General features: G+C 49.5%; 2 protein-coding genes across 6 annotated transcripts; one reads left to right on the top strand and one right to left on the bottom strand.

The window, feature by feature from the left end:
* Positions 1–47911: 47911 nt before the first annotated feature.
* LOC142818214 (uncharacterized) lies at positions 47912–90967 on the top strand. The gene is made up of 4 exons (XM_075912884.2): positions 47912–48075; positions 54997–55197; positions 62133–62246; positions 70427–90967. The coding sequence occupies exons 2-4, from the start codon at positions 55011–55013 to the stop codon at positions 72169–72171; spliced, it is 2046 nt and encodes a 681-aa protein (XP_075768999.2). The 5' UTR covers positions 47912–48075; positions 54997–55010; the 3' UTR covers positions 72172–90967.
* A 4753-nt stretch (positions 90968–95720) lies between these two features.
* Positions 95721–118344, bottom strand: LOC102445542 (uncharacterized). 5 transcript variants are annotated; one of them, XR_012898303.2, is made up of 5 exons: positions 118214–118343; positions 116470–116670; positions 105911–106024; positions 100802–105628; positions 95722–100564 (listed from the first exon to the last, which is right to left on the bottom strand). XR_012898303.2 is itself a non-coding variant. In XM_075912967.2 (4 exons), the coding sequence occupies exons 2-4, from the start codon at positions 116654–116656 to the stop codon at positions 104214–104216; spliced, it is 1716 nt and encodes a 571-aa protein (XP_075769082.2). In that variant the 5' UTR covers positions 116657–116670; positions 118214–118343; the 3' UTR covers positions 95722–104213. The 5 variants fall into 5 exon arrangements, 4 of the variants coding, with proteins under 4 accessions (XP_089627185.1, XP_075769082.2, XP_075769084.2 ...); XM_075912967.2 differs by having other exon boundaries at positions 95722–105628; XM_075912969.2 differs by having other exon boundaries at positions 95722–105625.
* Between the last annotated feature and the right edge of the window lie 24785 nt (positions 118345–143129).

Genomic DNA, 143129 nt, shown 5'->3' with positions numbered 1-143129 from the left:
AGTCGATGGAAATTCTGCCGACTAGTCAATTAACAGCCCTAGTCAGCACCATGCCCCAGACCTTGCCAAAAACAAAAACAAAAAGCCCCACCCCCCACACACCAAACACCCAAAAAACAAACAAACAAAATACGAAGAGAATTCATTTTAAAAACCTTGGATTTTGGCAACACGGAACAGTAGGATGGTCAAAGTGAAGTGCACCATTGGAATGTATTGTAAAAATAGATATAGCTTACATAGAATCTATGAAACTGAAATATGTGATTAAAACTATTATATGAATAAAATTCTGAAAATTTATATATGCAATGAAAAAAGTAATAGAAAATTAAAGTGAGCACTTCTGTGCAGAATGGGGAATTACTTATAGAAATACAGTTTTTGTAAGAAGATTTCAAGTAAAACATTATTTTCAGAAGTATCTTGGTGCTGTCACATTTAATAATCTGATCTGAAGTGAATATTCAGAAAGTGAAGTACTGGAATGGGTTACCTAGGGAAGTAGTGGAGTCTCCATCCCTAGAGGTGTTTAAGTCTCGGCTTGACAAAGCCCTGGCCGGGTTGATTTAGTTGGAATTGGTCCTGCCTAGAGCAGGGGGCTGGACTTGATGACCTTCTGAGGTCTCTTCCAGTTCTATGATTCTATGATAAAGGAAAATCTACACAAGTGGCTGGTGATGTGAAAAACCTCCAGGGCAGTGGTCACAAACAAGTAGATTGGGATCTATCAGTAGATCTTGGAGCCTCTGACAGGTGATCCTGATTGGTTTAGCCAGGAAGCTATCAAGCAGCTGGCACTTCAGTTGTCCCTTCACCCACTGTCATACTGCTCCTGCCCTCTGCCTTGGAGCCTCCCCTTCACCCTCTACCCAGAGCTTCCTGCTTGCTGTGCAGGGCGTGGAAGACAGAAGAGGGAGGACATTAATGTCAGGGTGTCCCTGCTCCCCCCACTCCCACACAGAGAGAAGGGGATGAAGGGAGTTTAGCAATATGAATCTCTTTCACTCTGCCATTCTCACAAACACCAACTATCCTTCACTCTCCTTTCCCAACCCAATACATACATGAAGGAGGGGTAGTTGTTACTACTTTTACTACTTGCAAAGTGGGTTATTTTGGGGTTTTGACTTGTCTGTGAATTTTATAGTTTTCATTTCTCTCTTATGCTTAAATTTAATTCTTTGAGTAGTGAGTTCTAAAATGCTGACCCTGCCAGGGCTGGAGTAATTATCTCATGGTTGGTTGTGCTCTTGGAAGTAGCTGGCATGTCCCTGCTGTCTCTGAGAAAGGCAGAGGAGAGGGTCTCCACATGCTGTCCTTGACTACAGACATCACTCCTGGGCTATGTCTACACTTGCAGCTTCCTGCGCCAGAGCTGTGCAAATGAGGCTAAGCGTGGAATATCGCTAAGCCTCATTTGCATATCTAATGAGCTGCCATTTTTGCAGAAGAGGCTCTTGCGCAAGAAGGAGCTGTCTACACTGCCCCTTCTTGCGCAAGAAAATCCCTCTTGCGCAATGCTGTCCTTTCTGAAAATAATCAGCGTAACGGCATTGCGCAAGAGGGTTTTTCTTGCGCAAGAAAGGGCAGTGTAGACAGCTCCTTCTTGCGCAAGAGCCTCTTCCGCAAAAATGGCAGCTCATTAGATATGCAAATGAGGCTCTGCGATATTCCACACTTAGCCTCATTTGCATAGCTCTGGCCCAAGATCGCCCCAGTGTAGACATAGCTCTGCAGTTCCCATTGATCAAGAACTGGGAACCATGGCCAGTAGAAGCTGTGAGCTCAGTATTTATAGATGAGGGCCAGCACATGGTGCCATTGAGCCATTGTTGTACAAGCCAGTTATTTTCAGGAGTGGTGCAGGGCTAGGGCAGGAGTAAGTCTGCCTTAACCCCACTGCTCCACCACCCAGAAGCTGTCGCAGTTAAACTATACCCAGCCAGAGCCTGTTTCCTAAACCCCTGTGCCAGTCCTGATCCTCCTCCTGCCCCAGAGGTGAGTCCCCCTGCACCCAAACTCCTTCCCAGAGCTTGCACCTGGAAACCCCTCCTCAACCCCAATCCCCCCCACCTCCCCAGCTAAGCCCAGAGCCCCTCCCACACTCCTAACTCCTTGGGCTGAGACCAGAGACTACACCTTACCCCAGCCTGGTGAAAGTGAGTGTGGTGACGTGAGGCCTAAGAGAAGGGATGGAGCAGGGGTAGGGCTTCAGAAGAGGTGGGAAGGAAGCAGTGCAAGGGTATTTGGGTTTGAGGTAGATCTTACATTGCACTTCAATTGAAAAAGTGGCCTTGTGATTAAAAAGGTTGGAAACCACTGCCCTAAGGGGACCATATTTCTCTATGTTGAATACTGGATTTGTGGTAAAATTGCTCATATTCAAATGAGCTCAAAGGTAATCAATTAGAATTGAGCAAAATAGATTAAGTTCCTGTGTAGGGATGTAAAATTTTGATTATTTGGCTAATCAAATAGTCAATGCATCCACTATTCAATAAGGGCGCTTCTACCCTGGGCTGTTGCTACATTTCAAAGGTGAAAGCACTACAAGGAACATGGGGCCAATGGGAGCAGTCCCCCATTCGCCCCATATTCCCTGTGGTGTTAAAAGTGGCAGTGCCACAAGGAGCCCAGGGTCTGGTCCCAGGCTCCATGCTGTGCTACTGCTTTGAAGTACCTGGTTCTCTCCTCTTTTCTGATAGAGGCAGCAAGGGGTGGGGGAAGCAACTAGTCAACTAGGCTGCATCTAGACTGGCGTGATTTTGTGCAAATACTTTTAATGGAAAAGTTTTTCCGTTAAAAGTATTTGCACAAGAGAGTGTCTACACTGGCACGGATGCTTTTGTACAAAAGCATCCGTGCCAGTGTAGACGCTCTCTTACGCAAGAAAGCTCCGATGGCCATTTTAGCCATCGGGCTTTCTTGCGCATGAAATTAACGTTGCTGTCTACACTGGCTCTTGTGCAAGAGGGCTTATCCCTGAGCGGGAGCATCAGAGTATTTGCGCAAGAAGCACTGACTTTGTACAGTACATGGTCAGTGTTCTTGCGCAAATACTCGCAGCCAGTGTAGACAGGTGGCAAAATCTTGCCAGTCTAGACGCAGCCCTAGCCTGTTGACTATCTGATAAGCATTTGCACTTGCTTATTGGATATTCGACTAGTCATTCACATCCCTATAACTGTGTACCGGGAGCCTTATCTCTAGACTTCATACAGCAGATGGGAACACCCCCTCCAGTTATAGGCCTCTCTTACACAGCTGTGTCTGATGGCCCTGGCCCTTCCTGGCTAGTGCTCCCCTCTCCTGGAACCTGGGATCACATCTCCCTGAGGCAGCACTTGGGCAGGGTCGTGCCCCGCAGGGCATGAAGGGGCAGAGAAGGGAGGGGGCAGCAAGGGTGGAGAGGATGCAAAGGGCCGAGGCAGCATGGGGAAGAAAATTAATGGAGATTGCCTATCTCCTAGAACTGGAAAGGACCTTGAAAAGTCAGCAAGTCCAGTCCCCTGCCTTCACAGCAGGGCCAAGTACCATCCCTAACAAATTTTTGCCCCAAATCCCTGAATGGCCTCTACAAGTATTGAACTCATAACCCTGGTGTAGTAAATTGAGGTCAGTAACGAGTCAGCAGGCCTAAATAGAGGCCTATAACATGCAAACAGCAACAGACCTGCAATCTAGTGTGCAAGACTTTGGTTCAGTAACAGGAGCCAAGAAAGAGGCCCTATTGATAAATTGTGTGATTGTGTAAGTTAGGTCGAGCATGGAAGGACACAGGGAGGTACTGGGTACAGACAGTAAGCCAAAGGGGAGTATTGGAACATCTTAATAAGAAATGTCTTGGTACAAAAACTCCCTAAAAACTAATGCACATATCGACCTAGGTTCAGGACCGGGTCGAGATTGACAGCATGAAGGATAGTAAGTAGGCCCCCCTTCCATAAGGTGAGGGGTGGTAACTAGGCAACAGAGGGTGGTAACCTGGTACGTAAAGAAATGATGTAAGTTGTTTGTACCTGTCTATAAAAGGACACTGCAGAGGGTGCTCTCCGGCCGACCTTGGGGGGGCGCACTAGGCGCCTGAACGGCAGGTGTCATTGCCTAAACTTACAGAGTGCACAGTAGCTTAACTTTGACTAACTGCTGTTAATATCTGTTATATGGCAATAGGCCTGCCTGGTGTTGGTACCTTGTCAACGTGGGCCAGAGTGCCCAGTGGTGTAACATTGTACTGATCTCTGTTACCAACTGGTAGAGCTTCACATTTGACAATAAACCTGCTCGATTGATTTCAAACCTTGCCTGCATCTGTCGTTTCCGGGGCCTCTCAGAGATCTCTTGTGTTGACCCAAGTGCGCAGGGTCTAACACTCTAGATAAAGGGAGTACCGATTGTTACGCACGCAGCCGAAAGTTTAACAATGGAGTAGAGGTCCTGTCAGGAGCGCGCCAGGACAACCCTGACCAGATGACGCTGACACTGACAGTCCAGACCACCGAAGGTACCGAGGTACGACACTTGGGTTTAGCAAGTCAATGCTCAAACCACTGAGCTCTCTCTTCACCCCCCCCCCCCTTAGCTCTCCACCGGCTGCCACCTGGCACCCGCTCCTGCAAACGGGCCGACGCTGGGTCAGTGCGGGGGGGAAACGGGGAGGGGGGGTTGCGCAGCCACGGGGCAGAGGTTGCACTGCGGGACCTGCGGGGGGGAGGGGAGGAGCGGAAAACGGGACAATTGGCCCGTGGGTGTGAACGAGGCGGGGCCCTGCAGCCGGGCTCCAGCCCCGCCCGCACGCTACTCTCTGCCTGGGGCCTAGCAACAGCCGAACAGCAGCACGCGCCGGCCCCTCCGCGTTGTAACACGCCCTGTAAATGTCCCCCGTCTACCTGCAGCCCGAGGCCCACCTCAGGGAGTCCAACCCCGCTACGCTGGGGCGTGGCCAGGCAGCTTCAGGTCTCAGCTGGCCCAAGACCAGAGTCATTGACCCTCTGCACATGCGCGCGGCCTGATCCCCTCCCATTCCAGACCTACCCGTCCGGGTTTTCAGTGCGTCACTCCCTGCCCCTGCTAAGGCCCCGCCCACTGCTCTGCGATTGGCCCCTGGGCGGTGGCCACAACACCTGATTTCGCGCGTATGCAGAGGGACGCAGCGGCCCTATCGCGTGAGAGTGGAGCGCGGTGAACTGGGAGGGGCTGGGACAAGGAGGGAACGGTGGGGCAGGTGACGTGTCGGGGGGGGGGTTGGCCTTGGGCCCAAATCTCTGGCTGTGCGCGGCCCATGTTTGTGTTTTGGTGATAAGGTTCAAACTGCCGCGGGGTGGGAAATGCAGCGGGGGAGGGGCGGCAGAGTAGGCACGTGACTGACACCCGCAACTGGCCGAGGGACTCCCGCTGCGCCTGCGCTGGGCACGTGCCAGACCCCATGGTCCCTTCCGCATCGCAGTGCAGCGCCGCCTCGGTTTGCTCCCCTGGCAGCTGCAGCCCCGCCCGTACCACGGGGCAGCGCTTGTAGCCGGCTCCCGCCCCCTCACCTTAGCACTAGTTCTTCTCCCCCACTTTGCTGCCTCCTATACTAGGAGGTGGGGGGAACCAGTCACTTCCATCCCTAATCTAGGGATCTGAATGACTAGTCCAGGATCTGATCAGCAAACGCTTATTGCATAGTGACACACTAGCCGACTGGTCTTTGCCCCTTCCCCTTGCTGCCTCTGTCAGAAAGAGGCAATGGAGAGAGTGGCTTGGCGAGAGCATTTCCAAGCCGCAGTGCCACATGGAGCTGGGGACCAAATCTCAGGCTTCTTGTGGTGCTGCCACTTTGAAACACTGCTACATGGACTATTTGATTAGCTGGTTAATTTAAATGTAACATCCCTACCCTACTCTACATACAAACCAATGGAAAATACTTCAACTGATGATATATGAGAATGACAAAGATGCAAGATAAGAATAAGGCTGCCTGAAAATCTGCATCTTTTCAGCGGTGATGCTGGCAATCTGGCGATAAAGCTTTAACTTTTGGAATCCCAGTGTCTGCTGACATTCATTGTAGTCTGACTCACTAGTGACCATTATTTCCTGCAACTGTGAAAAGTCAGATTGGTAACAAGTGGACAGAAATGCCCAAACCCACATTTTTGTGCCATTGTGAAAAGTTAACTCAAGAATTACTGAAAAAAATGTTTCAATCCAGCAGTGCTGCTACTTATACCTATTAATTACATTAATCAATGAATCCTGCCAGACCTGGCTGTCTGTGCATAGCCACAGACTCTACCCCTTCAGTGCTTCTCAACAGGGAGACGTGCCCTGGTGAAGGGGTCCCAACAGGCACATGGGCCCAGTGCCCTGCATGCAGGAATGTTCTTGGGGACTGCTCCCAGTTCTGTACACAGCCTGGCTTATGCCCCAGAGGGACATGCTACTGCTGCTGCCGCAGGCATGGACTGCCTGACCCAGCTGACCTAGCTGCTTTGTGCAGCCACTGCCTGGTCATGGCTTGGGGCTGTCCTGAGGCAGCCCGGGACGGGGCTCCTGCTTTGCCCTTTGCTTTGGTATGTGGGTGGGTTTGTTCATTTCCCTCCCTGATGTGCCAGTTGTTCCAAAAAGCTGGGAAAGCCCTTTCCTGCACCTGCACCAGTTAGCTTTTGGGCCCAATGGCTGCTGCTGGTCTCACTTCTGCTCCGCCCCCACATGGCTGCTGGCCCAGGATGGGGCACCCTTGTTTGTGGGGTAGTAGCTGGTGGGTGCATGGCTGCACCTGGCTTATGGCAGGGGGGTGGTTTGGTGAGGTGGGAGAGTAGAAGGGAGTTGGGTTTCTGAGGTGGGAGGGTGGCATCCATTTACTTGCCCTTGCATAGCTCACATGGCACCTGCAGGGCATCAGTGTGTGTGTGTGGTCTATCAGAGGGGCATACACGGGCTATGTCTACACTGGTGGCTTCTTGCACAAGAACATCTTGCGTAAGGGTTCTTGTGCAAGAAGTCTTGCACAAGAAAACGTCCACACTGCAATGTGCGAGCTGTGCTTTTGCGCAAGAGCTCCCATGGCAGTGTGGACGCTCTCTTGTGCAAGAAAGCTCTGATGGCCATTTTAGCCATAGGGCTTTCTTGCACAAGAATGGCCGTACTTGCACAAGAAGCTGCAAGTGTAGACATAGCCAGGCTGTGGAAGAGGGGATGGGGTGGCAAGGCAGGGGGGGGCTGTAGCTTGGCTTGTGGGAGTTGAGGGGGATTGGCACAGCTGAGCTGAAGAGAAGGGGAGGAGACTGGGTGGCAAGGCTGGCTGCAGCACAGCGTAAGGGAGTTTGGGGGATTGGCACAGCTGGGCTGGGGTGGGAGGAGGGATTGTGACCCACCATCCTGTGCTGTTTGTTGGTCAGGCTTTGAGTATCGAGGTGTACCAGCTGGAGGTGGGATCTAGGGAGGCTGCTCTGGCTGTGCAATGGCCATGCCTTGGGTTGGCCTGGCGCTGCCTGCTTTCTCCTTTATTGTTGAATTATAAAAATTCAGCTCAGTGCGTGTTGGTCCCTCTTTCTCTGTTGGTGCTTCCTGATGCTCACACTGGGCTGTGTGTGTGTGTGTGGCTGAGAGGGAGCTGGGTACTGGCTGGGGGCACACAGAGATGTTGTGCAAGAAGACTGCAGAGTGTGCAGGGGGAGGAATTTTAGCACAGGATTAAGAGGGGCCCTGGCATGAGTGGCGCAGAGGCAGGGAGTTCTGGCTGGGGCAGTTGAGTGAGAGTGCCAAATGCAGGTCCTGGCATGGACAGTGGGTGAACAGAGCTTTTGGACTTTTAATTTTGATTTTTTTATCAGTGCTGGTAAATCACACACATGCCCTCTGGACCTGCCCCTACAATGCTGAGCTCAGGATAGTGAAACTACTCCTGTTCCCCTGCCCAGAGGCAGCCATGGCTGCAGAGAGCCCTGTGGAAAGTCTCTGGGAAGAAATGACATGTCCAGTCCGTCTGGAGGATTTCACAACCTCAGTTACTCTGGAGTGCGGGCACAATTTCTGCCAGGCCTGCCTCAGCCAGTGCTGGGAGACACTCAACCCAGACGCCCCCTGTCTGCAGTGCAGAGACACTGTGCAGCAGAGACCCTTCCAGCCCAACAGGCAGCTGGCAAACGTGGTAGAACTAGCCAAGTGGCTGAGTTTCGAGGCAGCAAAGAGAACAGATGGGATGGGGTGTGTAGGGAGCACCAGGAGGCTTTGAAGCCATTCCGTGAAGAGGATCCAACACCCATCTGTGATAGATCCTGGGCTCACATAGTAGTGCCCATACAGAAAGCTGGCCAGGAGTATAAGGTTGCTGTCTAGTGTAATGGGAAATAACTTTGAGTTTTAATTACAGGCTATTTCACTGACTGTTACCTGGCACAGGTGTGACAGTTCTGTAAAGCCTGCATGATACAAGAAGTGCTGTAAAAAATAAATACTCTGGCTGTGTGCCAACTTATGTCAAGTCTTTACAGATACCTGATGTGGGAAAAGTTTCTCTGAGACTCTGAATCCTGAAACCCCAGCCCCCACTGGTGACAGGATGGGCTTTACACAAGGGAAGGTGTTAACAATGAGAGAGGTTTAGATCACGGGAGCTGCAGGCCACTCTGTGTGAGTGAGCTGCCTTGGGACTGCAGAGGAGGAGGTTACAAGCTGTTACTAATTGTTATTACTTTTCATCCAATCTGTCATTTGCTTTATAGACCTGCAATGGCATCTGGGCCCTGCACAACACCCAGCAAGGGACAATCCCTGCCCTGAACAAGTCATAGTCTAGTTAGACAAACAGTGGGAAGGGAAAGTGGGGTAACAAATTTGCTCTTGATCACCAAGCAAGTTAGTGATAGAGTTTAGCACAGAACCCTGGTCTCTCCAGGCTCAGTCCAAGGCCCTAACCACTAGGCTCCACTCCCCTTGCCCCTCAGTATCACTGAACAGTGATGAAGTGTGGCCCTTAAGAAGGAAAAAGTCTTGATAATGTCCCAGGCCCAGCAGGGAGAGGAGGTTTCCTACTGGCATGCTGAATTGGGCTGCTCCATGACAGGTTAAACTCAAATGCTGCAGCTGGCACTAAAGGAGGTCACTGGGCGGGATGCTGTGTGGGGCCCCGAGCGCCTTGAGTCCACCCACCACAGGGCTCCAGGCCAGGTACTACTGGGATTCAAATGGGTTGTAGCAAGAGTTCAAACTGGTTAACTGATGAGCTAATGCATATTGGTTCCAGTCACCAGTTCAACTCCTCACTGCCCCTGGCAGTGCCCGTTTGCCCCTGGCAAACCTCAGTCTGCAGTTGCTGGGAGTCCCCACCCGCTGGCAGTCCTTGTGCCCATCCCTGGCAGACCCCGTGAGAGAGCCCCACCCCCAGGAGAGCCCACGTCTGCTACCATACCTGCCTATCGGCAGGTTAAAAAATACTGCAACTGATTAAATTTTAATTTGTTACATGATTAGTATTTTTAACCCTTTTTACCTCCCTAATCTCCACCTGCAACATTTTTCACAAAGGTGGCACTACTGATCCATACCCCCACCCTCACATGTGTCCTGCTACATCCGCAGACTCCTGTCTTTTTTCCAGGGACAAAGCCACATCCAGGACTGAGTCCCTGCTGGACAGTAACAGAGCTCCATAAAACTGGGACTGTACAGCTTAAAGTCAGACAAACGGGCTTCCAACATTTCATGGGGTTTACCCTGGTGCTTATTTCTGTTTTTTTAAGGAAAAATTTTAGGCTCATTTGAAGACACAGAGAAGAAAGAGAAAAGCTGCTGGGATGGAAAGCAACCAGAGAGGGGAGGAACCAGGAGTAATTGGTATGTGCCTGTGGTTATGAACCAGCAGGAACTGGCAGTGGGAGGGCTGTGTTAGGAGGCAGACTCCTGTGTGGCCTTGGTGAGGTTGTGCTTGTTTGTGTTTCTCCCTGTGGTGGGGTGGACAAGGCCTGACACCTCTGAGAAGAAGAGGGGCAGCCTCCGCTGCAGCCCATCAGGGTATATCTAGACTGCATCCCTCTGTCGGGATATTTAACTATCCTATGCCTAATTTGCATAAAAATGGCTGCTACGTTTTGCCGACTCAGCACTTTGCCACTTTTGCTGACAATCTAGAGTGGGATCTGTCGAGAAAGAAAGCCTTTTTGACAGATCCCTTATGCCTCCTGCAAGGAGGTTTACAGGATCTGTTGAAAAAGGCTTTCTTTCTTGACAGATCTCCCTCTAGACTGCCACTTGTTGCCGATAAAGTGCTGAATCAGCAAAACACAGCGGCCATTTTTATGCAAATTAGGCATGGGATATTAAAATCCCTGCCTCATTTGCAATGTCGACCTGCCAACAGAGGGATGCAGCCTAGACATACCCTTAGGCTAGGTCTAGACTGGCATGATTTTCCGGAAATGCTTTTAACGGAAAAGTTTTCCGTTAAAAGCATTTTTGGAACAGATCGTCTAGATTGGCACAGACACTTTTCCGCAAAAGCACTTTTTGCAGAAAAGCATCTGTGCCAATCTAGATATGCTTTTGCTCAAAATAGCCCCGATCGCCATTTTCGCGATTGGGGCTTTTTTGCTGAAAACAAATCTCAGCTGTCTACCCTGGCCCTTTCGCGCAAAAGGACTTTTGCCCGAATGGGAGTAGCATAGTATTTCCTCAAAAAGCACTGATTTCTTACAGTAGGAAGTCAGTGCTTTTTCAGAAATTCAAGCGGCCAGTGTAGACAGCTGGCAAGCTTTTCTGGAAAAGTGGCTGAGTTTCCGGAAAAACTGGCCAGTCTATACACAACCTTAGGGTGCAGCAGGTTTCTATAAAAGGAGCTGCAGAACCCAGGGCCAGTCAGTTCGTTCTTGGAGCTCAACCCAGGCAGACCTCAGAACTGGGGAACACCAGGACTCTGGATAACTACGACTGAGGGTTGGGTGTTGTACCTGGTCGGAGCCAGGTCCTGCAGCTGAAGGTAGCCAAGAAGCGAAAGGCAACCCTGCAGATCCCCGGGCAAGGGGAACTCAACCATAAGGCCCTAGAGAAGGGCTGGACAGAATAGCATCCCAGGACAGTGGCCCAGGGACGTGACAGCAACTAATGACTTTGAAACTCAGCAGGTAACTGCTACTTATAGGGTCCCTGGGCTGGGACCCAGACGAATGGGTGGGCCTAGGTTCTCCCCTCCCTCTCAACCTCCCTGCAAACCACACCTGGGTGTGGTTAAATAAGAGGCCTGACCTCAGATCATTTACTGGATGCTGCCTCGCACACATACAGGCAAGTAGAGACTGAAAGATTCCCCTCAGCCACCAAGGGGCGCTCACACAAAGGGCAGAATCCTTTACATTCACAGATCATGGATTGCTGACTTAGATCTATGTGTAGACAGACTCTGCGCTTCCATGTCAATGATGAGTTAATGTCAAGCCTCTGTGACTTTCCCAGAAATCCTCCCTAAGAGAGCTGAATGTCCCCATGAAGGGCTGTTTGCTGTGTCTGCTCACTTTGTGCATTAACACCTTTGTTTCTTTTACCTCCTTGGGTAAATCTGTCAGGCTAGTCCAGTGTCCTGCTTCCTGCTGCTCTGAGTCTGAATTCCCAAAGCCCATGAATAACAGAACATGCTGCCCATGCCAGAGGGACACAGGGGCCAAAGGGGAAGCTGGAAGATGCTGCTGTCTAGTACCCACAGAGTAGAGTCAAATGTCACAAATTGTAGAGTTTTCTAAGAAGTTCTTTGTGCTGTGCACTCAGTTCCCCATGAAAGGGCCCCGGGCTCCATCCATGCCCCTGACCTGCCCTTTCCCTGATTTTATACAGAAACAGACACAAGCCGAGAGGCAGAAGATTGTGGCTGAGATTCAGCAGCTGTGGCAGTTCCTGGAGGAACACAAACGACTCCTGCTGGCCCAGTTGGAGAAGCTGGATGAGGAGACTGGGAGGCTCTAGACTGACACAGTCAGGAAATTCTCCATGAAGATTTCCCATCTCAGTGAGCTGATTGGGATGTGTCAGATGCCAGTGAGTGAATGCCTGCAGGTGAGACTGAGGGAGAAACTTCCCAGTTCCCCATACAGGGAAGGGAGGCTCATGAATCACAAGCACATGGGTCCAGCCATGAGATCTTGGTGTAATTCGTTGCGTGCATTACTGCCCTCTGAGTGACTGTTGTGCTTTGCACAGTTACAGGCACAGAAATCTTAGAGATGGCAAAGCCCCATTCCCTCAGGGGATCAGTTCTCTTCCCCATGTTTGCAAAATCCCTTCCTTGGGATCCCACATGTGTTCAATGGGGCTGAGATTCTTTTCTCTTTCTAGGACCATGGTCACCAACCCGTCGATCGGAATCGACTGGTCGATCGCGAGGCCTCAATCAGTTGATCGCGAGGCGTTCAGGCCATTTTCCCACCCATTTTCCCCACCACCCCCGAGAAGCCCCACTACCTACCTCTAGTGTAGTGCTGGCTTCCCGCGGGGTGGACGGAAGTCCTCTTTGAAGCCTGCATCACTTCTGGAAGTGCGCGGGCTGCTCCCCTCCCACAGCTCTGTTGCGTGCTGGGGGAGGGGGCATTGGCTCCGGAGGAGGAGTGTGGAGGCTTCTCTGCGCTGCCAGCACCGGAGGGGTGAGTTGAGCACAGGGGTTTCCCTGTGCCATGGGAGCGGGGGTTGGCCCTGGGGTTTGGCTGGGCCACGCCACGGGAGGGGGGGGGGGTTGGCCCCGGGGAAGGCACCCATAGGGGTTGGCCATGCTGCAGGAGGGGAGGGCGGGGGTTGGCCGGGCCAGGCTGGACCGGGCCGCGCTGTGCTGCGGGAGGGGGATTTGGCCCCGGGGCAGGTGCCCGTGGGGGTTGGCCGCGTTGCAGGAGGAGAGGGGATGGGCCAGGCCATGCCGTGGAAGGGGGGTTTGGCCCCGGGGCAGGTGCCCGTGGGGGTTTGGCCCCGCCACGGGAGGGGGGGTTGTCCCTGGGGCAGGCTCCCACAGGGGTTTGGCCCCGCCACGGGAGGGAGGGTTGGCCCTGGGGCAGACACGCAAGGGGTTTCCCTGCCCTGTGGGGGGGGGGGGGGGAGAGAAGGGGAAGTCGGGCCTGGAGGAGGCATGTGCTGTCTTCCCTCTGGGGGGTGGGAGAATCCTGGGATGAGGCAGATGCAGGGGACTCTGCTGCCACTGGCACCCCGTCCCCACTCCCCAGACCCTACTCCCCTGTCTCCAGCTACAGAACTCTGTCCCCATTCCCGTCCCCATTACCTGAACTCTATCCCCACTGACACTCTGTTCCCTGATGCAGAACCCTGTCCTCTGCCCTCCCAGCACCCTATTCCCTCTCCCGTGCCCCCAGCCGCAGAACTCTGTCCCCACAAAATGTATAATTATAAATGCTTCATTGTAGATTTAAATAGCATGAATAAAAAAACAGACCATTTATATCATAAAATCACGTGTTTATGGTTAATTTTATATATCGCATAATTTAAAAATAAACTGTTTATCAGAGTGTGTAAGTAAGGGTTGGGAATAGCAAGTGATGGACAGGAGGAGAATAGAGAGGGCAGGGCTTCAAGGAAGATCTTCACCTGTTCTGAGATTTAAAAAGTGATCTTCAGTGTAAAAAGGTTGGAGACCACTGTTCTAGGAGGTCAGAAGTACCTTGAGCAGGTAAGTGGCTCTCTCCTCACACTGCATAGCTCAGGGAAAGAGCTTGGAGCTGATGTTAGCACCACATCTTCCCAGGGCTCCATAGCCAAATGTTTGAGATAAAAGGAATAAAAGTAAAAGAGCTAGAATTTTGCAATTAATGTAAGGTGGCTTAAACAGCATACCGCTATACAAACAGGCTGCGTCTAGACTGGCATGATTTTGCGGAAATACTTTTAACAGAAAAGTTTATCCGTTAAAAGTATTTCCGCAAAAGAGCGTCTAGATTGGCAAGGATGCTTTTGCGCAAAAGCATCCGTGCCAATCTAGACGCACTTTTGCAGAAGAAAGCTCCGATGGCCATTTTAGCCATCGGGCTTTCTTGCGCAAAAAATTAAGGTGCCTATTTACACTGGCCCTCTTGCGCAAGTATTCTTGCGCAACAGGGCTTATTCCTGAGCAGGAGTGTGAAAGTATTTGCTCAAGAAGCTCTGATTTTGCGCAAATTCAAGCAGCCAGTGTAGACAGCCAGTCTAGACGTACTCATAAAGGAAACAACATAGACTGTCAAGCACTGGAAAGCTGCTCTGCAGGCAGCTTGAACAAGTAAAGCAGGAAAATGGGAAATTAAGCAAGGAAACTGTTAAAAACCTGGAAAAGGAATGAAGCACCGTCCCCTGTTGTAAACAACAGACTGCAAGCATGTTCAGTGTGCCTGAAAAGTGAGGACAGAAATAGAAAGGTGGTCCTGGCAAATTTAAAAGATTAAATGGGATTCACTGCATTGCAACCACAATCATATGAGGGGCAAGCCCAGAAGAATTAATGTTAGTGTTTCTGTTCTTCCCTCATATAGAATCTTAAGAGTACATGACAAATAAGATTAAAATTGCTAGTGAAACAAACTGGGCACATTGGTGCAAAAATTCAGAAAAAAAAGCCTTATGAAAAGGAGAAAAGGTACACTATATCTTTGGAACAAATATTGCAAAAGTTTAAGCACAGCCCATGGTCTGACAGTATCTTAGCTTACCATGCAAACCTTTTAAACAAATTGGTGAAATATTTATTGGTTTACAAACCCTTAATCTTAGTCAAAAAAATACTGCTGTTGTCTGGCTGTTATGAACAACCCGTACTGAGGAGTTTAAAATTTTTTATTAGCTGACTGCAGAAATAAACACTTGAACTTACCTGATGAAAGGAACCAGAAGATGTGGAGGCTAACTGAAAAGCTCACCCTTCTTATTAATTAGTAGTGGACAAATCTGTGCCCCTGGGAAGGAGCCATTTAGCAGGAAAAGCAGAATCAGGTACAGACAGATAAGGGGGAGGGGGGGAAAGCATGTGCAAGTTGTTACCAGATTTGCCCAATACTCTGGGGTATGCTCTTTTATCAGGGTTACCCTTATGGGACTGGGGGAAGGTTAACAGTTCTATCAGTGTGCTGTTGGTGCTTACTTGGGCTCTCATATGGAGCTGAATTCTCCCTGCTGCCAATTCCCCCTCCCACTGGAGCTCTCCTGCAGGAACTAGGTTCCTCAGGATGGGGTTCTTCCCACCTTAGCAACACACACAGACACTCACACCCACTAATCAGAGCACGTCTGAGAGGACTGGGTACTCAGCACTCACAAGCTGACCCCCTCATATGTCCCTGGACTCACCTGGCTGGGTTTCACAGCAATGCCACACTGCACCCTCATGTGCCTTTGGACTCCGTGGGCTGGATTAAACAGCACTTTAAGCTGCCATCCTCATAAGCCCCCAGGTTCAGCACCCCCTATCCCCACTTTCACACCACAGTCATTCACTGGTAAACCACACGATGAGCAAACCCCACAGGATTTTAGGCACTACAGGGATCTTTTGCTTGGGTACAAGAAGCGTTGTTGCAGAGTGAATGGGGAAGCCAAAACAACACCCCTTAAGGAAGAGTGAGCAAAAGAGAAAGAAAGAGAGAGAAGCAACCAGTTTAACAATGAAAGTGATTTATTTCTGAGTAGTGAATAGATATCAAACAGTTACAATATTAAATCTAAATTGAAGCTGATTACAAATGTTAGGTAACCATATAACAGTTTACACAGGGCAGGGTCAGGAGGCTATGCTTAGAGAGATAGTTGAGAGAGAGAGAGACCTCACCACTCCACGGAGCTTGCACTGATCGGGGTTCCCAGATGATGATGGTAGCCGGGGGTCCAGAGGGCAGGAGAAAAGCAGGACAGAGCCCCCAGTATGATCAGACAGGAGATGAAGAAGTCTCAATGGAACTGATGCAGTTTAAGTCCAGGTATCAGAACAGTTTTCTTGGGGCAAGGATAGGAGTTTTTATAGGGATAGTTCAAAGAGAAAGAGGAGAGACAATAGAGACAGATCACACCTGGTTATGGGTGATGTTCCTTGAACGAGCTCACAATGCAACTTGGCAGTTTCAGTATTTTAGATGTCAATAGGATCGTTACTAGAATTGGTCTGATAATGACTAATTTGGGTGTGAGCAGGCCTAGGTTCATTAGCATCTGGAGCAGGGATTTCCCATCAGGCAGTGCTTCTCTGCTTTCGGTGTCCCATAGTTCAGTGCGGTTCCTGCCTTGGAAGAGCTGCTCTCCATTCTGTATGCTAATGAGATGTCCCTCTGTTCCATCTTTAATGCAAATGAGGCTGGGGTGTTTCCTTAATTATATCACCCTTGTCTGAAGCAGTTTAGGTGTGTCTTCCCCGGCCTTTTCATTGCTTTGTCTTTGATTCTAGCAGAGGCCTGAGGGAGGGGAATGGTTTTCCATGAATGTCACTCCCTGACTCCCCAAGAGCACAAGGCTGACAGGTGACCATGTTCTGGTTCCCCAATAATCACAGAGCTGGTGGGTAACAAAGTGGGTAAGGTGTTTGGGGCCCTGTGTGGGCATAATAAAAGGAATAAGAGAAAGCAGTAATACAGGCATTGGAAAGTTAAATTACTGGGAATGAGGAAAGTTTTCTTTTGAGGACCAAAGCAAGTGATTAAAGGTATGAGAAGGTGAGAAGTTAACTCCTTCTGTAGGACTGTGGAAGGAATTAAGCAATTATTGTAATGTGTGAGAAGGAAACCTGCTTTAAAAAAAACCCTCCGTGTTTCTTTGCGTTAAGCAATGTGTAAAGAAACAATCTAATTTAAAATTAGTTAAATGGGAAAATAAGGAATTACTGAAACAATTACTGAAACTTAATTGGTTAAATGCATAAAAGGAAATAAAATCTATGCTTTGTAAATCTGTTTTGTAGGTTTAAAATAAATTAATTTGGTTTTGTGTTAAATAATGTCCTTTCATTTAAAGCTGCAAACTGACAAGACACTTTTGTCAGACACAAAACTAGAGCTACTTGTCTTCTGGCATTTAACCCTTCAGGTACCTCAATGCTTTATAAGGTTCAAAATCTTGTTACATGCCAAATTGTAACTAATATTTTGGACAGCCAAAACCCCCAAAATGAAGATGGATTCTGGATTTCTTATTTTTGGATAACTAATCAGACCCAATATGTTTTTGCTGTGTGCTTTAAAAGCAGAACTTAAAAGTGAAAAGAATCAAAATTCACTGTGTCCCTTTTCAAGGCTGGATCTCTGGATTGCTGGTAACTTTGGATCTGAAAGCAAGCCAGAAAGTTGTGTGTGAATGCAGGCCTGGCTGTTATAGAAGGAGTATGTTATTCAAAGAATTCATGAGAGTATAACATACACCATCCTCTAAAGTAAATTGTCCAAATAAAAGGCATGGTATATAACCAGATATTCATAAGCACCTAAATGTCAATGTTATTGTTTAATATAGGAATAAATTTAGTGTTAATAAGTAACCCTGCAACATTATATATATATATATATATATATATATATATATATATGATTCTCTTTCAGAAAAAAGGAAAAGTTTTTGGCTGTGTCTATACTGGCAACTTCTTGTGCAAGAACAGCTGTTCTTGCGCAAAAGCTTGCCTGCTGTCTACCCTGCCCATAAATTTTTTTTACGCAAGTAAATTTACAGTATAGCGTTGTAAAACAGGGCTTCTTCCGGAAGTTATTCCTCTCCCCACGAGGAATAAGCCCTCTTGCACAAGAGCTCTTCCACAAGAGGGCAGTGTAGACAGGGAACATGAATTTCTTGCTCAAGAAACCCCTATGGTTAAAATGGCCATCAGAGCTTTCTTGCTCAAGAAAGCGTCCACACTGCCATGGATGCTCTTGCACAAAAGCACATCTCTTTTGTGCAAAAGCACATGCCAGTGTAGACACGCTCTTGTGGAAGACTTTTTGTGTAAGAACTCTTCTGCAAAACAGTTCTTGCACACGAAGCTGCCAGTGTAGACGTAGCCTTAGGGTTTGCTGAAATGGTAATTGGCAAATACTTAGGGCTAAGTAAAGGAGAATTACTATAATGGTAAAGCTCCTAAGTTACCACCCATGAATAATTTGAAGCTTTACCACAGACAAACTATTAAAGACCTACCGGTCTGCTGTATAAAAAGGGAAACTGAGGCATGCTACCCCATTAATTTAATAAATGAGCAGTGAAATGATTTACCTGGAACCCACAGAGAGTGGACATTACTGAGGCTTGGCTGGTTTGCAAAATAAAAGCATAAGTAATTATTGGGTAACAGCAGGCTGATAAGAAAATCAGCAAGAATAGTTGTAACAGAGAGAAGTATTTTAAAATATGATTTGCCACCCCTATGGGAGTAGAAAATGTTTTCTTTTGTCTTTTAGAACATCAGAAAAGCTGGTACCAGCTGGAAAGCAGCTAAAGAGCAGCTGAAGAGCAACTAAAATAACATGGACAAAAATTGTGGTTTATGTTTTTATTCTGTCTTGTGATGTCTGTCTTATTGCTAGCATTGTTAATAATTGTGTTTGGAAAGGGAGAAGACTGCATTAGGCAGAAAAGAATTAATAAGCATTTTAACTATATTTACAGGAACCAATATGCAGAAAGGGCATTGGATGGGAATATCACCCACCCTCTGGATTCCCCTGAATTCTACAGGCATGGTATCTCCTTTTTATTGGGCATGTCAAGCTGCTCCTTTTTGGAATAAAGGGAAATGGATTTTAATTATAAAGACACACCAAAGCCCCCATGTGAAATTTAGAAGACACCATAATAGGGCTATGTCTAGACTGCAAGCCTCTTTCGAAAGAGGCTTTTTCGAAAGTATCTTTCGAAAAAGCGCGTCTAGACTACAAGATACGCGGATCGGAAAATCGATCCGCTTTTTTGAAAAAGAGTGTCCTGACTGCTGGACGCTCTTTCGAAATTAAAAGGCACCCGGAACCACTTCTGCCAGGGCATGGGGGCAGCATTTCCTTCCGGGTGCTGCTGCCTGCCCTTTGCAGAGACGCGTGGTTAAAGGGACGCCCCTGAACACCCGTTGCTCTGCTTCTGCAGCTGCCTTTGCTGTCCCTCTAGGAGGGAAGCAAGGCATTGCAGTGCTGGTTTGGAGTACTCAGCTTCCTGGGACACCCCAGCAGGTTTTTTTTTTGGAGGTTTTTCTGTTTTAGACCCGTTTTTTCGGCATGGAGCCAGAGCTGCCCCTGGGCAGGCGATGGCCCCACGCCATCATACTGCAAGTGTTGCTGCATCTGCATGACACAGTCATGAGGCTACTTCCCCATCTGGACCCAGACCAGAGGTACGAAGGGATCGTCCGTCATGCAGCCCCACTGCCCTTGCCTCCAAACTTCTTTGTGGACAGGTGTGTTTGGAGGCTTGACACCAGCTCTGACTGGTGGGACCGGCTCGTTATGGAGCTCTGGGATGATCAAGAATGGCTACGCAACTTCCGGATGCGAAAGACCACTTTCCAGGAGCTATGTACCTGGCTCGTCCCAGCTCTGCAACGGCAAGAAACCCACCTGCAGCCTGCTATCCCCATGGAAAAGAGGGTCACCATTGCCCTCTGGAAGCTGGCAACTCCCGACAGCTACCGCTCCGTGGGACACCAATTTGGAGTGGGCATGTCTACTGTTGGATACATCCTGATGGAGGTAAGTCATTGTCTGGGGACAGTCACAATTTGGGGTGGGGGAAGGGAGACTGTCAGGAAGGGCAAAGTGGAGTGTGAGTGGGAGGGAACTCCTCCACTCACCCTGAATTGTTGGGTGGGGGGGAGTTCTGAGGAGGGGATTCCCGGGGTGTTTGAGAGGGAAGGTGGGTAGTGGGTTCTCCTCCTAAGAGATAAGGCACCCCTTCTAACATTTTGTTGTCTGTCTCTTTCTGCAGGTGGTGAGGGCCATCAATTCGGAGCTGCTGAACAGGCTCGTCTGTCTAGCAGATCTGGACATGGCTGGCTTTGCTGCCCTTGGCTTCCCGAATTGTGGAGGAGCGCTCGATGGGACACACATTCCAATCCGTGCACCGCCCCATCGAGCAGCCCAATTCATTAACAGGAAGGGCTACTTTTCTATGGTCCTCCAGGCCCTGGTTGACCATCGTGGCCAGTTTTCTGACATTTGTGTTGGGTGGTCAGGGTGGGCACATGATGCCCGCATCTTCAGGAACTCGTACCTCTACCGGAGGCTTCAGGCAGGAACATTTTTCCCGCATCACAACTTTGCGGTTGGGGATGTGCACATGCCGGTGTGCATAGTGGCTGATGCCGCCTACCCCCTGATGCCGTGGCTGATGAAGCCTTACACCGGCCACCTGGATGCGAGCAAGGAGCAGTTTAATGCTCACCTTAACCGGGCTCACAACCAGGTGGAATGTGCATTCGGACATTTAAAAGGGAGATTCCGGTGCTTGCTCACACGCCTAGACATGGGGGAGCGCAACATCCCTGAGGTGGTGGCCGTGTGTTGTGTTCTCCATAACCTGGTGAAGAGGAAAGGGGAGGCCTTCCTACCAGTGTGGGGTACAGGTGCTGATGGTCAGGAGAGGCACTTTGCCCAGCCCTGGAAAGCTGCCATCCGCCAGGCTCACCGGTCTGCTGTTTTCATATGGGAAGCCCTACGGGAGCAATTCTCAATTGGAGGCCACTGACTCTACTGAGGGGCTTCTGCCTGGGGACTGGGCCCTGGCCCAATAGAAGCTTCCCTCTACAACCCATCTCCTGACCCTGTTTGGAGAAATAATAAACACCAGGGTTTGTCTCAAAAGAATAAGTTTGGTTTAATTTTTGTAAATATCACTCACTGGAAAATAGTATAACTGTTGCAAAAATAAAAAAGCTTTTGTTCATTTTTTATGTAGAAAATATACTTTCATGCCAAATTATGTACAATAAACATTTTGTTTAACACATTCCTTGTCATTTAACTGGGGTAATGGGGGTGCTTGAAACCTGGAGGAGGAAGGGGATCAGGTTGCACGGTGCTTGCCTGAGCTCAGTCTCCTGCTTGAGCCTTGTGTTCGGGGTCCACCATGGCCACGGGATTGGGTGGTGCGCCTGTTGGTTGGCTGGATAACAGAGGGTAGGTGCTCTTGGGACTGGGAGGCCTGGGGGAGAGGAGGGCAAGGGGGAGAGAGGGGCTGGGGAACTGGGGGAGCTGGGGAAGAGGGAGGTCCAAGGGGGGAAAGGGATGCTGATGTGGAAGGGGGGGTTGGGTGGGGCGGGGTCATGGGGTGCTGGAAGAGCAGGACCAGGCACAGGAGCAGGCAAGCCGCAGACCTCCCTGAGAGTGGCACACAGGGACGTGCGCTGCTGGACCAGCTCCTCCATCAGCCGGTCATGCCACTGATCCTCTGCCTCCGCCCTCTCTCGCAGGATGGTGTTGAGCTCCTGCACGGCCTCCACATGCTGCCTCAGGATGTCCACATACACATGCCTGTGTCTGCGGCTCCCATGTCCCCGAGATGGAGGTGGGGCTGGGGTGCTGTGGCCCTCTTGCACGGCTGGTCCGGCTGTGGAGGAAAAGAGGAAGACACAATCAGTCATAAAAAACTGGACTACGTAGCACTTAAAATACTAAAAGGATGGTTTATTAGGGGATCAGCTTTCGTGGGCCAGACCCACTTCCTCAGATCAGAGTAACACGGCTACATTTCTATCACTATCAGTCATGTGTGCAACAGCTGTCCAAAAGGGCATGCCCTCTCCTTGAGACAGGGGAATCAGACATTCTGAAGGTAACACCGTGTGTGACCTGGGCATCAGCCTGAGCATTACAGGTTTCCCTTGTGCATCACCCGCTGTGCACCCCCCTCCACCCCTTCCCCGGGTGTTACACAACCTCACTGCACTCACCTGCTGCTTCATCTCCGGTGTCAGATGACACCTGGGAGGCCTCTGGGGTCTGTGTGACTGGCTTCAGGGTGAGGGTCGCCGTCTCCTCACTGTCCTCCTCTGGCACCATGTCCCCGTCTCCAGACTGCTCTGGGTCCTGCTCTGGCGCGTCCACCTCAGGGTCCCCCAAGCCTGACTGCACGAGACGCCGTGGTGTGCGTGCCTCACCACCACCCTGGATCTGGTCCAGCTCAGAATAATAGGGGCAGGAGTGGGGGGCTGCCCCAGAACGGGAGCTATCCTCCCTGGCCTTCACATATCCTTGGCGCAGCTCCTTAACTTTGGAGTGCACCTGGTCCTGGGTGCGGGGGTAGTGTCCTTTCTGGGCCAGGGCCTCTGCCATGCGGCCATAAATGTCCGCATTTCACCACCTGCTTTTTAGGGCTTGTAAGGCCTCCTCCTCTCCCCAGAGCTCGAGAAGGGTCTTGAGCTCTGGCCCAAACTATGACGGTGCCCGGCGTTTGGAGCCCCTGGTTGGATCCCCAGAAGGCTCTCTAGAAGGGCCAGGAGGGTCTTGGGGTTGGGACATGCTGCACTTAACCAGCCGTGTGCTCTGGTTGCTTTGCTGCCACAAGTGGCTGTGAGGGTGCCTGTCCCTTTAACAAATGGCTACAGACAGGAACCAGAGACATGCAAGGCATGCCCCAGATTGTCCACCAGGGCTTCTTCCTGGAGGCCATTATTTTCGAAAAAATGGCCTCCCCGCATCCACACACACTTATTTTTGACGGATCTCCATCGAAAAAGGCGTTCTTCCTCATGCAATGAGGTTTACCGCTGTCGAAAGAAAAGCCGCGTTCTTTCGATTTAATTTCGAAAGAACGCAGCTGTAGTCTAATCGCAGGTGAAGTTTTTTCAAAAAAAGGCTAACCCTAAGTGAATTGACTAGGTCCGAAGCATTCCTCCCACAGGGCTCAGGAAGCCTGGGGATGGGGCTGAGCAGATGGGAGAAGCAGGGGTAGGGGGCGGCTGCTGGGTATCAGTCTCTCTCTCTCTCGTTGCCATTAGTTGGGCTGCACCATGGGCTGGTGGGCAGCTCCCAGAACTGTCTCCTTTGAGCAGGGGCAGCTTGATCGCAGCGCAAGCTAGTCAGGGTGTGATTGCTGAAGCTTCCCACCCCACCCTACAGTTGTCCCCCCCCCCCCCCCCGTCAGATTACAGTGAGCCAGGCACGCTACGGGGGCTGTGCTGCGGTCACATCTTCGCTGTCTGTGTAGACAGCCCCTGAACCACTGGAAACTGAGCTTCTAGTCCAGCCTGGTGTGTGACCTCAGGCATGTCACAGCCCCCACTGTGCCTCAGTTTCCCCAGCTGTAAAATGGGAATAATGCTGGCCTCCTTGGGAAAGCCCTCTGAGTGCTACCAATGGGCTGAGTAAGGGCTGGTGAGGATTAGACTAGCCTTGGTCATGTGGGCTTGGTACCGTTCCAGTGGGCGAATGGCGCCATCAGTTGCTTGACAGCACGTTGTGTCCATACGAAATCAAGTGAGGTGGTCCAGTGACAAGCAGGTGAGTGGCTGAAAGTCAGTGGGCAGGGAACCAGGTGCCAGGTGACGGGTCACTGGCACGGGGCTCCCCACACCTCAGCTCCCAGCAATTGCAGGCAGAGTTCATAAATTACAAAGCTCTTCTCGCTTACCCGCCAGCCAAGCCATCACTTTACTGTGGGTCCTTAACATGTGCTGTCCCTTGCCTTGGCTGGGCACTGCTCCGGGGCGGGCCCAGCTCTCCTAGCTCAGAATCACAGAAGTGCCCAAAAAGTGGGGTTGTGGGGCACAAGCACCCAGACCTGTGATCCCCCACCCTGCTGTTCTTGCTCCAAGGCCCCACCCACACACTGTTTCTTCCCCCAAAAATGCTCCTGAGCTACCTCTTCCTCCCAAGACCCACCCCTCTTTGCACTCTCCCCCTGCCATTGCCTGCCCTTATACACCTCTAGCCCCCCATCCCCTGCTCCTGCCCCCTGGCCCTGGCCTGCCCGACCAGGGGCTGCCACTGGAGATTGGCAGGTTTTCTACCAGCTGATGCCAGAGCCAGGCACGCAAGCCCAGCCAGCACCGCTGCCCCTTCCCCCCCAACCAAATCTCCCTCCAGCAGTGTCAGGGACCGGAGGAACCAGTCCGGTAAGTTTATCTTACTTTTAAAAGAGGTAGCTCCTGCCAGCTGCCTCTGCTCTTAGTGTGTTCCAGGCGGCAGCAGCACATGGCTAAACTGATCTAGCATCAGGTGGGCCTGCACAGCATGCGTTCTGCTCTTACTCCGGCCTGGCACCCCCCTAGCGTGGTGCCCAGGGGCAACTGTCCCTCCCTGCCCCCACTTTGCTACACCTCTGGAAGTTGAAGCACACAATGTACAACACCTTCGATCTCAGATTTCACTGCTCAGTCTGTTTCAACATGGGCTTGGTTTCAAACAATAAAAAGGTTGAAAGGCTGAGAGCTGACTGGCTTCCACTGTATCAGTCTGTGCATGGCGAGAAACTGCTGGATCCCCAAGGGCTCTTCAGTCTAGTGCAGCCCTGGGCTAAATATGGCCAGTAAACTGGATCTGGCCTGCAGGTGCTTGGGGAGCCCCAGGCAGGCTGTCTGCTTCTCTTGCCCCATCTGCATGCTGCTCAGAAAAGCGACTGCTGGGCCATTTCTATTTAAAAACTGGGAGTCTGGAGGGGAAGGGGAAAATCTTCAGGCACTGCTACCACCCCCCAGCACAATCCCATTGGCCAGTTTCTGGCCAGAAGTGAAGCACCACGCCTTTCCCTTCCAATTCATAGTTATTTACACATGCACAGGTCCTGCAGCCTGTGCAAGGGCAGGTCCAGCTCCCTGCCTGCCTGAGAAATGTGCTTGGCTGCTGGCTAGGAGTCACTCAGGTAAGTCTCTTGGCCAGAGCTTGCCTCTGGAACCTCAACCTCTTCCTTCCCCTCCCAACCCTCTGCCCCCCACTCCACATACCCAAACCCTCTGCTCCCATCCTGTATCCATATGTGCAAGAACTCTCAGTGGTCAGAAACCCACAGTCCCTTGTTTGTCCATTCAGGCACTTCTCTAAATTAAAATTACTTTAAATAATCTAATGAGTAGTTGGTGGTTCAGTGCCCCAGGTCACAACTGCCTCCTGCATCCCAATTCCTTACCCTGAGCTCCCTTCTGCACCTAGCCTCCATCCCAGACCCTGAATTTCCTCCATTAATGTCATGGAAGAGTGCAGTCCTCAAGCACTTTACAAAATTTTGAAGTGCCCCCTCCCCCCCATCAAAAATTATTGCCCTTCTCTGGTCGAGGGGATACAGCTCAGAGAGCCAATAACTGAAAGCTGAAGACAGACAATTTCAGGCTAGAAAGGAGGCACAAATGTTTGGTAGGGGAGATGATTATCCACTGAATCAAATGGCCAAAGAAAGTGGTGGATTCTCCATCTATTAATGTCTTCAAATCAACACTGGGCAACTTTCTAGAAAACATGCTTTGGGGAAATAAAGCTTTGTGCCTGGGTAACTGGGTTAAGTATAATGGCTTGTGCCACAGAGGCGGTCAGACTGTATGACAAAGGATATCTTCTGATCCCATGAATTTTAGGATCTCATCCTGCAAACACTCAGCACACATGATTAATAATAATAAGTATCTGAATAGTTGTATTAACTTTGCTTAATCTCTGTTGTGGAGAGAGGTTACAAAGTCTCTTTCAGCTGAGAGAACCAAGATCCGTGCTGCAAATAAATGGATGAAGACTCTTGTGTTAAATACAGCAGCCTAAATTTAGACACCTACATCCATGTTCGGGTAGGTGAACATGCGGCTTGTTATCGGACATGGTGCTCAAAATTGAATCTCATTGTTACAGGTGCAGTAATGTTGAAACTTAAGCCAAGTATTAAGATAAGTGAATGTGGATTTTGTATCTATCTTATGTGTGCTATTTATGGAATATCTAGATTCAAGCATTTGCCCAAAATGGCAGAGTCTAGCACCAGGGACAGATCTGGGGTGAATGGGGGGTACAGAAGGTATTAAAGCCCCTTTTGAAATGTCTCCAATTGCCCTTCTCCCCATGAAAGGCTGCAGAACATCCATGTCTTGCTCCAGCTCCGCTTATGGCCTGCAGAGCCAGGAAAAGGAAATGGCTGTGTATTTCTCATAGGAGGAATGGGCTCTGCTGGACCCAGGTCAGAGAGCCCTCTACTGGGATGTGATGCAGGAGAATTATGAGGCTGTGAGCTGGCTGGCTACGTCTAGACTGGCATGATTTTCAGCAAATGCTTGTAACAAATCTGAGCTGTCTACACTGGCCCTTTTGCGCAAAAGCTTTGCGCAAAAGGACTTTTGCCCGAATGGGAGCAGCATAATATTTCTGCAAGAAGCACTGATTTCAGACAGTAGGAAGTCAGTGTTCTTGTGGAAATTCAAGTGGCCAGTGTAGACAGCTGGCAAGTTTTTCTGCAAAAGCAGCTGATTTTGCGGAAAAACTTGCCAGTCTAGACGCAGCCGCTGGATAAGGATTCCTGTCCCATTGTAGATGTGGTTGTCTCAGAGAAACAAAAACATTGAGCTGGTCCAAATGAACAGTACCTACTGGTGTTTGACTACCCAGACAGATCACTCCATCCTGCCCCTCTACATATCCATTTGTGTGCATAACAGCCCCTCACCGGTCGATCCTGACCGTTAATGGAATGCGGCTCTATTGCACTTCAGCAGTGATAAGTAATCTAACATAAGATCCTGAGTAGAACAGCAGAAGTAAGTACCTAGAAAAATGTTTACTAGCCCTGCAAGCAAAGATCGAGGAGTTAGTAGCCAATGCCCAAAGATATATCAAAGCTAGCCGTCTGAGGTACACACAGATAGGGAAACACCGTGGACCATGCCAAACACCTACCTCTGCAGCACTCAACCAAGCAGTAGAAGTCAAACCTATAATCATGAGCAGCGCCAGTAAAGCAATGAAATATCTTAAAGATAAAGTTGAATAGTGTTTGTCAAATTATGTGAGAAGTTTTGATTATAACATTTATAACAGTGCTAGTGCTGTACTTGTACTTCCAGAGTAAATTAAAACCCCTTAAATTGTATTTAACCTAGTAGGTTAAAGAGAACCCCAAAGTCAAGAGAAAGGAACTATAAGAGTAAACTGAAGCAGTCCATAGTATCTTGCTGAGAATTGACAAACTCAAATCATTAGGTCAGCCTGAGAAGCGTGCGCTACAGCAGTTGCTGTGACCCTGGTTCCCCTGGCAACCACATTCCAAAGGGCCTCACTTTGATAAAGCCGGTACCAAACAACCGCGCAAGATTGTTTTTACAGTTTGCTTTATTCCTAAAAAATAACCTTAGTTCCAAAAGAGCTAGCTAGCTTTTAGCTCAGAGAATAGAGACTCTTATGTCCATCAGCGAAAGACCGCTCTAGAAAAACCTTAACCAAGTTTTGCTAACCACTAACACCGCTGTGAAGTGCCAAGAACTGATTGTTAGCCAATGCTTCTCACTGCAAAAAGATCCCTCCATCTCAAAATGATCTTATCCCGATTGCTGATAAGCCTCTCTCTTCTAGTCCTGCTTTCCTACCTGCTAGACACCAGAAGAACCAAAATATTACAAAGTGATGTGCTAGTAACCTCTCCCCTGCATCATGCTGAACCACGACTGTTTCAAAAAAAAAGAAGAAAAGTCCGCTCCTCTGACACCGCCAAAGCCCAAAGATTTCTGACTACAAAAAGACATTAAGAACTGACCTTAGTAAAAGAAGTGAAGTACTGTATATTGCCAAGGAGAAACTTGTGAGAGTAGTTTAAGTTTCTCCCTCTGATCTAGACTCTGTGCTCATAGACCATTAGCATGTACCTGCCCTCCCTAATTTAGTTACTAATTATGATATGTTGTGTTATGTTACTAAAATTATAGAACAGCCCCATCATAAAATTATATTAAAGATAGTAATGATTATATTGCTTTTGCTTATTAAAAGTTTCATATTTGATTGTTGTTGTAAAAGATGTAGTAATAGAAATAGCTTTTATGTTTGTACTAATTATGTAATGTTTAATGAAAATAAAAGTTTAGAAAAGTAGTTGTGCTGTAAGCACAAAAAAGGAGATTGTGGAGGCAGGAAAAGGGAATAAGAGAATTTGTGTGCAGCCATCTTGGTCTTGTTAACAAGAGAGCAAGTCAGGCTAAGTCTGTGGCCTGACAACGCAAGATCTGTAATTAGACGCTGTCTTTGCCTCTCGCCTCCATATGGAGATAAAGATAGAATGCTGACTCTGGCAAGGACCTTGAGATAAAGAGCATCTAAGTAGAACTAAATAACTGTTAGCCATTAGTGTTTGTAATAAGTAGGGGTATGTCTACACTACAAAGTTAGTTCGAACTAACGTCCGTTAGTTCGAACTAACTTTCCTAGGCGCTACACTAGCGCTCCATTAGTTCGAACTTAATTCGAACTAACGGAGCGCTTAGTTCGAACTAGGTAAACCACATTTTACGAGGATTAAGCCTAGTTCGAACTAGCTAGTTCGAATTAAGGGCTGTGTAGACCCTTAATTCGAACTAGTGGGAGGCTAAGGCTTCCCAGGTTTCCCTGGTGGCCACTCTGGCCAACACCAGGGAAACTCTATTGCCCCCCTCCCGGCCCCGGAGCCCTTGAAGGGCCACGGGCTGACTACACAGTTTGTGCCAGTTGCAAGGCTGCCAGCCTGCACAGCCTGCACCTGCCACACGATGAGCCAGCCACCCGAGGACTCCCAGCCCTCCACTGCTCCCCAGGACCAGCCTGGTGGCTCCAAGGAGCCTGCCCTGGGGCGCAAAAGGCGGGCGCCCGCCTGGTCAAGTGCAGAGATCGTGGACCTCATCGAGGTTTGGGGGGAAGCCTCCAATGTCCACGATCTCCACACTAGCCACCGGAACGCGGCCGTCTATGGCCGCATGGCTGCCAGCCTGGCCGCCAGGGGCCACCAGCGCAGCCGGGAGCAGGTCCGCTGCAAAATTAAGGACTTGCGGCAGTCCTACTCCCGGGCCTGCCTGCCAGGGGCCGACCCGGAGGCCTGCCCCCACTTCCACGCCCTGGACCGCCTCCTGGGGGCTCATGCCGTCCCTGCCCCCCGGGACGTGATTGACCCCGGGGCAGAGGGACCACTCCTGGAGACGGAGGAGGAGGAAGAGGGCTCTGAGAGCCAGGAGCCTGCCGCCAGCCTGCCCGGGACCCGGGACCCCCGAGGCACGCCACAGAACCGCTCGCCTGCGTCGTCTGAGGCCGGGGAGGCGTCCACCTGTGAGTACCCTCGTGTTCCCCTTCTGTGTACGGGGGACTGGGGCGAGAGGGAGCCCCGGGACCGTGTGCCTGGGCCTTGCCCACCAAGGAGCAGCAGCTGGGGATCCTGCAGGGGCTCTGGCCTTGCAGAGGGGAGCTGAGTTTCACACACCTGGGCCCCTGGGGTAATTGACCGCTGGTCTTCTTGCAGCACAGCTGCAGCACCTGGGCCTGCAGGGCACACCACACCGCCTGCAGCAGCCGCCTGCGCCCGGGCAAGCAGGACAGCCAGGAACCAGGAGGACTACCAGAGGCGGCACCTCCAGTTCCTGGATCGACAGCTCCATCTCCAGGACCACTGGGTCCAGGAGGACCTGAGGCTGCGCCGGAGGAGTCTGGAGGCCCTGGAAGAGCAGGGCCATGCCCTGCGAGGCCACCTCCAGAGCCTGCTGGACCACTTCCCATTTCCTCCTTCCCCTGCTCCCGCTCCTGCTTCCTCCACACCCCCTGTCCCTCCTGCACCCCCCTCCACAACCATTTCCCACTGACGCCCCCGGACCCGCAGTGTGGCGAGACGGGAGATGCAGCCGGACTCCCACCCCTGAGCTTTACTTTCCCTTCCTCCCTTTCTTCCCCTTCCCTTCCAGCTCCCTCGTCCCAGGTTTCCCCCTCCCCTCTCCAACCCTCATTCCTCCCTTCCCGCACCCAGTTATGTTAAATAAACAGATGTTTTTGTTTCAAAAACAGGTGTCTTTATTTTACAGTAGATAGGGAGGGGAAAGGGGAAGGGGGGTAGGGTGGAAGAAGGCCCCAGTGGGGCATGCAGGGAGAGGTCAGTCCTCCTCCTCCTCCACCAGGAAGCTCTCCCGCAGGGCTTCCCGGATCCGGACGGCCCCCCGCTGGGCTTCCCGGATGGCGGCGGTGCGGGGCTGACCGTAGTGGCCAGCCATGCGGTCAGCCTCAGCCATCCAGGCTGGCAGGAAAGCCTCCCCCTTTCGCTCACACAAATTGTGGAGCACACAACATGCCGCCACCACGGGAGGGATGTTGTGCTCAGCCAGGTCCAGACGGGTGAGGAGGCATCGAAAGCGGGCTTTCAGTCACCCGAAGGCCCACTCCACCACGATGCGGGCCTTGGTCAGCCTGGCATTGAAGGCCTGGCGGGAGGGATTGAGGTGCCCCATGTAGGGCTTCATGAGCCAGGGCTGCAGTGGGTAGGCGGCATTCCCCACCAGGCACACGGGCATGTCCACGTCCCCGACCCTGATGTGGCGGTCGGGGAAGAAGGTCCCGGCCTACAGCCGCTGGCACACGGAGGAGTTGCAGTACACCCGGGCGTTGTGTGCTTTGCCGGACCAGCCCACATTAATGTCCGTGAACTGGCCCCGGTGGTCACACACGGCCTGCAGGATCACGGAGAAGTACCCCTTTCTGTTGACGTACCGGGATGCCTGGTGTTCCGGGGCACGGATGGGGATGTGCGTCCCATCGATGGCCCCCCCGCAGTTGGGGAAGCCGAGGGCGCCGAATCCCCGGATGACGGCGTCCGGGTCAGCGAGGCGGACCACCCTGCAGAGCAGCACCCGGTTGATGGCCTTGACCACCTGCGGAGAGAGACACAGCAAAGCGCCAATCAGTGGGGCGCCCGGGTGGCTGGGAGCGTGCGTGCCCTGGCAGTGCCCCGCGCCCCACTCCCGGAAGCAATCCCCCTGGCGGCGTGTAGTACGGCCGGGACAGCCTGACCCCTCCGGTGCGGGGCGCTTTCGCCTCCTCCCGCCCCCCCTTTGTCCCTGGGGCAGCCCATCCCCTCCTCGCAGTCCCCCTCCCCCCCGGCTCGGTGGCCGACGAGCGCCGTACCTGCATGAGCACCGCTCTGACGGTGGATCTCCCCATGCTGAACTGGTTCCCGACGGATCGGTAGCTGTCCGGCGTGGAGAGCTTCCAGAGGGCGACGGCCACCCGCTTCTGGAGGGGGATGGCGGGCCTCATGCGAGTGTCCCTTCTGTGCAGGGCAGGTGCGAGCCACTCGCAGAGCTCCAGGAAGGTGTCCCTCCTCATCCTGAAGTTCTGGGTCCACTGTCGGTCCTCCCAGCGCTCCAGGACGATGCACTCCCACCAGTCGGTGCTGGTGTCCAGACGCCAGACGCGGCGGGGCACGCCGGTGCCGGGGCGCCGCCGCGGCTCCTCCACGGCCCCCAGGGCAGCCAGGCGGAGAGGCAGGGGGCTGACGTTCACCAGGTGGTGCCAGACAGCCTCGAGCCATTGCTGGCAGGCTTGCAGCAGCAAGTCCAGATCGTGCACCAGAAGGTGCAGGGCGAGCCATGGCTCCATGTTGCCACCTGTGGCGGCCCCCCCGAAGGGAAGCACCGACACAGACGGGCACAGAGACCAACGCTTTGCTGTCCCTCGGCGAGGTTGGCAAGCAAGCAGGAAAAGCTGAGAACCGGCTGTCCAGGGGGGTCCCTTTAAGCTTGAGCCTCAGATAGCCTCAGACAGCAGCCACACAAAGCAACTACTGAGCTGATGCCCTGCCAGAACCAGTTTCAGCTGCCCTTAAATGCCCCCCTGCGTCCAATCAGTGTGGACGCGCTAGTTCGAATTAGCAAAATGCTAATTTGAACTAGTTTTTAGTTCTAGATGCGCTAGTTCGAATTAGTTTAGTTCGAATTAACTAATTCGAACTGTTAGTTCGAATTAGCGCTGTAGTGTAGACGTACCCAAAGAGACTAATTGTTATTGTTATTATATCTAATACACAGTATATAAACTGCTTCATAATTGCTTATATTCGAAGATCTGCTTCGGAGAAAGAGAAGAGCTTCCCCCCCTGTCCGAACCAGTATTTCCCTTGCTGCAGCTCGTAATAAAACTGCCTCTAGCTACTTGTTGCTTACAAACTCAGAGTGAAGACAATGTTTTCTTCCACAGACATCAGAAGCTGGATGGGTTTTGGAACAGCTGAGCTGGGTTTGGTTGAGGGTCCCTCATTGTCCCCTGCCCCCAATGTCAGGAGTATCAGCTCCAATATTCCTGGCTCCTGTGTGAGAGACTGTCCTCTCCATGCCCCCTCCCAGGGTAAGCAAGTTCAGGGCCACAACAAATGGTGTTCTTCCCACAGCCAAGGTTTCAGTGAGTTTCCTCACCAACTTGTCCTGTTGTGCCTTGGCCAAGGGTGTCAGTGGAAGGGCTCTGGCAGGTACCAGAATTGTGGGGTTGGGTGCAGCTGCTGTTAATGTCTGTAGGGTACCCTTTGTGCCAGTGTGTGGTTTCCACAGTCCTTTCCTGGCTGTGGTTGATCTGTGACATTCTGGTTCCTGTCAGCCAGAGGGGCTGGGTGCTGGGGCTGAGGGAGGGTTGATAAGGCAGTTCATACATTATGGGCATTCTGTGGAGGCAGCTCCATAGTAGATAAACATGGGAAGAGCTCTTCTTGCAACCAGGCACAGGGTCTGGGTTCCATTTGAAAAGTTTGGCTTTGTTCTCTCTGGGGCTCTCTTGCCTCTCTGTGCAATGGAGATAATCACTTCCTCTGTCTTGTCTTTTTAGGGTGAAATGTCTTTGGGCAGGGACTTTTTCTTCCTATATAAATGTCTGGCTTGAAAGGCAGGAGACCTGTGTTCAATTTTTGCCCTGACACAGACTTCCTGTGTGATCTTCATCAAGTCACTGTCTCTGCGGGTATGTCTACACTAGCCCCCCAGTTCGAACTAGGGAGGCTAATGTAGGCATTTGAAGTTGCAAATGAAGCCCGCCATTTTTAAAAGTCCCTTAGTCCGAACTCCGTGCCTGCGACTACACGCGGCATGGAATAGGTAGTTCAAATTGGGATCTCTAATTCGAACTACCGGTACACCTCGTTCCTAATTCAAACTACCTACTCAGTGCCACGTGTAGCCATGGGCACAGAGTTCGGACTAAGGGACATTTAAAAATGGTGGCGCCCGGGAAGATGCAAATGAAGCCCGGGATATTTTAATCCCGGGCTTCATTTACAATTTCGAATGCCTACATTAGCCTCCCTAGTTTGAACTAGGGGTCTAGTGTAGATATACCCTGCAATAGGCATTATAGTATGTCCTACGGGGCTATGGAAGGATATATACATTCAATAGGGAAGATGCTCAGCTCCTTATAAGCACCTGGATAGCACAGTGGGATCCTGATTGACACTGGAGATCCCAAGTGTTGCTGTGACTGATAATTTTTGCTTCCTGTAGGAGCTGCAGTGCTGCCTGAACTGCTCCTAGCACCTCAGAGTGTTACGGTTGCTCAGTGCGGCTCTTTCTGGAACTCTGATGCCAGCTGCACTGGCAGAGTTGCAGTTTGCCCATTGCTCCATATTGACTGGGTACACGTCACCTCAGGATGAGATGAAGTTATAAGAGATTAAACAGAGATAAAGTTTTTTGACACCTTAAGTGACTGCTTCTTGGAGCAACTGGTTCTGGAACCCACAAGAGGAGAGACAATTCTTGATTTAGTCATAAGTAGAACATGGGATTTGGTCCAAAAGTCAAATGCAAGTTGTCTGCTTGACCATAGTGACCGTAATAAAAACTTGACATCCCTGTGGTGGGAGGAACATCTCAGCAGCCGAACAGTATCGCATTTAATTTCAGAAAGGGGACCTAGATAAAATTAAAGAGGTTAGTTATACAGAAATTAAAAGGTAAAATGCCCCAAGTAAAATCCCTGAAAGCTGCATGGAGACTTTTCAAAGACACCATAATAGAGGCTCAATTTAAATGAATACCCCAAATTAAAAATACATGGTAAGGGTACATCTAGAACACAAGTTTTTGTTGGTAAACTTTTTCTAATTTTTTTGTTGGAAGAGGATTTTCTGACATTTGGCCTGTCTAGACTGGGTGAAATGTCAGAAAAAAACCCTCTTTTGGAAGCCCCCTTCTTCCTTGTAGAACGGGGAATACAGGGGCTTCTGAAAGAGTGTGTTTGCTCATCTGCAAAAAAAAGTGGAAGAGCAAACATGTTCTCTGGACGTGGCAGAAGTTTTTTTGGATACCTCTTGAACATCCCCTTTCCTCTCCTTCTCCCCCACAGTCTAGCCATGAAAAAGGGCCACTATGGCTTAATAACCAAGTAAAAGAAGCAGTGAAAGAGAAAAAGGCATCATTTAAAGTGGAAGTTAAACCCTACTGAGGAAAATAGAAAAAAGCATAAACTTTGAGAAATTAAGTGTAATAATCATATATATAGTAGCCCAGCGTCTGAGAGTCTGTAATGCTGAAACGCTTGCTGTTCCCTCTGGGTGGTGCTGTTGCCTGAAATGCTGGCTGTTCCCTCTGGGTGGCCTGTGTTGCATGGGGAGTGTGGAGCCCAAACGGCCACTTGCTCCCCCGTGGTGGCCCGGCTGAGCAGCGCAGAAGTCAACCGAGCACCATGGTGGGAGGAGAAGGGGGGCGGGGCGGTGATGTGCAGCGTGACAGCAGCTCCAGGCCTCGCCCCCTGGCCGTGAACATCACCGCCCCGCCTCTCTTCACCTCCCGACGTGGCGCTCGGCTGACTTCTGCGCCGCTCAGCTGGGCTGCCGCGGGGGAGCAAGTGGCGCAAGCAACCGTTTGGGCTCCATGCTCACCATGCAGCATGAGGAGTGTGGAGCCCAAAAGGCCATTTGGGCTCCGCGGTCCCCCAAGTGAGAGGCAGGAGGGGGAGGAGAAGAGAAAGAGAGAGACAGAGAGAGAGGCAGGAGGGGGAGGAGAGCTGAGAGAGAGAGAGACTGGAGGCTCAGGAGAGACGACTGACACGGAGGAGAGACCTGAAAATCCCGTCTTATGACGGGCTAATTGGCTAGTCATACATATAGTAGCCCAATGTCTGTGACTCTGTAATGCTGAAACTCTGGCTGTTCCCTCTGGGCAGCGCTGTTGCCTCCCGCCGTGGCGCTCAGCTGAGTTCCGTGCCGCTCAGCCAGGCTGCTGCGTGGGAGCAAGCAGCTCAAGCAGCCATTTGGGGTCTGCGCTCCATGGGGGTGCTGCATGGGGAGTGCTGGGCCCAAGCAGCCACTTGCGCCGCTTGCTCCCATGCTGGCTGAGCAGTGCAGAAGTCAGCCGAGTGTCATGGAGGGAGGCAACAGCGCTGCCCAGAGGGAACAGCCAGGGGGCGGGACCTGGACGAGATGAGGCGGAGGTCAGCAAGACAGAGAATGAGAGCGATGCAGCAGGAGGAAGAGAAGAGAAACAGAGTGAGAGGGGGAGAAGAGAAAGAGAGCGAAACGGAGAGAGAGGCAAGAGGCGGACGAAAGCTGAGAGAGAGAGAGAGGGCAAGGCAGTAGGAGGAGAAGAAAGAGAGAGGCTGTTTGTGCTGCTTGCTCCCACACAGCGGCCTGGCTGAGCGGCACAGAAGTCAGCTGAGCGCCACAGCGGGAGGCGAAAGGGGGCAGGGCGGTGACATACATGCCCAGGGGGCAGGGCCTGGACAAGCGTGCATCCCTGATGGAGACAGAGGAGAGCAGAGAGAGTGAGAGGCAGGAGGGGGAGAAGAGAAAGTGAGAGACAGAGAGAGAGGCAGAAGGTGGAGGAGAGCTGAGAGAGAGGGGGAAGCACTAGGGGGAGGAGAGAGAGAGAGACGGAGCGAGAGACCGGAGGCTCAGGAGAGAAGACCGATGTGGAGGAGAGACCTGAAAATCCCGTCTTATGAGGGGCTAATTGGCTAGTCATATATATAGTAGCCTTCACCCTCTCAAATACCCCAGGAGCCAGCCTCTATGAGGCCACATACCCCCCAGCAGGGTTGTGTGAGGGTGGGATGGAAGAACCCCCCAGGGATGGGGCTTACCCCCCCCAAACTCCCAGCCCACCCCCACATGCCTCCCTCCTCCCCCTTTTCCCTAGGGTCCCCCTTTCCAGGACTTCCCCCCGCCTCCAGGGACTGCAGTCCAAGACTGCCTTACCTCCGTGAGGAGGGTCCTGATGGTGGACTTTCCGATGTTGAACTGGTTGTCCACAGACCAGTAGCTGTCTGGGGTGGTTAGCTTCCAGACGGTGATGGCGACCTGCTTCTCCAGGGGGACAGTGGGTCAAATCTGGGTGTCATGTCATCGGAGGGTAGGGTGAGCCAGGCACACAGCTCCATGAAGGTGGCCTTCCACATGCGTAAGTTTTGCAGCCACTACTGGTCATCCCATCACTCCATCACCAGCTGGTCCCACCAGTCAGAATTGATGTCCAGCCTCCAAAAGCATCTCTCTACTGTGGGGTTCGGTTGCAAGGGCCTTGCTCCTGCACGCAGGCAGAGGGTCTTTCTGATGAGCTCAGACTCAAGCTCATACAGGACCACGAAAACAGTCTGCACAAAGTGCTGCAGAAGCTGCAGCATATTAATGTGGGGCCATCACATGCCCAGATGCAGCTCTGGCTCCATGTCAAGGAGTTCTGTGGTGTCCTGAAGCAGGGCACACACTGCTAAAGCTTTGCTGTCCTTCAGAGAGGTAGGAAAGCATGTAGCAAAAACAGAGAAATGGCTGTCCAGGCAGTCCCTTTAAGGATGTGTCTCAGATAGCCTTAGGCAACAGAATCCAGAAGCAACTGCTGACCTAATGCCCTGCCTGAACTGGTTTTGGGTAGCCTTAAATGCAGCTCCCCTTGGTACCTAGGTAAGCACAGCTCCTGCTGCCAGGCCTGTGCCTGGGATAAACTCAGCTCCCACGTGATAGAGGGTGGTGACATCAGGTGAGAATGCCCCTGGGTGCCATCCTGTGGAAGCAGGATGAGTCAGGCCAGTCTCCTGTTGGAGGCTGGTGGCTTGACATCCCTTGCCCTCCAAGACAGGCGAATGGAGGCAGCTCTTCCTGCTGCCTCGCTGTGTGACTTGACCAAGGAAGAAGTGAGGCAGGAATGGGGCAAAGGAGGAAAGTGAATCTGAGGGAGGCAGGGCAGAAGCTCAGTGCCTCAGTGTGGCTAGAGTGGGGTGAGCAGAACCCCACCTTTTGTTCTGCCAAAGCCTGTGGGGTGCAGTTGGCTGTGGGGAGGCAGAGTCCTGTACCTGTCTCAGGGCATCCCAGGGATGGATCCTTGCATTCCATGAGAAGGAGATTCTGGGTGGAAGGAAAACAAGAAAAGCTGGTCCCAGTGGGCATTAGCCAGGGCCCCATTTTGGCCCATCTGAGAGAGTGTTGGTGGGCTTGACAGGCTCCCTGGGTGTTGGTCCCATGGCATAAGGGGCAGCATTCAGGGGTCTGAATCCTTCAATCTGAGTTCAGCTCTCAGTGGGACCTGCTGGGTTGGTTGGCTGTGAAACCCATGTACTTTGGCTTCCTTGCCCTTAGGTTCACAAGGCATAATTTTGTGCCTCCTGCTGGGTGTCTGACACCCCGTGGAGCTCAGTCTTATCTGACAAGCTCAGCAGGTGGCTGTGATGGGCTGGGACCTTGGAACTTACAGCCTTGCTGGAGTTTCAGGAGGGCTGAAGTTGTGTTGCTCACTGATGCCCTCACATTTGGTGCCAGCAGCTTCTTCTTGCCCCCACGGTGCTCAAAGAAAAGAGCATCAGGCCAGGCTGACTAGCCAAGAAATGGCAGGAGCCCTATCGTAGGAGGGGAGGGGCCAGTTTGTGTGCAAACATCTCCCAGCCAGCCAGCCTAAGGTTGGAATGACAGAGCTGCCCGACATCTCTAGCGATCCTGAGGCAGAGGGGATCCCAGCATAGAAACAAGAGCAGCAGCCATGGCAAATGATCCCAGGTTTGCAGGTACCTTCCATGGCTCCCCTCTTAGACTGGCCAGTGGGTCACATTGGTGCTAACAATATGCTCAAGTGGTGCCATGTTCCAGACAGCCCAACAGCAAGTGTTTCTTGTGGCGTCACCTTGCACTTGACCCCCTGCTTTTCCCTTAGCCCCCATGGGCTAAGGGCCAGGATGAAGAGGAGGAGGCAGGAAGTGCCCAAAGCTGGAGCTCAGCTTCCCTTTCCTCCTCTGGGCACCTTGAGCAGGAGTGGCTGGTGCAGAGCAAGAGGAGGGCAGGACCATGCCTACATGTGGCTGCAGACAGCCACAGAGACCCCTGGCTGGGCTTTTCCCCAACCTCTGGCTCCCCAAGCACTGAACAAAGGCCTCCCACAGATCAGCACGTGAGTGGCTGCTGGTGTGCTGCAACCAGTGTGAGAAGATGGCAGGAAATAACTCGCTAGTATAGACCAGGGCTCAAAGGACATATCACTGAGAGTCTGTGCTGTGAGCTGGGGGATCTGATTGGTGCTCCTCAGAGATTCATGAGTTGCTCTGGGAGGCTTGATGCTATGGAGCATGGGGGTAGGGACTCAACCTGTATTTGTGCTGAAACAACAGCACCTAGAGGAGGTTTGGCCAAGGGAGGCATCTCCTGGTCAGCTTTCAAATTCCAGAATAACATGGGAATGGGAATCGGTAACAGGGGAGGGATCTCTTGGAAATTTCCTGTTCTGTTCTCTTCATAGGCATGCACAGCACATTTCATTAGGGTGTGCACCCAAAGAATTTTTTTAAAATGTACTTTGACCCATTAACAATACCCCTGACCCCAAATGGCAACACCCCCTGACTCCCATTGGCCACACATCTGGAGGTAACACTCTGGGGGCAAGATGGGCACATAACCAGAAGTAAAAGGTGTTATGTGACCCCCCCCCAGGACTTTTCCTACCATCCTACCAACAGGGATTAATTTGGCCCCCACCAACCCCCCCCTCATGCAACTATCCTGCAATTGCATTAACTCAATGGGTGTGACATTAACTTGGGGGCAGAGAGGCTGGGGGAAGTGTTCCCTCAGTTTCCTCCCATGAGCAGAATGAATTTTGTGTTGTGCACCAGTACTGAGTTCATGTGGCTTGTTTGGATGTGCTACGGTGGCACCCAAGTTATGAATAAATATCTCATAAACCTTTACCTTTTCCCTCTGCTGCCATGTCTCCTCCTCTTGCTCCATCAGCTCCCCTGGTGCCTGCTGCTCTCCAACCCCTTATCTTCCTCTGCTGTCCTGATTCCTGCCCTTCTCACTGCCGTCAGCTCTGCTGAGACCCTGCCCCCCTCCACCAGCCCTTCTCTCCCCCTTGTGCCCACTCCTCCAGTAGCCTAACTCTGATCATGTGAGCTACCCCTCCTCATCCCCTCTCTTAACACCTCCCTCTACACACCTGCGCTGCCTCTCTCCTCTGGTGCTGGTCCCTCCCCTGCAGGTGTCTGCCCTTCTGCTTCACCCTCAGAATCCCCTGGCAACTGCACCATCCCTTAGCCCTGCATACTCCTGGTGCTTCCCCCTTCCCTCACTGCCCCTGCCCCCTTTTCCCCTGGTGCCCACCCCCTCACCACCCTCTGCCCCCCTTCCCCTCATGACCGTGCCCTCACACATGCCTTGCTCCATCCCTGCCTTCCTCATTCCCACCCCTTCTTTCAAGCCTTCTCCCAGCACCTCTCCCTTCCCCCTCTAACCCCCAATGCCTTTACCCTCTCCTCTCCCAGCATCACCCTGTCCCTGCTCCCACTGACATCTCCCCTCCTGCCCTTTTCCTCATTATCTGCACTTGGCCCCCCTGGCATTTGTCTCTTCTGCACCCCTGTCCCTTGGTGCCTTCCTCTTTCTTCTCCTGACCTGTCCCTTCCTCTCAGCACAAGCCCCTTCCTCTCCCACCCCTTCCTTTTTTCCCCCCTTCCCTTCCCCTCACATCCCCTCCCTTATCTTACCTTCAGCTTCTGCCTTCCTATTTGTGGGGCTGGAGACAGAGCCGGCCCAAGCTACAGGCCGGTGTAGCCAGACAGAAACCCCCCCTTGTAACATCCATTTTTGCTTGCCTGGAGCATCCAGGGCACACAGAGCAGAAGGCCCAGGCTGCGTGACCGTGAATGGCTGTAAACAGAGATACGCCAATTGCTGACCAAGAGGCTGCCAAGGAGTGCCCTTGACTCAAACCCATATTGATACGAACACACATCCATCCGCGGGGGGAGGAATCTCTCGCCCAGTAAAAAAATGTCTAGTGTTCACAATTTAGTTATCTCTCTTGCAAGTGTAAATTAACTTGAAACTTGCTTGTAAGAACTGGCGCCACAAAACGGACCAGTACAATTCGGCATCTTAGATAAGAAAGAGAATACGGGCCCCCAGGGGTATAAAGATAGGTCCAGCAGCGCATTTTCTCTGAGTGTCAATCTACCATCTATCTGCTGGTCGGGTTTGGTGTTTGATCTCCCGAGGTTCCAAGGGGACGCCCACCTCGTATTCGTCTTTCCTAGGAATTGAGAGACCGGCCCTGGCCTGACACGCTGGAGTCGAGAGGCACAGAAAGGGGTAAAAATTGTACCTGGATGTGGTCCTTTGCTTAAGTATATATATACATAGACTTAGAGCTCTTTAAAGATTAAGCTGTCACTTGGTACCATTATTTCTATTCTCTATCTTTATTTTCTTTGTAACCATTTTTGAAATCTGTATTTGTTAGCATTTAAGAAATAGAACAATAGCCATTGTAACCATATGCTTTTATAAGTCTTTTAATAAACCTGTAACTGTTTAAGCTTTAACCTGACTCCTTCAGTTGCTGTAACAGAACCAAGCACAATTTAAAAGAACTTCAGCCGGTCATAAAGGGACAGACATAGAGAGAGCTTGGGCGTTTGGATCTGTGTCACTCCCAGGTGACAAGATCCGTTGGGGCACCTTTCCAGCCTTTCCCAGGCTGCCCACTGCGAAGGAACCCCTGTGTTCTAGCAGTTAAAATCTAAGGTGTAATAAGCTCTTCCTATATAACGGGGCGTCTGTTGGCCTGCTGGCCACCCTCTGCGACGGGACCCCGGTCCTAGCAGTAAAGACACGGACGTTAAACCTTTTCTCGGAAGCATACACACACACACTGCCCTGACCGTTGGCTGACAGAATTGGCGTAGTCAGCAGGATTGTGCTATTGGTTCAAATGCAGCAGCATGAAGCCTGTCATGCTGGACTTGGATTTTAGCTGTATAGAAAAGGAGTTTGCCCGAGAGGGATGGGGCAACCCTAAGTGGGATAAAAAGATGTTAGGGAAAGGTGCTTGCATCTGGCTGTTAAATGGTGTGTGGCAAGCAGCCTGCTCTAGCTACTGGAAGTTAGAAACAGAGCTTATCAGAGTGCAGAGAGAGAGATACGAACTCTGGGAGCAATGCCAGAACCTGGATACCCGGGTGCGAACCCTAAATAAGGACATGGAGCACCTACAGGAACGGCTCCTCCTGAAGCTAGAGAGGGGAAGGAGAAAGTAATTAATGGAGAAAAATGAGCTTTTGGAGCTTTCTGGCTTTAGAACGTTGCTGGCTCAAACCCCCGCTCTCCCGCCTTCCAGTGTAACCAAGATAAAACAGTACCGCATTCCAGCCGAAGCTATGGCTCCGGTCTGTGAACTAATTAAAGATCTGGAAAAACGGGGAATCTTAATTTGTACCTACTTCCCGTATAATTTGCTCAGGAAGCATGCTCGCTGGGAATGAGCCCCCACCCATGAGGAAGCTCTGAGAGACAGCTGATAATGAGATACGCACTTATCAGTCTATGGGTCCGATTCACCTGAATGGGTCCCATTTCATTTGTACCTTACTGTGGGAAACACAGAGATGTCCTATGCCTTATGGCAAGAAGGAGAAACTGTACCCCGCCGCCCCATACAGTTTGGCTCGAAGTTATGGCAGAGGTCACAGTTAAATTACACGCTTTATGAAAAGTCCTTTTGACAGCCTACACAGCACTAAGGGAAACAGAGGAGCTAACCCAAGCTCAAGCCATAACACTTCACAATCCTCTTCCAATCATTAAGCCCATATTGGAGGGAAAGGAGTTGCCACTGGGAATAGCCCAAAAGAAAATGACTGTCCAAAGAATGAGCTCTATATATTGTCACTTTATTTTGTGGGTTTCAAATGAACTAGTTTTATTTTGTTTTGGATTATGTCCTCTTGCTTAAAATTGCAAACAGACAATGCACAAATTGGTTAGTGCTTGTGTTAGGCATTCAACTTTTAATGTTAAATTTGCTCTCTAAGAAAACCAAGTTATTGTTTTAAGAATCCAAACTCTGAAACTTCACTGTGTCTATGTTCAAGGCTGAGTTGATAACACTTTTAGCTTGCTCTCAGATCCAAGGTTGTAAGTGGGTGCAGACTGCCTGTCTGTTCTGACGAGGTTTGAAACCAACTGTCCCTCATAAGTAAGCCTGTAACATTGTACATATGATTCTTTTCCGGAAAATAAAAGCTTTTTGCTTGCAGGAACAGTAACTGGCCAACCAACACCTTGTGCTAAGGAAAAGCATTATAGCCTCACACATTAAGCCTAATCTGTGGTACAAGAGGGAAACTGAGGCATGCCACTGTTGGGGAAGGCTAGCAACTCAAAGGTAATTTGAGGGAGTGGAAGGTCACGAATACCGATAAAGCGCCCTTGTTCTAGGAAAGTTGTAGCTCACTCACCCATAGAAGTGTTAAGGAACTAGCTGTAACGAGTTCCCCTAACAGATCTTAGGCAGTATTTTAAGTTATAATAGGCCACCCCAATGGGGGTAGAGATGTTTTCTTGTCTTTCAGATCATCAGAAAGCGCTGGTGCCAGCTGAAGAAACAACAACAACCACCACCACCCATGGTTCTGTGTCATGACACAATAAGTTTGTGTTCTGTCCAAGTTTGTCTTGTGTGTCTTAATTGTAATACGTATTGCAAATATTGTTGTGTGTAGGATAGTGTTTTAATGAAAAGATAATTTGAGTAAAGCAGAAGCATTAATTAAAACCATCAAAATTAATAATTGGGCCCAATCAATTGGCAACTTTAAAACTTTAGTGAAAGGATGATAGTTTAGTAATTGTTTAGGCTAGGAGAATGTTAACAATGTCTCCACAGGTGAATAAAGAAGAAACTGGAAAGAAGCAAGGAGTGCATCACGTGAACAGAAGGACTGGGAGTGAGGTACCAGCCCTCTCCCCCACCTGATTAGTTTTGCATTAATAGCTCTAGAGCGCCAGAGATAATAAGAAATCTATAAGAAACAACACAGGCAAGTGGGACATCAGCATATTTAAGTAAAGATGCCCACAACAATGAGGAAACTAGTAACCTCACCATTGCAATAACAGCTACTTGCCCTGCTACTCACTGGTGCCTGATGCCTTAAAAGGCCTCAAGAATTATGGAATTGCATGAGTTATCAATTAAACATCTGTGAACCATTCTTGGTCCTATAAGAGAAACAGTGACTCTAGTCAACGTAACCTCCTTCAAGTCACATACATAGGAAAAATACACGCTAATAGCAATGAGAATACACGGCCTTGGGCCGCCCCTCATTCACACAGAATTATTTTGTTTATTGTAACAACATGAACACTATGAGGACAAAGAATACACAGTCCTCTGAGTTAAAGTTTGTATGGAATATTGTGGAAAAGAAGCTAAACACTGACATCAGGGCACTGAAGTTGGACCTACTGACTCCCACTGGGGCTTACCACTTAAAGCCCAGACAAAGGTAACCTATGAGGCATGGCTGCCATTTGTTAAACAATGGCCATTGCTAACTTGTTTTTATTTAGATATTATTAACCAGGACCTTGAAGACAAAATAAAAGCCTCCCAATTGTGCATCATGCCCTGAACAGACCCCTGTCCCAGAACCAGGACAACTGTCACTGGTCCTTACCTTGGTGATGTTCCACACTGGTGTAGACCAGCTGTGTGCTAGACTGGCTAATCAAATTAGCAATTGCCTAATTGGGCAACGACAGGGCTTAGCAGATACCATCGCAGATTAGTTTGGGCCTGGAAACTCTGTCAGCAACACTTACGTTATAGGCCATAAATTGTATAGAATCCAGGCTGGTAAATGCAGTAATATCCAGGGCCTGTAAAGGCCTAGACACCAGCCAAGCCAACCGATTGATCCTGAATAGTTTGAAGGATCTGTCCAGCTCTGTGTCCACTTCACTAAACCTAACCAGATATTTGGACCAGAGACTGATTAGATTGTTAATTAATGGAACTAAATTAAAGAATTAGAAAGCCAGTATTAAAGAATAGGATAGCTTTGACCACCCAGCCCTTATGGTGGTGAGTCCCCATCTCCCCCGTGCCTACCCATGGGAGTGGGGAAGTAAAGAATCCATGAGGACCCAAAGGCCCACAGATGGCAAATGGGAAAACAGATTAGATACTGTGGTGCAAAGATTAAACAATCGGCAGACCCCTACGGGCAGTCCGATCAGTAAGAGATTTCTTCCCTACAGGGAGAACCTCTCCTAGCCACACTGTGCCACTCAAAGATTCTAAATATGCACCTGAAAACACTGTGGTAATCAAACACCCCAGTTTAAGAATGCAAATCCGCGTACTGCACTCCTACAAAGGAAAAGGAGTCTGGACCACTGCAGACGCTGGGCTAACACCAATAACCATTACTGAGGCTTGGATTGTATCCAAGACCGGCGAACTTTTTTGTTTTATTACAGGAAACTGAGGCAACGGCCCTGAACAGTGCTCCAGTGGGATGTATCCCTCCCAGCGCTGGTGTGGATCCGGGAAACCATCATGAACTTTTTGTATATATACTGCTTGTTGTTGCAGCGCTTGCAATCGCTGTTGTTATAGACTGAACTATAGAAAAAGAAACCTAAGCTGAAGCAAGACATAGTACTTCAACTCGCCATGGTCTTCTTCCTCATCCCAACTGCTACTGCTGTACCAGAACACCTTACTTAACTCCTCTACAAGACTGGGAATCGAGTTTGTCCCTCTCAGCCCAAAACAACTGATGGAACAAGAGTGACATCTTCCAATGGAGGCCGGTATGGTTTGATGACAGCGACCACCGCAATCCTCAAAATAACTTTGGGGGGAGGCAAGGGAAGTGGCAATAGACTGTATGAGGTAAGACATGCTGTAACTAAGAATGTAAACATCTCATGGCTAAATTAGTTAGCCTAAGAGCTAGAATTTTCCCTAACTCCTTTCCTACACTTTATTTTAACCACTGTTCTAACCATTATAATTGTTGTAATCATTTTCTGCATAGCTCTATGTATTGTGCAATGCCTAGTTAAAGCAGCTACCTTTTTTGTGCACATTCGATATACAGCACTAGGAAAGGACCCTAGCCAATTCCTAGATCCTGAACCTTCTATTCCGGCCATCGGGCACTTCTAGATTCCCCCAAGGTGGGCAAGAGGTGCTGGTATCACCGCCATCTTGTATCCTGGAATGTGGTGTGTCGTATCAGGGGGTGGAATGTAGCCAGACAGAAACCCCCCCTTGTAACATCCATTTTTGCTTGCCTGGAGCATCCAGGGCACACAGAGCAGAAGGCCCAGGCTGTGTGACCGTGAATGGCTGTAAACAGAGATACGCCAATTGCTGACCAAGAGGCTGCCAAGGAGTGCCCTTGACTCAAACCCATATTGATACGAACACACATCCATCTGCGGGGGGAGGAATCTCTCGCCCAGTAAAAAAATGTCTAGTGTTCACAATTTAGTTATCTCTCTTGCAAGTGTAAATTAACTTGAAACTTGCTTGTAAGAACTGGCGCCACAAAACGGACCAGTACAATTCGGCATCTTAGATAAGAAAGAGAATACGGGCCCCCAGGGGTATAAAGATAGGTCCAGCAGCGCATTTTCTCTGAGTGTCAATCTACCATCTATCTGCTGGTCGGGTTTGGTGTTTGATCTCCCGAGGTTCCAAGGGGACGCCCACCTCGTATTCGTCTTTCCTAGGAATTGAGAGACCGGCCCTGGCCTGACACGCTGGAGTCGAGAGGCACAGAAAGGGGTAAAAATTGTACCTGGATGTGGTCCTTTGCTTAAGTATATATATACATAGACTTAGAGCTCTTTAAAGATTAAGCTGTCACTTGGTACCATTATTTCTATTCTCTATCTTTATTTTCTTTGTAACCATTTTTGAAATCTGTATTTGTTAGCATTTAAGAAATAGAACAATAGCCATTGTAACCATATGCTTTTATAAGTCTTTTAATAAACCTGTAACTGTTTAAGCTTTAACCTGACTCCTTCAGTTGCTGTAACAGAACCAAGCACAATTTAAAAGAACTTCAGCCGGTCATAAAGGGACAGACATAGAGAGAGCTTGGGTGTTTGGATCTGTGTCACTCCCAGGTGACAAGATCCGTTGGGGCACCTTTCCAGCCTTTCCCAGGCTGCCCACTGCGAAGGAACCCCTGTGTTCTAGCAGTTAAAATCTAAGGTGTAATAAGCTCTTCCTATATAACGGGGCGTCTGTTGGCCTGCTGGCCACCCTCTGCGACGGGACCCCGGTCCTAGCAGTAAAGACACGGACGTTAAACCTTTTCTCGGAAGCATACACACACACACTGCCCTGACCGTTGGCTGACAGCCGGCCAGGCCCTAGCCCTGGGCGCCTCAGGGGCACCGCGACATGCTGCCAAGCCGGGCAGGGGTGCTCCCGGGCACCTCAGGGGAGGCACACTGTGCTGACGGGCCAGGTGGGGGCACTCCCGGGTGCCTCAGGGGCACCACGCTGTGCTGCTGGGCCGGGCAGCGGCACTCCTGGGCACCTCAGGGGCACCATGCCATGCTGCTAGGCTGGGCAGGGGCACTCCCAGGCGCTTCAAGGGCACTGTGCCGTGCTACCATGCTGGGTGGGCACGCTCCTGGGTGCCTCAAGGGCTGCCGTGCTGGGCGGGAGCATTCCCGGGCACCTCATGCTGGGCCATGCGGTGCTGCCAGGCCGGGTGGGGCCCAGAGCACAAAAATGGCTTGGGCTAGCCAGCCAAGACATGAAGGTGTGCCTGGGCACACCCTGCACGCATGCCTATGGCTCTCTCCCTCTGGAGCACCTGGCATTAGCCACTGTGGGCAGACAGGCCACTAGGCTGGATGGACCTTTGCTCTGACCTGGTCTGGCCAATCTGATGAGACTTTTAGGTTGACACAGAAACTGACAGGAGGCTTTTAAATACTCAACAGCTGTGTCTAGACTGGCCAGTTTTTCCAGAAAATCAGTCGCTTTTCTGGAAAAACTTGCCAGCAGTCTACACTGGCTGCTTGAATTTCCGCAAAAGCACTGACTTCCTACTGTAAGAAATCAGTGCTTTTTGTGGAAATACTATGTTGCTCCTGTTCGGGGAAAAGTCCCTTTTGTGCAAAACTTTTGTGCAAAAGGGCCAGTGTAGACAGCTGAGATTTGTTTTGCACAAAAAAGCCTCGATCGCAAAAATGGCTATCGGGGCTTTTTTGCCCAAAAGCTTGTCTAGATTGGCCACAGATTCTTTTCCGCAAAAAGTGCTTTTGCGGAAAAGCGTCCGTGCCAATCTAGATGCTCTTTTCCAAAAATGCTTTTAACGGAAAAGTTTTCCATTAAAAGCATTTCTGGAAAATCATGCCAATCTAGACACAGCCAAAATGTGTCATAGGCTGCATATGGCTGCTTTCCAGCATCCAGTCACCTCCCCACAGGGTTTGCAGGGACAATGAATTAGCCCAGCAGTAGCTTTCAGAGCAGAGCCGCCCCTGTCTTGGGAGGAGAAATAACCCTCCTCCTCAATGGTCCCCCAGCTCTGCCTTTGACTACTCAGCAGGTAACTTTTACCCCGCCGCGCACAAGGGTTAGCAGCGTCTCCCCGCGAGCTCCTCTTCTGCCCCCCTCAGACGCTTGCTCTTCCAGGCGAGCCCGTTACCGCCCCTGCAGACTCCGCTCTTCCCCTGCTGCGCGCGGCTCCTTTTAGCAGCCCGGGGAGTGCAGGGAGTCTTGGCAGTGCTCCTGCGCATGCGCCTTAGGCCCTGGGCAGATCCATGCGGCTAGGCAGATCCCCTTGCAGCGTCTGACACCGCCTGAAGCTGGGCAGCCGCCTCCGCTGTGGTCACTGCGCATGCGTCGCGCGCTCTGGAGGCGCCGTTGTGTCCTTATTCGCTGCTGCAGCCGCCGCCGGCGGGACTAGAGGGGCCGGAAGAGCTGGGGTGAGGCGGGGAGTCGCCTGGGGGCACCGGAATAGGGGGAGCGTCGGTGGGGGCGGGGCAGACCGGAATAGGGGGAGTGAGTGTGGGGGGGTCAGATAAGATACCTCGCGGGCGGGCAGTGGGGGCTGCGTCCCGCCCAGATTGCCGGGGAGCGGAGTGCGCACGCGCTGGTGCCCCGCTCTTGTGCGTTCATGGGGGGGCGGGGCTGGACACGCTCGTTTCCCGGGGAACCGAACACGCAGAAACTCGCTGCGGCGAGAATTGTCCGCGGCCCGCTGGAGCGTCCGCCCCGCGCCTCTGCCCGGCCCGGCTCCCGCCCGCTACAGGGACCCGCCGCTGTTTTCCCTCCCGCGGAGCGCGACCCTGCGCACACGGGCCGGGCTCTTCCACCCTCCTCCTTGGGGCAGGATTGTCCCACAATAAAAAGAATTTCCCGTCCAGCCCTGTTTGTCAGACCCATTCACACAACCCCCGCTCGCTCCTCGCCAGCGTCCTTGGCAAATTGTAATGGAGAAATATTCTGTTGGGTGCACAAGTACAGAAAGGGGAACAGAGGCAGGTAGTAGTGATAGAAATGTAGCCGTGTTAGTCTGGGGTAGCTGAAACAAAATACAGGACTATGTAGCACTTTAAAGACTAACAAGATGGTTTATTAGATGATGAGCTTTCGTGGGCCAGACCCACTTCCTCAGATCAAATAGATTTTTTTTAAATTGTATCCTTTGGTATATATGGTTGTGACTATTTTCTTCCACTATTTGATCTGAGGAAGTGGGTCTGGCCCACGGAAGCTCATCATCTAATAAATCATTTTGTTAGTCTTTAAAGTGCTACATAATCCTGTATTTTGTTTCAGAGGCAGGGAGGTGATAAGTGTGATAAGAGCACAGAGAAAGTTAGAATTTGGAATAGGACTTACGAATCCCTGACTCACAGGTTTATACTCACATTACTAGGACAAATTTTAAAAAAAACAAAGGAGCACCTTAGAGACTAACAAAAGTATTAGATCACACCTTATCTAAGTGCTGGATTAACCTCAGTTAGTCAACTATTCTATCGTCTCTAGGCAGCCCCTGTCTGGAGGGGAGGGGTCTGAGCTCCCAGACTCCACACAAGCTGGAACTGAGCCAGGCACCCTGCCTGCCTGGCTCCTAATACACTTTAAATGCAGAGCTGTAGTGGGGATAGGTCCAGGACCCAATGCAAAGCGGGACCAAGCTGGGTTGCTGGCCGACCTGTTAAAAAAATTACTGGCGGGGGAAGGGCGGAGTGCTTGTAGTCACATTAACCTATAAGCTTTTGCTTATCAGTTAATCGACTACACTATTACATCCCCACTTTATATACACTTCTCTACCATCTGCTTATACACCAATGTGTTATAACATGTCCAACTGTATCATTTTGTCTCCTGCATATCTTGGAAAACTATTTAAAACTAGAGGACTTGGAACTATTACCAAACTATTAATCTGAGTGCAAATGGAAGTTAGGTTAAAAATGATGAAAATCAGTTTCTGTGACTACTCCAAAATCTGTTATCTATTATGCTCTGCCTGTTTAATATAGTACTCCTTTCTAGAAGTTAATGCAAAAACAACAGAATGTGAATATGTACATATGTACATAGACAAAAAAAAAACCCAATCCTATGTGTCTTGTGGAAGAGGGGGTGAAATAATGTCAGACTGAAAATAGAGTAGTGTCTTCAGCAAGAATTTAATCTAACCCCTTTGTATCTAGAACTGCAGCCAGGATGGGTTGTGTGGCGGTTGCTGGAACTGGAGCCAGAGCCACAGTGTTGCTTCCCAGTAGGGATAGCTGCACCATAGCCTTGGCTCCCACGCCGGCACATGGGGCATCTGCTTGTCATGTGGCCTTGCCCGGGGAGCAGCTGGGCAACCACTGGAGGTAGGGATGGAGAGGGTCTGTTCAGGGCAAAACTGGCCACATTAGTGCATCACACAGCTGGCAACAGGGCCAGGAGAAGGACCAAGGTACAAAATCAGGGAAGGTAGTGGAGTTTAGAACAGGACCTAGGCCCTGCCAGCCAGTGGCAAGGGGAAACCCCATGATAGGAAAGGAGTACAGGAGATGGAAATAATTGTGGAGGGGGTAGGGAACCCTCTACAGTGCTTGCAAAAATTGTGTGTGGGAGCAAATGTATTGTTTCCCAGTTCCAGGATGGGGCATTTCAGAGCCACTTCCTAGAACTGTGATGAAAATGGCACAGTATCCCCCAAGGACTGGACAAGGAAGCTCTTCTCTGCCTGATAAGATGGATTTGCCTGCTAAATGGGATTCGAAGCAGTGATACAGTCCCTTCCAAATGCTGTAATGGTCAGACCTAGTCTTGGGGTCTAAAAGAGTCCCTAATGGGTTTCTGTGTATGCTAACAGCAGAAGTGGGAAACCTTTTTGGGTTGGGGGCTGCTGACCTACAGAAGAATCAGTTGGGAAATGAGAAGCAAAAGACAAGCAAAACAACTGATGTGGCCCCCAACTGAGAAGTAAAAAGACACCTGTCACATTCTCTTCACACAGCAGAGCCTTGAGGGGTCCAGGCTGGTAGATTTTGTGTGCTCCAGCCTCACAGGGGGCTAAAGCACCATTGTGGGCTTCCTAATATTCGGAGGAGCCCTGAGACTCGGAGGGGGGGGCGGATCCAGGCAAGCTGGGGGCCACCGCATCTGGCCCCCAGGCCTGAGGTTCCCCACCCTTGGCTTAGAGCTTAAAAGGAGTTTGCAAATGTGTTCCACTTCGGGATTGTAGAAGAATGGCTACTTTAAAATCCATTATTGAATATCCAGGAAGGTTAATGATAGAAATGTAGCCGTGTTAGTCTGGTGTAGCTGAAACAAAATACAGGACTATGTAGCACTTTAAAGACTAACAAGATGGTTTAATCTATTTGATCTGAGGAAGTGGGTCTGGCCCACGAAAGCTCATCATCTAATAAACCATCTTGTTAGTCTTTAAAGTGCTACATAGTCCTGTATTTTGTTTCAGGAAGGTTAAAACATTCTCTAATAGATTTGTGTGTGGTAACTCCTTGCATATTCAATCATAGATTTAAAAGTAGCCACCCTTCTACAAATTCAGCTGTCTCACTCTAATCCGGTGATACAATTATTTTGGAGTTTGTTTACAATTTCTATACTGACTCAGATGCGAAGTTAAATATTAATAGTATGAGAGCTCTGATACTGATTGTAAAGCTAATGATACTATTTTGCTATCATGGGCATTTGCCTCTGAATGTCTGCAGCCCCCCATATGTGTAGCTATTATGGAAAGGCAGTTAAAACATTTCAGACTAAAGGAATTAATGTAGGTTTTTACTCCATTTCCCATTAGCACATTATGAAGGGTTTGTCTCTGTGGTATGATGCTAAAGTTGTGTAGTTACAGAGCACAAGTTGCAGCACCTTAAATCTGAGCCATTTCAATGTTTACTCTGTTCAGTTTAAATATATTGTTTTTTTAAATAGGCTGAAAGCTGACTGACTTCCAATATAGAAGTCTGTTCATTGAGAGAAATTGCTGCATCCCAGGAGCTCCTCAGTCTAGTAGATGCAGCTCAGTGAAAACCAATCACTGGAAGCCGAAGCCAGACAAATACAGACTAGAAAGGAAGCACAAATGTATATTAAGGAGGATGATTAATTGTGATCAAATGAATGAAGAACTGGTGGATTCTCCATCTCTTGAGGTTTTTAAAGCAAAGCTTGACGACTTTCTGGAAAATATGCTTTAGGGAATATGTTTGTCCTGGGGTAACAAGATTAAATACAGTGGCTTGTGACCCTGATGAGACCAGAGTACATGAAATAATGATCTCACCTGATGCTGTGAATCTCTGATTCTTAGGAACTCATCCTGTAAACATTCAGCACGTGTTTAATATTAAATATCTGAATGGTCTCCTTGACTTCATTTAATCTCTGTTGGTTTAGTCTTGATGAGAGGGTCTAAGTCTGTGCTGCAAATAAATGGAGGAAGACTAGGGCAGTGGTCCCCAACGTGGTGCCCGCAGGTGCTGTGGTGCCCGCAGGTGCCATGGCGCCTGCCGGGGCATTTATGTGCACCCACCTAGTGACCAGGGCTGGCCCGAGCCATTCTTGCGCCCTGGGCGCCCTGGGCGCCCAGCGCGCGCACTGCCCCGCCCCCAGGTGCCCGGCAGCCCCAAAAGGTTGGGGACCACTGGACGAGGGGCTTTAAATACAGCAGCCTAAACTTAAACATCTGCATCCATATTCAGACAGGTGAACATGAGGCTTGTTTATCAGAAACATTGGGTGCTCAGAACCAAATCCCATTGTTGCAGGCACAGTAATGTTGAAACTCAAGCCAAGTATTGAGAGAAATGAATATGGATTTGAGATCTTACTTGTCTGTGCTGTTAATGGAATATCCAGAGGTTGGCAGCATGTGACATGCATGCCATAAGCGACATGTAAGCCAATTTTTTGTGGCACGCGAAAGCTCAGCCATTCCCAAGCCTGTACTGTGACTTGAGCCTCAGCCGTGCAGCTGCAGACTGGAGCACCAGCTCTGACTCCTTGGTGGAAGGCAGGTGGGCAGGAGAGGCACACATGCGTCCTTGGGGATGCCCCTGCCTGGCCTCGCCAAGCAGCTTCCGGAATCTAAGACAGGTGGGCAATAATTTTTGCCCAGGAGCCACTTCAAAAATTTTTGAAGTAGCCCAGGGCCACCCAGGAAGGGGTGGGGTCTAAATGGGAAGGGCCCCACCCCCAGACCATGAGTGGTCTAGGGGTGGGGGAGCCCCTTTGCCCCCCCTTCCCACTAGCCACCCATGCCCTGGAAGAGGCCTGGGGATGGGAGAATGTGGGAAGCCTCCACCCGCCCTGTGAGGAGCATGTGACACTTTGAAGTGCCACGGGCTCCTCGCAGGGCTGGAGCAAAGCAAAAGAAGCTTCACACAGCTCCCTCACCCCCAGGCCCTTATTGGCCTGGGGGTGGGGGAGCGCGCAAAGCCTTCTCTGCTCTGCTTCCATCCTGCAAGCAGCGCATGGCACTTCAAAGCGCCACATGCTTCTGGCAGGATGGGAGGAGGCTTCGCACACTCTCTCGCCCCAAGACTCTAACTGGCCGTGGGGCAGCAGAGCAGCAGGGCCTCCATGGGCCGGATCCACCCGCTTGCCAGGCCGGATCCAGCCCGTGGAGGCCCTTTTGCCCACCCTGGATCTAAAGGGGTAAACCCCTCTTTCTCCCACTACAGGATCTACCTCCTGCTTCAGGAGGGGGCAGGGCATAAGAACATAAGAACGGCCGTACTGGGTCAGACCAAAGGTCCATCTAGCCCAGTATCCTGTCTACCGACAGTGGCCAGCACCAGGTGCCCCAGAGAGGGTTGACCGAAGACAATGATCAAGCGATTTGTCTCCTGCCATCCCTCTCCAGCCTCTGACAGACAGAGGCCAAGGACACCATTTTATCCCCTGGCTAATAGTCTTTTATGGACCTAACCTCCATGAAATTATCTAGCTTCTCTTTAAACTCTATTATAGTCCTAGCCTTCACAGCCTCCTCTGGCAAGGAGTTCCACAGGTTGACTACATGCTGTGTGAAGAAGAACTTTCTTTTATTAGTTTTAAACCTGCTACCCATTAATTTCATTTGGTGTCCTCTAGTTCTTCTATTTAGGGAACTAATAAATAACTTTTATTTATCAGCCCTCTCCACACCACTCATGATTTTATAGACCTCTATCATATCCCCCTTCAGTCTTCTCTTTTCTAAACTGAAAAGTCCCAGTCGCTTTAACCTCTCCTCATATGGGACCCGTTCCAAACCCCTAATCATTTTAGTTGCCCTTTTCTGAACCCTTTCCAAGGCCAAAATATCTTTTTTGAGGTGAGGAGACCACATCTGTACACAGTATTCAAGATGTGGGCGTACACATATATTTGGGCAGATCAGGGCTGGGTGGTCAGTCACACATGTTGAGCCGGGGCCCAGGTTGCACGCTGCTGCTCCCCGTGAGCTCAGGAGTGGGGGCAGGGAGCCCCTTTCTCAGAGCCCTGCTGCACCTGGAGCCGCAGCTTACAAGTTAGGGGTGAACCCTGGGTAAAGGGCTAGGCTGGACTGGGAAGTGACTGTCCCCCATCCCCTTTCCCAGCCCCTCCTTGCCCCAGTGCTGCTCCCCAGGGCTGCAAGTCCCAGTGCTGCTGCTATGCCTGTGAGTGCACTGAGGAAAACAGGGATGTGGGGGGCAGAAGGGAGGTGAAGGAGAATGCAGGAGCAGGATGGAAAGGGGAAGGATTGTACTGAGGGAGGATGGGGTGATGCTGGGGGATCAGGCTACAGGGAGGGGAATCATGGGGCTGAGGGGAACAAGGCTAGAACAGATGGAAGATGTTGGAGGAGGGGAGATGGAATGCTAGAAGGGTTAGGTGTCTCAGCTGCGGGCAAAATCATTGAGGGTTGGGGGTTTTTGGAGGAGTGTTTTTCTCCTCACTTGTGTGGTCCCCAGCTGATTTTTCTGTGGGTCAGTAACTCTGACCCAATTAGGATCCCCACACCTGCCATAAAACATTGAAACCTTTTGTGTTGAACATAATATTTTACTTTATTTAAAATGTAGTTTGATAAATTAACATGAGAAAGTTAAAACACTTAATCTGTTTAATAACTTAAATTAAACCGTTCTCCCTACATGCAGCTGATTCAGAAAATATATTCACCGTACCCAGCCTGCACCCATCCCCCACTTTTCCCCGGAACACAGATCCATGAATAAGTCAAATCTTGGCGCACCAGTTCAGAAAAGTTGCCGACCCCTGACCTAGAATATAGCATGGATTTCAACAGGAATGAAATCTTGGCGGAATGGGGTGTGTAGAAAGGATTAAAGCCCCTTGCAAAATGTTTCCAATTGCCCTTCTTCTCCTGACAGACTTCAGAACACCCATGTCTTGCTTCAGCTCAGCCCATGGCCTGAAGAGCCATAGAAAGGAAATGGCTGTGGTGGAGCCAGTGACCTTCAAGGAGGTAGCTGTGTATTTCTCTGAGGAGGAATGGGCTCTGCTGGACCCGGGTCAGAGAGCACTCTACTGGGATGTGATGCAGGAGAATTATGAGGCTGTGAGCTGGCTGGGTAAGGATTCCTGTCCCCGGGGGTATCAGAACCTGGGTGGGCTCTGGAGCAGCTGGGTTGGGCTTGGTTCAGGGTCCATTATTGCCCCCTGCCTCCCAATGTCAGGAGTATCCATCCCAAAAATCATAGAATCATAGAGCTGGAAGGGACCTCAGAAGGTCATCAAGTCCAGCCCCCTGCCCAAGGCAGGACCAATCCCAACTAAATCAACTCAGCCAGGGCTTTGTCAAGCCGAGGCTTAAAAACCTCTAGGGATGGGAGTTTCCACCACCTCCCTAGGTAACCAATTCAAGTGCTTCATCACCCTCCTCGTGAAATAATTTTTCCTAATATCCAACCTAGACCTCCCTCACTGTAACTTGAGACCATTGCTCCTTGTTCTGCCATCCGTCCCTGTCTCCATCCTCTTTGGAACTTCCCTTCAGGAAGTTGAAGGCTGCTATCAAGTCCCCCTTCACTCTTCTCTTCTGCAGGCTAAACAAACCCAAATCCCTCAGTCTCCTTATAGGTCATTCACCCCCTAATCATTTTGGTCTCTCTCTGCTGAACCCGTTCCAATGTGTCCACATCCTTTTTATAGTTGGCGGCCCAGAACTTAGATGTGGCCTCACCAGAGCTGAATAAAGGGGAATAATCACTTATCTGAATCTCCTAGCAATGCTCCTCCTAATGCACCCTAATATGCCATTAGCCTTCTTGGCTACAAGGCACATTGTTGACTCATATTCAGCTTCTCATTCACTGTAATCCCCAGGTCCTTTTCTGCAGAACTGCTACTTAGCCAGTTGGTCCCCAGCCTATAACAAGGCTTGGGACTCTTCCATCCCAAGTGTAGGACTCTACACTTGTCCTTGTTGAACCTCATCAGATTTCTTTTGGCTCAATCCTCTAATCTGTCCAGGTCACTTTGGACCCTATCCCTGCCCTCCAGCGTATCTACCTCTCCCCCTAGCTTAGTATCATCTGCAGACTTGCTGAGGGTACAATTCGTCCCCTTATCCAGGCCATTAATAAAGATGTTGAACAAACGGTCCCAGAACCAATCTTTGGGGCATTCCGCTAGAAACTGACCGCCAACCTGACATCGAGCCGTTGATCACTACTTATTGGGCCCAACAGTCTAGTGAGCTTTCTATCCATCTTATAGTCCGTTTATCCAATCCATATTCTCTTAACTTGCTAGAAAGAATATTGTGGGAGACGGTATCAAAAGCTTTGCTAATGTCAAGTTATATCACATCCACTGACTTTCCCATCTCCACAGAGCCAGGTACCTCATCATAGAAGCTAATCAGATTGGTCAGGCACGACTTACCCTTTGTGAATCCATGTTCACTATTCCTGATCACTTTGCCCTCTTCCATGTGCTTCAAAATGGATTCCTTGAGGATCCCCTCCATGATTTTTCTGGGGACTGAGGTAAGGTTGATTGGTCTGTAGTTCCTTGGATTGTCCTTCTTCCCCTTTTAAAAGATGGGTACAACATTTGCCTTTTTCCAGCCATCCAGGATCTCTCTCGATCTCCATACGTTTTCAAAGATAATGGCCAAAGGCTCCACAATGACATATACCAACTCCCTCAGTACCCTTGGATGCATTAAATCCAGGCCCATGGATTTGTGTATATTTAGCTTTTCTAAATAGTTCCTAACTTGTTCTTTCCCCACCAAGGGCCGTCCACCTTCTTCCCATACTGTGTTGCCTAGTGCATTTGTCTGGGAGCTGAGCATTGAGTACTTCAGCTTTTCCCACATCATCTGTCACTAGATTACCTCCTTCATCCAGTAAGGGCCCCACACTCTCTCTGATCACCCTTTTATTGCTAATATGCCTGTAGAAACCTTTCTTGTTCCCCATCACATTCCTTGCCAGCTGCAATTCCGATAACTCCCCTGCATTCTTGAGCCATATATTTATATTCTTCCCTAGTCATCTGTCCAAGTTTCCACTTCTTGTAAGCTTCTTTTTTGTGTTTAAGCTCACCAAAGACGTCCCTGGTATGCCAGTCTGGTCGCCTAACATATTTGCTTTTCTTGCTGCACATCGGGATGATTTTTTCCTGTGTCTTTAATCAGGCTTCTTTAAAATACTACCAGCTCTTCTGGACTCCTTTCCCCTTCATGTTTGCATTTCAGGGAATCCTGCCCATCAGTTCTGTGAGGGAGTCAAAGTCTGCTCTTCTGAAGTCCAGGGTGTGTATTTTACTACTTTCCTTTCTTCCTCTTGTCAGGATCCTGAAATCTACCATCTCATGATCACTGCTTCCCAGCTTGCCACCCACCTCTACTTCCCCCAGTAGTTCCTCCATTTGTGAGCAGCAGATAAAGCTGTGAATGGCCCCTGGTCGGTTTCTTCAGCACTTGTACCAATAAATTATCCCCAACATTCTCCAAAAACTTCCTGGATTGTCTGTGTACTGACATATTGGTCTCCCAACAGATGTCAGGGTAATTAAAGTTGCCCACGAGAACCAGGGCCTACTATCTGTAATCTTCTCTCAGTTGTCCAAAGAAAGCTTCGTGTACCTCATCCACCTGATCCGAGGGTCTATAGCAGACACCAACCACAACATCACCCCTGGTGCTTCCACCTCTAAATTTAACCCATAGACTCTCAACAGTCTTTTCTCCCTCTTAAGTACTAGTGCTCCAAGCAATCATACTGCTCTCTTACATACAATGCAACTCCTCCTCCTTTTCTCCCCCGCCTGTTCTTCCTGAACAGTTTATTCCGTTCCATGACAGTGCTCCAGTCATGCGAGTCATCCCATCATGTCTCCGTTATTCCATTCAAATCATAGTTCTTCGACTGGGCCAGGGCTTCTAATTCTTCCTGTTTGTTTCCCAGGCTTCTCGCATTGGTGTCCAAACACCTTAGATAAACTAATTGATTGCCCTGCCTTTTCCATCCGAACCAGGGGTCCTCCTTTGTTGCTTTTCCTCCTTGTGATTCTTCCCAGCGTCTGACTTCCTCACTTACCAGCGAACCTGGTTTAAAGCCCTTCTCACTAGGTTTGCAAGCCTGCTCGTGAAGATGCTCTTTCCCTTCTTGGTTAGGTGGATCCCATCTCTTCCTAATAATCCTTGTGCCCGGAACAGAGTCCCATGTTCGAAGAAACCGAATCCCTCTCTGCGACACCACCTACACAACCACGCATTTCCTTCCTCAGTTCAACAATCTCTACTCGGACCTTTTCCTTGAACCGGAAGAATGGACGAGAATATCACTTGTGCTTCAAATTCCTTGATCCTTCTTCCCAGTGCTACATAATCTGCTATGACCCAGTCTTGACCGTATCATTAGTTCCAACATGGAGAAGCAGGAAAGGGTAGCGATCCGAAGGTTTAATCACTCTCTGAAGACTCTCCATCACATCCTGAGTGCAAGCTCCCAGTAAGTAGCACACTTCTTGAGATAGCAGTTCTGGGTGGCAGATGGATGACTCAGTCCCTCTTAAGAGGGAGTCCCTGACCACCACCACCCATCTTCTGGGGGTTGTGTAACCCCCATCCCTAGGACTACGCATCCCATGCCTTCCGGTAGATGGTGTTCCCTTCTGATTTCTTTCCTGAGAAGTTCCTGCCAAAGCATTCTCCACCTTAGTGCCTATGGGGAGAGCCTGAAAACGGTTACTTACCTCCACAGGAACGGGGGATACCTGAGTTCGGTGCCACTAGAGGTTCTCCTTCTAGAGGTTACATGCTGCCAGTTTTCTTCCTTGTCTTGTACTGCCCGGACTGGCTCTTCAGCCTGCTGTGCTTGCAGGATTACACGCTTCCTTCTATCGAGGAAGTCTTCATCCTCTCTGATAGCACATAGGGTTGATACTTGGGCTTCCAGTCCTCTAATTTTTTCTTCCAAAATGGTGCCCAGCTTGCACTTAGTGCAGATGAAATCCCTTTTTTCTTCTGAGAGGAAAACAAACATGGCACAGCATGTGAAGGTAACAACAACAGAGCTATCACCATCTATATCTGCCTTCCTTCTGAGAGATTCCTCAGTCGTTATTAAATGCTTCCTTGAAGGGCAGGAGTGTAGTGAAAAGATGTTGCAGAATAGTGAGTGTATCTCCCCCCGCCTTTCCCAACTCCCTCTCTAAACTCCCTGTTCTCAAGCTCACTCCCTGATAGCCTGTCCCCCTGACTAAGGCTCAACCAATGAGCAGAGGTTTCTAGATTTCAAAACCTGATTAGAAGCTCATGGCTTCCACCTGCCAGCCACAGCACACACTCCATGAGGAGGGAAGGCATGGGAAGGGGAAAAAAACTCCGCCAAACACAAGCTCAGCACACAGCAAGAAAAACACAAACCACACTGCAGACAGACCACTTCCCTTAAGGGTCCTGTATTAGCTTCCTCCTTTATCTGGAGAACTCCCTCTCCAAACTCCCTGTTAACAGCTCCTGTTCGCAAGCTCCCTGGCTCGTGTGTGAGAGACTGCCCCCTCAATGCCCCCTCCCACAGGAAGCAGATTGAGGGACATAACAATAGTTCTGCTCTTCTCACAGACAATGTCTTAATGTGCTTCCCCACTATCTTGCCCATGTTGTGCCTTAGCTGGAGGTGTCAGTGGAAGGTCCCAGGCAGGAATGGCAGGTACCAGAGTTGTGGGTCTGGGTCTGGCTGCTGTTAATGCCTGCAGGGTACCACTTGTGCCAGTGGGCTGAGCCCCTGGAAGGAGAGTGCAGTTCCCAGAGTCCTTCTTTGCCTATGGCTGATCTCTGTGACATGCTGGTTCCTGCCAGTGAGAGGGGCTGGGTGCTGGGGCTGAGGGAGGGTAGATGAGGCACTTCATGCTCCTCAAATGTTCTGTGGGGGGTAGCTCTGTAGTAGATAAATATGAGTAGAGCTCTCCTTACATTTTAGGCATGGACTGGTTTCCTTTAAAAAATCCAGCTTTATTCTCTCTGGGGCTCACTTGCCTCTGTGTGCAGTGGAGATAATCATATAATCTGTCTTGTCTTTTTAGAATACAATATCTTTGGGTAGGGATCTTTTTTTCCTATGCAAATGTCTGGCTTCAACCTCAAGAGACCTGTGTTCAGTTCTCTACCCTTGTCACAGACTTTCTATGTGACTTTGGTCAAATATCTTAGACTCTCTGTGTGTGGTTGCCTCTCTCTGCAATAGCTATTATAGTGTGTCCTTGTTTCACAGGGCTGGGGAAGGATACCTACACTTACGAGAGGTGATGCTCAGCTCCATATGAACACCTCGATAGCACAGTGGAATCTTGATTTACAACTGGAGTTCCCAGGTGCTGCTGGGAGTGATAATTTTGCTTTCCATAGTGGCTGCAGTGCCCTCTGAATTGCTGCTAGTGCCACCGAGTTTCGTTACAGCTGCTCAAGGGGGATCTTCCTGCAGCTCTGATGCCAGTGGCACTGGCAGGGCATGCGGCTTGCCCATGCAGCTCAGCTCAGGGTCGTCACTAAAGAAAGACCCAGGCTCCATTCAGAGGCTAAGTCACTCAGCCAGGTTTTATTATGAAGGGAGCAGCTTACTAGAGTTCCAGCTCCTCAGCCACAGGAACAGTGAGACTTGTCCCACCCCAACAGTGGTACCAGATCAGTCAGCAACTAGAACGCTGCCCCTCAGCCAGCATAAACATGCCTCTCCTGTGACTTCTCTCATATATTGACACAAACAAGATGCAGGCTGCATTCCATGTGTTGCTACCTCCCTTAGCCTTCTGCCTGTTTATTTGAACAAAAACATCCATATCCATTATTCCTTCATCCCTTCTGATGTGTTCCTGAGCCATCTCTTAAGACTGTGTGTTTGCAGTTACTGCAGAGATTGGTGTGTTTACTGTCCTCATCGCTCAGGAATGTGCTTGCCTGGTTAGTTGGTACCCAGTGCTACCATTCTGCAAGGCCCAGCTTGTTCTAGTTAAAAAATGATGGGACATAATTAAACAAGATAATCATAGTTATCATATCAGAACATTCCCATTGACATGGCACACGACACATTTGCACAAGATTTCTTGCAGTTATGTAACCGTGGTAGCCCAATGATCTACACGGTCATATTTTAATTCTATATCATCATGAGGGGATTGTCCAAACACTAAATGATGGTCCAAGAAGGAGGAAGGCCAAAGCTGTGAGGAATGCGCTCACAAGATGCAAACATATGAAGGGTAAATTCTGTGCAGTCCAAGGAGGGCACCAAATTGAAGGCCAGGCTTGCCACAAGCCTGTGTGGCGGGGAAGCCACACAAAGGCTGCTGCTGGCAAAGTAGAACTGAGGCTGCAGAGGGGGAACTGAGCAACAGCCACAAGCACTAGAGAAGCAGCACAGACCGGAACCACCATGACCGGCCGCAGGAATGGCAGCTGTTGTGGGCAGCTGGCAGGGCCCGCACAGGCAGTCGGGATTAGGAGTCAGGAGCGTAGGCAGAGCCTGAAGCAGCCAGCCAAGGGTTCACTTAGCTGCTTAGGCAACTTTTTTTGCCTCCTTCTGGCTCTAGTAGAGCATTTGAGCAAATGAGTGGGGCAAGCTCATCCCCCCTCTCCCCAACCAGGAGCATTATGGACAGAGCCATTAGGGAGCTAGAGATCTGCTAGGTCCTTTGTCTCCAAATCCTAGTGACCTGCCATTTGGCAGTTGCAATCTGAACTATACCTATGGTTCAAGCCTTCACTAGAACTCACCTTATGAGGGGTGTGTTCCTGACCTGCCCTGGGGGGATGTAACAGGCTATGAAGGAGACTGAGTTGTACCCTAAAGAGTGCAGCAAAGCGCTCAGCTCCCCTGGGCAATAAGCTGAGGTGGGTTTGTCATGGAATTTTGAACCACCCAGAGCCCAGTCTCTTCAAGGTGGGGAAGGAGCCTCTCTGAGTGCGCTACTCAGATCCTAGTTTTGGAAGCAGTAATGGCACAGACCTTAATGAACAAGATCAGCATTTTATTAATTGCTCCCCATGCAGGATTTCCAGTCTCCAAAGATCATGTGATTGCCTGGGTGGAGCAAGGGGAAGAGCTGTGGGTTCCAGATCTCCAAGTCTGTGAGGAAGGGGAAATCATCAGCAACACTCACGCAGGTGAGTAATCAGTTAAACTCATTCAGAATCCAGTTTCTGTCTCTTTATAGCAGGTGTCACTTGTGCTTCTTTGTCGAGTAGTGTCCCCGAGCGTGCTCCGCTCGAGGTGCTGGGCTCGTCTCGACACTGCAAAGCATTTTTTGGAGGATTTTTGGTAGCAGTAGCCCTACCGGACCGTGCATGCGCAACTGCTGCCTCGCACCGCTCAGCTTAGCGCGGAATGGTCTTGTCAGTTTCCTTTTAACCATCAGATGGAGTTAGGACGAGCTCCCCCTCCTGTCTGAGGAGATTAGCTTTAGAAATAGGGTTTTTCTCAGTTTACTGTTTATTAGAGTTAGCTTAGTTGTTTTCTTGGTAGTTTCAGTTCTATTTAAAAAAAAATTCTCATCATAGTTCAAGTTTTAAGTTTCAGTCAATAGATAAAGACTATGCCAGGATCACCTGGCTTTAAGAAATGCACCCAGTGCCAGGATGCCATGCTGGCATCGGATGGGCACTCGCGGTATAAAAAATACCTTGGACAGGGACATGTGCCTCTTCAGTGCAGTCACTGCACTAAGTTGACCGCCCATACCAGGCGGGACCGGGAGCTGAGGCTGAGGGTGCTTTTATTTAACAAAGCCCTTCAGATCTCTAAAAGGACTGAGCCGTCTTCCACTGCCTCAGGACAGTCTCCGCCCAGGACCTTTAACCCCTTTGAGAGGGGGAGTGTCGGAGACAGACTGGGCACTTCTGGCGTTCTGCCGACGCATCCCATTGACAGGATGGGCAAGGGCCGCAGCTCATCAGCCCCAAACTCTGCCCGCATCAAAAACCTGGTATCGGCACCTGTGAAAGGGCCGTGAGCTGACTCAGCACTGGCAACGGCTTCAACAGCCAGTTTGAAGATGGCAATGGCTGCCCTGGCACTGGCTTATCCAGCACATGCGCAGATGAGCGCAGTTGTGCCGGCACCCACAGCAGCGGTGCCTGCAACTGTACTTCCGCTTTCCTCAGTGCTGGAGGTGCCGACACTGGCATTGGCACCACAGGCAGGCACCATAATGCCACAGCCCTCAGTACCGACACTGCCTCCTCCGGTCCCTCAACTAACTACTCCTGTGGCACCTACTTCAACTGAGCTACAGCTAGCCTATGGAGACTGTTTCTTTACCACTCACCTCACTGCAGACAGCACCTTCTTCCCCTCTCAACTGCTCCATGCAGACCAAGGCACAACACAAGTCAAGACGGGTCTGAACACCATCGCTCACTCCAGACTGTGCTGTTTTTTCTCCTGGACCTTTGTCACCTACCTCATCATACACTGGCAGCCATCACTGCATTCCTCATTATAGATCAACAAGGGACCATTACTACAGGTCTCCTCATCACTCACCACCACGAAGATATTATCAAGCGCATTACTCTCGGTCTCCCTCCCGCTATTCCATGAGGTCTATTTCACCAAGGTCTTCAAGACCCTCAGGATATTCACATCGGTATGGAACACAAGAGGAGTATTCTCCGAGATGCTCACCGGGCTCATATCCTCACACATGGTATTATGACCGTTACTACCATGAAAGTCATTCCTCATCTGACAGGAGGTACCCGCATTCACGATCCCCGTGCCCCAGTAGACCGGTGTCTCTACGTCTTACATCATTAGAATCCCACCCTCTAACAGTTCCACCAATTCCTGCAGAGGACACTGCCTCGATCCAAACTCATGAAGAAGAGCAAGACAACCACACTCCAAATTAGGAACCTCAGAGCCCTAATTCACCTGCCCACCACTCATCTTTGTTGCCAGACGATGCAGTTTTCCCTGGAAATTTATCTCCAACTGAAGACCACAAGCAATTTCAAGAACTCTTTAAGAGGATTGCTCAATCTCAGAACATTCAAACTACGGATGTTCAACAAAAATGGCTTCCTTTACTTAAGAACTTGCAACCTTCCTAGAAATCAAAGTTGGCACATCCCTTTGATGATGCCATTTTGGAAATTGCCAACGACATCTGGCAAACTCTAGCTACATCCTTGCTGACCAGTAAACGATCGGATAAGAAATATTTCATAAGCCAGAAAGGTATGGAGTTCTTATTTGCTCACCCCCAGCCCAATTCCCTTGTCATGGATGTCGCACAACAAAGGTCCAAGACAGCACAGGCTAAAAATATCGCAAATGACAAGGAGGCCAAACACCTTGACCTCTTGGGCAGGAAAGTGTACTCTTCCGCCACTTCAGTGCTGAGAATGTGTAATTATGCAGCTCCCCTTGCAAATCACGATTTTGACAATTATTCAAAATTAGTTCTCCTTTTAGAACACTTACCGGACTCAAAGCGTCAATTTCTAAAGGTGGTAATACACAACAGCCCGAACAGCATTGCAGATCGCTCTTGACACTGCCAACTCAGCGGCGTGTGCCACAGCTATTGTCATAGTCATGCATCACGCTTCCTGGTTACATCAAGCTGCTGCCCCAAAAGATCTACTAAACAAGGTAGAAGACCTACCTTACCAAGGTAGAAGATCACCAGTCACTCTTTGCTCAGTCAACTGATCAGGTATTCCACCCAGGCAAGGATTCCAGCATGACTTTGTGAACACTAGTGACGTACACACCTCCCTGTAGACACAAGAAATACATGCCGTATAGCAAACAGAGGCCCTTCTCTTATGCAATACCTTGAGCCAGACCATATGAACAACAGAGGCCGAGACAGTGGCCGCAAAAGCAATGACAACAACCTAACAGAGCGCCCGTCCACCAGCAAGGTCGACAGCAGGTTTGACATGCTGATCGAGGGATTGTGTACCACCCCTTCGATGGAGGCTCCAGACAACATGCAAGGTTTATTCCATCATCGCCTGAGACCTTATCAACTCGGTTGGTCTCCTATAACCACCGACAGTTGGGTCCACTACATAGTTGCTTCAGGATACGTCATCCCTTTCAATTCCATTCCTCCTCCCTCCCCTCCCTTCCCTGTCCCTTTTTATAGGACCCTTCTCACGAGGCTCTTCTACAACAAGAGGTCTCTTGTTTGCTTACCATAGGAGCAGTGGAGAAGTTGCCAACTCAGTTTCATGAGAGAGGTTTTTACTCTTGTTACTTCCTCACCTAGAAGAAAACAGGGAGTTGAAGGCCTATCCTGGACCTACGACGGCTCAACCATCACCTGTGGAAACAATAGTTCAAGATGGTCATGTTAGCCTCTATCATCCCATCACTTGACAAAGGGGATTGGTTTGTGTCCCTCGATCTCCAGGACGCCTATTTTCATACAACAATACATCCTGCCCACAGGCAGTTCCTTTGGTTCGTAGTAGGAGCCAATTACCATTACCGAGTGTTACCTTTCGGACTTTCAGCAGCACCACGAGTTTTTTTCAACACCCTGGCAGTGGTTGTGGCTTACCTTCGTCACCTCGACATCATGATCTTTCCATATTTGGACGATTGCGTAATAAAGGCCCCCGCGCTAGATAAAGCTACATGGGCAGTTACTACTACTGTGCCGGTGTTCGAGACTCCCGGGCTAATAATCAACATTGAGAAGTTCTCCTTGACACTGACTTACGATCTAGAATTCAGTGGCACAAGACTCGATTCTCTGACCACAAGGGCCTACTTACTCATGAAGAGGTTCCAACTAATCCAGGGTTTGGTACATACTCTTTCAATTTCTCCCAGATCCCACATACTTACCTGTCTACAGCTGCTGAGCCATATGACAGCCACCACATGTGTGGTCCGGCATGCGAGACTCCACCTGTGCAGCCTTCAACATTGGCTGTTCACTGTTTACAAGCCCAGTACACATTGCACAAACAGGACAGTTCCTACTCAGCTGGGGAGCCCATTTGCAGCAGCATCAAGTTCAGGGTCTCTCGACGCCCCAAGAATCCTTGCAACACATAGGTTTCCTTGAGTTACGAGCAGTATTCAATGCTTGCAAACACTTTCTCCACATCATCCGAGGCCTTATGATCCAGATTCTCACGGACAACATATGCACGGTGTTTAGGCAAGGAGGCGCACGTTCACACTTCCTCTGTGCAGAAGCGTTACGTTTGTGGAACTGGGCGAATCAGCAGGGTATTACCCTGACCGCATTGTACCTTCCCAGCAAGGACATTGTTATTGCTGATACCCTCAGCAGGCACTTTCTTCCTCAACATGAATGGGAGTTGCACAACAAAGTCGTTCACTACCTATTCTATCTCTGGGGCTTTCCTGTTATAGACCTTTTTGACACCCGTCACAACAGGAAGTGCCATCAGTATTGCCTACGGGTGGGCATCAGCATGAATTCCTTGGGGGATGCCTTCCTCCTCAACTGGAATCATCACCAACTGCTCTACGCCTTTCCTCCTCTCCTGCTCATTCCAAAGGTGCTGGAGAAAATAACATTGGAGGGGGAAACAGTAATTTTGATAGCACCCTTTTGGCCCCAGCAAATGTGGCTAACACAGTTGTCGAAAATGTCAGTGGCCCAGCCACGACGACTACTGAGGCTGTTCAATTTACTGTCTCAACAATGAGGTACAATGATCCACCTGCACATCGAGCGCATGCACCTGACTGCATGGCTCCTTGCTGGCTCCAAGAGCATGAGTTAATCTGTTCTTCTTCAAGTGGTCCCCGTGGGTGCTCCACTCAAGGTGACGGGTCCATCCCAGCACCGCTGGTCGGAGGCTTTTCAGTAGCCATGGTTGGCCGGGCCGCACATGCGCAGTTCCAATCACGTGTTGTTCGCGCCCTTTCTAACGTCGCGCAGTCCGGCCCCTTTCCAGTTCCTCTCAACTGTTCTCAGTTGCTGGCAGAGCTCCGTTCCTTCTCTTCACAGAGATGGCTGCTCCATAAAGAAAAGTTTTAAAAATTAGTTTTCAGCATAATAATTTCTTAGGTAGTTAGTTGGAAAAAAAATTCTCCTACGGTTTAGGTAGGTAGTTAGTTGTTTACTGTTCATTCAGTTATAGTTGTTTTTTTCTGTAAGACATTTCCTAGGACCCAATATGCCCAAATCACCAGGATTTAAGAAATGCTCCCAGTGCAAAGATGCTATGCCGGCGTCTGACAGCCATGCCGCATGTATTCGCTGCCTGGGGAAATCGCATGTCCCACAGAAGTGCATACATTGTTCAAAGTTAACAGCCAGAGCATGCAGAAACAGGGACATGCGATTGAAATTAATACTCTTTGATAAGGCTTCAGATGCAGCCCCTTAGGATCCAGCTCCAGTACAGAAAAGTAGAGCGTCATCTCCTGGGGTGCTGGCCTCAAAAAAGAAAAAAGCTTCCCCTATCCATTCCTTATCCACCATTCCACGGTCCAGGCTGAGCTGAGACAAACGGCCAAACACTTCGGGGACTATTGGGCACCCACCTAGGGACGGGGCATGGGCTAGCCCCGGAGCACCTGCACCACTAGTATGCTCAGCGTCAGTTCTGGCACTGTCATCCGCATCGAAGGCGGGGCACAAAATGGCGGCATCCTCAGAATGGGAGCGATCGGCACCGCAGACGGCACCATTAAGATCCTTGCAACGCATACGTTTCCTTGAGTTACAAGCAGTATTCAATGCTTGCAAACACTTTCTCCACATCATCTGATACGGCACCGCTCTTGGAGCTGCAGGAATCACACAACTCGGCACCGAATATGTCACCAAGAAGCCCGAGTCAACTGGCACCGAGCCCCCTTAAGGCGGCGCCGGCGGCACCGAAAGATCGACATGGGGCAACAACGATGCAGGACCCTGGAGATCATCTTGGGAGAACTCCGGAGCCGGCACCTCACAAGACCCGAGAGACGGCACCGCCCTTGGCACCATGGCAGGACCGCCACGTTTCATCAGTGTCCGTACCGGCTCTGGCCCTGGGTTCTCCTCCTTCATCCACTTCACATTCACCAATACTAGTGACAGATGATAATGACCATCCTCCTGCTGAGGCTACTCATAACGTTACTTCAGTCCCCACAAAAGTGGCTAGGAAATCAGCACTGAGAATATCTTCGCTGTCTCCATCGCCAGTATTTTCACCAGCACCCTCTCCATCACCTCTCCTCCATTACTTGCCGCACGGCAGATCTCAATCCGGGATTGAGCTTCGGTACCGGCACAGTCCTCCATCACCAAGATGGTACTCGAGATCCCATCATACTCATGTCTACAGACATGGTCCACCTCACCACCAGACCTTACCTCATAGGTCTCAGTCTCCCACATGCTCCCTGCCTAGATCCTATCGGAGCAGACACGACAGTTCTTATTCCTCTAGAAGATCATCACCGGGGTATTCCGATTACCTGTTATGGGTCTTACTGCACTCCCTATAGCCATGGCACATCACGCTCATGTTCTCATTTGTGCTGCTGCCACTTATCCTCTAGCAGACAGCACTCATCACCTGTCTATTCACAGCAGAGGGCCCCTTCTCCGGGACCAACTCCTAACATCCCATCGCTCCCACCACAATTATCTGAGCCAGAAGAGGGATGGATTACGGACACTGAGGAGCAGCCACAAGATCTTCCACTGGCTGACCTTTCTTCATCATCCCCCGATGAGGCCGTCTTCATAGGGGACACCTCACCCCCCGATGATATGCACGAGTTCCAAGACCTGTTTAAAAGGGTTGCAGAATCACCGGACGTTCAGTTGTCAGCAATCCAAACTAAGCCATACAAGCTGTTAAAGAATTTCCACCCTAGGCAACAGTCCAGAGTCACTTTGCTTATTGACAAAGCAATTCTGGAGTCAGCCTCAGAGATTTGGCATACTCCAGTTTCGACCACACCAACATCTAAAAGAGTAGAAAAGAGGTACTTCGTTCCATCGAAGGGATCAGAATTCCTCTTCAGCCACCCCCAGCCAAACTCACTGGTAGTGGATGCAGCCCTGCAAAGAGCTAAGAACCCATAGGTGAAAAGCATGGGAGTAGATAAGGATGCCAAGAAGCTTGACATCTTTGGCAGAAAAGTCTATTCATCTTCCACACTGCTCCTCCGCATTGCGAACTATGCAGCACTGTTGTCCAACGACAGACATGGCACACAGCGTTTCTGAAACCGACAAAAACATCATTACAAGCAATCATACAGGAAGGTTACATGTGCTCAAGGGCGGGCCTTCTGATTGCTATGGACGTTGCAGATATTGTGGCCCGCTCTGTAGCAACTGCTGTGTCTATGAGAAGGGTTTCATGGCTAGCACCAGCAGGGACACCTAGGGATCTACAGGCCAAAGTGGAAGATCTCCCCTTTGATAAGCTCAAGTTGTTTGCAGAGAAAATATATGAGGTCCCCCACACAGGCAAAGACTCGCAAACAACATTACGCACACTCGGGATGTATGTTCCCCCATTCCGACGCAGAAAATATTTTACATATCAACAACGATATGATTTCCAGTTTAATAGGCAGCAGAACCATCCTTTTGATCAGGTGCACGCACCCCAAACAGAGGCCGCAGCGCAGATGCCCCCAGCCACCTCATCCAACTAATTCATCAACATGTAAGCAGCAAGTTTGATTTCTTTGTCGAGGGCATGCACATACCAATCGTAAACACTGTTGCCACCAAACCCATTTTTCACCATCCTCTACGGCCCTATTACCACCAATGGACTGAAATAACATCCAACAAATGGGTATTGGAGATTGTAAGGAAAGGTTTCACCATCCCCTTCATTTCCCTTCCTACCACCACATCATCAACCCCGTCTCTCTTCAGGGACCAATCTCATGACACGCTCCTACAGCAAGAAGTCTACCGCCTACTTGCTATTGGGGCAATATAGAGGGTCCCAAATGAGATCAGAAGAAGAGGGTTTTATTTGCAGTACTTCCTAATGCAAAAGAAAACAGGCAGTTGGAGGCCCATCCTCGGTCTTCGTGGTCTGAATTATTACCTTCGAAAACTGCACAAGGTGAGTAACTCTCTCATTTTCATCAAGTCTAACTGTGACCGTTCAGTGTGTCTTCAACTCCAGTCAGAGCATTGTGGGTGGGGGAAGGCTGGATTCTTTTCTATGTGGAAGGGTTGTGAAGAAGGATGATGAACTCAGCTCATGATTATTCAACCATTATTTGAGTGTGTTTCCTTTTTCTGTTCCTCTTTCAAAGTTTTCCTTTCAGTTCATCATAGAGAATAACTCCTGTCTGGATTCTTTCTCTATCCCAGCAGGTGATGGGATGGTGAATGAGAACAGTCTTCAGCAGGAAGGATCAGAGCGAATGGCTCCAAGTGGGATGTTATTAGGAAGATCTAAAGGCCATGTTTTGCAGAGTCTTGAGCAGGGAGAGACCTGTGAGAGTCAGCATAGCCCAGAAATGCAGCAGGGAAACCATCCAGGAGAAGGACAGGGTAAATCCAGTCATAGAAGCATAGGGAAGAAAAGAAACAAAATCGTTCAACGGAAAATCTCCCATCAACAGTCACCCTGCACTTGCAGTGACTGTGCAACTCTTATTGAACATGAAAGAACCCACACAGGAGAGAAGCCCTTCAAATGCTCTGACTGTGGGAAAAGCTTCAGTAAGAGTTCAGCCCTTGTTAGACATAAGAGAACCCACACAGGGGAGAAACCCTTCACCTGTTCTGACTGTGGGAAAAGCTACAGTTGCAGCTCACACCTTGTTAGACACAGGAGAACCCACACAGGAGAGAAACCCTTCAGCTGCTTCAACTGCGGGAAAAGCTTCAGGGAGAGCTCAGCCCTTGTTACCCATTGGAGAACCCACACAGGGGAGAAACCCTTCACCTGCTCTGACTGTGGGAAAAGCTACAGTTGTAGCTCACACCTTGTTACCCATAGAAGAACCCACACAGGGGAGAAACCCTTCAGCTGCTCTGACTGTGGGAAAAGCTTCAAGGAGAGCTCAGCCCTTGTTACCCATAGGAGAACCCACACAGGGGAGAAACCCTTTACCTGCTCTGAGTGTGGGAAAACCTTCAGTAAGAGTTCAAACCTTGTGAAACACAGGAGGACGCACACCGGAGAGAAACCTTTCAACTGCTATGACTGTGGGAAAAGCTACAGTTGTAGCTCACACCTTGTTATTCATAGGAGAACTCACACAGGAGAGAAACCTTTTAGCTGCTCTGATTGCGGGAAAAGCTTCAGGGAGAGTTCAGCCCTTGTTACCCATAGGAGAACGCACACAGGGGAGAAACCCTTTACCTGCTCTGTGTGTGGGAAAACCTTCAGTAAGAGTTCAAACCTTGTGAAACACAGGAGGACGCACACTGGAGAGAAGCCTTTCAACTGCTATATCTGTGGGAAGAACTACAGTTGCAACTCATACCTTCTTATCCATTGGAGAACCCACACAGGGGAGAAACCCTTCAGCTGCTCCGACTGTGGGAAAAGCTTCAGAGGGAGCTCAGATCTTGTTACCCATAAGAGAACTCACACAGGGGAGAAACCCTTCAACTGCTCTGACTGTGGGAAAAGCTTCTATCAAAGATCACAACTTGTTACCCATAGGAGAACTCACACGGGGGAGAAACCCTTCAGCTGCTCTGACTGTGGGAAAAGCTTCCATCAGAGATCACATTTACTTAACCATAGGAGAACCCACACAGGGGAGAAACCCTTCAGCTGCTTGGACTGTGGGAAAAGCTTCAGGGAGAGCTCAGATCTTGTTACCCATAGGAGAACCCACACAGGGGAGAAACCCTTCACCTGCTCTGAGTGTGGGAAAAGTTTCAGTAAGAGTTCAAACCTTGTTATCCATTGGAGAACCCACACAGGGGAGAAACCTTTCAGCTGCTCTGACTGTGGAAAAAGCTACAGTTGCAACTCATACCTTGTTACCCATAGGAGAACCCACACAGGAGAGAAACCCTTCATCTGCTCTCACTGCGGGAAAAGCTGCAGTCAGTGCTTCTGCCTTACTAACCATCAGGTAATACATAGAAAATAGCTACCCCATAACAGCTCTGATTGCAGAAAAGGCTTCATAAACCAGTGCAACTTTGTTAAACATAAAAGAATCCACAGAAGAGAGAAACTATTCAGCTGCTCTGACTGTAGGAAAAACTTCAGTTAGAGCTGAAATCTTGTTAGAGATTGGAGAACCCACAGAGGAGAAACCCTATAACCTGAGTTCCTTTTAAGCTGTGTGGTCATGCCACAGCCTATTCAAGGCCATGTGAGCTCATAGGGCTTGAGGAGGGGGGAAATATCTCAACCCTGGCCGAGACCTGCTGTGGCCAGAGGCCTATCCCTCAGCCCCAAAGCTGCCATGGCAAGGAGCGGTGTCTCTTTTAGGGATGTTAAATATTGGTTAATTGAATAGTTGATTAACCTCATGAATTGTTATCCATTAGTCAACTAGTCTAGTCCCCATCTGTGGGGCTGGCAGCTAGCATACTCTGGCCCCACTCCCAGGGAGCCTCTTGCCACCTCATACTGCTGACTCTGTATCAGAGACAGCAGTCGGGATGCCAGGTTAGAGCTGGTTCATGAGGGGGAGCCAGTTTAAAAACTCGTGGACCAACTCCCTACCACCCTGCACTGCTACCTCTGAGACAGAGGCAGCAATCCCTGTCCAGTGGGGGGGGTGGTGGTGTCTGAGCTCCCAGACAGCGCAAGCCAGAACTGAGCTGGGCTGCCTATCCGCCTAACTCCTAATACCCTTTAAATTCAGAGCTGCAGCAGGGGTAGGTCCCAGACTCAGTTCAAGCCAGGAGTGAGCTGGGCTGCTGGCCAGCCTGCTAAAAAAATTTGCTGGCAAGGAGCAGGGAGTAAATGCATATAGTCTGTAGAATTAACCTATAAGCTTTTGCTTATTGGTTAATCGACTATACTATTACACTCCTAGTCTCTTCCCCATCCCCTTTCACAATAGCATCTGAGCTGGGGGAGAGAGCTTGCGGAAATCTCTCTGGGATGTAGCCTTTCAGTGGTCTACATGTCTATCCCCTCCATCTTTGAAATCACACCCCCAGCTGGAACCCTTTACCAGTGTTCCCGCTAAGAATTTTGTGCACCCTTTATCTCCAATCCTGCATTGTGCCCTCTTTGCCCATACTTCTGGACAGGGTCCTCTTCATCCTAAACTCTTCACTTTCCTCCCCGTCTAATCCAAAGTGTAGTAATCTGTAAAGCATAAAAAAATGAGTGCATCATCCCTCACCATTGACTCTCTAAAGCTCATTCTGCAGTTGCCATTAAGTGCGTCTAGGTGTGAAATACATATCACAAGTATCACCAGCTCTCCTGATCTTGGCATGAGTCTGGCAATATTTGGCATTTTATGAACTTATAAGCTGCTGGATACTGAAAGCTGGGAAATAAGGTTAATTCTCTTTACTGACTCAGGGGAAAAAAAGGCAAAAGTGCCCAAAATGTAACCTTGTCAGGGCACAAGCAGAGGGGTGTGTTCATGCCCCTCCCCCATATGCCATTGTCCTCAGGATGGGAGAGTGTCCTTAAAACAGGCAGATCTCTAACTAAGGGCAAGCTGAGAAGTAAGGATGTTGAAACAGCTACCTGGTTAAACAGTAGCATTCAAATCAGTTAACTGTTTCAACTCAAGTCCTGCTGTCTAGCCCCACCCATGGCTGTGGGGTCCATCAGTGGTCAGGGTCTTGCTGCCTGGCCCCGCTGTGGCTGTGGCTTCCCTGGCCCTTGCCACTGGTATTAATTGGCAAGGCCTGGTTAACCAGTTAACACCCCTACCTAGAAGCCTGACACTCCAACTACACTGATTACCCCTCCAATTAATTCTCCCCAACCCAAGAAGTACCTATTATACCAGGCAGGAGATAATATAAAGGCCTTCTTAGTGAATTTTCAAAGGGCCTGCCTGGGGTACAACTCCCCAAAGTCGAGTACATGATGGAGCTCAGGCCACAATTCAGTTGACCCTTAGCAGACATGGCAGCTGAAATGCCTGGGGAAAACATGAATAATTACGAACTTTTTAAGTAAGAGGCCACAATTAGGATGGGGCTCATCATTGAACATGCCCATCACCATTTGGTCCTGCCTAGAGCAGGGGGCTGGACTTGATGACCTTCTGAGGTCTCTTCCAGTTCTATGATTCTATGATTTCAGAGCCCTAAAAGGGAAACCAGATGTGGCATTACCCTAACATGCTTATCAGATTTTTAAATCACTGGGACACATAGATATCAGGAGCAAATATTAAGACTATGGAAGAGACAACTCTCCTGATGAAAATGGAACAGTTCCTGGAGGGTCTTCCTAAAGATCTCCAAAGATACATCCAAGATGGGAAGCCCAACACCATAACAAAGGTGGGAAGAACCAGAGCCAGGTGACTGATGGTGATGGAGGGAAAAGAATCCTGACAAGCATTTGAGGGTGTACCAGAAGGGGCACCCATGGAGAACCACCACCAGGGACAAGCCAAGGGAGGCAACAGCCACTCTCTCATCACACAACCTCATTCTCTAGCAATCCACCTTGCTCCAGTGACAAGCCAGCTGGGCGATATTTTAAACATAATGAGTTGAGGCACATGAAAGCTGACTGCCCCAAGAGCACCACCAAAGTGCAATTCATTGCACTGGGGTCAAACCAAGAGGCCTCAAGCCCAGATGTCTCCTGGATACCCTCAGAGCAAAGGGAAACTGAGTGTGAGTGAGAAGATGGTTATTGCCTGGAGAGACACTGGAGCACAGGTGTCTGCAATCCACCAGTCCCTAATGGACCCTGAACTCATCAACCCAGAGTCTAAAGTAATTGTTCAACTTTTGAATCCAGACTCTTTTGACCTGCCTACATCCACGTTGCCTGTTACATACAAGGGCTGTCAGGAACTTGGATTATCCCTTTCCTATGCTGGTGGGAGAGCACTTAGCTAACTATCTGAGACAAGCTTAGAAAGTGACAGTGGTTACCCGCAGCAGAGTTAAGCAGGCCTCCAGGCCTAGCCCCATCCTTGAACCATTTACAGGGGTCCAATCTATATCTCCTAATACCCCAGAGCCAGAAACAGAGATGGAGATGGTAGAGCCAGATCCCAGACTGGTATCTATAACAGCAGCAGTAGATCCACTGACAGACCTGACCAGAAAAAAAGCAACCAAATGCAATAAAGTGGACTAGGAAGTGTCAGGAAGCTTTCAAGTAGCTTAAGACTGCTATTATGTCTGATGCTGTCCTATAGGCCCCAGACTATGACAAACCTTTCTTTGTCACTATGGATGTGTCAGTACGTAGTATGCGGGCAGTTTTGATGCAAGCAGGTCCAGATCAATTCCACCCTATTTTGTTTTTCATTAAAAAACTCTCCGAGAGGGTAAGCCACTTGTCTGTCTCCGAGAAGGAAGGCTACACTATTGTATATGCAATTAGAGAAGCTATGATCATATATTTGGGGATGACACTTTCATCTGCAGACTGACCATTCTGCTCTGAAGTGGCTTCACACACTCAAACAGACTAACAAGAAACTCCTTTAGTGGAGTTTGGCTCTCCAAGACCTTGACTTTGACATACAAATCTCAGGAGCTTCTAACAAAGTGGTTGATGCACTCTCCTATGAAAGTTTTCCAGCCTAAGCCAGTTAAAACTCTCCTTTTAAGTCACTGTATTTCATGCATGCAGGGGATCTTGTTTCATTCTTTGTGTATTCACTAGTGAATTTAGTGTGTGAATTTAGTGTGTGAAAACATTTTGTTTTCTCCTAAACCTCCAGAAAAGAAATCACAGCCAACATGGACCAACCAGTCCAGCACTATTTGTGATTTGAGAGGTGTGTGATAGAGAGGAGTGCTAGCCTTTTCTCAACATCCCAGCATTCTGTAACCAAAGGGTTAAACTAGAAAGTGTTGACAGGAAGCCTGAAGAACCAATAAAAAGAAAATATTGACATTTGAATTGGAAGAGATACCTGCTTGCTGTTTTACTTTGTGTGCGTTTTAAGCCAGGAGCTGGGGGAACAAAGTAAATTGAACCAGGCAAAATTGCCAAAGAATATGGGGCATGGAAATAGACTGGACTTTGGAGCATGGGCATGTGAGTAGATAGGAAATGTGATCAGGTTATTTTCTTTGTTTTGTTGTATAGTTAAACTTCTGTGTGCTAAGTCCATGTCTTTCCCCGAAACACACACAGGGTATGTCTACACTACCCCCCTAGTTCGAACTAGGGGGGTAGTGTAGACATACCCACAGACTGTAACCTTAAGCTGAATCCCAGGAATGAATTTCTGTTTTTAATTTGTTCTTTTCTCAGTTGCGTTAAAACATCTAGCAATCAAGTATGCTTTATCAAGTATATCATTTTGTTTTGTTAATAAAATCACCTTTTTTAAGGCAAAGATTTGATTCTTGTTTCCTGGACGGTAATAGGTCTGTATATCCATGCCTAAGACTGAAAGTTCATCTAGCAGAAATTACAGGATTCCTTTTTTTTCCTGCCCCCCAAGGTCTCTTGTGGTAGAAGAGTGTGGGGTACCCCTCTGGAAGAAGTTCCAAATGCTTCATCCTGGGTTCAAGAAAAAAGGGATTTTCACTTGGTGGTGGCAGCCTATCTCCCAAGGCCAGGGAATCTGTGGCTTTGGGGAGCTTTTAAGCAGAAGCCTATAGAGGGAAGATATTTTATATCTTGCGGGCCCTCATCTTCTGCACTCAAAGTGTGAGAGGAGGGAACAGCCCTGACACCATCACTGGAGATTTTTAAGAGGAGATTAGATAATCACATATCAGGGATGGTGTAGATGGTGCTTGGTCCTGTCATGAGAGCAGTTCTGTGATTCTGTGGCTGCATACAGCTCAAAGCAAATGCCATTTTTAAAACAAATTAAGGGAAAATGAGAAAGGTTAAAAGAAAACTCGTAACCCTGCTCTGTGGCATGGGGACATCACAAACCACCTATGAAACATGGATCTGTTCCTTGCATGCCCCAGACAACCCCCCCCCCCCCCCCCACTGCTCAGCTCTGCTGTGGGTCAGACAATTCCTCTGGTGATGACCATAAGCCTTCAGGTGCTAGGTGACAGAACCTTCCTTCCCAGTGTCAGCCCTCCCCCCTCACATCAGGGTAATGATCCCCTCCCAGTGGGTGCAGGAGTAAGAGAAGGTGCAAGTGCCAAGGGATTCTGGGGGTGAAGCAGAAGGGCAGACACCTGCAGGGGAGGGGAGACGCAGGGCAGGTGTGTAGAGGGAAGTGTTAGAAGAGGGGATGAGAAGGGGTGGCTCATATGATCAGAGTGGGGCTACTGGAGGTGTGGGCACAAGAGAGAGAGAAGGGCTGGTGTAGGGCAGCAGGTTGCAGGAGAGCTGAGGGCAGTGAGAAGGGCAGGAGTCAGGACAGCAGAGGAGGGTGAGGAGTTGGGAGGCAGCAGGCACCAGGAGAGCTGATGGAACGAGGGGAGGAGACATGGCAGCAGAGAGAAAAGGTAAAGGTTTAAAAATATTTATTAATAACTTGGGTGCAACAGCGGCACATCAAAATAAGCCACATGAACTCAGTACTGGTGCACAACACAAAATTAATTTTGCTCATGCGAGGAAACTCTTAGGCTATGTCTACACTGACAGGTTCTTGCGCAAGACCATCTTGTGCAAGAACACGTCCACACTGCCATGTGCAAGCTGTGCTTTTGCACAAGAGCATCTATGGCAGTGTGGACGCTCTCTTGCCCAAGAAAGTGCTGATGGCCATTTTAGCCATAAGGCTTTCTTGCACAAGAAATTCACGTTGCCTGTCCACACTGGCCTCTTGAGCAAGGGGCCAAAAGGGCTTATTCCTCAGCAGGAGCATCATAGTTTTTGTGCAAGAAGCCCTGATTTCATACACGAGAACATCAGTGTACTTGTGCAAGAACACATGGCCAGTGTAGAGAGGAAGCAAGTTTTGGCGCAAGATCGCGCCAGTGTAGACACAAGGGGAGGGAGGGGGGGAGGGAGGCAGGGGCAGGGAATCAGTGCTGGCTCAGCATGTCTGCATGGTTTAGGGGAAGGTGCAGGGAAATTGAGCTCAGCTGGGTTGCAGAGTGGGGTGGTCTGGGGAGCTGGGCTGGGCTGGGCTGCAGGGTGGGGGTATGTGTGGAGCTCAGAGCTCAGTTTGGATGCAGGAGGAGGGAGGTGCCGGGAACTGGGGTTAGACTCAAGGGGAAGGAAGGGCAGGGAATCGGCACTTGGCTCTGTAATTTTCGGGGCTTGGGGGAGGTGCAGGGAAACGGGGTTCAGCTGTGCTGTGGGGGAGGCATGTAGGGAACCAGTGCGGGGCTCAAGCTGGGCTGAGGTGGATGAGGGAAGGCATATGGAACAGACAGGCAGCTCAGCTGGGCTGTGAGGAGCTGCAGGGAACTGATGCTGCACTCCCTTGGATTGTGGGGGATGGTTTTGGGGGAGGTGCAGGGAACCAGCGGGGGTTGTTAGCTCAGTTGGGTTGCAGGGGATAGAGGTGCAAAGAAGCCTAGTGGGTAGGGGGGAACCAGGAGCCCTGAAATGACCTCCCCTGGTCCAAAAATCCCTCATCTGGGACCGGTCAGGTCCAGAGGGTGCCAGATCAGGGAGGTCCAACTCCTACCCAAGTCCCCTCCTTACACCCTCCTTCGCAGCCAGACACCATACCTCCAATCTGCTCCTGCTCCCTCCCCCTAGCCAGCCTGCTTCTGCACCCTACCTACCACTCAGACCTTGCCCCCTTCCGCCCCCCACCTCCCTCCCAGATCCTCCACCTCATCCCTATCCCGCTCCTTGGCAGCCCTGCCATCCACCCTGGCACCATACCTCCAATCTGCTCCTGCTCCCTCCCCTACATCCAGCCTGCTTGTGCACCCTACCTACCACTCAGACCTTGCCCCCTTCCGCCCCCCACCTCCCTCCCAGATCCTCCACCTCATCCCTATCCCGCTCCTTGGCAGCCCTGCCATCCACCCTAGCACCATACCTCCAATCTGCTCCTGCTCCCTCCCCTACATCCAGCCTGCTTCTGCACCCTACCTACCACTCAGACCTTGCCCCCTTCCGCCCCCCACCTCCCTCCCAGATCCTCCACCTCATCCCTATCCCGCTTCTTGGCAGCCCTGCCATCCACCCTAGCACCTAACACCACCCTATCCCTGGCCCCAGCACCCTGCCTCACACCCCAGGACTCAGCACCACCCTGGCCCCAGCACACTGCCATCCACACTAGTACTCAGCAGCACCCTGTTCCTTGTCCCAGCACCCTGCCAGTCACCCTAATGCCCAGCAGGACCATGTCCCTGACTCCAGCACCCTGCCACCTGCCTGCCCCTGCACCTTGCCCGAGCACCACGCCGCCTGAACCAGCATCCTTCCGCCCTCGCCCCAGCCCCAGCACTAACTTTCACTCTGTCCCCTGTCCCCACCAGCACATTTGGGACCATATTAGTGAGGCTTATTGGTGCTGGGTTTTTTGGAGGGTTGTGGGTTTGTTTGTTTTTTGCATCTCACTTGTGTGGCTCCAACTGACTTTTCTGTGGGTCAGTGACCCTTGACTCAAAACAGGTTCCTCACCCCTCTCATAAAGACAATGCTAAAACCTTTTGAGTTTGACATAATATTTTATTTAAAAATGAAGCGTGGTCAACAAGCCCTGATCTCACTGCAGCATCATAACACTCCTGCACCACCTGACCCCAAATCTGAGCCTATCATACCCCCCGTCCTGAGCCTCTTATATCCCCAAACACCTGCATGCCCACATCCTCAGTCTTCTGCCACAACACTCCTGTACCATCCACACACCACAGATCTGTGTCCTGAGCCCATCATACTCACAACCTTCTTGCCCTGAGTCCCTCACATATCCAGCAGGTCCACTCCTGCACCTCACATCCACAATCCCATGGCTTGCTCAGCACAACCTTCCATCTGAACCCAACACTCCTCAGTCTGGAGCCCCCTCCCCGAATCAACATCCCCTTCTGCATCCAAATTCCCTCCCAGAGCTTGTACTCCTCACCCCTTCCCACACCCAAATCCCTCATTCCCACAACACAGCTCCTGTCTCAACCTAGTGAGGGTATGTCTACACTACAGCGCTAATTCGAACTAACTTAGTTTGAATTAGTTAATTCGAACTAAGCTAATTCGAATTAGTGCATCTAGACTTAAAAACTAGTTCGAATTAGCGTTTTGCTAATTCAAACTAGCATGTCCACACTGAGTGGACCCTGAACTGAGGTTAAGGGTGGCCGGAAGCAGTGCCAGCAGGGCATCAGATTAGGACTTAGAGCATGGAGCTGCTGTCTCAGGCTAGCCGAGGACTGTGCTTAAAGGGACCCGACCCCCACCCCGGACAGACAGCTCACAGGGGTTCCCCGCTTGCAAAGCACTCCTGGCTTGGAGTGCCCTGAGTGCCCACACTTGGCACATCACAGCACTCGGCCATCAGCCTGGCTGCACTTGCCGCAGGCTGCCATCTGGAGGGGGGGGTCAATCGAGGGGCTTCAGGAGAGCTTCCACTCCGAGGAGCCCACAGAGCCAGCCCAGTCCTCCCCATTGTGGGCTCGTACCCCATTCCTCCCTCACCTCCTTCCACTTACCCCTCCCTAGCCCCCCTTCCTGATGTACAAAATAAAGGACACGTGTGTTCAAAAATAGAAACTCTCTTTATTGAACAAAACTCAGGGAGACTGGGAAAAGGAGGTGGGAGAGGGGAAGAGAGAGGGTGGGACAGGGAAGGGCAACTACAATATCAGGGGTTTGGAACAGGTCCCATATGAAGAGAAGCAAAAAAGACTGGGACTTTTCAGCTTAGAAACGAGGAGACTGAGGGGGGATATGATAGAGGTCTATAAAAGCATGAGTGATGTGGAGAGGGTGCATAAAGAAAAGTTCTTCATTAGGTCCCATAATAGAAGGACTAAAGGACACCAAATGAAATGAATGGGTAGCAGGCTTCAAACTAACAGCAGAAAGTTCTTCTTCACAAACCAAATAGTCAGCCTATGGAACTCCTTGCTGCAGGAGGCTGTGAAGGCTAGAACTAGAACAGAGTTTAAAGAGAAGTGAGATAAAGTAATGGAGGTTGGGTCCATGGAGTGCTATTAGCCAGGGGGTAGGAATGGTGTCCCTGGCCTCTGTTTGTGGAAGGCTGGAGATGGATGGCACGAGACAAATGGCTTGGTCATTGTCTTCGGTCCATCCCCTCCAGGGTACCTAGTGTTGGCCGCTGTTGACAGACTGGCTACTGGGCTAGATGGAGCTTTGGTCTGACCCAGTACGGCCATTCTAAGCTCAGGGCTCAGGGTCGGGGGGTCTCAGTGGACCACCTTTATTTTCATGCAAACCTGCTCCTGGGTGGCCAGGCTGGCAGCTATCCTGCCCTAGATGGCCACTTTCCTGTGCCTAGTGCGGAGGTCGTGGATGAGGTCCACGATCTCCGCATTAGACCAGGCGGCCGCCCACCTCTTGCAGACCTGGGCAGGCTCCTGGGAGCCGCCAGCCTGGTCCTGGGAAGAGGCGGAGGGTTGGGTGGCAGCGGGTGGCTGGCTCAAGCCATGCCAGGTGCAGGGTCTGCTGGCTGGGTGCTGGCAGGCTTGCACCTGGCACGGGCACCGTAGCCAGCCCGTGCCCCTTTAAGGGCTCCGGGGCCGGGAGGGGGGCAGAAGAGTTTCCCTGGTGGTGCCCAGATTGGTCACCAGGGAAAGCTGAGGAGGGCTAGCCTCCCAGTAGTTCAAATTAAGTGGCTACACAGCCCTTAATTCGAACTACTTAATTCGAACTAGGCATTAGTCCTCGTAGAATGATGTTTACCTAGTTCGAATTAAGCGCTCCGCTAGTTCGAATTAAGTTCGAACTAGCGGTTTGCATGTGTAGCCCCTATCAAAGTTAATTCGAACTAACGTCTGTTAGTTCGAATTAACTTTGTAGTGTAGACATACCCTGAGCGTGTATAAGGGCTGGGGATAGCAAGTGATGAAGAGGAGGGGAACAGAGCGAATGAAGCCTCAAGGAAGAGGAGTGGGGAGTCTTGGGGAAGGAATGTGATTTTCATGCACTGGTCTAGACTCAGTCTCTCTGTCCCAGAAATGCAACTCATGTGCAGTAGAACCCTCCCCTCTCCTGGTTCTCTCATTAGCCTGACGGCTCTGTCAATCAGGTTGATTTGGAGTGTTGGCATCTCCTGGAGGCTGTCCCATTGACTCTTCCCCTTCCTTTTGGGCTGTGGCTAGTCAACCAACACCTCCTCCCCACACCCCATCCTCCGCGGTGAGTTTTAGTGAGGGGCCAACAGTCCCCTTACACACACATTGGCTGTTGCACCTGTTAGACAGCAGACCCCCATTGGTCACATTGAATTGAGATGGCCAGATCAGATCATCAAACATCACAATCAGATATTGGGGAAGTGGGAGGCACCATCTAGTGGCCACAGGAGTAATCACCTGCTTCTGGCTCTGTGTGCACTGGTTGGGGGGATATCTGTACTGACTCCAGGTAATAGGACACCTCATATTACACACTGCTGCTTGTGACAGTTCCCTAGTCGCCCTTGCCATAGGGCAGGTAGCACAGGATTGTTACCCCCAATGGCTGGAGGAAGACACAAAGGCTGAGAAAGGCAAAGGACCTTGTCTGATGTCACATAGCCAGTCCGGGGCAGCATTGGGATGGGAACCAGATGTCTGACTTTCAAACTCACCATCACTCTGAAGTTTCACACCCTGACTGATCAGAATAAAGTGACCTCAAAATAGCCCTTCCTACTGACTTTTCATCCAGTAGTTTAGAAGCACTAGAACATTAAAGAGACTCAGGAACTGCTCAGAGATAACCAATGGCGAGAAGCAGAACAATTATTCAGGCAGATGATTGGTTCTGGCTCATTTGTTGGGCCTTAAAGAGAACCACAAAGTCCTAAGTCTCCTCCCTGTCACTGCCCCCTCCCCCTCTCCCTTCCCCTGCCCCCAGCTCATCCAATTAGCACTGAGTCTCTGAGGGGTAGAAGTTAGAAAGTTCTTTCCCTAAATGGCCCAGGGACGTCTCAGTCACCCATAGGAATTGCTCTCAGAGCATCTGCCTGTCCCATCTCTGTGTGAGGGTTTCCCACCACTAGGGCTAGAGAGCGGCCTCCTCCCTGCCAATGAGGAGGGAACAGGGAAAAGGGAAACCGCACAAGATAAAACACAATATCCCCAGTGATTCTAAGGGACAAAGGCCCATTGCGGGGGGAACCCCCACCTTAACCAAGTATTGTACATGCCTTTTGTTTGGCCTGAATGGCCAGGTGGATCAGGCTGCATTGGTACTGAACATCTCAGAGACTCTTATCTTCTCCCCGGGGACATCTATCTTCTAGCTGAGTCGAGTGTGGGAAAGAAAGCTCCTAAGAAGCTCCTCCTCATGCTCACATTCATTACTCTGAATTCTCTCTGGGTATGGCTACATTGCATTCCTCCTTTAAAAAATGAGGTTTAAGGGTTATTTTGAAGGAAGGGGTTCTTTTCAAAATAACCCCTTTTTTTCTTGAAATATGCTATTTTGGAAAAGCGGTCGGCCACCATTATGCAAATGAAGCATGGGAAATTGAAATCCATGCTTCATTTGCAATTTCTCTCTCAAAGGAGGAATGCAATGTAGACATACTCTCTCAGTCCTCAGACCTCAAGAAGAAAAGCCCATGCAGGAAAGCCACGGGGGGGTGTCTCTGAGATTGTCCTTGCCCTGCAGCCTGTCCCACCTATCCATTGTCATGGACTCTCTGTGAGAGTCATTGCCTCCCAATACTCCTCCATGGTCCTCCCCACAAAGCTGATTAGTTAGAAGAGAGTGCCATTCAAGGACACAATTGTTCGGTGCCCTGGGATGCACTGAGTGGCTGAGCTGTGGTGAGGAGAGTGTCTGTTGTTTTTGTCCTGTTGTGTTATCCTATTTGTCTGACATGCAAGAGGTCTCTGTGTCAAACCCAGGCAGAAGACCCCTGTTTCTCCATTAAATTCCTTCTCTGCTCCCTTTGTCCCATTCCTATCTCCCACACAGCCCCAGCTTCTCTGCTTTCTGCCGCACTGTCTAGACGGTAGGCTTCTTTTGAAAGAAGTTCTTTTCTAAAGAGATCTTCCAAAAAAGCATTTTGTGAAAGACTGCGTCCACATACAACAGCATATAAAAAAAGTGATCTGCTTCTTTGAGCAAGAGCATCCAGACAGATTGGCCACCCAGAACCACTTCAGGAAGGGCTTTAGGTCACCAGCTGCTTCTGAGTGCTTGTGCCAGAGCCTTGCAGAGATGACATGCTTAAAGGGACCCCGCCTCCTGGACAGCCCTTTCTCTGCTTCTGCTGCATGCTTGCCTACCTCTTTGAGGGACAGCAAAGCTCTTGCAGTGCCCACTGTGGCTGTCCTCCTCTTTTTAGGATGCCACAGCTTTTTCCCTTGTGTCCTGGAGCTGGAGCTGTCCCTGGGCATATGATGGCCCCACATGGCCATGCTGCTGCAGCACTTTGCGACAGATGCCTTCCTGGTCCTGACCAAGCTTGACCTTAAGCTCATTCTTGGGAGCCTCTCCCTGGGTGTGGGAGCTACACTCTGGCGACCGCAACCCACTGTGGCGAGGTGTTTCTGGTGGCATGTGAGGGGTTCAGGGTGCGATCACCCCCTCTTAGTCTGGGGGGGGTGTCTGCGGACCCTCTTGTCCTCTTTTGGTCCCTCGTTGTACCCCGGGTTCCTGCTATGGGGCCCAAGTCAGGACGGAAGGGGGGATCAGCAAACCCTAAAATAGTTACCTGTCCCTGCGGGATGGGGCCGAAGCCCCTAGTCTGGGATCTCCCCCCTCATGGGGTCCCGACTTGTACTTCGCTACAGCTATGGTCGTTGGGAGCAGGATGCTCCTCTAGGAGAGGGAGGGGGACCCGGTCCCACCCTCTCTCCGGGTCCCAGCCCGGGGCCCTGAGCGTCGGGGCTTGCTAGTGCTCCGGCGCAGTGGACGGGGGGTCACTCCCTCCGTAACCCGTCCACCCATGGACACCAAAAGTGTCCTGCCCCGGGCTCCTTCCTCCCTCCTGGTGGCTCTTGGCGCTGCCGCCTCAACCCCCAGAACTTACCCTGGCTCGGTCGCTCGGATCCTGGGTCGTCCGGGGGAAGTCACCGGGGAGAGCTCCCTTGGCCGGGTTCGCTCTCGGCTTGGCTGTTCCCTCCGAGTCTGGCGTGGTGGGGTTCGGCCCTCGTCGGAGGAGGGGCTGGCCGACCGCTGGTGGCGACGGCTGTCCCTATGGCCCCGGGGCCAAGGTCTGGCCGCCCGCCAGCCTGGGTGGTGCTCAGGGTCTGTCCTCGGTTGGGGGCCGCTCCTCCGCCGCTGCGGGGAGGCTGCCCCCAACCACGCTGGCGGCGAGCCTTTTCAAAGTGGCTGCGCCCCGCCCCTCCCCACACATTTCTCTACTTGCACATTTCAGGAAGTCTGTTCTTGGAGAGAGAAAGCATCTCCCATTTCCCTCAATACCTGGGAGAAACTGCTCTGATCTCAAACAAAGAAGAGTGAGAGAAAAACCCTTCTTCCCGGCTTTGTCTACACTGGCAGCTTCTTGCGCAGGAACAGCTGTTCTTGTGCAAAAACTTGCCTGCTATCTACATTACACGAGCGTTCTTCCACAAGTAAATTTACAGTATAGCATTGTAAAACAGGGCTTCTTCCAGAAGGCTATGTCTAGACTGGCATGATTTTCTGCAACTGCTTTTAACGGAAAAGTTTTTTGTGGAAAAGTGTCCATGCCAATCTAGACACGGTTTTGAGCAAGAAAGCCCTGATTGCCATTTTCACCATCGGGGCTTTTTTGCACAAAACAGTTTTCAGCTGTCTATACTGGCCCTTTTGCGCAAAAGCATTTCCGGAAAAGGGCTTTTGCCCGAATGGGAACGTCAAAGCATTTGCGCAAGAAGCACTGATTTTGGACAGTAGAATGTCAGTGCTTTTGTGCAAAATCAAGCGGCCAGTGTAGACAGGAGTTGCTGTCATCTGGAGTAGCCCCTGTCTGTGGGAACCCCACTGACAGGGACTGCACCAGGGTCCGGAGCAGCCTCTCTCCATGGGGAGTCCAGCTTGCTGTGGACAAGGGCTGCTCCGGAAGGGACTGGGAGCTGGTGGCAGCCCCAATGTGACCTATCATTAACCGGTTAACTGATGAATGAGAATTTACATCCCTAAGGAGATGGACTACAACTGCGTTTTTTAAGTTACTGCAAAATTAGCAGCCCAAGAGCCATTAGCAGCCCAAGAGCCCAAGAGCCATTAGTGGCCACTGGGGCCCCTGACGCAGTGGCCCCAAAATATGAGCCAGCAAGCCACTGGCAGCCAGCCCTCCACCACTCCCCAGGAGCAGTCTGCCAGCTCCCAGGAGCCTGACAGGGGCTGGAGAAGGCGAGCGCCTTCCTGGTCCAGGGTGGAGATCATGGACCTTATGAAGGTTTGGTGGGGATGCCCCCAATGTCCATGATCTCTGCACTAGATGGCAGAATGCACCGTCTATGGCAGGATAGCTGCCAACCTGGCCACCAAAGGCCACATGCAAACCCAGGAGCAGGTTTGCATGAAAATCAAGTTGGTCCGGCGAGACCTCCAACCCTTCCCCTCCCACTTCTTCCCCCTTCTAGCTCCCTCCTTCCAGCATTCCCTCTCCCACCCTCTCTCTTCCCCTCTCCCACCTCCTTTTCCCAGTCTCCCCAGAGGTTCATCCCCCACCACAGTTTTGTTCAATAAACCCAGTTTCTATTTTTAAACATGCATGTCTTTTGTTTGACATCAGGAAGGGGGGCTAGGGAGGTGTAAGTGGAAGGACGTGAGGGAGGAATGGGGCATGAGCCCCCAGTGGGGAGGACCGGGGTGGCTTTGAGGATCCTTGGGGTGGAAACTCTCCTGCAGGGCCTCCTGGATCCTGGCAGGCCCCCGATGGACCCCCCGTATGGCAGCCTGCAGGAAGTGCAGCCGGGCTGATGGCAATGACCCCACGAGACACACTGGCATGCCCAGGGGCAGCTCTGGCTCCATGTGGCCAAGTGCTGTGGTGTCCTGAGTGTGGGCACTCAGGTCAGTCCAAGACAGGACTGCTTTGCTGTCCCTCATTGAGGTAGACAAGCAAGCGGGGAACCCTGAGAACTGTCTGTCCGGGATGGGGGTAGGGTCCCTTTAAGCACAGAGCTCAGTTAGCCTCAGGCAGCAGCCCTACACACTGGCTGTGTCTACACTGGCAAGTTATTCTGGAAAATCAGCCGCTTTTCCAGAAAAACTTGCCAACTGTCTACACTGGCCGCTTGAATTTCCAGAAAAGCACTGACGATCTAATGTAAAATCATCAGTGCTTTTCCGGAAAAACTATGCTGCTCCCTTCAGGCAAAAGTCTTTTTCCGGAAAACTGTTCCGGAAAAGGGGCAGTGTAGACAGCACAGTAGTGTTTTCCGCAAAAAAGCCCCAATCACGAAAATGACGATTGGGCCTTTTTTGTGGAAAAGCTCATCTAGATTGGCCACGGACGCTTTTCTGCAAAAAGTGCTTTTCTGGAAAAGCATCCTGCCAATCTAGACGCGCTTTTCTGAAAATGCTTTTAACGGAAAACTTTTCTGTTAAAAGCATTTCCAGAAAATCATGCCAGTGTAGACGTAGCCACTAAGTCCTAAGCTGGCACTGGTTCTGCCCAGCCTTAACTTCGGTTCCGGATCCACTCAATGTGGATGTGCTATTTCAAAATAGCAAAACACTATTTCAAAATAGGTTTGTGTGTAGATGTGTTAATTTGAATTAGTTTAATTCAAATTAACTATTTCAAATTAAGTTAACTCAAAATAATGCTGTACTGTAGATGTACCCAAAGACTGTCCATCATCTACAGTGGAGTCATGCAGTGATTTCACTGCTGTGATAATAGACCCGATCTCTCTGTGGGCTCTTGTGGAGCAGCAGGGATCCTGCAGCGGTGTCTCGGGTGGAGTGGCCAGCAGTACCTTTATTTCAGTGGGTCCTCAAAGTTTTTGGCCTGTGGCTCAATGTAAACCTTTCCACAGACTACCAGTTGGTAATGAAAAATCACCTTTAATTACATAATTATGCCCAAGCCATTTTGATAATGCTGCAGCTAAGGAGACTGATTTACTTTCAATTATTAAACATGTAACCCTTCTGCCAGGCCCAGTAAATAGCAGCAAGGGCCGGGTTCAGTATCTAGGGGTCTCCTCCCAACGAGGTAATACAACACCGGCTCGAGCCCCCACCCAGTGACCTGGGAAATCTTACATACACCTCTGGGTGCCTCAAAAGAGGCAATTCTTCCCCTCTCACAAGCTCAGAGCCTCAGTATGGTAGCAAACCTTTAATAACATGAGGTAACAGACATCTGCATTAAATTGGGGAAACACCACAACTCAACTCGGATTTACCAACCAAACAATGAGCAAAGGCCCTCCCCCCAGCCACAAATCTCCCCAATGAGCAAAGGCCCTCCCCCCAGCCATAAATCTCCCCAACTCCCAAAAGTCCAACACCCCAAAAGTCTCAGCCCTGGGTTAGTGCCGCCCCAGGGTTCAAAAGTCCACCCAGCAGGGTTTCACCATCCCAACCTGGAGGGGGTGGGGATCGATGCACTTTACGTGGTCCGGCGGTGGCAATGGCTCCGCCGTCAACGTGAGTCACTCCGCCACACTCAGGTGAGCCGCCTCCACTGTCCAGCTCCGCAAATCCACCAACCATCTCAGTCCACGCTCCTGCCGCTGCTCCGCCGGCTGTCTGCTGCCGCTCCTACCAGCTGCAAGCTGCCCTGTCAGCTGCCCGCACTCACCTGTCAGCTGCCCACACTCACAGGTCACCCTGCCAGCTGCGTCTACTGTCCACCTGCGCTTGCTGGTTGTCCCTTGCAAACTGCTCTGCTAGTAGCCCAGCACCAAGCTCCCCTCAGCAACAGTGGTTTCAGCACAGCACCAGGCACCCCTCAACAACCGTGATTTCAGCTCTTGCCCACAGCACAGCACCAGGCTCCTCTCAGCACCCGTGATTTCAGCTCTGGTCTGCAGTACAGCACTGTGATTTCAGCTCATAACAGAGAAGCCTTAGCACTAGTGCTCCACTGGCCCACAGTGAAGTTAACTCCACAACTCGCAACTAGACTCCTAATGGAATCTAAATTAACTTTGATATTCCACAGTGAAGAGAGGAGGAAGTGCAATCAGTGTTGTTTAGGCCTTTAAACAGGGTCCCACCACCAGGTACAAAGACCTGTCCCCAACCTCTCTCAAATTGACTGGGTTTGGAACCCATGCCCCTTGTCTAGCGAGTGCTACTTAGTTTATGGCGAATCCCTCTGGCATAAACAGTTCCACCATTCCATTGTCCTTGATTCGCATAATCAGGGTAACAACACTTTTATCCCCCCTGCCTTAATAACAGAGAGACTGGGGCTCCCACAATGGCCAAAGTGACGATTTGGGCTGCTGTGAGCACATACTAGACAGGGTGGGTGTGTCTATGCAAATTGGGCTCAGCCCCTGAAGTCTCTTTGCACCACTTGCCACAGTTCACCACTAGATGTCAGGATAGAGTTTACCCTGACCCTGCTTACAAACAGATTAAGCATTTTTAACTTTCTCATCTTAGTTTATGATGAGAATATTGTAAAATATTAATTTATGCCCAACACAAAAGGTTTCAATGTTTTATTTAGTTATGGTAGGGATAGGCAATTTTGTCTGGGTCAGGGACCACTGACCCACAGAGAAAACAAATAGGGCCATACAAGTGACACAAAAAAAAACTTCTCTCAAACTCCCCAACCCTCACTGACATTCCCCCCAACTAAGACACCTCATTCTTCTTGTGCTCCATTGGGTGAGGGGAAGATTCAGGGAGGACTGAGGTTCAGGACTTCCAATAGGCCAGATTTTCGTTTCTGGGGAATTTTATGGACCCCCCTTAGGTTCTGAGGTGTGGACAAAAATAAGGGGTTCTGTGTGTGTGACAGGGCTTCCAGAGAATGGGATCGAGATGGGGGTGCAGGCTCTGGGAGGGAGGTTGGATGAAGTAGGGGGAGAGTTTGCGAGGTTTGGGTGGGAGGTAGGGTGCAGAAGCAGGCTAGGAATAGGGTGTCTGGCCAGCAGGAGGGAGCAGCAGTAGAGTGAGGGTACTGTTAAGGGTAAAAATCCTATGTTTGTAATGTTTAATGGAAGATCAGTCCCATGACACTGGGTCTGAGAGGCCAAGGTTTTCCTGCCTTGAAGCAGAAAGGTAAACAAGTTCCAGTCAAAACCAGATTTACCACAGAAGTTTCCCTGTAGGAGCAAACTCTGTGCTGGTCTCCCTCACAGAGTTTTCCCACCTTAGACTGCACAAAAGGCTGGCAGCCGAACAGCTCAGTGCTGCCCATTCTAGCAGCAGGTTGCACGGGGGTTTTCCTTCCAGGTCATCTAGACTCTGGACCAGACAGCCACAGTCATACAGAAGAATCCACATAAGACCACTGCCAGCAACCTTGCCAATTACTTACCAACTGGTGTGGGGAAGACTACAAGGGCTCTTCTCAGTGCTCCTCTCTGAAGGCTCAACAGGAGCCACAAGATATGAGGTCCTGAGTGACCATTTTGGGAACTGTGAAGAAGGTTTCTATAAACTTATTGCAATACTAACCTTATTATTTAGACTCAGTCAGAGACTTGTTTTGTTTAGTGGGCTTTGGGATTGACTGCTGTACAAGTTAACTTGTTCTTTGTTATTAAACTACTTTTGGTTACCCCTTAATTCCCTATTTGTATAATTTTTCCCTAAATAAACGTTTCATGTGTTTGGTTTACCTACAATGAATTGTCCTCTTTGATTGATTAAGGGAAAGGATTGAGAAGGGAGGGACACCACCAGATGACAGATCTTTGCTGTCACAGAATGGGACAGAGCATCTAATATTGTTAGGGGACCACCTGCAGTCTTATCTCTAAATTCATTTAGCTACCTAACAGTATGGTGTCTGGCTAGGAGGGAAGGTGCAGGAAAGGACTTGGATAGGGGTTAGACCTCCCTGGTCCAGTACCCTCTGGTCCCAAATGAGGGATTTTTCTGGACCAAGGGAGGTCATTCAAGCCCCCTGTTGCCACCTCTCTCACTGGGCTTCCTGGCACCTCCTCCCACGCAGCCCAGCTGAGCCCCCTGCTAGTTCCCGGCACATTCCCCCATCCCAGCTGAGCCCAGCACCAATTCTCTGTGCTCCCCCCCCCCCACAGCACAGCTGAGCTGCCCATCTGTTCTGTATGCCTCTCTCCCACAGCCCAGATGAACCCTGTGCCAGGGTTCCTGGTGCCTCTCCCCTGCCTGCAGCCCAGATGAGCCCTGTACCAGTGGCTCTTCTTTGATTTAAATGGCAGAGCCATGCAGGATGGTGCCAGCTGAGCCACCTTTTAAATCTAAGACCACTCGCGTGGCTCTTACTCAGTTTAAAGGGCAGAAGGGTGGAGGAAGGCTGTTGGGAAGAGGGCATGGCCTGGTACTTGCATGCTACTGCTTTGCTGGCTGCTCCCAGAGTCCACCAGAGCAGTCAGGCACAGCCTCCTGCTGCTCCTATTGGCTGGTTCCAGAGCAGCAGGAAAAATCTTTAGGAAGGTCCTTGTGTTCCCCTGAGAGGGGGATGGGGAGGGGAAACAGCAGCACACAGCTGCTTCTAGCTGTGTTGCTGTTTCTGGGACATTTTCAGTGTTTACAGGGCACTGGGTCAGAAGATTAAAATTCAGGACAGTCTTGGATTTTCAGAAGGTATACTCTGCTGCTTGAGGTGATTCCCCACCTGTGGGGCCAAAGGTGAGGCCTTAGCCAGGCAAAGTGATGACTCTGGGTTCTTAAGTGAAGCAGTGTCAGGTGGGGAGATACTTATATTTAGGGAAGGAGTCCTGAGTCCAGGCACCCTGCCATGGTCCCTGCCTGGTGTCCATCGCAGGGGTAAGAGTTAGCCCCCAGAACAAGCACTATGCTGCATAAGAGACACCCTTGCTATTGAACCCAATAGACTCAGGGGCAGGCCCAGCTCAGGAGCCTCAACTACACTTACACAGACTCTCTGGCACAGCACACAGGGAACAGACCTCGCTTGGCCTGGCTGGACAGCCACAGACAATATTCCCTTTAAGCTTTTCCATCCACTTGCAGAATTATTTGTATCATTTGCACTGAGAAATGTGCAATAGAAACAAAATCCAGCTGGGAGGCTTTTGAGTCTCTCCCAAGCAGCTGAACAAGCACAAAGCTCACAGAGAGCACTGCCCACAGATACGTGGTCACACATAGCTCTGCCCTGCTCTGGCTCATTCAAGGCCACGCCTCTTCCTGGGATCCACTGGGAACAGGCCTTAGGTCTCTAGCTTATGTAGGCTCACACCAAGGTGTTGGGAGGGGGGAGGAATGCCAGGCAGAGGCCAGTGATAGAAGAGGCAGCACCTGCCAGGGCAGCAAGGGAGGAGGGGGGACTGCAAGGAACAAGATGTCACATTTCTGCCTGGTTTCCAGCAGGTCCTTTTGTGTGTGAAAGGGACTGTGACCAGCCAATGACAGAGAATAAGATGGGTGGTGAGACCCTGGTGGCAAGAGGATCCAGCCACCTCTTCGCTGCTTGGCTCTGGGTCTTGGCATGGGGCAGGAGAGATGAAGCAATGGAAGGGAGGCAAGGAGCATAGAGTGTCAGTTGCCAGCCGAGAGTCATAGGTGTCCCTCTTGCCTCCTGGAACTGCCCCTCTGAGCCTCCAGCTGCCTGTCTCTTGCTGTGTGCCCTCTTGGGGGGTCTGCTCACTCTGGACTGCAGGGGCTTCTCACTCCCAGAGGGAACAATGCAGCCTTCTTCTCTAGCCCAGAGCGATTCTCAACCAGCATAAAACAGGAGGATTTGTGGTGCATCTGAACACAACACAGGTAACACAGGCTGCAGGTGGCACCATTGAGGGGAGGGAAGCTGACAGTGGCTGCATGTTGGCAGTAAGGGGCACTGCAAGGCCAGAGAGGCAGGGGCTATGGGTCATGAGTGAGGGGCACCATCAAGCTGGGAGATGCCCAGTCTAGTAACAAGGGGTTTGGGGTGGGGAGTGAGGGGCACCACAGAGCTGGGATTGGGGGGGGGGGGAACAAGTAGCACCAGGACTCTTGCCACCAGGGTCTAGCTGCCCAATGCTGGGCTCCCAACCACTTCAGCCACCAAGTCAGCCCAGGATGTACGGCAGGAATGGAGCGAGGAAACAAGTCAAACTGTGGGTGGCAGGAAACAGTCTCATCTTCCTGGGTGGGGCACAACAACAGCCTTTCTGTGTGGCATGGCTGCTAAACATCTCAAACAGAGAATTAGAGGCCAGAAAGGCCCCACCAAAGTAGCTCAGTGGGAGAGTGTTAGACTGAAGAGTTAGAGGTCCCTGGTTTACCTCCAGGCTTTGGCATGTATCTAGGTGTAGCAGGGCCCTCTCTGCTCTCATTGAGATGCTAGTGCCTCTTGTTAGCACATCACCTGTTTTGGCCAGAGCTTGGCAGTGGAAATTCATGTTCATCTGATTAGCCACAAACTCTTCCTCAGAGTTGCTGCCTCCTGCCCTGTAACATGTGGGTGGCAGTCATTGCTAGAGGGATCTATTTACATGTAGCTTTATTAAAACACTCCTTGTCGGCCTGCACCCAGATCAGTATGTCACTGGCTCAGGGGTTTCTCTCCCCAGCACACTGCAGAGAAAGCCCTTGTTTGTTAAAGGGCCTCAGGTAACACAGAGCAAAGGGAACTGGGATTCTAGACCTGTTGACTCCCTGCAACACACACACAGCCCAAGCCCCTTCAGTTTTCCAGGCCCCTGCCCTGACTTGTGTTCCTACCCACATCCTCACCCTGTCCTGAGCTTACTGCACTCCACTCTACACTTTAATGTCTTACGGGTCCTGTCATATCACAACTCCCTCCTGCCTTGAGTGTTTCTCTTGCCCACAGCGGTGTCCAGTACCTGTAAGAAATGTGTTATTCACCCCTGGAAGCAGTTCCACCATGCAAAGGGACTGGCAGGGGCAGGACATTAGCCCTTGAGGGCAAGAATGGGTGTGTCAGGACATCACAAGGCCTTTTGCAGCACCTCAGCTTATTGGCTAAAGGAGGTTGGGAGGTGATGACCTCACAGAGAGTCCATGACAATGGCTAGATGGGACAACCTTCAGGGCAGGAACAATCTCAGAGACCCCTTGTGGCTTTGCTGTAGAAATTTCCAGCAGGCACTGGCAGCCTCTTGACAGCATGACAATCCACCAGGCATCCTTCAGGTGAAGAACAGATAATGAACATGCTGCTTAGATGTAAAAAAACCCTATTTCCTATGTATACACAGGTAAACTCGGGAACATAAAGACAATAAGTCATATGACTTCCTGCAATATCTTACATATTTGATGTTAAGCTTAACTGAATCCTTCACTATAAGAATATAATGTAATGAAGACATAAAAGGGAATTAATATCCACAAGTAACACTGTTAACATCTAACAAGCAATATCCAAACATAATTAGTATGTACATTGAATTCTATAACAGTACAGGCTTGCATTTCAAAGCTCCAGCCTTATCTATCATGGCTGTTAGATATTGAAAAGGAATGGCCTTAATTAACATTTGCATACTTTTCAATTTGGGTAATTTAGCCTGCTGGTTGTATTACCCGCACAAAATACTCACACTCTCTAGGGCCACCCACTGTTACTCATTCCTAGGGCTCAGGTATAACCCTCTCAATGTAGGCACCCACCCTCACCTGTTTCTAGGGCTCAGGCGTAACCTTTCCAATACATGAACCTATCCCTACCTTTCTGCAGGCTCAGGTGTTACTTTACATTTTTCAGTTTTGTGGGGTCTTTTACTGGTGAAAGAGCCTCACACCGTAATATCCTACTTCATCTCTATTTATTAACTATCATCAAAAATAGCTGCACACCCCAGGCATACAGTTCTCATCGCTCTCAATGAGACAGATGAACTCATCTTGATGGGTATCAGGATCAGGTCCATCAAGGGACTCCAGTTTCAGCACGGCCATTGGCACAGGTGATCTGATCTTGGAGCTGTGTCCTAGAATTGGCTCCCAAAGTATTTTCTTTTGTGCCTCAGTTTATATAATGAAACCTGAGTCCTGCTTAGCTCTACTTTAACCATTATTTTAGTATAATTTTACTAACCAATCATAACATACAGTAAGGCTTTGTCTAGACTGCACCCCTTTTGCGGAAAAGGGATGCAGATTAGACACAGCACAATTGCAAATGAAGCGGAGATTTAAATCTCCCCCGCTTCATTTGCATGAACATGGCTGCCGCTTTTTTCCGGCTCGGGGCTTTGCCGGCAAAAAGCACCAGTCTAGACGGGGATCTTTCGGAAAATAAAGCCTTTTCCGAAAGATCCCTTATTCCTAATTTTAAGAGGAATAAAGGATCTTTTAGAAAAGGCTTTATTTTCCAAAAGATCCCCGTCTAGACTGGCGCTTTTTGCCGGCAAAGCCCCGAGCCGGAAAAAAGCGACAGCCATGTTCATGCAAATGAAACAGGGGAGATTTAAATCCCCGCTTCATTTGCAATTGCGCTGTGTCTAATCTGCATCCCTTTTCCGCAAAAGGGGTGCAGTCTAGACACAGCCATAGTGAATGATCTAACCAGACACCACCATCTTAGTTGATTTACACCTAGCAAAATTAATTATACAGCAGACAGAAACAATGAAAAAAAGAGATCATAAAGACAAACAATAGGAAAGTGAGGACCATAATCACAGAATGATGATTCCACAACTTCATTTACTGATAAACAGTTTCTTGCCAGACAATGCTATTAAACTAAGTTTTCTTTACCCATCTTGACATCTGTTTCTTTACCTGGTGATAGTGGGTGCCAATAGGACAGGATCTCCTCACAGTCTGGTGTGACACTATTGTAATACAATTTAGATGGAATGTGAGTATGTGACTCCAGGTTTTACAGCTAATGGCTGCTGCTCTTCATTCTGGTGTCCATTTAGGCCTTCCAATATGGTTGCAGAAAAACTATATTGTTACAATTGATTCATCCTTTGTGGCTCAGGGTCACACATATATAGTACAGACAGCACTACAAATTCCAAGGCCATGCATCAAAAATTATGATTTTTTTTAAACTTTACAGTTTGGTTCCTTTTTGTTTCTGAACTGATATGGAAAATTGCCTCCTGGCTTCCCATAACCAGCAACTCCTACATTCATAAATATGCCAAATATTGCCAGAACCATGCCAAAAGCAGGAGAGCTGGTGATATTTAAGATCTGTATATCACACTGAGATATACATGTCTTGGTATCATAGAACCATAGGGTTGGAAGAGACCTCAGGAGGTCATCGAGTCCAAACCCTTGTACAAAGCAGACCAACCCCAACTCAATTATCCCAGCCGGGGTATTGCCAAGCCAGGACTTAAAAAAACCCTCCCCCCACAATAAACTTGTGACACCCCTCTCCTCCACAATTCCTTTTTCAGTCAGGACCCCTACAATTACAACAGCATGACATTATACATTAAAATGATGAAATGTCTGATTTTTTAAATTATGTGACCCCAACATTGACAAAACTGGACCATGAATTTGACAGACTACAACCAATTCTGGTTTTGGTTTTAGAACTTTCTTCAGTCTCAGGCAGTTTCAAGGCTGTACTACTTTTACTGTTACTAGCAAAATTCTTTCCTTCTGTACCATATGACATTAGAACCTTTTCGTAGTTGGATGGAAGTTGGTGAGTTTATATGACTTGGACACCTTTCTGTTAACATCAGCTACCAGCCAAAGAGTCTAGGGAACAAAGCTGAACTCCAGAGGGGTCAGTGTTCTAGGAAAGCAAGAATTAAGGTCTCTTAGGTGAAATTCCAACAGCTCTGAAGCACAGAAATCCTTATGGCATTTTAGTAATAATTAATTTCCAAAATCTATGTGGACTTTTTAGCATTGGAATTTTCTTCATGACTTAGGTGTATATCATCATACTTAAATGAAGTAACAGAAAAGAAACCATTCAGATTTCTCAAGAAGTTATAATCAAGTCCTGTCATAATGTGGGACTCTTATCTCAGTCCCTTGCTCTGCATGGCGCTGTTCTCTGAAGGATGTTTCATTCCCTGCTTGAATAATGCCATATCTCTCACTCATGGCCAATGCAGGCAAGGCAGACTCTTTGTAGGAATAAGGAAGTATTGTATTTTCTTGGCTCCATCCCTAGCCAGCACACTTTTAACAATGTGTGTCCTGGGTGGATGCATTTAGATCTCATGAGGGATGAGGTGCACTAGAAGGCTTTCCCGCACTTGGAGCACTCTTCTCCAGAGCTTCCCTGAGGATTATTAAGAGCTGAGCTCTCACTGATCTTTTCCCAAATTCATGGCATTTAATGGTTTCTTCCCTGTATGGGTTCTCTGGTGGACAACTGGGGGTATGTTACACTACAGAGTTTTGTGGGAAAAACAGCTAATTTTTCAACAAAACTTGAGGAATGTACACACTGCAACTGCATTCTTCTATAAGAAAACTGAAAGCACAGAGGGTTTTCCTGGCATTGGTAATCCTCATTCTAAGGGGAAGAAGCCTTTTTGCAAAAGAACTCTTTCGCAAAAAGGCATGTGTGGGTGGGGAAGAAGGAGTTCTTTCAGAAAAAGAGGAAAGAGGAAAAAGCATAGGTGCCCTGGTGGCCATTCCATCCATAGCAATCATAGCTTACATGTGAGAGAGCGTCCATTCAGTCTGGACACTCTTTCAAAAAAGCAGATTGCCTTTTCAATGTACTTTTGCAGTGCTGACACTCTCAGAAGAAGATTTTTCAAATCTCTTCCAAAAAAAAAGCTTCTTCTGAAAGAAGCCTGTAGTCTGACCTCTGACTGAGGCTTTTCCTACCCTTGGTAATTCATAAATGTGATGGTCTCTAATGTTATGGACTTACATAACATTGTTGCAACCACTGTCATATGTTTGCACCAAAACTTGTGCAAAGTGGGCCAAGTGAGATGTCTACAGAAAGCTTATGATTCCCTGATTGTTTATACTGCTCATATGCATGTATCCTCTTTGTACTTGAAGTTATGAGTATTGGCACTGTACTTGCATTTCACGTTTGTTTCTGGGAGATGATCAACAAGTTTGATATTGTGCAAGGTTTCTGGGAGACTATCAACAAGCACTCATCTATTGTACAAGGTTTACTTGTTAATAGCAGTACTTGAGTGACAATGCACCTCAGGTGGTGCAAATCCACAGCTGAAGACTTTGTTGTGTACCTTCACACCAGCACGTAAGTCATGGCTGCTTGCCTAAAAAAATCTGCAGCGTGCATGGAAAAGTGATTTGCTCGTGACAGAATCCATTTTGGAAGGTACTTTTACAGGAGAACAATGAATTCCCTCCACATAGGCAAGGATATAAAGAGGGCTCCAGAGGTTCATCCATCATTGTTTTCATTCCAGCTCATCACTTCAGGAGCATTTTTGTTATGAATTGAACCCAAAAAGACTGATGTATTCAAAGGCTGTATTCCAGAGATGTTTAATATATCAGTTTATTCCATCTCTGCTACAAGCCTACACCAGGAATTTTGTAATCAGTGTATTTAATTTGTTTCCTTTAACAATTTTACTCACCATTTCCTTTCTTTATTCATAAGCCTTTCAATGTTATATTCAAAAAGACTGGCATCATGTGCATTTCTGGGTAAGATCTAAGGTTTAAATTGACCTGGAAATGTGGCTGATCCTTTGAGATTGGGAGAACCTGTCCAGATTTCGTGAGACTGGTTTTCATAACCTCTCCTCTGTGTAGAGTATGGTACTGGTTGTGAAACAGCAGAAGCTGACATGTTTAAGGGGATAGGTTGTGTGTCTTCTTGCTGGCCAGTGCAGCAAATAGAAGTGCTCTTTGTGACTGATTTGGTGCACTTTATAGTGGAGGGTCCCCAAGCTTGGGCTATAAGTAGCCCTGTCTTTGAGCAATTCACCGATTGGACCCTCTCAGCAGTGCTCCCAGAAACCCTCTTATATTACAATAGGGTCTCTCTCATCTTTGGGTACTCCAATGTGATATAATGTGCATGTGATGGGGTGCCTGCACTCTGGCTGGTCCAGTGCCGGCACTGTGGGTGGAGCAGGCCCCGCAGCACCGTTAGTGCTGCGCATGCTCCCTGGTGTCCAGGGAGCTTAGCATCGGCCTGGCATTAAGAGAGGGGGGTGAGGTGCAGAAGCACGTCGGCATCACGCTCCCATGCATGGGAGGCGTCCCGGTGGGAGATTTAAACCCACCAGGTGAGCTGGGAAGGAGGCTGCCAGAAGACGCCACGTGCTGTGCCAAGCCTGGGCGGAGAGCACCACAGAAGGGAGAGAGCCTCCTATGCATGGGCTCCACTGACCACTCCGTGGGAAGAGTGGATGGGGCCCAGGGCTCTCCGTTTCAGGGCTTGCCATGAAGCAACAGCCCTGGGAGTGGGTTTTTTGTATACCACCCCCAGACAGATGGTCTAGTAGAAAGGTTTAACAAGACTCTAAAAAGTAGGCTATGTCGATTTGTGGACAAGGACAAGATTTGTGGACAGGGACTGGAACAAACTGTTGCCCGCTTTATTGTTCACAGTCCAGGAGGTACCTCAGGCATCCAGGGGTTCTCACCATTCGAACTATTATATGGACGCCAACCCCGAGGCATACTAGACATCATAAAGGAAGCATGGGAGGAACAAGAATCTAGGGTACAGGTATCAGTTCAATATATACTGGGCCTGAGAAAGAAACTTCAGACCCTGGGGGAGTTTGCAAACTCAAATCTTTTGAAGGCCCAGGAGAGGCAGGTCCATTATTATAACCAGGGAGCCCAGTTGAGAACATTTAAACCCGGGGACCAGGTGTTGCTTCTACTGCCCTCATAGGACTCCAAATTACTAGCGAAGTGGCAAGGATCTTTTAAAGTATGGCACCATGTCGGGGAAGTAGATTACGAGATCCAACTCTTGGGGAAGCAGCAGGGTACCCAGATCTATCATGTAAATCTCTTAAAGGGGTGGTGCCCCCGAGAAGATCAAGCCCTGTCCACCTGAGCTGGAGCTGGGCCCATGGGGCGGAGAAACAGGGGATTCCCCACCTGTCCAACTAGGGGAGGAGTTGGACCTGAGCCAGCAGGACGATCTTCTATGACTGTTGCAGACGTTTCCCCGGGTCCTTTCTAAGGAACTAGGATGAATAGCCTGGGCCTACCACCATGTCACAACTGCACCAGGAAAAAAGGTATGAGACCCCTGTGGGTCTCTGTGTGGAAGGAGTTACAGTGCCGGACCAAGCTATACTTGCACCCCGGGTGCACGGTCCCTGATTAACATGGTAAGGGGTGCCGCAGTCCTGCCCCTGAGCACCAACCTATGGGGGGCACCTGATTGAAGTGGTAAGGGGCACCATTCACCTGGGCGTGTGGCATATGTGCGGCCCCACCCCCGGGTACGCAGCACCCCTTACACTTCAATCAGGTGCCCCCCATAGGTTGGCGCCCCAGGCAGCTGCCCAGCTAGCTCCCCCCCACCCTTAATCTGGCCCTGGTTACAAACCAGGTGGTGGAGGAATCGCATAGCTATTGGCAAAGTCCCATAGTTCTGGTACCCATGGGGGACAGGTCCATCTGCTTTTGTATCAACTTCCGCAAGGTAAATGTGCTATACCATTTCAATGCCTACACAATGCCCAGAATGGACAAGCTCTTAGAACATCTAGGAGATGCACACTATAGATCTACCCTTGACTTAACTAAGGGCTATTGGCAAATCCCACTAACTCCCGTGTCTAAAGAGAAGACGGCATTCCCCGTCCCTTTTAGGTTGTACCAATTCGTGACCATGCCCTTTGGTCTGCATGGAGCTACCATCACCTTCCAGAGGTTAATGGACAGGGTTCTCTGGGAACATCGCTATTACACCACTGCATACATAGACGTCATAGTGATGTTTAGCTCTACATGGGCTGACCATCTACAGCAGTTGGTAGCAGTGCTTACAACTCTGAGTGACATGGGCTTACGGTGAACCTAGGCAAGTGCTACTTTGGACACCACAAGGTATCGTACTTGGGGTGAGGCAGGGCAAATTAAAGCCTTTGGTAGATAAGGTAGGTGACATCCAAGACTTCCCCACATTGATGACAAAAAAGCAGGTATGCCAGTTTTTGGACTGGCAGGCTACTACCAGCATTTCATTCCCAATTTTGCAACACTGACAGCCCCCTTAACAGATTTAATCTGTAAGACCCAACCAACGAAAGGGTGGTGGACTGAAGAGGGGGAGCAAGCGTTCCTATCACTAAAGGAGTAGTTGACCCATGCCCCTGTTCTGACCCAAGTGGACTTTACAAAACCATTATAAAGCAGACTGATGCTTCGGAGGTTGGGTTGGGGATGGTGTTGTCACAGGAAGTGGAAGGAGAGGAGCACCCTGTCCTCTATATAAGCTGAAAGCTGTTTCCATGGGAGCAGAAATATGACACGATAGAGAAAGAGGTGCTGGCTATGAAATGGGCTATAGACGTGTTGAGGTACTATCTTCCAGGCAGTCAATTCCAGCTGATTACAAACCACGCGCCCCTCCAGTGACTGCACACCATGAAAGAGATGAATACATGCATCATGAGATGGTACCTGTCCTTGCAGTCATACTGCTTTGAGATGACACATCGGTCAGGTAAAACCCATAACGCAGACTTTTTCTCTAGAGCAATGAGGGAGGAAGGGGAAGAGGGCCTAGGCCTAACCTGGATGGGGGGTGTGTGCTGGGGCGCCCGCACCCCACACTCCGGCCGGTCCAGCACCGGCACTGTGGGCAGAGCAGGCCCCACGGCGGCGCTGCCAGTGCTGCGCATGCTCCCTCATATCCAAGGAGCTTAACATTGGCCCAGCATCAAGGGAGATGGGCAGGGCAGTGCCACGCCCCCACGCACGGAAGGCGTCCTGGCGGGAGATTTAAACCCGCTGGGCACACTGGGAAGGAGGCTGCCAGGATGCCATGCGCCGTGCTGAGCCTGGGTGGAGAGCACCACGGCTCTTACGCATGGGCTCCACTGATGTCCTCACAGGGAGAGTGGACAGGGCCCAGGGTGCTCCAGCTCAAGGCCTGCCATGAAGCGACAGCCCTGGAAGTGGGCTTTTTGGGTGGAGCCATGCACTGGAAGGAAGGTTGGAAGTAGCCCAGGGTGGGGCCTTGGATATTGGCCCACAGGCTGGTGAGTTTCAGGTGGAGTCCCCGTCAGCCAGATCAGACGTGGATTCCTCCAGTCCTTAGGGCCCTGAGCTGAGTTCCAGTAGAGGGGGAGGGTCCTGGTCCCCCTACCCCTCTGACAGCAGTGTCTCGGTCGTTTGGAACCAATAGGACCCGACCAATGCTTCAGACTGTAAAACTGTGCCTGTTGGGGAGATTTTGGGGAATTCAAGGGTGGTTGGGGCTACTCACTAGGGTGTGGGGTTGAACTCCCGAGCTGGGGGAAGGGATGGTTGGACGCACACTGTACCCACTCAGAGGAGGGGCAGTGGGAGGTGTGTGACACTGACTAAAGCTTTCTCTGATTAAACTACAGCTTTTATCTTTCTCTCCTGACAGACGTTCAAGGAGGTATCAGCCCTGACTGAACCTTTGCCCACAGTCTGAGCAGTTATAGGGATTTTGTCGTGTATGAACTTCTGATGTGCAATATGGTGTGAGCGTTCACTGAAGCTTTTCTCACAGTCAGAGCAGCTGAAGGGTTTCTCTCGTGTGGATTCTCCTATGTCTAACATGGTCTGACCTCTCATTGAAGCCCTTCTCACAGTCAGAACAGTTATACACAGTGTCCCATCTAATTTTTTCCCAAAGTTGCAGATTGAATTTTGTTAAAGGCACCAATATGTGCGACATATTATCCATATTGGTGCACAGAAGTTCATGTGGCAGGAGTTGGGCTGGGCCTCAGGATCTTGTATTATGGGAAGGAGGCTCAGGGCTGGGCCAAACAGCTGGGGACTAGGGGCTCAGGGATGAGACAGAAGCTTTAGGATGAGGGCTTGGGCTCGGGGTGTGATCTCTGAGGTGGGCCAAGGATGAAGGGCTTTGAGGGGTAGGCCACCAAAGGACGATGTAGGAGAGAGAAGATCCCCCCCCCATCAGCTTCCTCTCCCCCAGCTCTGATGCTGCTGGGGGGGGGGGGGGAGGCATGTTTCCCTGTCATGGCAGCTTTGGGACTGCGGCATAGCCAGCTGTGTGCTGGTTATTGCTGGTCTGGGCAGGAGTTGAAACCAGTGAGTAGAGGCATCAATCTCCACCACAGCCCTAAGAGCTTGCTAGGTATTTATTAGGCTGTAGCAAAGCTGTATGACCACACAACTTAAAGGGGACTTAGATTATGGGGTTCCTCTCATGTGGATTCTCCTATGTCTAACAAGTTCTGACCTCAGAATGAACCTTTTCCTGTGGTCAGAGAAGTTACAGGGTTGCACTAACAGGAATGTTGTGAGCAAGACACAAGAAGTAATTCTTCCACTCAACTCTGCACTGAGGAGGCTTAATTGGAATATTGTGTTGAATTCTGGGCACCACATTTCAAGAAAGATGCAGAGAAATTAGAGAGGGTCCAGAGAAGAGCATAAAATATGATTAAAGGTCTAGAAGACATGACCAAAAAAGGAAGACGGAAAGAACTGGGTTTGTTTAGTTTGGAAAAGAGAGGACTGAGAGGGGACATGATAGCAATTTTCAAGTACCTAAAAAGATGTTTCAAGGAGGAGGGAAAAAATTGTTCTTAAATTACAGCAAGGGAGGTTTAGGTTAGACATTAGGAAAAACTACATAACTATCAGGGTGGTTAAACACTGGAATAAACTGCCTAGGGAGGTTGTAGAATCTCCATCATTGGAGATATCTGAAAGCAAATTAGACAAACATCTACCAGTGATAACAAAGGGTGCTTGGACCTCCTGTCAGGGCAGGGGGAATGGACTTAATAACCTCTTGAGGTCCCTTCCAGTTCTAGTGTTCTATTATTTGATTTTATGATTCTATGATTCTCCTGTGTGGATTATAGGATGATTGTTAAGATTTGAGGGCCAAATCAAACTTTTCTCACAGTCAAAAGGTTTTTCCCTTGTGTGAATTCTCCAATGTTTAACAAGGCCTGACCTCTCCCTGAAGCTTTTCCCACACTCAGAACAATCAAAGGGTTTCTCTCCTGTGTGGATTCTTCCATGTGTAACAAGGTACGAGCTCCTACTGAAACTTATCCCACAGTCAGAACACCTGAAGGGTTTCTCCCCTGTGTGAACTCTCCTATGTGTAACAAGACTTGAGCTCCTACTGAAGCTCTTTCCACAGTCAGCGCAGTTGAAAGGTTTCTCGCCTGTGTGGATTCTCTGATGACTAATAAGATGTGAGCGTCCACGGAAACTTTTCCCACAGTCAGAGCAGCTGAAGGGTTTCTCCCCTGTGTGAATTCTCCAATGTTTAACAAGGTGTGAGCGCCCATGGAAACTTTTCCCACAGTCAGAGCAGCTGAATGGCTTCTCCCCTGTGTGGATTCTCTTATGTATGACAAGCTGTGAGCCCCTATTGAAACTTTTCCCACACTCAGAGCAGCTGAAGGGTTTCTCTCCAGTGTGAATTGTCCTGTGTCGAACAAGTTGTGAACTCTCATTGAAGCTTTTCTCGCAGTCAGAGCAATTGAAGGGTTTTTCTCTTGTGTGGTTTCTCTTATGTCTAATTAGACTTGAGTGCTGACTGAAGCTTTTCCCACAGTCAGAGCAGCTGAAAGGTTTCTCCCCTGTGTGGATTCTCCTGTGTGTATTAAGATGGGAGTTCCAACTGAAGCTTTTCCCACAGTCAGAGCAGCTGAAGGGTTTCTCTGCTGTGTTGATTCTCCAATGTCTAACAAGGTCTGATCTGTCACTGAAGCTTTCCCCACAGTCAGAGGAGTTGAAACATGGCTCTCTGTGGATTCTCTGATGTCTAAAAAGATTTGAGCTCCTACTGAAGCTTTTCCCACAGTCAGAGCAATAAAAGAGTTTCTCCCCAGTGTGAATTCTGCTATGTCTTTCAAGGTCTGACCTCTTACTGAAGCTTTTCCCACAGTCAGAGCAGTTGAAGGGTTTCTCACCTGTGGGGATTTTATGATGTTCAATAAGAGTTGTACAGTCATTGTAAGTGGAGGGTGCTTGTTGATGGGGGATTTTCTGTTGAACCGCTTCTGTATTTATTTTCACTCCCCTGCCCCAGTGACTGGATTTGCCTTGTCCCTCCTCTGGATGTTTTCCCTGCTGCCTGTCTGGGCTATGCTGACTCTTACAGGTTTCTCCCTGCTCAGGTATCTGGGAAACATGCCCTTCAGAACTTCCCAATAACATCCCATGTGGAGCCACTTGCTCCGGTGCTTCCTGATGAAGACTCTCCTCATTGTTCTCACTCAGCGTCCCATCACCTGCTGGGACAGAGAATCCAGACAGGAGTCATTCTCTGTGCTAAGCTGAAAGGAAAACTCTGAAAGGGGAATAGAAAAGGGGGAACATGCCCAAATAATGGCTGGAAAGTTCAATAATCATGAGTTGAGTCCATAACCCTTCCCCAAAAGAAAGAACTCAACCTTTGTCTCCACCCTCAAACTGGAATTGAAGAGACAGAAGTTAGATTTGATGAAAATGCACAAGTGATGCTTTCTGTGATGACACAGAAATTGGTTTCTGAGTCAGTTTAGCTGAGTGCTCACCTGTGTGGGTGTCGGTGATGTTCTCCCCTTCCTCTAAGCCCTGGAGATCCGGGATCCACAGCTCCTCCCCTTGCTCCACCCAGGAGATCACATGAGCTTTGAAGACTGGAAATCCTGCCCAGGGAGCAATTAATCAAGTGCTGATCTTGTTCATTAAGGTCCATGCCATTACTGCTTCCACAGCCAGGATCTGAATCACCCACCCAGAAAGACTTCTCCCCACCTTTCAAAGACTGGGTTCTGGATGGGACAAGATCCCAGGAAACACTCACCTACAGTAAAAGTGCATCGCCCCTGCCTTAGGAATGGCCCAGCTTATTCCCTGTGGGAGATGAGTGTTCTGCTGCTCCCTTGAGGGAGTGTTTCTCAAAGTGCGGTCCATGGACCATTAGTGGTGCGCAACCATCTTGCAAGTGGGCCACAGGTTTGGAACTTGCCTCCCAGCCACCAATGTGGAGCCAGCGCTGGTGCTATGGCCCTGAGCCCCCTCCAAGGCTGGAGTGCCAGCACCAGCTTCCCACTCTAGGGATGGGGAGGGGGAGGGAAGGCAGCAAGCCTTGTGGACAGAATACGACTTGTAGAAGGAAATGGCTCTGTGTGCTGTCACTCCCCCTCTCTCTGGCTGGAAAACACTCACCTCAAGTCTTTCCCTGCTGCTCCCATTGGCAAAAATTATGACCAATGAGAACAGCAGGGGATGGAGTGGTAGGAAGTGTTGGAGCCAGGTAAGTGACCTCTCTTCCCCTTCCACTGAGATCTCGCACCCCTATTCCTCTCACATACTCCCCTCCCGTCAAGACCCTGCATGCCCAACCCATTCCTGCCCCCACCCTTCTGGACAGAACCATTGTCCTCAAGCTGCTTCTGCACCCTGCCTCCTATCTAGACCCTCACTCCCAGCACACTCCTAAACCTAATCTCCCACCCAGACCGCTCATGCACCCTAGCTCCCACCCAGACCACCCCCCTTCCTTCTATACCCATTTTGTCATCACAGGTGACTGGCTTGTGGTTCATGGAAAGGTTTGCATTGAGTGGTGTGGGCCATGGGCCAAAAAAGTTGAGAACCACAGCTCCAAAGTACAACTAAGTCTCCCTCATGGCCCATTCCATCTCTCCACCCATCTCAGGGCAGGACAGGAACATGCTGTTCAAAAGGTGAGCTTCAGCGATGGTTTGCAGGTCTGACACTAAGGCCCACAGACAGGGCTCAGACTGCAGCAGCCACTTGGCAGGTCACTAGAACTTGGGGGAAAAAAAAGACCCAGCAATTCCCAGCTCTAGCTTCCCCGAGGGCTCTGTCCAGAAAGCTCCTGGCTGGGGGGCTTGGATCAGCTCACCCTGCTTCTTGGCTTGGATGCTCTACTTGAACCAGGAGGAGGAAGAGGAAGTTGCCTGGTTAATAAGGCAAATCCTTGGCTGGCTGCTTCAGACCCTGTATATGCTCCACACTCCTGACCCCTAAATTGTGGCTGGGTGGGCCCTGCCAGCTGCCCACAATAGCTGCTGCTCCAACTGCTGCTTCTATGTCTGGCCTTGGTGGTGTTTGGCTGTGCTGCTTCTTCAGGGAGGGAGGCTGGGTTAGGGCCATATCTGCATTGTTGCTGCAGCTCAGCTCCCCTTCTGCTGCCTCGGTTCTACTCTGCCACCAGCAGCAGCAGCAGCTTCTTTGTGTGGATTCCAGCCTTCCTCATGGCCAACATGGCCTTCCATTTGTTGCCCCTCTTGGCTGCACAGACTCTACCGTTTACTCTGTACCTTGTGGGCACATTCCTCACACCTTCAGCCAGATCCCTTCTCGGACCTTCATTTAGTACTGGGAAGATCCCACTGTGATGTTACAGAATTAAAATATGACCATGTAGTTCATTTGTGTTACCGCTGTTACACAATTACAACAAAACATGTGCTAAGTGTGTCGTGTGCAGTGTCAATGGGAACGTTCTGACATGGTGACTGTGATTATCCTGTCTGTGTGTGGACATCATTTTTGTACCTCAAGTTATGAATATGGACCATGAACCAATATTCCAAATATAGTTGCTGCTGCGGAAATACCCACACTGTAGTTTGCATCCAGTCCACCCTGCACACTGTGAATTGACCATTCAGAGTGATGGTCCATCAACAAAACCCATGCGCCATGGAAATCTCATCCTCACCAGACATATGTTCTCAGACTTCTCCGCCAGACGGTGGGCAATGCCTGCCATGGCTCATTGGGGCAGCCAAGGGTATGTGACTAGCTCATGTGACACTAAAGTCCATCTGGCCCCAATGTTTTTCAGCTCACGGTGCTGGGGCATTTGCTGGGAACAATGAGGTCCCTTCCAACAAACCTATTGGCCTAGAACTGCAGAGAATTCACTGCCTGGGGATTGCTCTATAATTCTAACAGTGGAAAATAGTGGGGGTGTCACATTCCTCTTTCCCCATCACAGTTAAAAGGTCTGAGCTATGCCAGGAATAACTTTGACAATCAGGAGGTAATTAACACCAGCTCCTCACCCCAGCCTCAGAGATGCCTCAAGAAAAGGGAAGATGAGCTTGGATTAACCTTGCTCTTGGCATCCACCCCCTGTGCAGCCTGCTCCCCCCTTTCCAGTCTGGCCCTGGGAGAGAGAGTCCAGTGTCTCCTCAACACAAGCAACTGCAGCCCAGTTGGGGCTGGGATGTCCCAAACACCCACCCCCACCTCATCCCACTGACCCTGCCACCCTCTCCCTATTCTCCCAAGCTACCCTACCCACTCCCTATTTCCCCATCACATGACCTTCTTCCACATCCTCTGCAGGGTCCAGGAGGCACCTCATTAGTGGAAGCCCACCTGCGCGGCTCCACTCACTGAATCTGTGGCCATTCACTTCTTCATGCACAGCTGCGCAGGCAGGCACCTCAGAGCGGCAGTTTCCAACTGCTGGTTTGTGGACCAGTGGTGGGCCATAAACTGCTGGTTGTGAGGCCATGACACACTGTCCAAGCACTCAGGCGGGTGTCACGCTAGAACCCAGCAGCAGCCAGCAGGAGTCTGAGAGCCCATTGCTCACTAGGACCCAGTGGCAGCAGCAGGCACTAGGGGAAGTGATCTCTGGCTCAGGTCCAGCAGCAGCAAGAAACTGGCAAACTCTGCTAGCAGGGACTCTGGGGCCAGGCTCTGGGCCAGATCCCCGAGCCCCAGGGCAGCACTGCTGGGCCTCTGCAGCCCAGGCTGCAGCAGGGAGGGGGGAATCTCCTGCAGGGCCTGTGGTATGTAGAAAGCTGCTTACCGGGAACAACTCCCAGGGCAGCACCCTCAGCCTGGCCAGCCCCTGCCTCAGGGCAGGCAGTGCTTGGAGACAGGTCAGAGACACCCCACCACCATCCCTCTGGAAGCAGGCCCCCCTACAGGGGGAGGGTTTGGCTCCAGGCTGCTCCCAGCAGATCTGGCTGAGATGCCTGCCTGGGCCCAGGGAAGCCGCTGTCAGCTCCAACCATGTAAGGGGAGCCAGCCCTGGTGGGGGACAGGAGGGTGTGAAGAGGGGCAAGACAGACAAGATGGCTGATGGGGAACAGGGATTTATGAGGTGGGGGCAGGAGGGAGTGCAGGAAGCGCTGAAGGGAGGTTGGGGGATTCAGAGGAGACTGATGGGGCAGATGGGAACAGGAGTGCAACGGAGGGAGACTCTGAGAGGAGGTTATGGGGCAGAAAAAGGAGGATTTGGGGAAGGGAAGCTGGAGGGAGAGTGTGAGAGGAAGAGCAGCCTGGCTGGGGAAGGAAGAGACGCAGGGCAGGGGTTATACAGAAGGGGAGGGTGAGATACATTGGCAGCTCCCCAACTCCATCGAGCAGGAGGTGGGGAGGGCAGAGGTGACTGGTGATAGCACTTGGGGGTACCAGCTCCTATGCCCAACAAAATTTCTAAAGTTTCCAAATAGGGTACCCCAAATGCCCCTGCGGGTGCCCCTCCCTGTGCTGGCACCAGTCACCCCTGGGGGAGAAGCTGCCCCACCCAGCAGCCAGAAGGGAAAATGTTCTGGGGTTTTTTTTAGTGTAGATATTTGCAAACTCTGATCTGTTAGGGACTGATAACAATGTATTTACATATTCATTATTTACATAATGATTAGGAAAAAATGCAAATAAAATGAAAGGTCTGCCAAAAGTTTGTGACTGGGTTTGGTGGTCCTCGGTATAAAAAATGTTGGGAACCACTGCCTTAGAGGGAACACTGGCAGAAAGGAAGAAGGTGCTGACGGAACAGCAGCAGCAGAGCAATCCAGCAAAGGAGGGGCTGCCCAGAAAAGCAGCAACTGCAGCAGCAGCCCACCAGGGTTCCAACAGGAGCCTCAGTGGCACCAAACCCAGCAATCCCACAGGCTTCTCTCTGTGCTCCACAGAACAGCAGGGATCTCAGCAGCAGCTTGCCATGAACTTGCCACAGTTCACGGCAAACCTGTGCTCCCCAACCTCCTCTAGAGACTGACACAGCAGACACACCATTCTGCTGGCAGGCCAGAAGGATTGCTAAGGAAAGGGAAAGAAAGAGGAGGAAGAAATGTGCAGTGGCAGAATGGAGATTGGTAAATAGAAACTCCATTTTCACTTGTTCATTCTAGTTAAAGTCCTGATCTTCACAACCTCCTCTGGCAAGGAGTTCCACAGGTAGATGGTGCACTGTGTGAAAAAAAACTTCCTTTGGTTCCCTTTAAACCTTCTGCCTATTAATTTCATTCATGATCCATAGTTCTTATGTTATGGGAACAGTAAATAACTTTTCCTTACTCCTTTTCTCTATATCCGTTATGATTTTATAGACCTCTGGCATATCCCTCCTTTAGTCTCCTCTTTTCAAGGATGAAAAGTCCTACTCTTTGTAATCTCTCCTCATATAACACCCGTTCTAAGCCTCTAATCATTTTTGTTGCCATATTCTGAACCTTTTACAATGCCAATATATCTTCCATGAGATGAGACAACCACATCTGTACGCAGTACTCAAGAAGTGGGAGAAACATGGATTTATATAGAGGCAATAAGATATTTAAAAAGGGATAGAGAATAAGACAGAGAATGATTCCTAAGATTCTGTTTGCTTTTTTGACTACTGCTTCACATTACATGGATGTTTTCAGAGAACTATTGACAATGACTCCAAGATCTCTCTCTTAAGTAGTGTGGGAGAAAAATCAAATAACTCCAATTGAGTCTAAGGGGGGGGACTGTACAGGAAATCAAAACTCTCTAAAAGAAAACTCCTGTAAGGGTTAAAAGTTTTCCAGGCCTCTCCCTGTAACAGAGAGAAATCATCTTAACTCTAATCAAGACCCTTGCAATGCCTCCTCTCTCAACTTCATGGAGACTCCTAGTCTGTCACAATTTGTCATGTAAACTCTTATCTTTGTCACAGTTTGCCTTGTAGACTCACTTAGGTTATCATGTGCCTTTGTACTGTAAAACTTACTTCTAGCACTTCTGGTGTGAACAGAAACGTCTGAGAGTACTTCTGCTGAGACTTTGATATGTTAAAGAAAACAATCAACAACTAAACTTTCTGAACATACTGTATAAAGGATCCCTGAAACTCTCTCTCAGGGCTGCTGCTGCTCTCACTCTGGTAGCTATCAGCCTGCACGCATGCATAATAAAGTTTTCCTTCTAGATTTCTCTCCTGCCTCACTGCTTTGACCTCTAGCCTCGGACCCTTCTGGTGACTCTGTACCCCAGGGGAGTGAGATTTCCCCAATGGTTACAGCTAAATTAGTCATCATTTTGGATGTGTACTTGGGATTCTTTTTTTCAACATGTATTACTTTTCATTTACCAACATGAAAATGCATTTGCCATTTTCTTGGCCACTCACCTAGTTTTGAGAGATCCTTCTGAATTTTTTCAGTCTGCTTTGTTCTTAACTATCTTGAGTAATTTTGTATCATCTGAAAATTTTTCCACCTCGCTGGTCACCTCTTTTTCCAGATTGTTTATAAATATGTTGAATAGGACTGGCCCCAATATGGACTCTTAGGTAACTAGTGATATCCCCTATCTCGATTGTGAGAACTGTTCATTTATTCCACCTCTTTTTTCCCCGTCTTTTAACCAGTTATTAATCCATAAGAGGACCTTCCCTCTTACCCCACAACAATTCTTTTAATTTAAGGGCCTCTGGTGAAGGACCTTTTCAAAGGCTTTCTGGAAATCTCTAAGTACACTATGTTCACAGGACTCCACTCAAGTAAATCTAGTGGTATTATTTCCCTTTACAGAAACTATGTTGACTTTTCCCCACCAAATTATGTTTATCTATATGTCTGACAATTCTATTCTTAACTATAGGTTCAACTAATTTGCCTGCTCCTTACCAGGCTGTAATTGTCAGGATCATTTCTAGAGCCCCTTTTAAATATTGGTATCACATTAGGTATCTTCCACTCTTTAGATACAGAAAATAATTTAAAGGTTAGGTTACAAACCAGAGAGTTAATAGTTCTGCAATTTCACATTTGAGTTCTTTCAGAACTCTTGGGTTAATGCTATCTGGTCCCACTAACTTGTTACTGTTACGTTTATCAATTTGTTCCAAAACCTTCTCTAATGACTGTCAATCTGGGAAAATTCCTCAGATCTGTCACCTAAAAAGAATGGCTCAGATTTAGGATCTCCCTCTCATTCTCAGCAGTGAAGACTGATGCAAAGATTTTATATAGTTTCTCTGCAATGACCTTATCTTTTAGCATCTTGATCATTCAATAGCCCCACTGGTTGTTTAGCAGGTTTCCTGCTTTTGATGTACTTAAAAAATGTTTGCTATTACTTTCTAAGTTTTTGGATATCTCTTCTTCAAACTGCTTTTTGGTTTTTCTTATTGTATTTTGACACTTAATGTGACAGAGTTTATGCTCTTTTCTATGTTCCTCACTAGGATTTAACTTACACATTTAAACTTTGCCTTTTTCTCTCTCACTGCTTCTTTTATTTGGTTGTTAAGCCATGGCAGCACTTTTTTGGTTCTTGGTGTTTTTTAATTTGCAGTATACATTTAAGTTGGGCCCCTATTATGGTGTCTTTGAAAAAGTTGCCATGCAGCTTGCAGGGATTTTACTTTTGTTACTGTACCTTATAATTTCTGTTTAACTAACCTCCTAATTTTTGTGTAGTTCCCCTTTCTGAAATTAAATGACACAGTGTTGGGCTGCTGAGATGTTTTCCCAACACAGGGACGTTAAATTTGATTCTATTATGAGCACTATTTCCAAGTGGTCCAGTTTCATGTATCTCTTGCTCCATTTAGGACTAAATCAAGAATTGCCTCTCCTCTTGTGAATTCCAGAACTAGCTGCTCCAAGAAGCAGTCACTTAATGTGTCAAGAAACTTTATCTCTACATCCCATCCTCAGGTGATGTGTACCTAGCCAATATGGAGATTAGTTGAAATCCTCCCCTATTGTTGAAGGTTTTTATTTTTCATTTTTATAGCCTCCCTAATCTCCCTTAGCATTTCATAGTCACTATCACTGTCCTGGTCAGGTGGTCATTAATATATCCCTACTGCTATACAGGCAGTCCCCGGGTTACGTACAAGATAGGGACTGTAGGTTTGTTCTTAAGTTGAATCTGTATGTAAGTCGGAACTGGCGTCCAGATTCAGCCGCTGCTGAAACTGATCAGTTTCAACAGCGGCTGAATCTGGACGCCAGTTCTGACTTACATACAGATTCAACTTAAGAACCCCAGGCATCCCCAAGTCAGCTGCTGCTGAAACTGATCAGCGGTTGATTCCAGGAAGCCCGGGGCAGGGGCTTCCTGTAGTCAGCCACTGGTCAGTTTCAGCAGCGGCTGACTTGGGGACGCCTGGGGCAGAGCAGCTGGGGTGCTGCTGGGTTGGTCCAGTAGCGCCGCCGCTCCTCGGCGCTACTGGACCAACCCAGCAGCACCCAAGCTGCTCTGCCCCAGGCGTCCTGATTCAGCCGCTGCTGAATCTGACCAGCAGTGGCTGAATCAGGACGCCTGGGGCAGAACAGCTGGGGTGCTGCCCAGTTGGTCCAGTAGCGCCCAGAGCGGCGCTATGGGACCAACTGGCAGCGCCCCAGCTGCTGTACCACAGGTGTCTGGAGCAAAGCCACGGAGCACGGGGGCAGCGGGACAGCCCAGACACGCCGTGGCTGTCCGCTGCCCACGTGCTCCGCGGCTTGGCTCTGCTTTGCCCCCCCCCCCCGTTCCCCTGGTCTGCAGACCAGGGGGACGGGGGGGGGGGCAAAGCAGAGCCAAGCCCCGGAGCGCCCGGCCAGCTGACAGCCCAGACGTGTCTGGGCTGTCAGCTGATCGCGCGCTCCGCGGCTTGGCTCTGCTTTGCCCCCCCCCCCCCGTCTCCCTGGTCTGCAGACCAGGGGCAAGGGGGGGGGGCAAAGCAGAGCCAAGCAGAGCCAAGCCGCAGAGCGCGTGATCAGCTGACAGCCCAGACGCTCTGGGCTGTCAGCTGGCCGGGCGCTCCGCGGCTTGGCTCTGCTTTGCCCCCCCCCCCTCCCTGGTCTGCAGACCGGGGGGGGGGGGGGGGCAAAGCAGAGCCAAGCCTCGGAGCGCGTGGGCAGCGGACAGCCCTGTCCGCTGCCCACGTGTTCCGCCACTTTGCTTCCTCTCCCTGGTCTGCTGGAGACCAGGGAGAGGAACCCCGTTCGTAACTGCAGATCCGACATAAGTCGGATCCGCGTAACTCGGGGACTGCCTATAGTCTTATTGTTAGCGCATGGAATTAGTATCCATAGAGATTCTGGAACATGAGAATGTGGAGACCACTGGACACATGAGGCATGAATGTCTGGAGGGGTAAAGCAAAATAGCCAAGAAGCAGTGTTTAACCCAGTGCATAATTTCAGTTTAAACATTCTGCTTTTCTGGGATGAGTTATCACCCTCCCATAAAATCACAAGGAGGGGAAGGGAGGCCCTTGGCATAACAGCATTAACCAATGGCTGATAACCAGAACGGGCTGGGCCTTGGCAGAATGGTAGCGCACTAAGTACCAGCCAACTACTTCAGCACATTGCAGATGGGGAAAGAGGCTACACAGGACACTAATGGCTGCAGCAACTGCAGACACACACTCCTAAGAGATGGCAGAGCAACACATGGACCCTTGTGCACATCAGGGGGATGAGGGGATAATGTATACGGACATTTTGTTCCAATGAGCAGGTATAAAGCTAAGGGGAGTAGCACACACGGAGTGCAATGTGCACCTTGTTTGCGTCAATGTGTGGAAGTGGACGTCCCGGGAGAGGCATGTCAGTGCTGACTGAGGGGCCGTGTTCTGCTGGCTGAGCCGGTACCATTGTTGAGGCGGGTCACATCTTACTGTACCTGTGCCTGGGGAGCTGACACTAGCACCCTGCTCCTCTGCCAATAAATCTGGCCAAGTGCCTTAGCCCTTGAATGGAGCCTGTGTCTTTCTTTGGCAATGAGCCTGAGCTGTGCTGCATGGGCAAGCCTCATGCTCTGCCAGTGCAGCTGGCATCAGTGCTCCAGAAAGAGCCGCTCTGAGCAGCCATAACAACACTCTGTGGCACTAGCAGCAATTCATATGGCACTGCAGCCCCTATGGGAAGCGAAGCTTATCAGTCACAGCAGCACCTGGCATCCTCGGTGTCAATCAGGACCCCACTGTGCTATCGGGGTGCTTGTATGGAACTAAGCATCTCCCCAATTAAATGTATTTATCCTTCCCCAGCCCTGTAAAACAGGGACATACTGTAATAGCTATTGCAGAGACAGGGGACTGGACACAGACACTCTAAGAGACTTGACCAAGGTCACACAGGAAGTCTGTAACAGGGCAAAGAATTGATTGAATGAAGGTCTCCTGAGTTCCAATGAGCCATATACTCTCATAGGAAGAAAAAGTCCCTGCCCAAAGATACTTCACTCTAAAAAGACAAGACAGATGGTGTGATTACCTCGTTTGCACACAAAGGCAAGTGAGCCTCAGAGAGAATAAAGCTGGATTTTTTTTTAAAGGAAACCCAGCCCGTGCCTGACATGTAAGAAGAGCTCTACACATGTTTACCTACTGCAAAGCTACCCTCCACAGAACATTTGCAGAGTGTCAACTGCCTCATCCACCCTCCCTCAGCCCCAACCCCTCTCACTGGCAGGATCCAGCATTTCACAGATCAGCCAGAGGCAAAGGACTCCAGGAACCACACTCGCTTTCCAAGGGCTCAGCACACTGGGGGACCCTGCAGGCATTAACAGCAGCTACACCCAGCCCCACAACTCTGGTACATGCTGTTCTTGCCCAGGCCTTTCACTGACACCTCCGGCCAGGGCACAACACGGGCAAGATGGTGGGGAAGCACATTGAGACCTTGGCTGTAGGAAGAGCAGTACCATTGTTATGTCTCTGAACCTGCTCTCCTGGGAAGGGTGTAGAGGGGACAATCTCTCATATACAAGCCAGGATTATTGGGGTTGATGCTCTTTGCCCCCAATGTCAGGAGTAAGGAGGGACCCTGAACCAAACCAAACCCAACCCAGTTGCTCCAGAACACACCCAGCTTCTGATACCCGAGGGGACAGGAATCCTTACCCAGCCAGCTCACAGCCTCATAATTCTCCTGCATCACATCCCAGTAGAGGGCTCTCTGACCCGGGTCCAGAAGAGCCCATTCCTCCTCAGAGAAATACACAGCCACCTCCTCGAAGCTCACCAGCTCTGCCACTGCCATTTCCTTGCCCTGGCTCTGTAGGCCACGGGCTAAGCGGGAGCAAGACATGGGTGTTCTGCAGCCTGTCGGGGTAGAAGGGCAATTGGAGACATTTCAGAAGGGGCTTTAACCCTTTCCAAACCCCCATTCTCCCCAGACTCTGCTCCTGGTGATAAACAAGCTAGACTCTGCCATTTTGGGTCAATGCTTGAGTCTCAATGTTCTATAACCCGCGCACACAAGTTCCACATCTATATTCATTTTGCTCAATACCTAGCTTGAGTTTCAACATTACTGCACCTGCAATTAATGGGATTTGGTTCTAAGTACCCAGCATTTCTGATAAACAAGGTACATATTCGGATGCCTGAATATAAATATAAGTGTCTAAATTTAGGCTCTTATAGCTAAAGGTCCCAGTCTTCCTCCATTTATTGATAGCACAGACCTCAGATCTCTCATGAAGATGAAATGAAAAGAGACTTTATGAACCTTCTCTGCAACACAGTTTCAGTGGTCAAGAGGATCACTGAGAGTAGGGGGTAAGGAACATTTTGGGTCAGGGACCACTGATCCACAAAAAAATCCATTAGGAGCCACACACAAGTGAGAAGCAAAAAGAAAAAAAGTAATAAACCTCACTGACCAACTGAGCAACAGGAAAGAAAGGACACTCCCCATAAGCCACAAGTGGGTGGGGAGGCACCAAAGCTCCATGGCTCACCCCCAGAGCAAGCTCAACTCTTCTGGGGACCCAAAGTTAATTTGTGAGGGACCCCAGGATGTTGGGATAGGGACAAAAATGAGGGTTTCAGTTTGCAGGAGGGGGCTGCCAGGGAGGGGGGGCAGGAGGTTGGGTGCAGGAACTGGCTAGGTTTGGGGGTCTGGGCATGAAAGAGAGTGCAGGAGCTGGCTGGGGGTGGAGGTCTGGGCAAGATGCAAGAGCATGCAGGGCATGCTACCCTCCCAATTTTCCCCTCACCAGCCTCCCTGGCACGATTCCACTTCCGGATCCAGCCCTTTGCCCAGGGCTGGCAGGCAGCTTTTTTTCCTAGCAATCCCAATGAGGTGCTATCAGTAACTGAAGGGCAGAACAGGGGCTGGAGGAGACTAATCCATGGAAAAGCAACGAGCCCCAGACAGACACAGCACAGAGCTCTGGGGAAAAATACCGAATAGGAGTCTGAGCTGCCAGCAGAAATACGCACCAGCATTAACAGCAGCGACTCTCCTGGGGACCTGGAGGTCTCAGCAAACGGCCCAGCGATAAATGCCAAGGGGCGCTGGAGAGTATTGATCAATCAACAGACCCGCCAGCTTCCCTGCAGCGCCTGCACACGGGCTGCCATTCTCAGTCACACAGTGACACGGGCAAAGAGGATCGTGCTGCGATGGGGGAGGGGAGGCAGAGAAGCGGGGAACAAAGAAAAGTGCCGCTTCTGCAAAGGGGAATTGTAACCCCCCCCCACACACACACCCACCCACATCTTCCCTCCGCTCCCGCCTCGCTCCCCTCAGCCCCGTGAGCGCCCCCCGGCCCCCTGCAGCGCCCCTCCCGTCCTCACGCTGCATCCTCCCTGTGCCCCAAGCGCCCCCTGGCTCTCCGATCCCCCGGCCCGCACGCACCGAGCTATAGCGGTACCAGCAGCTGGGCTCAGCTCGCTCCTTAGGCCGCACTGCGCAGGCGCCCCAGAGCGGAGCATGCGCAGCAGCCGTGGCTGAGGAGGCTGCCCTGACTCTGTGCGCAGGCGCGGGCTGGGAGGCGGCTCCGCGCGCTGCTGCCCCGGGCTCGGTCCAGCTGCGGCTGGGCGGGGCCCGGCGCCCCAGGGAGGCGGTGGCAGCAGCCCCGCCCCTCGGCAGCGCTCGGCGCCGAGAGTCGCTGCCTCCTCCCCCCCCAAACAGGGAGTAGCTGCTGTTGGGGGCTACCATCACTCCCCTTCTCCCCCCATCGGGGGCAGTAAAACAACCTGTTGGGGGGTCAGCCTTGTTTTAGCGGTTGGGAGACACTGGTCTCCAAACTGGCTCCTGGCTCGGATGTTCATTAACTGCTGGGCAAGTCACATTCCTCTGCAACATGTCACTTTTATTGGGTATAAAGGGGAAAAGAATTTAATTTTGAAACATGAGGGGACAATTGGGGAGGTTAATTCTTCTTCCCTTCAGGCCCTCCTCCCCCTCCCCCCCAAAGGAAAATGATGCAGGGCAACAGCATCCCTCCAGGAAAGGAGACTGCCAAATTTAAAAGATGTGACCAAACCCCCCCCCCCCCCAAAAAAAACCCAAACCAAACCTAGAGGATTTTTTCTTAGTAACTGACAATGACCATGGGACAAAAACAAACTGGAGATGTGACCTCAGAGTCAATGGTGAATGAACTGTAAAGGGGGAACTTATCTATTCTCAGCCATGAGGGGAAAGTTGGTCCTTTGGGGGACGAGCTTCCCTCCCCTGCACTCAGGCGATGACTGACAAAGTTTCCTCCTCAGAACTCATTAAGACTGCAGACAAGAACTGACTGGGGAACCCACAGCTGGGGAGGCTTTTCCACCAGTATTTGGGGTTTAGACAGAAAGTGTCACAATCCGAGGAGATTTTCTATCAGTCCCCAGCACTGAGGGAGAAACCAATCTGAAGGGGGGTTTACATCTAATTTATTCATTGGGGGGAGGGGGCTGGGATCCATGGGGTTGGGTGGATAATGGGTTATCCAAGAGAAAAGGGCAAAATCCAAGGGAATTTTTCACCCACACCCAGCCACTACCTGGGATGTGCTGGGTCCCTGGCCCTGCTATTGACGCAGACATCAAGGAGCCCAGGACAATGCTGTATTACCAAGGGCAGCAAGGTGCTGGCAGTGTTCACTGTAAGCTAGGTGCTCCCCCCTCCCCCTGGAGAGATTCAAATGCCACCCAATTGATTAGCAGAGCACACACATCTGCCCACAGCTGGAAGCATATTTTTATATTAGTGGTGCACATCTGCACATGCCTCAATGCACATTAAAATTATTCCATGGATGGCTGGAAAAAATTAGAGGGAACATTGTAAACCCCCATCCATTAGGAAGGTATGGCAGGGAACAGGTCTCTGCAGTTTGGGTTGTGGGGCTTGGTTTACACTCCTGAGTTAGAGTGACATGAGGCAGCTCACATTAACCTAGTGCTGACCCTACAGCCAGGACTGTCCCTTGGGGAGCAGGCGGGCATGGGACCTAGGACCACTCTTCCCCCAGTGCAGCAACACCTTTTGAGACAGGTTAAGCACAGGCTTTCTTCTCTGTATTCTCACAATAATTACCAACATTGCAATTAGTGTTAACACTTTTCGTCCTGGGCTTTGTCTACATTGGCCAGATTTTGCGCAAAATCGTGCCAGCTGTCTAAACTGGCCGCGAGTTCTTGAGCAAGAACACTGACGATCTAATGTAAGATCGTCAGTGTTCTTGCTCAAGAACTCTGATGCTCCTGCTCGGGAAAAAGCCCTCTTGAGCAAGTGTTCTTGCACAAGAGGGCAGTGTAGACAGGGACAGGAATTTCTTGCACAAGAAAGCCCCGATGGCGAAAATGGCCACTGGAGCTTTCTTGCACAAGAGAGCATCTACACTGGCACGGGATGCTGTTGCGCAAAAGCACAGCTTTTGTGCAAAGGCACATGCCAGTGTAGATGCTCTCTTGCGCAAATACTTTAAAGCAAGAACTCTTGCGTTAAAAGTATGTGCGCAAGAGAGCGCCAGTCTAGACGCAGCCCTGGTGTTCACAACATCCTCTGGCAAGGAGTTCCACAGGTTGTGCACTGTATGAACAAATACTTCTTCTTTGTTTGTTTTAAAGCTGCTACCTATTAATATCACTGGGTGTCTCCTAGTTCTTGTATTATGGGAACAAGTAAATACCTTTCCTTACTTATTTTCTCCACACCAGCCATGATTCATAGACTTTTATCTATAGAATGGCCATACTGGGACAGACCAAAAGTCCAGTGTCCTGTCTGCCAACACTAGCCAATGCCAGATGTCCCAGAGGGAGGGAATACAACAAGCAATCCTTATGTGATCTTTCCTGTCACCCATTTTCAGGCAAACAGAGGCTAGGGACACCATTGCCACCCATTCTGGCTAATAGCCATTAATGAACTCCATGAATCTATCTAGCTCTCTTTTGAGTCTTATTAAAGTCCTGGTCTTCTCCACATCCTCTGGCAAGGAGTTCCACAGGTTGACTGTGCACTGAGTGAAGAAAAACTTGCTTTTGTTTATTTTGAGCCTGTCAGTGATTGTTGAAGGCAGAGAAATCCTTCCTTGTTGCTGAGTCTGAGCATGTGGTAAATGATAAGTCAGGAACAGATAGGAAGGATCCCATGGCTCAGCGTTAAGCCAAGATAGCTGCATATGATACACAGAGCACTAGCCACTCTACAGTCCCAGTGACTGGGGGAGATGTGCATGTTAGAGCCTCTGCCCACTTAGCTGTAGCTTTCTGTGCCCAAGGAGCCAGGCACTGCCAGGGCTGGAGGGGAATGGCTGCACTTTGGGATTTAAAGGTGTTGTCTGGAACCATAAAATAGAACAGCTTTACATCATGGCTTAGTTGGCTAAAGCATCCGCCTTGTAAGCAGGGGATCCTGCATTCAATTCCCAATGGTGCCTTGCTGTAGCCTTTGCTCACATTTTCCTATGTGCTTCTGGGACACAATAGAGGCCTTCCCTGGAACTGCTTGTTCAGGACAAAGCTGATTGGAGACGAGCGTTGGAAAGAAGGCACCCACAAGCCTGGAGCCAGGCCAGCGTGTGGAGCAGTTGCTCTCTCCCAACGTGCTTCTGTCCCTATCCTTGAGGGGGCTTATTTAATAGCACTTCTGGGCCCTGGGTTTTTCTCTGTTTCTCACTTGTTGGGGCAAAGCCTCTTGGGGCAATATCTTCTGCCCCCTGCCACACTGAACCCCTTGAGTGGGAGCGGTGAGAGGGGCTGACAGTGGCCTGGCCCTGCTTTCTTGCCATTTTCTAAGGCTAGAGCAGTAAGGCTGGTCCATGTCATGTGCAGGGAAGCTTGTGTTTGGGGTGGGGATGGGGGGGGGGGGGAGTACAAGTTACACAGCAAAACACTACAAAAGGCAGCTGTATCCTCCCCATTTTGGCTTCATTCCTGCTTCTTTCCCCAGGAGACGTTTCCAAGCAACTGAAACTCAGAACAAAGGAGGGATTTTCAAACCACAAACTCACCAAAGGCATGTCTACACTAGGGAAATATTTTAAAATTCCACTTAATCACTCCAGATATGATTAAAATGCAGAGGTCAGAGTGGGGACATTGTTATAAATAGGAGAGCTTGGAATCTCACCTCTCTTATCCTTTTCCCCACCAGACGCTCCGCTCTCTGTACTGGAGAGAACAAGAGAAAAATCCTGGGAGCTTTCAGACAGGGTGGCTGTGTCTAGACTAGCAAGTTTTTCCGCAAAAGCAGCTGCTTTTGCGGAAAAACTTGCTAGCTGTCTACACTAGCCACTTGAATTTCCACAAGAACACTGCCAATCTCATGTAAGAAATCAGTGCTTCTTGCGGAAATACTATGTTGCTCCTGTTCAGGCAAAAGTCCTTTTGTGCAAAGCTTTTGCGCAAAAGGGCCAGTGTAGATAGCTCAGATTTGTTTTGCACAAAAAAGCCCCGACTGCGAAAATGGCAACTGGGGCTTTTTTGCGCAAAAGCGTGTCTAGATTGGCATGGACACTTTTCCACAAAAAGTGCTTTTGCAGAAAAGCATCCGTGACAATCTAGACGCTCTTTTCCGCAAATGCTTTTAATGGAAAACTTTTCCGTTAAAATCATTTGCGGAAAATTATGCCAGTCTAGATGTAGCCGGTGAGTTTGCAGATGGAGATCGTCTTTGAAGCTGAGAAAATTCCTGTAAAAATATCTTCATGTGATTGTCATTAAAGTTACCAACCAAACCCACAGCAACCATGGCACGCACAGCCCTAAATCTAATTCACTAATCAGTGAAGACACCCAAGGGCACTGGATTGGGGACCTGTGGACCACTCTGAGAAGCACTGGTCTGCTCAGTGTGACGCTAAAGGTGTGAAGTTAAAGCACACATTGAACAGTTCCTTCAGTCTCATATTTCACAGCCCTCTATGGCCTGGCTGGGCACCCACAGACACAGGGCCATACACAGTCCTGCCGTGCCCTGGCTCATGCTCAGCTCCCTGTCTGCTGTGCACATGGACAGAGCTCATGGTGGGTGACCGGCCCTTAAGTTGTGATATCATCAGGCCCCTCTCACACATCTGCTTAGTCACTCAGTGCATGCCAGGGAGCCAAGTGATTGTGTTTGAGTGGCACTCTCTGAGCCAATCAGTGTTGTGCAGAACAGCATGGGGGAGGGGCAAAGCTGTATCCTTAGGTGAGTAGTAAAGTAGTCAATCTTTCACCCCAGGCAGGGTTGCCAACCCACAGAAATTTCATTTATGGACAAAATGGGAAAAATTTATGGACAAACAAAATTTTTTACAGACATAATTTTTATACTATATTAAGACAACATAAATGGCCAAAAGTGAAAAGTAATCATTGTCATTCACACATCACAAGATCAATATGCTATTTAATTCACTTTCATTTAGTCAGTCATGGTCCTGGAAGTTTTCCATTTTGTGATCATACATCCAAACACTGACAACTAAACAACTAAAACATCCAATTTTCACTGCTCCGCAATAAAATGGCTGAAGCAGCACAGAAGAAATTTAATTGCTATAGAATAATTGCTGTTTTTTGAAATTTTATTGCACTTTTATGAAATTTATGGACACCTACATTTTTATACAGACTTTACGGACATACCCAATTTCAACTAATTTTTTTATGGACTGTCTGTAAATTTACTGATGGTTGGCAATGCTGATCCCTGAGCAACTCACACATGTAAGAAAACTACAGTTGAGCGCACCCATGTCAGCATCAGGGTGGCTGAGTGAAATAAAGCACACGATTCAAGGTTCTGTTTTTCACTCACTTGGGTGTTCTGGTCTTAGTAGGCTGGGATGGGTTGAAATTCCACTCCTGGAACAGGTTCTGTCTTCTATGCAGAAGATTGCCCTCATTTCCATGTCTCCCCTGATATTACCTGACACTTGCTTAGGGTTTCTCTTAGAGTTGTGGCAAGAGAAGTTGGAGGGAATCCCAAGACCTGCAGAAACTGGGCATTCAGAGCATCTGGACAGGTACGTTCCATTTCCCCAAGAGTAGGTCTGGGCAAAATATCATCTGTGCACCAGATTCGGCTCACTAAGCTCCCCTGCTTGCCCAGTAGCTCCACTCCCCGCTCAGAAATGTGGCTGCATGGCACTTTCTCTTTGGGTTCGGGGTAAGAGGAGGAGAGTCAGATGCTGCTCCCGCCCCCAGCAAAATCCTATTGGCAGGTGTCTGGAGAGACATTGGCCAATGGGAGCTGCCTGTTCGAATAACAGGCAGCCACAAAGCACAACCCTCCTGTTCACTCACTCAAGCGCATGGCCCAGCAGCCAGAAACAAAGCCCTGCAAGTCTACATGCACCCATACCCCCTCCCAGATTTGGCACCTCAATTTCCTGCCCAAGATCAATCCCCTCCAATCCCCAAGTCACATCCCACAACCTTGCACCCCAGTTCCCTACCCTATGTCACAACCACCTCCTTCACCCAAGCTCCCTCTCAGACTCCATTCTCCTTCCTGCACCCCAATCCTTTACCCCAAGCTTCCTTCTGCATCCAACCTCCATCACAGACCCTACATATCCTTGATTAATACCATGGAAAAGTGTGGCCCTTTACCACTTCCAAAATCTTGGGAGTGCCTCCCCACATCAAAAATTATTGCCTACCCCTGCCCAAGAGAAAGTTGCCTTGCTTGGGGTTTGGCAGATGTGAGGGGAAGGGGGAGGAGAGAAAAAGAAGAAGTGCAGCAAACACTGAGGCTACGTCTATACTGGCATGATTTTGCGCAAATACTTTTAACACAAGAGTTTTTGCGTTAAAGTATGTGTGCAAGAGCACGTCTACACTGGCATGTGCTTTTGCACAAGAGATGTGCTTTTGCGCAAAAGCATCCATGCCAGTGTAGACGCTCTCTTGTGCAAGAAAGCTCTGATGGCCATTTTAGCCATCGGGCTTTCTTGCATAAGAAATTAACATTGCTGTCTACACTGGCCTCTTGCACAAGAGGTCTTATCCCTGAGTGGGAGCGTCAGAGTATTTGTGCAAGAAGCACTGATTTCCTACATTAGAACGTCAATGTTCTTGCACAAGTACTCGCAGCCAGTGTAGACAGGTGGCAAGATTTTGCGCAAAAGCAGCCACTTTTGCGCCAAATCTTGCCAATGTAGACACAGCCTGATAATCTGGAGCTCAAGGCTGTTAGTCTCTGGGTTTGGGCTTGATACCCAGGTGGGGGCCCTGGCTGCTTTGATTTGGTCACTTCCTGAGGGCATAGAATTGACAACAGAGCAGCCAGACTGGGAGGCAACTAGAGACAAGAGCCTTGTTCCATTGGGTCAACTTCCTGCCAGCAGGTCTCAGAACTAGTCTCCCAGTTTCTACCCTAGAAACACTATAGGTTCCAATGATTTTTTCCTGCAAGTGTTTCTTGGCCTCTGTGGGTCAGGAGTGAGGGGCGCCATATGGCTGGGGTGACGGGCAGATGACCTCAAATCTGGGCTCTGTTTCACTTCCTCAGGCCTTGGGACGGGAGCAGTGCCAGGCTCACAGCAGTGATGGCTGAGTGGTTAAGGTGTTGGATTAGAAATCCAATAGTGTTTCCCTGTGTGGGTTCAAATCCTGCTAGCCACGAGGCCTGTGTTTAAGCCACAGCTTGTGGGTGCTGCCTACTTAACTCTATGGCCCAGGCTGCAGGAGTTTGAGGTCCCCCATTGTTTGCTCCTGGCCAAGGCACCTTCCAGGACCAGTGGAGGTGAGTGATGTGTCACCAAGAGGTGCTGGGCTGAATGTGGTTGCTTCTCCCACACCCTGGTCAATCTTTTGAGGAAGCTGCCCAGGCCTGGCCATGCGAATGTTTGCAAATGAGACTGGCTGCTTCTTCTGAAAAGTGTCATATGGAGGAACATAAGAAATCTGGAGACAAGGTGTTGCATAAATTGCTGGTTTCGTCCCCTTGGAGGCTAGTCTGATTTACCCCAAGAAGAGAGTCACACTTTCAGGCTGGGTCCAACTCAAGTTTATTGGTTGCAACCAAGGTACGGCTAAGGAACTCAATGTTCAAAGCAGAGCCGACGACCAACATCTCATAGGCAGGGGTTCTTATAGGGTTAACATCCTTCCTGGTTTAGGTGCCTTAACATGATAGGTTACTTCATTTTTGACATTTAGCATTCCTATAGGTCAGGTTAATTTTCCAAATGAGGTTAAATACAGTGCCTACTTGCTGACTTTGCGGTTACAGCTGAGTTACATTCATTCACTTTTGCTGAACAATGGGCGAGCCATACTTCCTTTTTTCCTTTCCTGCTTGAGCCGGTCACAAGTTTAAAGGATGTGGAATCTATCCATATCTCTACTTAACAGAAGACTGGTTTCACCTCCCCTCGTCTCCTTATTATAAGTTATTACTTGTGACAGGCCTTGACCTTTGTCATGTCTTACTCCTATACAAATAGCAAATATATCTAAGCATTAGCAATGTATGTATATTGTACGTGCCCCTCATAGGGGAATCAATGGCTCCGGGGGATTTGACTTCCCTTTTACACATCAAAGGCAAAGGAGACAATTACAGCCACAATGCAGAGCACTAAGTTCTGTAGCCACCAGATGGGAACAGAAGGGTCTTTCCCCAAGGCTTTTCCCTCTAGCAGGGTCCCTGAGAACATGGTGCCTGCAGGAACCGGAGAGTTCTGCTTGGCATCTCTCTGGCTCTAGTCAGTCAATACCTGCAGTGGGAGTTCAAAGGCTTCACCAAGAGCCCTTCACAGGAAAAGAACCATAGAGACTGACTCCTACAGTTACCTACATGCCTCCAGCTCCCATCCAGAACACATCATACGATCCATCGTCTATAGCCAAGCCCTTAGATACAATTGCATCTGCTCTAATCGCACTGACAGAGACCAGAAACTTCAGGATCTCTACCAAGCATTTATAAACCTCAATTACCCACATGGAGAAAAAAAAAATCGAAAGAGCCAAACGAATACCCAGAAACCATCTACTTCAAGACAGACCCAGGAAAACCAACAATAGAACACCACTTGTTATCACCTATAGCCCCCAACTTAAACCCGTCCAACGCATTATCAATAAACTACAACCTATACTGGAACAGGATACTACACTCCGAGAGGCTCTGGAAGACAGACCCATAGTCTCCTATAGACAACCACCTAACCTCAGGATGATTCTTACCAACAACCACAGGACATATCACACTAATACCAATCCTGGAACTTTCCCTTGCAACAAACCCCGGTGCCAGCTTTGTCCACTTATTCACTCTGCTGACACCATTATTGGACCTAACCATGCCAGTTACAAGATCAAGAACACATATTACTGTTCATCCAGAAATATAATTTATGCTATCATGTGCCTAACGTGTCCATCTGCTATGTATATTGGACAAACATCTCAGACACTTCTCCAAAGAATCAATGCACACAAAACAGACACAAGACTCACAGAGAGAAAGCTGTTGCCTGCCATTTCAGCCAGACTGATCATTCACTTAATGACCTTTAAACATGCATATTGCTTCAAAGAGACTTTAACTCCAGACTTCAACGAGAAGCTTCAGAATTGTCATTCATGCTTAAATTTGACACTTTATGTATGGGTTTAAACAAAGACTCTAATTATCTCACCCATTACAAAGATAGCTTCCCCAATTATCACCCCTAATGTCATTACCTCACAGAAACTTACCTTTGCCCCTCATCCCCACTCTGTTCTAAAATATGATTTGTCAATTTCACGTGTTCACTTTTTTTATTGTATCACTTTGGTATATATGGTTGTGCTGATTTTCTTCCACATATTGATCTAAGGAAGTGGGTCTGGCCCACAAAAGCTCATCACCTAATAAACCATCTTGTTACTTTAAAGTGCTACATAGTTCTGTCTTTTGTTTCATAGGGTGTGTCTAAACTATATGGCTCCATCGACAGAGCCATGTAGATTAGACTGATCCGCAGAGGGAAATGAAGCCGCGATTTAAATAATCGCGGCTTCATTTAAATTTAAATGGCTGTCGCGCTCTGCCGACCAGCTGATGATCAGCTGTTTGTCGGCAGATCGGGGCAGTCTGGATGCGCCACTGTCAACAAGGAAGCCTTTGTCGACCAGCGCAGGTATGCCTCATGAAACAAGGTTTACCTGCGCCAGTCGACAAAGGCTTCCTTGTCGACAGCGGCGCGTCCAGACTGCCCCGATCTGCCGACAAATAGCTGATCATCAGCTGGTCGGCAGAGCGTGGCAGCCATTTAAATTTAAACCCGTCTTATTCATTTCCCTCTGCCAATCAGCCTAATCTACATGGATCCATCGAGGGAGCCATGTAGTTTAGACACACCCAGAGAGACAAGAGTATTTCTGAGGTAGAAACTGAGAGAGGGTGCTCTGAGGAAGGAACCAAATCGAAGGACTCAGGGCTCTCGCTAGGGGACTCCAATCCAAACCCTGAGACCAAGGGGTTTACAATGCAGATGATCAATGTTTGCTGCACTCCACCCAACCCTCCAGGCCAATTCTACAGTCACAGTGGCTGGGGAAGATGTGCCCTCCCACATCCTCAGCATCTGCCGAGTCCCCTCACACCCATATGCACTTCACACTTCAATTTCTTACAGGTATTGGTCTATCACCCTCCCTCATTCCGCCATCTCTAGCATTAAACCTCTCCCTGCCCAAGGAAGTGTGAGATACAACAGTACCTGTAAGAAATGTGTTACTTTCACCCTGGGATCAGCTCAGCCATGCAAAGGGGCTGCCAGGGGCAGGACATGAGCCCAGCAGGGCAGGGGCGGGTGTAACAGTGACATCACAAGGGCCTTTTGCAGCTCCTCAGCTTATTGGCTAAAGGAAGTTGGGAGGTTTTAGCAACATCCTTCCAGGCAGTGGCTGACACAGAGGCAGCAGCAAGGACTGCTTCAGCCAGCAGGTTTTTGGTCAATTGTATAGGAGTATTATCTTGATGTAGATTACCATGCCACCAAAGCAATGTTGTCATGCCAGTGAAGACATGACCAGGCAGGTGCATGTCACCCAAGGTGAAGGAGTCAGTAATCTGTAGACACGTGGGGGAATTGGCTAGGCACTGCAGTGGGCCAGTTATAGAAGGTGGCAGCAGTGATAAAACACCACTGTGTAGAAGACACTTAGACAGCAGCCTCAGCATCAGAGAAGAGGAGAACAGTAACTACCACAGAGGAGGAGGCATTAAGGGGGCAAAAGAAGGAACAGGAACAAATGATGTAGTCAGCAGTCTCTATGCAGCAATCCGAGGTTGTAATGAGCATGTCACTGCTGGGAGAAGGAGACAGATAGCCAGAAAATCCTGCTCTATAAACAGTGTTATTAGACACATGTCCAACAGATTTAAAACAAAAAGACGAAGGAAAAACATGGGAGGGGATGACAACAGGGTACACAAGGAGAAAATTAAGAGAGGGTATGGGAAGAATGCTAGAAAGAAGCAGGAGGGCAACAATTAACTGAGCAGATATATTTGCCAGGTATGCAAATGCAGGGGAAGAAAGGGTGTGCAAAGGAGTGGAGCCATGGCATATGTCTAGCATATCTTCCTTTAGCATATTAGATAAATCACAAGCTAGCATATCACAGGCACACCCTTTGGATTGAGATTTAGTTATATTAAATACAGCATCAGAAAATGTTTTAGTAACAACATAAACGCCTTTTGCCATAGCCTCAATGGCAGGAAAAGCATACAATAAACCAGCAATTGTGTACTGTAAAGCTCTGATAGTTTGCCTTTTGACCCAAGCATTATAGGACCTATCCAGATCAGCGCTGAGAGAATTCAGCATCAAATTTGCACTGCCAAAGAGTCTCTCGAAATGCCCAAAAATGCTACGGTTTTGCCTTCCCATTACATGGGTATGAAGGGGATGGCGCTCCATCAATAAAGTCAGTTGCCCTTGTAGCCACATACTGTTGTTCTCTAGTTACCCAGGTATTCGTGTTATCAATTTTGCATGAGTTCTCTATCCACGACCATTTTTCTTCCCTGAAGCATTGTTCCTGCATGTCTGCTAACCTAATTTGTTCCAGTTCAGAGGCTTGTGCAGCAGCTACAGTATGTGTCCTTGGAACTGTTATCTGCAGCTTCATTAACTAGGGAGAGTGGGTCATGATTTTTAGCATGTGCTTTAACTTTTACTACCGTTAACTTAGATGTTTTTTTAACTGCTTCTACCAGCTTCTTAACATACCCCTTCCCCCCCCTTCTTTTTCAGCAGGGTACCAAACGAAGTGAGAAATCCAGAATGCCAAATAATCATGCACGACACCAAAAGACAGGCATGGATTAGGGCAACCAAGTCAGCAACCTGAGCAGAGCAGGTGGAGGTAGGAAACCTGAAAGAAGGCATGATCCTGAGAGGTCCCACACAGCTCAGCTTGTGTAAGGTTAGCCCATGACATAGTATCTGAATCCATCTACAAAGAAAATAAGATCTGGAGAGGGTAAGAGTTGCTCAGAAACAAAGTGGTTGTGATGTGTAAAAGGGAAGTCAAATCCCCCGGAGCCATTGATTCCCCTATGAGGGGCACGTACAATATACATACATTGCTAATGCTTAGATATATTTGCTATTTGTATAGGAGTAAGACATGACAAAGGTCAAGGCCTGTCACAGGTAATAACTTATAATAAGGAGACGAAGGGAAGTGAAACCAGTCTTCTGTTAAGTAGAGATATGGATAGATTCCACATCCTTTAAACTTGTGACCGGCTCAAGCAGGAAAGGAAAAGGGGAAGTATGGCTTGCCCATTGTTCAGCAAGTAGGCACTGTATTTAACCTCATTTGGAAAATCAACCTGACCTATAGGAATGCTAAATGTCAAAGATGAAGTAACCTATCATGTTAAGGCACCTAAACCAGGAAAGATGTGAACCCTATAAAAACCCCTGCCTGTGAGATGTTGGGGGTCGGCTCTGATTTGAACATTGAGTTCCTTAGCCGTACCGTGGTTGCAACCAATAAACTTGAGTTGGACCCAGCCTGAAAGTGTGACTCTCTTCTTGGGGTAAATCAGACTAGCCTCCAAGGGGACGAAACCTTGCAATTTATGCAACAAATTGGCACCCCAGATGGGACATCCCTTGGACTACTCCGGAGTCGGACGACAAGATTCGCTGTAGGTGACCGTGAAGTGCGCACCGGACTGTTTGAGTCCGTCACGGCACCGAAAGCGTGAGTCGGGACATCCGGAAAGTTAAAGGAGTCTCTATTGAATGAGTCACACGAGGCTGTCAGGTCCGAAGAAAAGAGGAAGGCGCCGGGGTATAGACGGAGTGAGTATACCTATTCCTGTGTTCTAGCAAATATTGATCTGTAAGTTTGCACTCAGCATATAGGTCTGAGTATTTGTTTGTCCCCCGGGGGCGTTGCGTTCAGCACATAGGTCTGAACATTGGAAAGAACACAATATTGTGGAATTGGGTCGCTCCCAAAATGGTAGAAACCTCTGTAAGCCCCAGAAGGAACACCATGAACCCGTGGGTTGCGTGGGGAAGTTATGAGGAGTTAGGAAAACTCCAGTGGATTGCTTTTGTTTTTAGTAGGAGTACTCTTGTTCTTTGTTTTAATGATTTGTTGAAAACCTAAATTGTGAAACCACAGGTTTGTGTGTAAGCATGACTGTCGCTGACCAGGTCTGAGACTTAAGCTGACTCCAGCCGCCCCAAGAATCCTGCAAGGGGAAACCCGATGACCAGGATTTCTTGATTGCAAGGGGGGTCAGCCGAACCTCGTGACCCAGCGAGTCTCTAAGCCCCCTGTTTGTCTATATTTGTTACTGTTTGATAGGCCCGTCTTAAGTGTCACGGCTCCATAAGGGCACACCGGTGTCTCTAGTGAGGCAGCCAAGCGCTGGACCCCTCTCTGAGTTCGGACGCTAAAAGCTGGTGTGGTGTCATTCCATCGACACACGGAGCCGCGATAAAAGCTTGTTGACTGTGTGTGTGTGTGTGTGCGCGCAATATATATAAATAGATAGATATGGGTTCGGGAAGCTCCCGGATAGAAAACTCCGCAACCCCACTGGGATGCATGTTACAGAATTTTAGTAATTTTAAAAGTGACTATAGAGTAAAAATGGCAAAAGATGAGTTAATTAAATTTTGTCAACTTGAGTGGCCTACTTTTGGTGTCGGATGGCCAGATACGGGCTCCTTTGATGTAAACCTGGTATTCCCTAACACATAGCGTTGTGACGCGGGATGGACAGTGGGATCACTTCCCATATATTGATTGTTGGTTATTCCACGTCCAGATCGACCAAAATGGATATTAAAATGTAGTATGGGTGCGTGTAAGGTCATGGCTGCAAAGGCAAAGACCTTGGGAGGTAAAAGCCCTGAAATACTGGCTCCCTCTAGTGATGAGGAATTTGAGTCCTATGGAAAGAAGAGGAAACCCCCTTCTTCTTCAGGAGGGTCTAGCCCTATTAGAGAGAATGAGAATTGTTCCTCTCCTGCCACTTCAGGAGGAAACAGTAACTCTGAAATCATAAGTGAACTTACATCTGAAAAGTTACCCCCCCCTTATCAGACTCCTGCTGGTCCTGGATTCACTTCAGCCCCCCCTGCAGAGGCTGAAGTGAGGGGGGCTGAGCCAACAGGGTGGACTACTCAATTCGGGCAAAAAAATACTTCTTGCGAAAAGGCCCATCAGATCCGGGATCATCATACCATCAGTACCCCCTTAGAGAAGTAATAGAGGAGGGAAGATAAGAGAGCGCAGAAGCAGATGGCAGTGCTGGCTGCAGCACTCTCCAGCAGCCAGAGGCCGGACCATAAGGGGCCCCCTCAGAAAGGAAAGGGACGGGTAGCAGTTGATGAATGTGTGCACTGACGGGAAAAAGGACATTGGAAGAGAGACTGCCCAAAAATAGAAGGCAAAGGGGAAGAAAAGACAACCGGAGAACCGCCAGATGCGGGCAGAATCCTCCGGAGAAGAATCTAGTTGAAGGGGACGGGAATCTAAGGCCACTACCCTACGAGCTAAAGCTCGAAAGGATCCCATGGTAAAAATAAGGGTGGGTGGCAGGGACTATGAGGCTTTGGTGGATACTGGAGCCACATTTTCTATGATTCCCGTAAAACCCCCCTCAGCTAAGGAAAGTGGAAAGCATGTGATAGTGGAAGGAATTGAAGGAAGAAGAAGCAGGCTACCCGTATGTAGACCCCTCCTCACGAAGATTAGAAAAAAAAATTATGCTAGAGCATGCCTTTGTTGTTTCATCTGCATGCCCAGTTGCCCTGCTAGGGTGAGATATGCTAATTAAGCTGCAAGCTAAAATTTTCTTCCGTAGTGATCAGAATGTAGTGCAGCTGCCGGTGAAACAGGGCTCAAATTACCAGATGGCCCTCTGTGCAGCTGAGATGCTGTTAGAGACAAAAGGGACTGAGGTCTTAGAAGGAGTCAATCCATGTGTTTAGGCAGATGAGACCCCTGCCCGAGCAAAGTTTGTGTCTCCAGTAAGAATTCCTCTCACTGAAGGAGAAGGCTCTGTGGGTGTAAAGCCATATCCCCTGAGAGAGAAAAAAGAGCCACCTGGATAGGCTTAAAGCCATTAATCGAACAATTCAAAAGATATGGCTAGGTAGTAGAAAGTTCCTCTCCCTTCAACACCCCTATTTTAGGGATGCCAAAACTGGATAGCGTCTCTTATAGACTCGTGCAAGACTTACGGGCAATAAATAAGAAAGTTCTTGTAGACCATCCTATGGTCCCCAACCCACACACTATCTTAACACAAATTCCAGCAGACACAACAGTGTTTATGGTATTAGACTTGAAAGATGCTTTCTTTTCTATACCTTTACACAAAGATAGTTGGAAATTATTTGCTTTTGAATGGGAAGACCCGGACACCCATCACAAAACCCAGCTGTTGTGGACTGTGTTGCCCCAGGGTTTTGTGTCATCCCCCCATATTTTTGGGACGACATTGCAAAAAGACTTAGAAGACTGGAGGGGGCAGCACCCTGAGGTAGCTCTCCTCCAGTATATTGATGATTTGTTGATTACCAGTCCTGATATGCAAAAGGGAAAAAGGGCAACGGAGCCCCTGTTAAATGCCCTAAGGAAGAAGGGATATAAAGTTTCACAAGAGAAGGCCCAAATATGCACCTTCCTAAGCTATGAGATTGAAAAGGGAATGCGGGCTTTGAGCAAGGATCGAATCCAAGCAACTTCAGGAAATTCTCAAGCCCTTCTTAGCGAATAGAAAATGACAGCCTCTACGGCTAGAAACGCAGGCAACCCAAAGATGTTTCACAACATATGAGTGGGGGCCATCCAGAGGAAAAAACATAACAAACAGTTAAAACCTTTCCCTCACACGCCGTTATAATTGGCTTGAGGGCGTGGGGAAGGTAACTTAAAAGCCACCCAGATGTCAACCAGTAGAAATTGAATGTGAAGAGGTAATCACTAAAAACTAAATCTGCCTTAACAAGGAGACACATTCTGCAACATAAATCTCCTTACAGAACATGAGCAAGTGATTCACCCCAGAGCCAGCAGCATAACTCAACTGCTGCAGCCTGGATGTTATGAAAATCATATACTGAAAAGAATTAGGAAGTGTGGGGGCTAATTAGAAAGCCCACTCTCCTTACCAAATTAATGCTAGACAAATCTGTGTAATTAAGAAAAGTCATTTAGCCGGATCAAGACAGATCATAAGAGGAAAAAAGAGCCTGGTCTGCAATACGAGAGGGAAACTGAACCATGCCACTGTTGGGGAGGGCTAGCAACTCTAAGGTAATTCAAGGGAGTGGAAGGTCACGAGTACCGATGAAGCGCTCTTGTTCTCAGAAAGTTGCAGCTCACTCGCACATGAAAATGGTAAGGAACTAGCTGTAACCTGTTCCCCTAACAGATCTTAGGCAGTATTTTAAGTTATAATAGGCCACCCCAATGGGGGGGGAGAAATGTTTTCTTGTCTTTCAGATCATCAGAAAGCGCTGGCACCAGTTGAAGAAAAACAACAACAAAATGCCATGGTTCTGTGTCATGACATGTGTTTGTGTTCTGTCCAAGTTTGTCTTGTGTGTCTTAATTGTAATACGTATTGCAAATGTTGTGAATAGAAAATTGTTTAGGCTAGGAGAATGTTAACAATGTCTCCACAGGTGAACAAAAAGAACTGGAAGGAAGCAAGGAGTACATCACGTGAACAGAAGGATGGGAGACAGTACTAGCTCCTTCCCACCAGACTAGTTTTGTTTTAATGGCCATTGCTAACTTGCCCTCATTTGGATATCATCAACCAGGACTTTAAGGACAAAATGGAGCCTCCTAGTTGTGCACCATGCCCTGAACAGGCCCCTGTTCCAGAACAAGGACAACTGTCACTGATCCTTACCTTGATGATGTTCCACACTGGTACAGACCAGCTGTGTGCTAGACTGGTTAATCAAATTGGCAAATGCCTGATTAGGCAATGACAAGGCTTAGCAGATACCATCGCAGATTGGTTTGAGCCTGGTAACCCTATCAGCAACACTTATGTCATAGCCCAGAAATTGTATGAGAATCCAGACTTGTAAATGCAGTAATATCCAGTGCCCGTAAAGGCCTACACACCAGCCAAGCTAATCAATTGATCCTAAATAGTTTGAAGGATCTGTCCAGCTCTGTAGACCTAACCTGATGTTTGGACCAGAAGCTAATTGGATTGGAAGTAAAATAAAGAAATTAGAAGGCCAGTATTGAAGAATAAGGTAAGCTTTAGCCACTACCACTTAGTTCTTATGGTGGTGAGTCCCCAATCTCCCCTGTGCCTACCCATTGGAGTAGGGAAAGAGAGAATCCATGAGGACCCAAAGGCCCACCTGGACAGGGCATAGTACAACCATTTGTTTTTGGTCCCTCTGAGGATTCCTCACTCAGATCAGATCAGAATGGTAACCTCCCTGCCTGTACCAAAGCAAGGGCATATAGATAGAATAGAAGGCATTGCTTATTCTGAAGGTGTGGGAGCCTCCCTATACCCAGGGATTGTTGTACCCACTTTGATAAGGAAATTTTATGTACCTGCCCATTTAACATCATGACGAATCTGCCTAGGCTTGATGTGGTTGTCATAGAAAAACAAATGAACATCGAGCTGGTCCAAATGAACGGTACCTACTGGTGTTTGACTACCCAGACAGATCACTCCATCCTGCCCCTCTGTGTATCCGTCTGTGTGCATAACGGTCCCTCATCAAGCGGCCTAACCGTCAATAGAATGTGGACATATCGCACTTTGGTAGTGGAGATAACTACACATGAGATGCTGAGTGGCATGGCGGAAGTAAGTACCAAGAGGAGGGTTTACTGGCCCTGCAGGCAAAGATCAAGAAGTTGGTGGCCAATGCCCAAAGATATATTGGGGCTGGCCGTCTGAGGTACACACAGATAGGGAAACACCGTGGACCATGCCAAACACCTATCTCTGCAGCACTCAACCAGGCAGTAGAGGTCAAACCTATAATCATGGGCAGTGCCAGTAAGGCGACGAAATATCTTGGGGATGGATTTGAATAGTGTTTGCCAAATTATGTAGAGAGTTTAAATGTTAACATTTATAATAATGATAGTGCTGTACCAGCACTTCCAGAGTAAATTAAAATCCCTTAAATTGTTGTATTTAACCTAGTAGATTAAGAAGAACCCCAAAGTCAAGAGAAAAGAACTATAGGAGTAAACTGAGGCAGTCCATGGTATCTTGCTAAGGACTGACAAACTCAAATCATTAAGTCAGCCTGAGAAGCGTATGCTACAGCAGTAACTGCGACCCTGGTTCCCCTGGCAACCACATGCCAAAAAGGCCTCACTTTGATAAGGCCGGTATCAAGCAACCGCGTGGGATTGTTTTTACGGTTTGCTTTATTCCTAGGAAATATCCTTGGTTCCAAAAGAGCTAGCTGGCTTTTGGCTCAGAGAATAAAGACTCTTATGTCCATCAGTGCTGTGAAGTGACAAGAACTGACTGTTAGCCAATGCTTCCCATTGCAAAATGATCCTACCCCGACTGCTGGACACCTGTTGGACACCAGAAGAATCGAAATATTACAGGGTGATGTGCTAGTAACCTCTCCCCTGCATGATGCTGAACCACGACTGTTTCAAAGAAAAAGAGGAAAACTCTTGTTGTGCTATGTTGGTACACATTCCTGTTTAGTTTTGTTTTGTTGTGATTATATTATGCTTAATGCCCTGTTTTATACCTTGTATAATTGCCTCTATATGTCGCACTGTATTGACTACTGTCAACCGTGAAATGCTTGTACATTACCAAAGATTAGCCAAAGAAGAAACTGATGAGGTATAAGAAAGAGAAAGCCTCTTGAGGGGGGAATTGATGTGTAAAAGGGAAGTCAAATCCCCCGGAGCCATTGATTCCCCTATGAGGGGCACGTACAATATACATACATTGCTAATGCTTAGATATATTTGCTATTTGTATAGGAGTAAGACATGACAAAGGTCAAGGCCTGTCACAGGTAATAACTTATAATAAGGAGACGAAGGGAAGTGAAACCAGTCTTCTGTTAAGTAGAGATATGGATAGATTCCACATCCTTTAAACTTGTGACCGGCTCAAGCAGGAAAGGAAAAAGGGAAGTATGGCTTGCCCATTGTTCAGCAAGTAGGCACTGTATTTAACCTCATTTGGAAAATCAACCTGACCTATAGGAATGCTAAATGTCAAAGATGAAGTAACCTATCATGTTAAGGCACCTAAACCAGGAAAGATGTGAACCCTATAAAAACCCCTGCCTGTGAGATGTTGGGGGTCGGCTCTGATTTGAACATTGAGTTCCTTAGCCGTACCGTGGTTGCAACCAATAAACTTGAGTTGGACCCAGCCTGAAAGTGTGACTCTCTTCTTGGGGTAAATCAGACTAGCCTCCAAGGGGACGAAACCTTGCAATTTATGCAACAGTTGGGAGACAGAGAGTCTTCAATTAAAGGGCAGGCGCGGGGATCCCCAGGAGTTGACACCAATGTGGCAGGGTTAAAAAGACTGGAGTGAGCAATAGTGATGTGGGGGCTAAGGAGCCCCCACTCCCACTGAGACCAGCATGAAGAGGTAACTTTAGAGAAACGGCCACCATCTAGGATTTTGTGTACCACAAGGGGGGCTATAAATAGTGAGAGAAACCCCCGAAACCAAGGGGGCCGAAACAGTTACCGTCAGCGAGGCAGCCTCAATGGCCTGCAGACAGTGGTTGAAGGCAGACGCTACAGGATCCAGGCATGTGGAATAATAAGCGATGGGACAGTGCCTATATCCATGGGTCTGGGAAAGTACAGCAGAGGCATGTCCCCCCTGTGCACTTCAGGAATGGGAATCTGCCCCTTTAATTCGTCTGCTGTTTATGTTAAAAATGTTCTCTCTTCTAGCTTAGACAATTACCACAGTGAACTGCCATCTGCCTGCACCCTTTCTTTCGTCCCTCCCACTAAGTCCTCTCAGAGTTGTGTTTGTCTGGGCCCAATTTTTTGTCCTCTTGCTGAACAGTTTTTTTTTCCCCTTTCCCTGCTCTAGCTTCTGCTTTACTTTCAATTTCTTCTTTAAAAAAAAACATACATAACAATGCTATCAAGAAACATACCACAAGACAAAACAAACACAAACACAATTTTTCCCCATGACAGCAGAACCATGGCCTTTTCAGTTGCTCTTCAGCAGGTATCAGCTCCTTCTGATGTTCTGAAAGACAAAAAGAACATTTTCTACCCCCGTGGGGATGGCGCATTATATCTTGTACCACTCCTTTCCTTTCCAAATATTCTTGCTGACTTCATCTGCCTGCTGTTACTCAATAATTACCTATGCTTGTTCAGTAAGCCAGCCAAGCCTCAGTAACTTCCTCCCTTTGTGGTTTCTGGGTAAATTATCCCACTGCTCAATTATTAAATTAATGGGGTGGTATGTCTCAGTTTCCCTTTATATAGCAGACCAGGTTTTTAATAGTCTGTTGTGTGAAGCTCTACATTTATTCACAGATAGCAACAGAGAAGCTTTACTGCAATAGTGATTTTCCTTAGCACTAGGTGTTTGCCAGTTACCATTTCAGCAAGCCCAAAAGGTTCTCTCTTCTGGAAAGAGAATCATAAACAATGTTGCAGGCTTACTTATTAACACTAAATTTATTCGAATGTTAAACAGTAACATTAGAATCACATTTCTTACAAAAACAGTGAGAAATCCCGTGGCACCTTAGAGCAGGGGTTCCCAACCTGAGGTATGTGTACCCACAGGGGGTATGAGAAGCTTGTCAAGGGGGTATGGGGAATATCTGATAAATAACTAGATTATCCTAACTGAAATATTCCAGAAGTAGTAATGCTAGTGAAAAAAGTTGTGGATTTTAGAGTCTAGAATTTATTTCCTTTCATATTGAATAGGGGGTACAGGAAGGTTTACTAAAAGCCAAGGGAGTATGGGGACTGAAAAAGGCTGGGAACCCCTGCCTTAGAGGCTAACAGATTTATTGGAGCATAAGCTTTTGTAGGCAAAGACCCACTTCATCAGATGCAAGTGGATTTCTTACAAGTGGATGCTTATAAATATCTCATTATATACCATGCCTTTTATTTAGACAATGTACTTCTGGCAAGAGATAGCATGTGTTATATATACCCTCTTGAAATCTTTGAATAGCAGACTTCTTCTATCCCTGTACTGTCACTTATGGAGGATTAGAACTGCCCATAAAAGCCAGACAGCCTGCATTCATACACACTTTCTGGCTTGCTTTCAGATCCAAAGTTATCAGCAACCCAAGCTATGTTTACACTACAAGGTTTTTGCGCAAAAAACAGGGGAGCATCCACACCACAAGGGCATTTTCCACAAAAAAAAACCAACCCCTCCCCCCCAAAATTAACAGGACTGAGGGCTTTTGCCAGTAGAGTTATTCCTCTCCCCAAGAGGAGTAACTTCTTTTTGCGCTACAGCTCTTGCACAAAAAGTCATGTGTGGATGCTCAACAGGGTTTTCTTGTGCAAAAAGAGCCTATCAGAAAAAGCACAGGTGCTCTGATGGCCATTCTGTGAATGGCCATCAGAACTTTCTTGTGCAAGAGTGTCTATTCAGTGTGGACGTTCTCTTACACACAAGCACATCGCTTTTGTGATGCGCTTTTGTGCAAGAAGATTTTACAGAAGATCTCTTCTGCAAAAAGCTTCTTGTGCAAAATGCCTGTAGTGTAGACAAAGCCCCAGAGACTCAGCCTTGAAAAGGGACAGAGTGAAATTCCAGTGTTCTGATTACTTTTCACTGTGGCTTCTCTCTGGAGTACATGAGGTGTCTTACTGGTAACTCCCAAAAAATAAGAAATCCAGAACCCATCCTCCTTTTCTTGTCCCAAGTACCAGCCACAACTTGATCTATACCAAGATATTGAACCTTATAAGGCACTGAGGTACCTTAAGGATTAAATGCCGAATACCAAAAGACAAGCAGCACTAGTTATCTGTGACTGGTAAAATGTGTCTTGCCAGTTTGCAACTTTAAATGAAAGGGCATTATCCAAAACAAAATAAAACCAATTAATTTGAAGCCTACAAAACAGATTCACAAATCTACAATGCATACATTGCATCTCCTTTTTTCCCCTTTAGCAAATTTAACAAAAGTTTCCATAGCCAAATATTTAAATCAAATTGCCTCTGCCTGGATTATTTACAGACATTCCTCAGGAAAAGGGCCCATTTTTTCCCCTCAGAAAGGCTGCAAAGAAACCGAGAATTATTTTCCATAATACTTTTCCTTTTAGCATCTTCACAACAACTGTTCAACGTGTTCTTCAGTGACTGCACCATGCGAGCAGACTCTCACATGGCACCATTCTCTTTGACCTTTTCCCGGTATTCATGGCATAGGATTACAACTCCTTTCTCTGTCCTTCCATTTGTCTGACTAGACCACCACATCAACTATTTGTCACACTCATACCATCTTTCCAGGCATTCTTAGCCCTTTACTTCTATACTCTCACATATCTGTCCACAATTTCCCCTCTATGTGGTACTGCCTTTCTACTTTAAAGTCTGTGCCCACCTGGCACAACCATAGCTCCTTCCCCCAAAGCCTTTACATGTGGCCCTACCCTTTTCCCTGAAGGGCGCTTCTCTCCCCACCCCCGAGGGGGGCACCTACAACCTACTCAAAACAACTGCTTAATCCCGCTTATCTGTGTACGCGTGCACGCACACACACGCGCACACACACACGCGCACACACACACACACACACACTTATTTATTTTAAGGGGTGTGGACGGTTTCCCTGGGAAAGCCCTGACTGAGGGTGCCAGAGGTGATGAATATAAAACCTGCTCACATCTGTCTTCAGTCGTGGAGATCCGCAGGAATTGCCAACTGTGACGGACCGCCGCAGGTCCGCACTAGAGCGGGGGCCGCCGGCGCCCCCTGGAGGCCGCCGGACGAACCGGCAGGCAGCCCTGGGAGCAGGGGAGAGCGGGCCAGGGAGGAAACCCCGCAGGGGGAGGGGCGGCTAACTCCCCGGCGGGGAAGGAGGGGCCAGGGACGGCCCCATCTGAGGGGCAAGGAGCCCGAATGGCGCTCCGCACGGCCAGAGCCGCGCGGAACCAACGTCAGGCCGGGACGCCCCGGCCGTGACGTCAGCGGACGCCAGGACGCCCGGGGGGCGGAACGGGCGTCCCTGACGTCATCACCCAGGCCGGTTGAAAAGCGGCCCGGTGGAGCAGGACGAGGCGGCACTCAGGGGAGCTGCCGCCACCACCGCCGCCCCAGCCGCCAAGGGGAACCCCCCCCCCCGCGTTGGAGGAGACGAGGGAACGACCCCGAACCTCCACGACGGCCACGGGACGAGACCGACGCCTCGAGCGGGGTAAGTGATGGCGGGACCTCCCCCGCCAGGGCGGAGGGAAGCGGGGAGTGGAAGCAGCCCGGGGCGGGGGCCTTTTGGCACCCGTGGACAGGTGCGTTACGGGGAAAAACCCCACCTGTCATGGGAGGAACGTCCACTTCGTTCTCCCCCCACTTAGGGCCCTGGGCTGGGACCCGGTGGAGAGGGCGGGCCCGGGTCCCCCACGTCCCCCCTCCCTACCACGAGACCCCAACCCACGTGACCCCGCAGGGGTGACTAGCTAAAAGGGCGAAGACCCTTTCACTTTGACTGCCCCGACGGGGGCCCGACCTACAGACAGGCCGCCAGGGGCGACCCCGTCTCCTCGCCTAGACCCCGGGCAGACTGGTACCCCGGGACAGCCCCAAGGAAATGGAACCACGAGTTCGCTGATCCCCGGTCCGGACTCGCGGCCGGGTGATCGCACTCAAACAGCTAGACGGCGGGTCCGCTGAACCCCCTTGCCCCGCCGGGAGGGGGCGTTCGCACCCACACAGGCCGTCACAGTGGTGGAGAATGTGGGCACTAGCAGTTGTGCCCCCCTTGTCACACAGACTCTAGACGCCCGAGCAGTTGGCGCCCACGGAGGGCCACCGACGACGACGACGATGCGGCCCTCACGATGGAGCCACGCCAGCTACTGGATTGGCTCGGGGAGACACAGCGGAGACAGCAACAGGCCCAGAAGGAGCAACAGACACAGTTAATCCAGCAACTCACCACTCAGTTCCAGGAGTACCAGCAACAGCTGGTACGGGAACTGTCGGCGCAGCAGGAGCAATGGCGCCAGACCGTAGAAAAAAGAGTCAGAGTGCCGGCAACAAACTCTACGGGACCCGTGGAGGGACCCGGGTTGCCCCTCCGGCTCATGAAGTTGGGGCCTCAGGATGACCCTGAGGCTTTCCTGACAACCTTTGAGCGGGTGGCTACCGCGGCTCGGTGGGCACCAGAACAATGGGCCACCCTGCTGGCCCCGTACCTTACAGGGCCCGCCCAACTGGCCTACCGGAGCCTATCCGTCAACGACGCCCTAAATTATCACAAGGTCCGAGAGACCATCTTGGACCAAATAGGGCACTCTCCCGAAACTTGTCGCCAGAAGTTCCGACAGGAGTCCTTGAAGGCGGGGGATCGACCTAGGGCGGTGGCCCAGCGCCTCCGAGAGTGGGCGACCCGGTGGTTGGAGCCAGAACACAAAACAGGTACTCAGGTCCTGGAGCTGATTGTCCTGGAGCAATTCGTCCACATCTTGCCCCGGGACGGACAATGGTGGGTGCGGAGGAACCGACCCACGACCATGAACGAGGCGGTGGGCCTGATGGAGGCCCACCTCTTGGCGGAGACAGAAGGCGGCAGCACCCGACGAGAGACGCTACCAGGCCCGAAGGCAGGGGGCACGTGACCACAAGGTAAG

The sequence above is a fragment of the Pelodiscus sinensis genome, chromosome 19, assembly GCF_052426305.1.
Source record: "Pelodiscus sinensis isolate ZL-2025 chromosome 19, ASM5242630v1, whole genome shotgun sequence".
NCBI classification, from domain to species: Eukaryota; Metazoa; Chordata; order Testudines; family Trionychidae; genus Pelodiscus; species Pelodiscus sinensis.
The sequence above is the reverse complement of the archived record's forward strand: the minus strand, read 5'-3'. Positions and strand labels throughout refer to the sequence as shown.

Excerpts from the sequence above, each read along its gene's own strand:
- LOC142818214 (XM_075912884.2), top strand. The coding sequence starts at position 55,011 with ATGTCTTGCTTCAGCTCAGCCCATGGCCTGAAGAGCCATAGAAAGGAA. Across the intron at positions 55,198-62,132 it reads TGAGGCTGTGAGCTGGCTGG|GATTTCCAGTCTCCAAAGAT; the intron begins GTAAGGATTCCT and ends CTCCCCATGCAG. Across the intron at positions 62,247-70,426 it reads CATCAGCAACACTCACGCAG|CAGGTGATGGGATGGTGAAT; the intron begins GTGAGTAATCAG and ends TCTCTATCCCAG.
- LOC102445542 (XM_075912967.2), bottom strand. The coding sequence starts at position 116,656 with ATGTCTTGCTCCCGCTTAGCCCGTGGCCTACAGAGCCAGGGCAAGGAA. Across the intron at positions 106,025-116,469 it reads TGAGGCTGTGAGCTGGCTGG|GATTTCCAGTCTTCAAAGCT; the intron begins GTAAGGATTCCT and ends CTCCCTGGGCAG. Across the intron at positions 105,629-105,910 it reads CATCACCGACACCCACACAG|CAGGTGATGGGACGCTGAGT; the intron begins GTGAGCACTCAG and ends TCTCTGTCCCAG.